This window comes from Hydra viridissima, unplaced genomic scaffold, assembly GCF_058129835.1.
Source record: "Hydra viridissima isolate aposymbiotic clone 2 unplaced genomic scaffold, HvirCarnegie_v1 scaffold_17, whole genome shotgun sequence".
Taxonomy (NCBI): domain Eukaryota; kingdom Metazoa; phylum Cnidaria; class Hydrozoa; order Anthoathecata; family Hydridae; genus Hydra; species Hydra viridissima.
This window is the reverse complement of record NW_028324316.1, coordinates 2,361,589-2,505,767: the sequence shown is the minus strand read 5'-3', so window position 1 is coordinate 2,505,767 and position 144,179 is coordinate 2,361,589. Positions and strand designations below refer to the sequence as shown.

General features: G+C 29.5%; 10 protein-coding genes, 1 long non-coding RNA gene and 1 pseudogene across 19 annotated transcripts; 8 read left to right on the top strand and 4 right to left on the bottom strand.

Moving 5' to 3' along the window:
• The first annotated feature begins 22,102 nt into the window (after nt 1-22,102).
• LOC149877057 (uncharacterized) lies at nt 22,103-24,427 on the top strand. The gene is made up of 2 exons (XM_090074884.1): nt 22,103-22,236; nt 22,504-24,427. Exon 2 carries the CDS (start codon nt 22,548-22,550, stop codon nt 24,165-24,167), a length of 1,620 nt encoding a protein of 539 aa, XP_089931010.1. The 5' UTR covers nt 22,103-22,236; nt 22,504-22,547; the 3' UTR covers nt 24,168-24,427.
• A 1,504-nt stretch (nt 24,428-25,931) lies between these two features.
• LOC149877056 (3-galactosyl-N-acetylglucosaminide 4-alpha-L-fucosyltransferase FUT3-like) lies at nt 25,932-28,937 on the bottom strand. Of its 2 annotated transcripts, XR_016448433.1 has the most exons (3): nt 28,655-28,937; nt 27,121-28,185; nt 25,932-26,868 (listed from the first exon to the last, which is right to left on the bottom strand). XR_016448433.1 is itself a non-coding variant. In XM_090074814.1 (2 exons), exons 1-2 carry the CDS (start codon nt 28,845-28,847, stop codon nt 27,191-27,193), a joined length of 1,188 nt encoding a protein of 395 aa, XP_089930940.1. In that variant the 5' UTR covers nt 28,848-28,936; the 3' UTR covers nt 25,932-27,190. The 2 variants fall into 2 exon arrangements, 1 of the variants encoding a protein (XP_089930940.1); XM_090074814.1 differs by having other exon boundaries at nt 25,932-28,185; nt 28,655-28,936.
• A 7,160-nt stretch (nt 28,938-36,097) lies between these two features.
• Nucleotides 36,098-39,517, top strand: LOC149877055 (uncharacterized). Its single transcript, XM_090074633.1, has 3 exons — nt 36,098-36,440; nt 36,691-37,321; nt 37,468-39,517. The coding sequence occupies exon 2, from the start codon at nt 36,710-36,712 to the stop codon at nt 37,022-37,024; it is 315 nt and encodes a 104-aa protein (XP_089930759.1). The 5' UTR covers nt 36,098-36,440; nt 36,691-36,709; the 3' UTR covers nt 37,025-37,321; nt 37,468-39,517.
• Nucleotides 39,518-42,378: 2,861 nt separating this feature from the next.
• Nucleotides 42,379-63,084, top strand: LOC149877053 (uncharacterized). Of its 4 annotated transcripts, XM_090074800.1 has the most exons (6): nt 45,261-45,342; nt 45,476-45,511; nt 45,640-45,773; nt 46,646-46,783; nt 58,948-59,130; nt 61,798-63,084. In XM_090074800.1, exons 4-6 carry the CDS (start codon nt 46,690-46,692, stop codon nt 62,973-62,975), a joined length of 1,455 nt encoding a protein of 484 aa, XP_089930926.1. In that variant the 5' UTR covers nt 45,261-45,342; nt 45,476-45,511; nt 45,640-45,773; nt 46,646-46,689; the 3' UTR covers nt 62,976-63,084. The 4 variants fall into 4 exon arrangements, with proteins under 4 accessions (XP_089930923.1, XP_089930925.1, XP_089930924.1 ...); XM_090074799.1 differs by lacking the exon at nt 45,261-45,342 and adding an exon at nt 42,387-42,861 and having other exon boundaries at nt 45,476-45,773; XM_090074798.1 differs by having other exon boundaries at nt 45,244-45,511.
• LOC149877054 (uncharacterized) lies at nt 50,957-51,741 on the bottom strand (annotated as a pseudogene).
• A 1,991-nt stretch (nt 63,085-65,075) lies between the features above and the next one.
• LOC149877052 (uncharacterized) lies at nt 65,076-70,212 on the bottom strand. 3 transcript variants are annotated; one of them, XM_090074660.1, is made up of 4 exons: nt 70,189-70,212; nt 67,860-68,490; nt 67,166-67,620; nt 65,076-66,656 (listed from the first exon to the last, which is right to left on the bottom strand). In XM_090074660.1, exons 1-4 carry the CDS (start codon nt 70,192-70,194, stop codon nt 65,373-65,375), a joined length of 2,376 nt encoding a protein of 791 aa, XP_089930786.1. In that variant the 5' UTR covers nt 70,195-70,212; the 3' UTR covers nt 65,076-65,372. The 3 variants fall into 3 exon arrangements, with proteins under 3 accessions (XP_089930786.1, XP_089930787.1, XP_089930788.1); XM_090074661.1 differs by lacking the exon at nt 70,189-70,212 and adding an exon at nt 68,699-68,824; XM_090074662.1 differs by lacking the exon at nt 70,189-70,212 and adding an exon at nt 68,633-68,774.
• Nucleotides 70,213-71,178: 966 nt separating this feature from the next.
• LOC149877051 (uncharacterized) lies at nt 71,179-76,758 on the top strand. The gene is made up of 3 exons (XM_090074739.1): nt 71,179-71,379; nt 71,952-72,253; nt 76,135-76,758. The coding sequence occupies exons 1-3, from the start codon at nt 71,227-71,229 to the stop codon at nt 76,247-76,249; spliced, it is 570 nt and encodes a 189-aa protein (XP_089930865.1). The 5' UTR covers nt 71,179-71,226; the 3' UTR covers nt 76,250-76,758.
• A 118-nt stretch (nt 76,759-76,876) lies between these two features.
• LOC149877050 (DNA replication complex GINS protein PSF1-like) lies at nt 76,877-83,927 on the top strand. 3 transcript variants are annotated; one of them, XM_090074736.1, is made up of 8 exons: nt 76,877-76,998; nt 77,722-77,786; nt 80,018-80,113; nt 80,387-80,477; nt 82,731-82,811; nt 83,140-83,172; nt 83,255-83,329; nt 83,528-83,927. In XM_090074736.1, the coding sequence occupies exons 1-8, from the start codon at nt 76,924-76,926 to the stop codon at nt 83,594-83,596; spliced, it is 585 nt and encodes a 194-aa protein (XP_089930862.1). In that variant the 5' UTR covers nt 76,877-76,923; the 3' UTR covers nt 83,597-83,927. The 3 variants fall into 3 exon arrangements, with proteins under 3 accessions (XP_089930862.1, XP_089930864.1, XP_089930863.1); XM_090074738.1 differs by having other exon boundaries at nt 76,888-76,998; nt 80,018-80,118; XM_090074737.1 differs by having other exon boundaries at nt 76,888-77,075.
• Nucleotides 83,928-86,259: 2,332 nt separating this feature from the next.
• Nucleotides 86,260-109,243, bottom strand: LOC149877049 (uncharacterized). Its single transcript, XM_090074651.1, has 12 exons — nt 108,410-109,243; nt 107,137-107,234; nt 94,974-95,019; nt 93,788-93,888; nt 92,868-93,138; nt 92,575-92,720; nt 91,408-91,542; nt 89,173-89,314; nt 88,623-88,789; nt 87,335-88,439; nt 87,090-87,186; nt 86,260-87,002 (listed from the first exon to the last, which is right to left on the bottom strand). Exons 1-12 carry the CDS (start codon nt 109,065-109,067, stop codon nt 86,990-86,992), a joined length of 2,979 nt encoding a protein of 992 aa, XP_089930777.1. The 5' UTR covers nt 109,068-109,243; the 3' UTR covers nt 86,260-86,989.
• A 5,511-nt stretch (nt 109,244-114,754) lies between these two features.
• On the top strand, nt 114,755-117,362 carry LOC149877048 (uncharacterized). The gene is made up of 4 exons (XR_016448439.1): nt 114,755-115,240; nt 115,359-115,425; nt 115,527-115,754; nt 115,836-117,362. It is a non-coding gene; the product is annotated as an uncharacterized LOC149877048 (long non-coding RNA).
• Nucleotides 117,363-121,444: 4,082 nt separating this feature from the next.
• LOC149877047 (uncharacterized) lies at nt 121,445-137,052 on the top strand. The gene is made up of 13 exons (XM_090074610.1): nt 121,445-122,181; nt 122,615-122,773; nt 122,896-123,462; nt 123,610-123,758; nt 123,836-123,932; nt 124,413-124,612; nt 125,000-125,442; nt 125,537-125,724; nt 126,048-127,577; nt 127,779-128,011; nt 129,607-131,094; nt 131,332-131,434; nt 136,773-137,052. The coding sequence occupies exons 1-13, from the start codon at nt 121,924-121,926 to the stop codon at nt 136,911-136,913; spliced, it is 5,556 nt and encodes a 1,851-aa protein (XP_089930736.1). The 5' UTR covers nt 121,445-121,923; the 3' UTR covers nt 136,914-137,052.
• An 82-nt stretch (nt 137,053-137,134) lies between these two features.
• LOC149877046 (ATP synthase subunit s, mitochondrial-like) lies at nt 137,135-140,878 on the top strand. Its single transcript, XM_090074644.1, has 5 exons — nt 137,135-137,306; nt 140,005-140,043; nt 140,122-140,282; nt 140,424-140,574; nt 140,717-140,878. The coding sequence occupies exons 1-5, from the start codon at nt 137,218-137,220 to the stop codon at nt 140,820-140,822; spliced, it is 546 nt and encodes a 181-aa protein (XP_089930770.1). The 5' UTR covers nt 137,135-137,217; the 3' UTR covers nt 140,823-140,878.
• The last annotated feature ends 3,301 nt before the right edge of the window (nt 140,879-144,179 follow it).

Here is a 144,179-nt window from a genome sequence, read left to right as displayed (position 1 = left end):
CGTGTTTTTAATTTTCTGCAATCATGAATTGTGTATTCTGTCACATTGTGATTTATAAAAATACCGCATTAGTATTTTTATAATATAGTGATTTGCTATAGTTAATGAATTCAAGATGGCGTCGTGTTTTTAATTTTTTAATTTCTGCAATCATTTTTGTTGACTTACCTTTTTTGTGTCCTCGTGTTCTAGACCAAAGAGTTGATCATAGTCCATAAATGTAAAGCACGGTTTTAGTTTGTAATGCCCAATAGCCAAGGTGTGAATTCCGTCTTGCAAGATGTGTCTTTTGTCATCGTTAGCGCTGAGTGCGACTTTGTTGATCTCTTCGGTGTAAATGTTATGCTGATGAGATCGGATAACGTTCATAGCTGCAAGCTTTTCATTTCCACTTAATAAGCAGTCTTTATAATCTTGATGAGTGATTTTCTTTTCAACTACGCATTTCTGAATACCTTTGCATTTTTTCTCTTCTTTTTTTTCATTAAAGACCTCATAGGAGTAGAGCTTAGGACGAAGTCCTACAAACTCTTTAATTAGTTTTCCACCAGCCTCGTCTTTGAACATACCGATAATCTTATTATTTAACCCTACTTTAAACCCAGCGTTTTCAATAGCAGGATGGTCTTTAGAAAAGTTGCTCGTGTCAAATTTTTCAAGTACATCGTTAGCAATGTCCTGATAAAAATCTTCTGTTTCTATTTCGTAAAACAGAGAGTCAGTATCAGTCATGAGTAATTTCAGCTTATCCCCGTATTTAGGTTTCATGTAGTCGTAGTGGTGTTGAAACATGAGTGTTTTGCTCAAATCGAGGATGCTCATTCCCAAGTAAACAGGCTTGTCGTAGTAGACAATTGTTCTTTTCATGTGAACCGCAGCAAGGTTTTCATCAAAAATTCTGTTTCGTTCATATCGAGGGCTTTTAGATAATTTTAAGACTTCTTTTCTCGTGGTAACAAGCCTAACATCAACGCGTTTTAGAATATTCTCCATGGTCTTGCCAAAGACAGAGTTATTCATGAGTTTAAAAAATTCTTTATCAGATTCATTTTTAGCCTCGGTTCTTAATCTAGTGTTGAGGTCAATATATTGTTTCATAAAAGTTTCTTCTTCAAAGGTGATACCACGATGAATTTTTGTAATAACTAATCCCATCCGTTCATAGAGTTTTAGGTTTTCATGATGAATGACATATTTCTCCTTGTTGTTTAAAGTAGGGACCAGCTTTTCCACTTTTCCAATAGTTAATCTTTCAGGAGCTAAAGGATAGTCGTTGTGTAAATCGTGTAGACTTTCAGGATAGGTTAAATCGACTTCGAGAATGCAAGGTATGGATTTCCAATTGGAGAGTTCCTCTTCAGTCATCCATCTGAATCCTCTAAAAGGAAGAGGCTTACACATAGCCCATCCATACAAATTGTTAGCGTCTAAATATTGTAGGAATGTAGATGGTTTTGAAGGATTGTAGGAATTGTTCATGTATTTGTTATTAGCAGTTCCATATCGATTGGAGATCATGCTAATTCCACCACGTATACCTTTTTGTATCATGTTGAGCATATTAATATCAGTTAACAATTCCAATTTAATTTTAGTTTTCTTTAACATAGCGTCCCAAGCCAAACCAGGGGATGTGTAATACCAAGCAGGATCAAGACCGTAATGACTGAGACATGTGTTTCTGAAATCTTCAAATGCATCTGCAAGTATCAAGACGTCTGAAATATTATATAATTCGTGATAGTCTTTAAAGGTTTTACATCCAAATTCGCTATAAACGTTTTGAGCATGTGCATAGTCTTTCACTGTTGCTGATTCATCTTTTAGCTTGGAATAGAATGCTTCAATAGGAGGTAATTGCGTTTCAGTGAATTTCTCAATGGAGTTCACCCAGTCATAAGGGTAAATACCTTTTTTCCTTATCAAATTAAACTGTTTTTTTTCTTTATAATGTTCAGCTACGTTTTTGCACTGTTCGTCAGTTAGATTTTTAGCTAGTTTTTCTAAACCGAAGGGTAAGAATCTGATGCTGTCAATAAACCTTAGCTCTTTCATTACTTCCTTTAGTTTACCTTTCTTATCAGTGAATTCTCTCACTTTGATTTTTTTCGAGAAGCTGATATATTTTTCTTCATTGTTGGGTATACAATTGAGCTTTCCACCTAATTTCTTGATGAACAAATGAGCGTCATAACCGGACAAATTATGAAAGACAACAGGAATGAATTTTGGAAGTTTATAATTCAAGTTGCATTTGTTATGAGCAGCTCCTCGATACTTTCCAGTTAAATGACAGTGATCCCACACTTTGTCACTGTTAAGATCTGATTCACAAATATGACATAGAGTTGCAGTCTCAAAATTCTTTTCATCCTCATCCGTTACCACTTTCTTTTTTACTATATCAATCTTGTCGAAAATCTTTATAAGGTCAGCTTCAAGCATGGTTATAAACTTTTGAGCTACGTCATCGTCATCGCTTTCTGCTGTGTACATAACTGGTTTTTCTTTGTAAAGGCTGTCGTCAAAGCATTTGATGTAATAGCAGAAGGAGCTTGGAACGTGCTTTTGATATTGATTGGTGTATGACTCTTTCGAATTTGGGGTGCAAGTGCTGATAGGCTTTGTGAAACTTTCAAAGTCTGCGTATACGATGTACGGAACCCTCATAGACTTGCTATAGTTTTTAAATTCAACAGTTGCTCCTTCTTTAGGAAGTTCGATTCTTACTGGAGCGTTATTATAGCAGTCTTCTCGATGTTTTTGGAGCTTTTCTTCCTGGTCATAACCTTGCAGACAATTTCGGCAATAATGTTGTTTTCTTTTTGTTTTTGATGTTTGTGAAGATAATAACCGACTCAAACTTTTAATGAGACAGTAATGGTCAGTGTCGTCGTTTGAAATAAACAACAAATCAACACAGTGCTTTCGATCTGTAAAATCAGATACTCGCAAAGGGTAAAGTTTTTCATTTTCATACCCAAAGACGTTCACGCTAATGTCAGGATTATTTTTCTCAAACTTATCGATTTTATTAAGCTTAACAGGAAACTCTATTCCATCCCAATTCAGCTCTTCTGATTTTAGAACCAAGTCTTCATCGATTCTTTCGTTATGCGTATTTTTTAAATTCAACGCTCGAGTGACTGACCATTTAAAGCATTGATCATCCTTGTTTTCCATGTTGATGATCGCCTTTTTGTCTTTCAGCTCTTTAGGCAGCTCCATATAGGAAGAACCGCTGATAGGTTCATAAGCAGTAAAGTTAATGTCCATCCTTATAATCTTAGACAGGATACTATTAGATCCTAAAGCATTGTATTTAGCACTACTTTCCAAGACTTTTTCTTCCATTTCGCTTATGAGCGTTCTTACATCTGTAGCTGCTAGAACAATCTCTGATCTTGATGAAAAGCTTGCTTCCCGAGTCACTTCTTCACCAGTCATCATGCTTACAGATTTCATTTTACACGTTAAAATAATTCTTACTCTGGTGTTTCTTTCCACTTCCATGGTTTGAATAGCAGACTCTCTTACCAAATTAAAAAAGGATGCAATGTCTTGGTATCGAGAAGAAGGTGTGTAAGAAAATTGTCTCACAGAACTCTCCGCTGAATGTTCAGTCATTTTAAACTTTACTTTAATTGGTTTTACCACAGGTTGTTTTACAGCAGGTTGTTTATACTCTGTTTTTGATACAAGCGATTTGATAGACTTTATCTTTTCATCGATTTTGTTCACTGCTTCGCTTACCTGATTCTTGACTACTTCGGGAACGTAAGGCTCCACCCATTCTTTAACATCATTTAACTTAGTTTTAACATAGGACGTCACACTTTTTGTAACTCTCGTCAGAGTTGAAAATAAACCAGGTCTTGGTGCTGGAACCGGTCTAGGTGTCATGACAGGCGATGAATCTAAAACAGGTTCGTCAAGGATAGGCCTTTGCAAATGAGCTGGTTTTGGAGCAATAGGAGGCTTTACCATAGGTCTTGGTGGAATGATTGCTGGTTTCGGAGCAATAGGAGGTTTTACTACAGGTCTTTCAGGACTAACAACAAGTCTTACTTTTGCAGGCTTTATTGAAACTTTTGTCGGCTTAACAGAAACTTTTACAGCTGGCTTAACAAACCTAACCACAGTAGACCTTTCATTAGTATGCAAAGGTCTTGCCTCAGTCGTTCGTCTACGAAAAGAAGCAGGAGCAGATACAACTCTAGGTGGCTGCAAAGCCATTAAAAGTTCTCCTTTTCTCATTTTAGAGTAACCTCTTATTTTTTGCTCTTTAGCAATTTCTTTTAATTCTTTCACAGTTTTACTTTCCATTTTTATTACGGAAAGATTTTTGTTTAAGCCACTTTCATTTTTTTGCTTTTTAGCATCAGTTTTATCACCCATTTTATTAATGGAAAGAAATTTTTTTTCGATGCATTCAATTTTTTGCTCTTTAGCAATTAAATCTGGTTTTGAAGAATAGATACTCATTTTTATTATACCAAGATTTTCTTTAAGTCAATTCAATTTTTTAAATCTTGGCACACTTTCAGCATATTTTCTTCTTCGAAAAGTTTTTACCGTTTTTTAATTCTCCCGTGAAAAGAATTAAAAAATTATTTAGAAAGACGTGAATACATATTTTTAATCTCTCTAATATTTTCAGTGATTATACGACATTTATTACGTCCGCTAGCATTTAGTTTCCAATTTGTTCCGATCAGGAATTTATTACGCAGATAAATGTCTTCTTTTATAATTCTGATCACTTCTTCAAAAGGTGCTACTTCAACCATTTCTTTGAAAATGATTCGATGTTCCTTTGGAAGTTTTCTTACGTTTTTTAGAAATTTAAGCAAACTTTTTGATTTAGCCGTATCAGAAGTTGACTCAAAGCTATCATCAAGAGCATTTAAAAGATCATCCTTTTGCATGCTTTCCATCTTTTTTTATTTATGCCAAGAATTTTATTTAAGTCAATTTTTTAACATGCTAAAAGTTAAAAAAATCAATTTTGCTGCTTTTTACGTTTTTCAAGCTTTTCAGAATTTAAAAATTCAATCTTGATTCCATCATCCACCTTTCCATCTCGACGCTCTAAATATCTCCATCCACGTCCAGTCCCTGCCATCGCTTTGTAAAGAGACTTGTATTCAGTCACCTCACCTGTTTCAATGTTGGTTATTCTCACAGTGATAGGCTTTTTCTTAACTAAACTAAGCCATTCCCATTTCGGATCAACAGGTTTTTTTTCTTTTGGAGGAGGCTTTACTTTTTTTTCTTTTGCTCTTTCTAAAATCTCATCTTTACTGATCAAATTATTTTCAACCGCAAGCATCATCAACGTTATTAAATCATCTGCTGTTTTACTAACGCCGTTTTCATTCAACAAATTTTTCAAATACGATGTTGTATATCTCATTTTTATTATACCAAGATTTTTTTTAAGTCAATTCAAAAATCATGATTCTTTAGAATACTCTCCAATGACTGGTCTTGTGTTTTTTATTGCTTTCACAAGCTCATCCTTTTTCATTTCCGAGTAACCTTTTATCGCATGGCTTTTACCTAATTCACGCAATTCTTTTACCGTTTTGCTATCCGTTTTTATTCAGATAAAAAACTAATAAACAGCAGTCATGTTGGTTCCATCTGAAACAAATTTAAGCAGTTTGTCAGAAATAACCACTGCAAAAATAATGGTATTTGCAATAGTTGAAGTTCGAAATTTAAGGTTTACCACTAATTCAGCTGTTTCCGACGTCATTCTTTCTTTTTGCTTGCTGATATCCACAAAGAACAACGGATATAATTTTATATATTCAAGCAAGCTTAACCCAGATTGACAAACAAGTTCATTTGTACCGTAATATTTATCATCAAAAGAGAACGCATCTGAATAAGCCATGACCACTCTCTTTTCTCCAAAATTCAAGTCGTAATTGTAATTTGGATACTTTATTCCATTAACAGTCACGTAAAAATTGCTAACATCACAATGGTCAAATAGTGATGGATTAACTGTTTGACTGGAATTTCTGTTTGTCTGAAGTCCGAACAAGATAAATCTTGGAATGCTTTTGTCAGTGACTCTTCCAAGCGACCAGGTAAATTCTGTTTGACCGGCTGGAATAAGCTGTCTTTCACATTTGTTTGATTTATAAGCCACTTGAATGGGAATTTTTTGAGCTATTAAATTCATGAAATCAGTCTTTTTCGAAATATCCAATTCAACGCGAGGCATATAAAGTCTGAATTTTTTAAGGTTGATCATTCCTCCACTAACGCTCTCCGCTCTATAAATCGCATCATCACATTCTTTCTTTGTAAAGGTGATGGTATGCCTAAACCCATAAACAACTTTGTCATAGGTTTCGCAAAATCCAAAAATGTGTTTCAACGGAATTTTAAACGAAAAAGCTCCAACGGATGTAGTGTCTGCAAACAAGTGGTCTCGTCTAACATTGAATCCTGAATTTCCAACAAGATTTGACGTATCCATATACCACATCTGTTTTAATCCATCAGCAAACTGAAATCCATAAGGATATTTCATCAATCCAAGTATGGTGGTGGCTGGACCTGGATACATCACTCTTTCCACTTGCTCTCCCGACAAGTCATAAGTCACATCATTAAACAAATACATCAAAGCGTTGTTCACCAGTGCAATGTTGTCTTTAGCATCGTAAAAGGTTCCATCGCTCTTTTTCAACACTCCTTCAATAAGAATGTAAGCCTCTGATGGTACTGTTTGAATCGATTGACAGTCAATCTCAAAAGTAATCGTGCCTGAAGAATTTAAATCGAGATTGGTTGGAAGGTACTCAAAAAAATCAACTTTTTCAATACCAATATCATACTCTGGGTTCTCAGTAACTCTTAATCGCTCAGTACTTATCATTTTTTATATAATAAAAAATTATTTAATTCATTTAAATGTCTCTCATTGCAAGACATTGCAAGTTTATAACAAGTCATCGCAATAGAATGCTATCTTCATACTATTTTCATGCCCTGCCCCATTTTCACCAGGTCTTGAATTCGAATCGCGTTCTTTTTAGACATTTTCTTAATTTGAATAGATGAACCAGTCTTTAATTTTTCAATGGTCTTTTTACCTTTATCAATAGCCACGTCTTTAGCAGCGGAGATGGCTGAAAGGGCTAACTCTGTCCCAGCAGATTTTGCAGCTGTAATCGCTTCTTGCCCAATTTTGCTTGATGCAGCATTTTTAAGCAAATTCACTGTTGCTTTTGATACACTTGACGCAGCTGCTCTTTTTATGAAATTTTTAATCATGTCTACAATACCACCTCCACCAACAACGTTCTTTTTCACATATCTTCTTTTGTTCACAATGAGCATTTTTTAAATAAAACAATTTTTTTAAATAATTTTATCAATAGCCTTCATTAACGATTTATATTCCTCTTTATTAATCTCTCCTTGTCTCAACAGCTCATCGCAAATAGCAACAGCCTCGTTTCTTGAAGCCGTGTTTCCAGCATGCCAAGCAGCTATACTCAATTCAAGCTTTTCCACCAACGCATTAGGATCGCTTGGAAGAATAATGACACCGCGACCTTTTTTACCTTTTTCAATACGCATCATTTTTTCCCAAATAGGAGCAATAAGTTGTTGATACTTTGGTCTTCTTGATGATTTCGGTTTATGCGGTTGCGAATCAGATCTTATAGCATCACTGTCCATTAAAATTTTTTCATAATTTTGCAAATCTTCATCGGTATAGCTCTTTGGTATTGTTAATTCAGTCATCAGTTCCCAAAGACCTTTTGTTCCATTATACTTTTCTTCACCGACAATGATATCATTTCCATCTATTTCAACCTCCATTTTTCCAATGTACATTTTATCTCCAACTTTGTTCACTTCAAAAGGCATTTTGGATACAAATTTTCCTTTAAGCATCTTTTCATTGCTCTCAATGATAGGTTTAAATAGCTTGCTCACATCAGCTTGAAAATTCGTATCTGAAATGTTGTCATTCACGCTGTTCTGATAAATCCTCTTTCGTCTATCATTAATTTCTTTCACAATTTCATCCCTTTTATTCAGGTCTTGTATTTTAAAGAAAAACATCTTTTTAAAATACGTGGAAAAAAAACATAAATTGGTTTTTACGGCTACGTTGATCCTTTCTTAAACAAATTGTTAAACGTTTGAATCGCGTCTTCTCGTCCTTTTTGGATCAAGTTTTCTTTAGTAACTTCATCTATCCCCTTTTTGGTTTTGGTTCGTATTTCCTCCATCAAGGATTTAAATTTTTGAAGCTCATCAATAATCAATTGAAACTCTGAATCGTTTATTTTTCCATCCATCAACGCTTTGGAAATGTGCTCGCTAATCGTATTCAATTTCGACTCTGCCAACACTTTGATCTTTTCATGCTTCTCTGCTTTTAATGCTAGTTTTTTGTTGACTTGTCCTCCTACAATGGATAAAAACCCCATTCCAATAGCCACACCTTCACACGCAATTGCAACAGGGGTAGCAGCGATGGTTGATAAAAGACCAATTCCAGTCACACCCAAAGCAATGCATAAGGTTTGGATTGTATTATCTACATTAGAAATGATCCTAAACACGCGATGGTACTTTTTGCTTAGATGAACTCGCTTTGCTTTTTCACTCTCTATCTCTTTCTGAATCTCGCTTATTTTATGAAGCCTATAAACATGCCCTTCATCTACAGGAGCTGATGGAAGAACTGGATAAAGTTTTTCATTCAATATTTCCATTTTTTATTAATAAAAAAAACTATTTTAAATCAATATAGTTAATCTTGCAAAGTTTTTCTCCTTTTTTAACGGTGACTTCCTTGTTGTTATAATTGTGTATGGTTATAAATATCTCATCCACAGACTCGGAAAAAATAGCATCGTTTTTGAAATAATTCAATTGGTTGCTTATTTTATTCATCAAAGTGACGACAGCAATTCCTTTGTCTAATTGTAAACCTACAGACAACGATATCTGCTTGTGAGATACAGGAGGAAATTTAATGTCTTGTTGAGCAAAAATCTCATATTGTTTGTTAACGTTGAAATAAGGTGGATGATCTAACGTTTTCGTAGACACAATAATGTTGTTTGGTTTTCTTTCCTCCAACTCTCTAACCCTCTCTTCCAAAATTTTTAATTGCAAATCCAAACTATGAACTTCTGCTGAGGCAACATTTCTAAAAAACTTGTGAGGAGCATGCATTTTACATATTAAAAATAAATTTTTTAGATCATTTTATTCTTTATATGTGAGGAATAAAATGATTATCGTTTTAAGCAGCAGAAGCACACACTCTATATTCATCCTTTTTAAAACCTTCAATCAACGCCTCAATCTTTAATCTATTTCTTTTCTCCTCCTCATCATTGATGTAAATGATAAAGTTGTTTCCACCCGTTTCATTACGCATATCTTCTAACAATTCATTATATATATAATCATCATATTCATTTTGTTCTTCAACACTCATCGAATTGTAATCTAAAACTATAGTATCATTGTAAGGTCCATTGTAAGGTAAATCTTCAGGATCAACATCTTCTGAACTAGGCAAACTAAATACAGCAGCTTCGTCTAAAACATTAAAATCATCATCGCTTAAATAATATCTTTCCATAAATTCTTGCGTAAATTTTTCAGTATATTCTTCCATAAATTGTTCATAAATTTCTTCTATTTCATAAGTAAATTCATCTCTCTCTATCAACTCTAACGCATATTCTTCAAGACTAGTAATTTCTTCCGGCGTTGGAGGTTCTATCCTTTCATTCATTGCATTTAGCCGTTCTATCATCGCACGCTGATTTTCTGACATACTCATTGTTATTTTTTATATGAAAAGAAATTTATTTAACTCAAAATTCAAATTTTTTTTCTTATCATACAAAAACAGCGTGTCTATTTTTGCAAACTTAACAATTCATTATTATCTACCCATGAATTAAACGAGTCTGGATATCCTAACCATTTGACTAACGACTTGCTCTTGGTTTTGCGAATGATTTTTTCAATTCTAAATATGTCTTGATTGGTCTTTTGCATCTCCTGCTCGTAAAATGTACCTTGAATTTCTTCACCGTTAGCATCAGCGATTTTATACGTGGGTGGATTCGTATACTGAACATTTGACACGGTAAAAACCTCTTCAGTCCATCTCGGTGTATACCCCTTTTCAAAATGAGACTTCTTTTTTACAATTCGCACTTGATCACCTATGGAAAATTTTGGTTTTGCTGGTAATGTTTGATCCTTTCCATACAGACTCCACCAGACCCTACCTTTATTCTTTTCATCGCTAGCTTCCACTGGTGTCATTTTAATAGAAGAGTGCTTTGTGTTGTTGTAATTTTTCACCATCTCATCTAATACGTCGATGTATTTATTAGTGTTGTTAGCTGAAAAATATTTAAACATTCTCTCTTTCATTGTTCTATTCCATCGTTCAACAACAGAACTTTTTTCTTCATTTTCAGTGGAATACAGTTGCACACCCAACGCTCTCACATGTCTGTTGTAAAACTCTTTTCCTTTGTCTACCCACAATTTGACGCATTTTCTTTCTGTGAAAATCTTTTTCAACGCTTCAGCCACTTCAAGACCTGTTTTGCTTTTTAACGGAACAATCCATCCATACTTTGAAAACACGTCGATCACCATGAGCAAATATTTTACCCCGTTGTTGAATTTTGAAAACGATTGCATGTCAACCAAATCAGCAGCCCATATCTCATCAATGTCGTTCACAATCACTTTTCTTTTCTTAAAATGATGAATCACCGGTTTATGAAGCTCCTCTGCAAGTTGATCCGTCCATTTCAAATCACTCACACCCAATCCGAATTTAGCTTTGGCTTTGATGATGGGTTCGATGATTTTTCGCTCGCTTATTTCTCTCTGAGTAGGGTTTGGAATGGAGTTCATTTCTTCAAGCATCATTTGATCTGCTACATTTCTGCTTTTAACATCGTTTAAATACTTGTAAGCTAAATCGTGGTGATATGCAGCATTGTCTACTCTATCCACCGGTTTGCTCCACTCTTGATACATGTCTGTGGAAGTAAGCCTTTTGTCTAAATTGGTTCCCGGTCCAGCAAAATTCATCCCTGGAATGTGCATTTCTCCTGGAAACTTTGCCCATGGAAGCTTTATTTTTTTTGAAAAATTGTTGATCGATTCCACCAAGTCTCCTCCTTTTGCAGCCGAAACAAACTTGCATTTTGTTATCCCACAAGAGTCGCAAGTTCCTTTAAGCATATTTCTGTTGTTTTTTGTGATCTCGTTTTTCAAGTGAATGGTTTCAGTCTCTCTTTTGCATTTAACGCAGTACATTTTAACATATATAAAAACTTTTTTAATATAAAAAATATGGAAGTGATGAAATTGTCGTGTAAAATTGGAAAAACCAAAAGAAACAACAGCAAGCTTTTACCGAGAAGCATTCGAGGAATCATCGTTGGAAAGTCTGGATACGGAAAAACAACGTTGCTGCTCAATTTACTTTTAAGACCTGGATGGCTAGATTACAATCATTTGCAAGTGTTTGGAAAATCTCTTTTTCAACCGGAATACAAAATACTCAAAAGCTCGTTCGAAAATAAACTTCCTAAAAAGGATATTGTTGATTTGTTAACGGATGATGTACAAGACGAAATGGAAAAATTGAATTTAATCCATGAAGATGTTATTAACGATCTTTCAAAAAAATATTCCAACAATGATGATATGGAATGTCAATTTTTCGAAACAGCAGACGATGTACCTGAACCTGAAGATCTTGATTCATCCAAAAACAATTTAATGATCTTTGACGATTTGCAATTGACTAATCAAAACAAATGTGAAAAATACTACATCCGAGGAAGGCACTCTAACGTCGACTGCTTTTACCTCGCTCAAAACTATTTCGAGATTCCAAGACATACCATTAGAGAAAATGCTAACTTTATTTGTCTCTTTAAACAAGACCAAAAAAGCGTTAATCACATTTATCAAGATCACGTTTCCTGCGATATGAAAATAGAAGATTTTAAAGCCTTTTGCAATCATTGCTGGAATGAACCTCACGGATTTGCTGTCATTGATCTCTCTTCTAAAAAGAACGAGGGAAAGTACCGAAGCGGGTTTGATGATTTTTTATTTTTCTAAAACAATTTAAAAAATAATTATTATTTTAAAAATGACAGGTATAATCATCGGTGTAGATGGAAAATCAAGTGTTATCACTACTGAATTTTTGGATAAAATCGTTTTTGACGAAGGAAAAAGTTATGAAATGGCTTTTCTCGGTCTTGAGACTTACAACAGCATTCCAAATGTAAACAGTAAAAACAATTCTTTCAAATACAGCATGGACAATGGAGCTCATTGGGAGAACATTAACATTCCATCAGGAAGCTATGACATTAAAGACATCAACAATTATTTACAAAAGACCGTCTCAAACACAATAAAAAATTATGCGTCTCAAAGCGCTAGCTACGTCACAGCAAATAAAATCAGCTACTCTCCCGATAACATAAAAATCGGATCCAATTTAAGCACTTTAAAATCAACCATCACACTTGGAATGAATTATTTGATGGATTTGAACGTGGAAAACAGCATCGCATCAGTTTTAGGGTTTACTAAAAGAAAATTAAATTCCAATTCCGAATACGAGTCGGATCAAATCGTTAGAATTTCAAGCATTAGCACCATCAGAATCGTTAACAACGTTATCGGATCATCCTATATTAATGGAACCCAACTCAATTGCATTTACTCCTTTTATCCAAATGTTAGTCCTGGCTATAAAATCATTGAGAGACCAATGCATTTGATTTATCTTCCTGTTAAACTGTTTGAAATTTCAACAATGGTTACTCGCATCATTGATCAGAATGGAGATTTGGTTGATTTTCGTGGAGAGGATATTGCAATACGATATCATATTCGAGAAGTGAAATAAATAATTTTTAATACATAAAAAATGAGCAATTATCAAAATATCAAAATTAATATCTCGCAGAGCCAATCTGATAAAATTAAAAAAGCCATTCAAGACAAAACCGATACTAGCATTAAGCTTTCTCATCAAGACTTGAACGGTAAACATGTTCTCGCTATCACTAATGCGCAATTGAATAAAATTAGAAAAGCGTATGAAGCTGGTAAAGGAGTCACACTCAAACTGAGCAGAAAACAATTATCATACAACTCGAAAGTTGAAGGTGGATTTATCGGAGCTCTTCTACCGTTACTAGGTATGTTAGGCAGCACTCTTGCTACAAGAGTAGTCCCAGCTCTAGCTACTGGATTGTTAGCAGGTGTAGGCTCTTCTGCCGGTTCTGCTATGGTTGATAAAATTGCAGGAAGAGGTCTTTTTTACATGAGCAAAAATGGGAAAGGAATGAAGATAAAAACTTTAGGTGGAGAAGGATTGTTTATCACCCCATGGACTAAAAATGTTTACGGTGATGGACTCTTCATTAAAACTGGAAAAGGCTATCAATCTGCTGGAGCTGGATTATTACTCGGACCTAACTCACCCTTTAATAGTATACCCTTTTTAGGTGCTATTCTATGAAAATCGCTTGTTAAAAAATTCGGATAAACTTTTTAAGAAATTAAAAAAAATGATTGACTTTCAATGGATTGATGTAGAAGGAATTGTTTTACCTAATGAAGCTTTAACTAACTTTCAATTGATAAAGGCTACTAAACAGTTAAAATTAAAAAACTTTCAAGGTGTGTTTGTCAGGGATGAGTTACCAAAAAAGCCAATGAAAAAAGAATGTGGAATCGTGAATACGGGAGATTCAAGCACTGGTGGATTTCATTGGGTCTGTTGGTATAAAGACGGAGACAAAAAATACAGTTTTGACTCTTATGCCCAGCCTCCTCTTGTCGAGCTCGTTGACTATTTGAAAAGCCCTGTTTATTATAACAGCGAGAGAGTTCAGTTTGGTGATACGTCTTATTGTGGTCATTTGTGTCTTTACATCTTAAAAAAATTGAATGAAGGTCTTGACTTTCAAGAAGTTATCAATACCTTGTGGTGAAATTTTTAAAGAATAAATTTTTTTTAAAAATAACAAACCATGAACGTTATCCGATCTCATCAGCATAACATTTACACCGAAGAGATCAACAAAGTCGCACTCAGCGCTAACGATGACAAAAGACACATCTTGCAAGACGGAATTCACACCTTGGCTATTGGGCATTACAAACTAAAACCGTGCTTTACATTTATGGACTATGATCAACTCTTTGGTCTAGAACACGAGGACACAAAAAAGGTAAGTCAACAAAAATGATTGCAGAAATTAAAAAATTAAAAACACGACGCCATCTTGAATTCATTAACTATAGCAAATCACTATATTATAAAAATACTAATGCGGTATTTTTATAAATCACAATGTGACAGAATACACAATTCATGATTGCAGAAAATTAAAAACACGACGCCATCTTGAATTCCTTAAGTATGGAAAAAGTATCAATGTCCCAGAATCCGCATATTGTAGTAGTCCTATTATTTTGCTCGGTGTGGAATTTATTTTTTTTAAATTAAAATATATTATATATATTTAATAACTTAATATTTATTAATTTCTGTTTATTTATGTAATAAAATAAAAGTTCTAATAAAAATTCAAATTTTTATTTTATTTGTTTCAAAGATATTCTCGTATTTGTTAGTTTTTTGGTTCGCACCTATTATTTTGCTCGCCACTGTAGTTGATCAATTGAACTTTGAACTTGCTGTTCGCGGTTATCTTTCAAAACTTCATGCGAAATTGCACCGGTTCTGGTTATTAAAACTAATGCAATTGGAGTATTATCAATTACCTTTTATAAGTAAGATAACCTAGAAATTTATTGCAAAGCAGAATTGTCTCGTTTTATTAATTTGTGGAAATTATTAATGTTTTAATACGTTTTGTCCACCGATCATTATGAAATCTTCCAACGGTTTTTGTCATCCAATTTTAACTGAGTTTACTAAAAAAACTCCACTAAAAAAAAGATGCCTTTTTTAAAAATAAAAAATAATATCTTTAAAAATGATTTCATTAAACTCATTAGGTTGTTTATAGAGACAGTGTCGACTAGTATAGTACCAGCATACACGATAAGCTTAACGAAGCTAGTTATGGAGAATCTAAAACTCATAAAAATTAAGCAACTTAGACAATAAGCTTACATATTCAGGATCAAATACATTCCATAAAGCTTCAATTTGTTTAACATTAAACTATCTTTGGTTGGATGCTGCAGTTGGATGTTTAGTAGGAAACTTTAGTTTTTTCCAACCATGCAAGTAATACCCAGTGGACACGCGTCTGAATAAAGAGATTTGTGTATGTTAAATTCTTGTTAGTTCGTCCCATTCAAATTTTGTATGCTATTAGGACTTCTTCTAAATGTTTGAACGTTTCTCTTTGAAACAGACAGATTGCCAGGTTCAATATCGTGCTAGTCAATCGAAACCTTTATTATTAGTTTAATAATAGCGTATATTCATCATTAATAATCTTTTTGAACTAAAACTTGAAAAAACGTTTTAAAAAGTTACTAAAAAAATTCCAACAAACAACAACAATCCAACAACCAATGGTGACAACAACTTAGGGTAATAACCTTGGGTGTGAGACTCGGCATAATCTACATTAAAGTCGTGAAATCTGTGACGCAAAGGAATCTGCGATGTATTTTACAGCCAGATTGTAAACAACCGCAAAATACCAATAAACATGTCTTGTTTATATGGTGTGATCGGATGATTTAATCATTTCAAATTGTACTTTTTTTTTTTTTTTTTTTGCATTTACTTTTTATTTACAGATTACCTAAACATGGATTTGGCTGGATTTTGCCCAGCTGCTAATTGCCAATCTAAATACCTTTTCATAAATTTTTAATGAAATATATATATATATATATATATATATATATATATATATATATATATATATATATATATATATATATATATATATATATATATATATATATATATATATATATATATATATATATATATATATATATATATATATATATATATATTATATATATATATATACAGTTGCGGACAAAACTACGTGAACGATTGCAGATAGTTTTTTGAAACAAAAGTTTCAACACCTTAAAAAAAGTTTTTTCTCTAATACTATATATGATTGGATAGAGCGTTTTTTGCTCTATAAGATTGTGTAAAGTGTATTCTTTAATAATACGTATAAAATCATACATGTATAAACGTTAAAATAATTTCGAAAATTTTGAGCGACAAAACCACGTGAACAATTTATAAAAGCGTCATTTTTGATGCAAATTATATTATATTCACATCGAAATCAGTGCTTTTAAAAATCGTACATGTGGTTTTGGTATTCTAAGAACTTACAATTATTTAAATTTCTCAAGATTATTCTGTTTAACATCAAAAAATTAAAAAAATTAAACTATAATGGTTCGTCAAACTGATTCAAAAATTGAAAGCTTGGTTTTGCGTTTGCGCAAAGAAGAAAAATGGTCCATTGGGCAAATTGCAGCTCATGTGAAGATGTCAAAAGGTGGAATAAATAAAATTATACACCGAGAAAAGAGCAAAAAGATCGTTAAGAAAGGTGGTCGTCCACGTATTACGGATAAGCGGTAATATTCCTTTAATTTTATTTTTTTTAATATTTAATCTTAATAATATTAATGTTAATGTTAATTTTAATGTTTAACATTTTATTTTTTAGTACTGATCGAAAAATTGTGCGAAAATCTCTTGAGAATCCACATTTGACAGCCCCTGAAATTCGTCTGCAAACAGGCATGGAAAACGTAAGCACACGAACGATTCAAAGGCGTTTAAACGAAGGAGGTCTTTATGGGCGCAGACCTGCAAAGAAACCATTCCTTAAGCCCAGGCACGTCAAAGATCGCCTACAGTTCGCTAAAGATCACTTAAACTGGACGGTTGAAAATTGGAAAACAGTTTTGTGGTCGGATGAAAGTAAATTTAACATGGTTTGCAGCGACGGTCGAGGTTATGTTAGGCGTCCAGTAGGTAAAAGATTTGCAAAAGAGTATACAATAGGAACTGTAAAATTTGGGGGTGGCAATATAATGGTTTGGGGGTGTTTCTCCAGGGCTGGAATTGATCCGTTGTACCGTGTAAACGGTATAATGGACCAACTACAGTACAGGGAAATATTATCTAATCAAATGTTGCCACACGCTTTAGAAAAAATGCCTCACAATTGGGTTTATCAACATGATAATGACCCTAAACATACAGCTTTGACTGTAAAAAATTGGCTCATAAATAATAGCATAACGGTTTTGAAGTGGCCTGCCCAATCTCCCGACTTAAATCCAATCGAAAATTTATGGATTGAAGTTGAGCGACGCTTGGGAGGTCGCAAATTTCAAAAACCGGATGAACTTTTTCGAGCCGTACAGTATGAATGGGAGGCATTACCAAAACAGTTACTAGAAACTCTTGTAGAATCTATGCCAAGACGGTGCAAGGCCGTTATCGATTCTAAAGGCTATGCAACAAAATATTAATGTTTGTTTTTTTTTAGAATCTATTATTTGTTGATGTTAGTAAAATTATTCTTTTACGTTTGTATAATCGTTCACGTGGTTTTGTCGCGCAAAATATTTGATGCTTTTTGAACATTTAGATATGTTTAATTTTAAACAAATTATTAGAGAATACACTTTACACAGTCTTATAGAGCAAAAAACGCTCTATCCAACCATATATAGTATTAAACTATAAACTTATTTTAAGACATTGAAAATTTCATTAAAAAAAACTATTTGCAATCGTTCACGTAGTTTTGTCCACAGCTGTATATATATATATATATATATATATATATATATATATATATATATATATATATATATATATATATATATATATATATATATATATATATATATATCGAAAGTGAATATAAATCTCAATGTATCGGTAATAGCACCAAAAAAAAAACTTCCTTGATGTAACGGTAATAGTACCAAAGGTAATTACGAGTTTAAAGTTTACAGGAAAGAAGCCATTATGAATATTCAATTTAAACTTCACTCAAATCACGACTCAAAAATTTTAAGCGCAATATTTAAAGGTTATGCTCACAGAGTTTTCTCCATATGCAGTGATTTTCATTTACAAAATGAGATTTCTAACTCAAATACTCAACGAAAATAGTTACGACAAAAGCCAACTGGTAAGTATTGCAACCTAAATTATTAAAAAACGGTCCATAAAGAAAAATAAAATTCAATCCGATTATGACACCCTCCATACAGTATCATTACCGTGGATACCATCACTGTCCCCAAATTTAAGAAAAATATTTAGAAAAGTTTGATAAAGAGTTTTTAAATCGAATCCGAATTTAAGATCACTGCTAACGTGTAAAAACAAATCCAAATTACCACGCAATAGAAAACATGGAACTTACTTAATTGAATGTACAGTTGTGGACAAAATAATAGTAGTGTGATTAAAATTAACGAATTAATATTATTATCTTTAAACAGTTACTGAAAATGAAATTGTAATACAGGATTATTAATTAAATAGGTGTGAGATGATTAACTAATTAGTAGAAAATTTTAAACTTTTGCTTTTATTTATAATAATTATATAAGTATAAAAAACAGGTTGGACATAATAATAGTAGTATTAATTTATTTAATGTTACATTGCAAATAATTTATGTTATTAACAAAAAAATGATATAAATTTATTTAAACAGTAGTAAAAAATTAATATTTAATCGCATGTCCCCGGTTTTTTATCACAGCTTTGCATCTATTCGGCATTGAGTTAATCAAAATTTGACAACGTTCTAAAGGAATGTTGTTCCAAGCATTCTGGACAACTTGCCATAACTCCTGCTGATTTTTTGGTTTTTGACTATAAACTGCCTCTTTTACATCCGTTCAAAGGTTTTCGATCGGATTAAGATCCGGTGACTGTGCAGGCCAATCCATAACTGCAACCCTATTCTCGATGAACCAACTTTTTACCCTGCGACTGGTATGCTTTGGATCGTTGTCCTGCATATAAACCCATCTTAGGGGCATATCTTCTTCTGCATAGGGCAACATGGTATTTTGTAATACTTGAAGGTATATGTCTTGGTCCATAATACCATCAATCTTATAGATTGGCCCTACGCCATAATAAGAAAAACAACCCCAAATATTTATTTTTGCTCCGCCATGTTTTACAGTTTTTATGGTGTATTGCGGTTTGTATGCAGAGTTAGGTGGCCTCCTTACATGCATCCTGCGTCCACTTGACCTAAATAAAACAATTTTGCTTTCATCAGACCACAAAATATTACGCCATTTTGAAACAGGCCAATCTGCATGCGTTTTTGCAAAATGTAATCTTGCTACCACATGCCTTTTTTTCAAAAGGGGAACTTTTCTTGGGCTTCTGGCGACTAACACACTTTGTACTAACCGCCTACGTACTGTTCTCAAAGAAACACTTAAATTTAAATCTTCTTTAATACGGCGGGAAGTTATAAAAGGATCGGCAACAGCAGCATGTTTTATCAATCTGTCTTTATGTTCAGTCGTTTTTTGTTTTCGGCCCCTTGTTTCGCCTTCATTTTTCCATTTTAGAGCATTTGTAATCATCATAGGAGAACAACTTAATGTCTCTTGAATAAGTTTGTATGTTTTCCCTTCTTGCTTTAATTTAATTATTAGTTGTCTCTTTTCTGCACTACAATGCTTTGCACGACCCATAATTTCTATTTATAAAATAAATTTATAGGATTATTTTATATATTTCATTAAATTATCACTAAAATTAATCTTACCTTTAATTAGTCCAACTAAAACCAAATAAACAAAAAGCTAATATAAATAAATTGATAGGAAACAACAGATATGCTATTTTAACCTAAAAATCTAGATATGTTCGTATATAAAATTCGGGACTTCCCTAAAGCAATTTGAACAGTTTTACTAATATTTTTTACTCCCATTTCATTATTCAGTGTTTGTATTACTGTTATGCCTAAATTTATTAATTTATATTTAAATTTACATAAAATTATTATCACAAACCATTGTTTTACTAGCCACTACTATTATTTTGTCCACAACTGTAACTGTTTAAAAAAATACCTTGGCGAAACGAAAATACAAATTAGAACTCGAACCCAACAACATCAAAAAATCTTAAACCAGAGCAAACATCATCAGTCTGCAATAGCCACACGTAATAAATCATGTGTTCATAAGAAATTAAGATTTACGATTGACGCATTTATACGATTTATAAAAAAAAACCTGATTACCTTTAATTGTAAATTTTGGTCAGTTAAAATGATATAAATATATGCAATTAGTTCAATTTTTAAAAATCTTTTTGTTCCTAATTATTTGTTGTACGTAACTTTGGGGATCTTTTTAAACAGGGGGGGTATAATTGTAGTTTTGCGCATTAGTCAAATATCGAGTTACTTAAATTTTATAAGGTGTTAAACTAATTAATTATCTTAGTTTGCATTTGCAACACTTTTGAGGAAAGAAAAAATTCTTATATATATTAAAAAGAAAAAATTGTTATACATGTAAATCATTGTTTTACATTTTATTATTCTGGTAGAACGTCTTCATCAAAAACTTGAAAACTCTTAACAAAGATAAATCTATTCTCCTTACCACCATTAATTCAAAAACGGGGAAGGGAGGTCCTTTATTAGTGTCAAATTATTAAAGAGAATTAAATTTCGAGTAATAAAAGGAATTTTTCAATAAATGGTAGCAAATAACCGTTCACTAAAAATTGTTTAAACAAAGAGGCCATATATAAAAATGGTCAGATATTTTGAATAAATTTATTTAGTTGTGTGCATTTAATGTTTTAAAGACAATTTCCTTTGTTAAAGAAACATGTATCAAGGGGATGCCAAAGAATTATTAATTCATGTAAAATTTACGTTCGCTTTATATTAATCTTATTAATTAAATCACATTATAAAAATATAACACGAAATTAGCTTTACTTTTTCGTCAATTTAAAGCATGAGGAAGTAATATTATTTTGTGTTAGTAACTAAAAACGTATTGTTTTGAACTTAGTAATGTCGAGGAAAATGGTTCTGCCTTACACTGATATGACCTTCTTCAGTTGTAAATCACTCAAACAATGTTAAATAATTGGTAAATTATTTTACCTCTGCATATTTTTTAATTTGAAGGCGTTTTTCTAAAAGGGTAATAGTTATGGTTTTGCAACTTTAAATTGTGGAAAACAGCCACTATAAATTAACAGACCGACCATAACCCGTACTACGGGTTGCTTTATTGCTAGTTATTATTATTATTATTATTATTACTATTATTATTATTATTATTATAATTATTATTATTATTACTATTATTATTATTATTATTGTTATTACTATTATTATTCTATTATTTCAGAATTTTGGGTACATTTTATAAATAGCTTTTTTTTATTATTAAAAAGTTATTTCTATAATATTGTTGTTACTTTTTAAATTAAAAGATCATGGTTAATAATAGCTTTTTTTTTTAAGGAATATAGTTAATAATAGCATTTTAAATTTTATTTAATTCTATTATAAAAGTTATAAAAAATTTATTACAGCAAATAATTAAACAAGTATTAACTAGATAATATTTTATATGAAAATAGTTATTACATATACGATAATGAATATATAATATAATAATAAATATATGTTAATTTAAAATCAAGCACATTCCACTGCTTTTATTCAGTAATCAAGTTGTAATTATTGCGTTTTAAAAATCACTTATGCGTGCATCAGCTATACACCTCTACACTATATACCTCCACTTGTTAAAACAAATAAGTTAAAATTTTTTCTGACTTCTAAATTGTAGTATTACCTATAAAGTTTTTAAAACAGTTCACAAATAAAATATTTAACAAACAAATTTGTTTTTTAACGTTTATAACGACAACTTGATTTTAAATGTTGAGCAACAATTTTCCTTGCATACTATTTTATATAGCTATACTGGCTACCTACTTACAAATTAAAACAAATCTAATTCACCTTTTCTTACGGAATTAATACGGAGTTAGATATCTAGTTAATATAGATCATTGTATGTATTAATCTTTGTTATACGTGGTGACATTTTAAACCAGAAAGCAATACTTCGATCAACACGTTTAAAACATTTGTCGACAAGGTAAAGTTCACACATTCCACTATTATTGTCAATAAAGTTTTTTCTTTTGGTAACAATTGCACGAGTTTTATTAAACTTTTAATGCACGGCAAATTTCCTTCCTATAAAATAAACTTCAAAAATTAGGTCTTTCATACTCAATCGCTAAATATTAACGTGTGTTGGATGTTTCTTTTTGAATTCTTTTGTACTTTAAACAAGATATAAACTTCTTGTTTACATCTTATTATTTTGATTGTCTTTGTTTTTTTTATTTTGCATTTTTAGTTTGCAGCAAAATATTACAATATTATTAAAGGAATTATGACATCATGACCGAATATTTTTCAACAAACAATAACAAATTTAAACCAAAAGCCTTATTAACACACGACAACTTATCTAACACAGATTTAGTATATGGAAGTTATATATTAAACACCATTTTGCCCAGCGGATTTCTGCGAACGCACAGAGAATGGACTCGCTTATGGACGACAAAAAAGCTAGACGACATGATGTTGTCAGGAAGTGCTGCTGAATACTTTAACGTACCACTGTACATGAAGTATAAGGATTTAAAGAATACTAAAGAATATGTAAAGAAGTATTCTTACATAAGTGATCAGGACTTGATGTTTACCATTACAAGTTTGACTCTTGTTGAAGAGGGGGATTCTAAACCAAAAATTCCATTTGCTGGAACGATAAAACCGTCGGAGCATCCGGGCTACGTTCTGATCGTTCCAAATGAAAATGAACCTTCACTCTCACTAGCTGATTACAGCATGAGTTTAGAGAGCGGTATGAGAGTTCTAGATGGCTCAAAAATTATTGAAAGTATTAAGTCGAAGATGCGTACGCAGGTAAAACGTGAAGGCCCGGCATTGGCACGTAGCAACTATTTTGGGCACTTGAGTGATTATGTGTTCTGTTTTCTATGTCAGAATTGGCCCTCTTGTGCCAGAGATTGGGTGACACGATCACGGTTGGGAAATTGGCCCTCTTCTCAACTTATCAAACAAGTGACACAGGGCGGGTATCACGTCGTACGCATGGGGCACATCAAAAGTAGAAACAGAGATTTTGAATTCAGATTGTCATTTTCAAAAGCTGAAATAATGCTGGCTCACTCTCTGCTTGATTACCACAGACGTCTCTACCTGTACATTAAGTTGCTGCACAATATGCATCTTAAGGAGCCAAAGGCCTTGGCAACTTACCACTTAAAGACGACGTTGTACTGGATGGTGGAGCAGGAGCCTAGTGCGGACATTTGGAAGCCTTGCAACACAGCAGTTGCTTTCATTCGATATCTAGATAGACTTTTACGATTCTTGAAGGACTACAATATACCAAATTACTTTGTACCAGAAAACAACATGATTGATCATATTGATCCTGTAAACTTGAGAGAAATAGTTAAGAAATTGGAGACAATACGCAAAGAACCAATAAAGTTTATACTAGCGTTCTTTGAAGAATACACCATTACTGTGCCTGAAGAACCCTATGCTTATTGTCCACCCCGTGAAGAGTTACGTGTTTGGAAGGGCATGATTTATGGTCTTAGAAAAAATTACGGCGATCAATTAGAGGTGGAAACGGCAATCTCAAACTTCCACCGATGCAGTTTACATCTAGCACTCAGTTGGCTAGTTGAGTTCACAGTGTTCTGTCGTGCGCAGAATATTTACGAGCCTACCAGCTACTGTCGCCAGATGTTTAATTGTATAGGTGATGCGTTACGAATGGCATACGAGCACAAAATTTATCGCACCATCGGTAATAGTGACTTGACTGAATTCTATTGTTACATTCGTGGTGAATTTGCACAGATTGTAAGAGACTTTGTTCACAAACCAGAGCCAAATAAGGTAAACATAACTGATATGTTTCATCATTTTCTCTCCTATCTGCCTGAATACAAGTTAGTTAGCAGCGGGTTATAATATTATTGATTATTACTATTATAATCTGACGTTATTGTTGTGTGCGTTGTTTATACGATAAATAATCAGTTATCAGAGTTGCACTAGATTTTACCAAGACATTTTATAGTTTCACATTAGTTGTACATAAATATAAAAAACGTTTTGAACATTATGCAATAACCATTGTATGTTTAACTCGTTTTCTACTTTTTGTATAAGTTTTGTATGAAAAATATAGTTTTGTTATTTGGAATTGTAATGGATCGTATTTACAAACACATTTTATTCGGGTTGTATTTGCAAACACATTTTTTTCGCGTTCTCGTCATGGTTGACTTACTTGTGTACCTAAGGGTTATAATATATATGGATTCAGAAAAATACATTAGTTTCATCTGTTTGTGATGTGGTATCTCTTTGTTTAGTTTATATGGTTAAGACTGCGTCTTTCTTTCCTCATTCTCCCGTCCTCCTTGACTCTTCTTCTATAGAAATAAGGTTCGTTTATTTTTGTTTTAAAACTTTCGTTTCTAAACACTATCCGAACATTGGTTAAAAAAACTGATTATAAGTTCTTAATTCGGTTAACCGGTGACATGAAGAAGGTAAGACTATATTTATCGGATCCAGTTGTGGTTTACTCTGATTCTGAAAATGCTAATGAACAGAATCAGAGTAATTTCTTTTTTGAAACGGACAACGAAGGCTCTGTCCACATAGTTCAGGCACTATTCAATTCAGTGCTTAGAACCTCCGGCTTACAACCTCAACTCACTTTACTGACAAGAGGAAGAAAGTTTTAAAGATTTTTTAAAAGTTTTAAGTTGAATGGGAAAACATTGCTCTTTGTTCAGTCATTTTTTGCCCAAATGAAAATGCTTCTGCCCGGCCATTTCATAGGAAAAGACTCTTCCGAGCGTTTGTTCCAAAAGAATTTTTGGATGTGAAAAACGCCTCAAAACATCATTTATTTGCCTATATAAATTGCCAATAAAATAACATTTCTCTATATTAAATCTATATAAATTAAGTTATTCACCCAATGAGAAATTATATATGTAAATTTGGTATAAATATTGAATGACGATGCGATTATTTACAAACTTGTCACTTTGATGGTCAGGAAACTTGAAGTTATTTCTTCAACCTTTTTATACAACAATTTATACTTCAAGTTAAAGGTAAAATTTGATTGTTAAACCATTTTTAACTTTTGCTATTTAAAATTTTTTAAATATATTTTGATACAAAAGTTTCTGCATTTTTTATTTTTTATAATTCCAGAAACAACCTTGTAAATACATTTTTAATATAAAAGTATTAACCTTTTTACTGGTTGTTAAACTTAATCTTTTTCTTTTTACAGATTTAGAAATTATGACAAAATGTAAAAAAAAATTTTTCTTCCTCTACCAACTCAATTTAAAGCGAACCAATGAGATGTAAAAACGTGCTATGATTTTGGGAACACACTGAAGTTACAGTTGTAATGCAGATAAAGTCAAAGTAATGTGAAGCAGGAAGGACAAAAGTTAGCTTTAAGGACAATTATCTTATTATTAGGAGGTTAGAGATCGACACAGCAATCATTCTTCAGAAAAGTTTTTCCACTGAACAAAATTTAAAATACATTTTTAAATAAAAAGAGAGTTAGAATGAGATGATTGGGAATGTAAGTCATTAAATATATCTTCGTTGCTTCGCTTATTCACTATAAAGAGAGTTCTGCTTGTGCTTCTAAAGGATTCTCCTACGGAAGGAAAAATAATAAAACCAACTATATATTTTGATATTTCTAAGATTTTTACTTGGTTTTCATTTACAATGTTGGTTTTATCAAAGAGGTTATTTTTATATTTTACAAGGTATTTATATTAAAAGACAAAACATATAGAACTGTAATCAACTTTATGATATACTAAAGGTAAGTAAGTTCGATCAATGGGTTCCACACTCTTTGTCTGACTATGACCAAAATTGAAGCTCAGAGGCAGTAGTTTTTCTGCTTTTTTATAGACAAACAACCTCCTAGCTAGACAGCATACTGAAAGGTGATGAAAAATTGGTGCTCCATATAAATGTCAGACGCAGTAGATCATATTGGGCTGATGCTGAAACATTAGCGCAAACATAGCAACTTCATCCTCAGTAGACCACTGTTTATTTTGTTGATTAGTAAAGGCGTCATTTACTAGAAGATACTTCCATTAACTAGTACCACCACAGTAATTCTGTTCCATCGTCTAATGGACAAATAAGTAGTTAAAAGGCACAAAACTCGGACGGAGCTTCAACGGAACGACAAAGCCTCCTCTTATATTGCGAGATTAACTCAGTTCTTGAAATTGTCATACAGGGTGTGCTAACCAAACTTTTTCTAATAAAGAGAATATTAAAAATTGTCTGGGTAGGTTTTTCGGATTGAAATCCACTCTATTCTACATTGCATCCATGATAAATGGAGAAAATTGGCTGCTTTTAACGGTAATTACTTTGATTAAGGTTGTGTATTTGCATTCGTATTGTGTATTTAACAAATGAAATTATGCCAGGCGGTTTGTTTGGTCCACTGTGTTGTCCTTATGTACCAATATATTTGAGCAGCCTAGTCAACTTACATCTGTTTTTTTTTTATGACCACCCTGTTCTTCCAAAGCATTATAGACCTGAAAGTAGCTTGGATATCATTAACACCGTCGGATTTGCGATGTTTGATTACCTTCAAAAATGATTTAAAGCCAATTTCAGAAATCAGTTTCACCCCACCCCACCTCCCCACCCCTTTTGATTTAATCGCTCTTATAATTATCTATGCATATATTTTTTTATATATACTTTACCAAAGCACTTGTTATTTTATAATCAGTATAAAATATCTAGCTTAATTATTATTTTGATTTAAACCAGTTCGTAACTTAGCCTAACAAATGACAATTTTAAACATCAGGCTAAATATTTGCTGTATATTTACCTTTAACAGATTACCTTGAACAGAGATAATGTTTGATTTTATTGATTTTAACAAAGTATTAGTCATTTGGCTACATTTTCTCAATCCACGAAGAAAACATTTCCGTCGGTTTTGAACACCTTTTAACGTTCATTGTATGTGCTAGAGCATTCTTACGGAGTGTTACTTTTTGTTGAAATTTTTGACAAAGTGAGCAATAATAATTATTACTGTCCAACTGCCATTTTTTTTTCCACTCAAAGTACGAGTTGTATTTTGTTTCGTTAGAGTTCACTTCTAAAATATGATCAGCAAGGGCTTTAGGCGAATTAAAACTCATGGCATTAATAAAAGAGCCTGGGATGGCCAACCTAGGGTCAGAATAATTGGATCCTCCTAACACAATTGGTATAACGTTATTGTCTAAAGCAGAGTGCCAGTACTTCTCTGTTATGTAGTCCTCGCACAAACTATTTTCAGCAGAAAAAAAAAATTTGTAGTTCTGTAAATCTTTTGAGCATGGTCTTCCCACACACGATGAAATAAAACGCTTTGGGAAATTTTTGGAACATCCACCAGAAACCTCAATATCAACCCCGTAAGAAAGTAGTTTAAAGGCAAGTTTATTTCTTGCGTACCCGTTACAGTTACTTACAACCCAAGCGACCATTTTGTCTTTATATTTAAAGTTACTATCTATTGAAACTCCCGTTAGTGGTTTAAACTGCTGACTATGATACCTGTAAGGTATTTGAATATCGGAATCTATTGCGTATGTAGATGTCATATCAAAAAACTTGTTTATATCATCTGTAGATGGGTTATTTGGTATAGATTCCATGGAGAAATAAATCCAAATTTGACCCAACTTCCGATTATCGTGTAGCTTATTCAATTCAGATAGAGATGGCATGTTGCGAGAATGAAATATCACAACGTCGCTTTTGTGGAAATCGTTTTGATCGTGTGTTATTTGAATGCTTGAAGTATTAAAACTGCACGAAGGAAGATTGGCAAAAAATGGCCATGGTATGGATCCAAAGAAAGATGTATATAATAATATCAAAATGACTTTCTTTATCTGACCTAATATGATGACAAAAATAAAAAGTAAACTATTACAAATTACATATATGTATGTATGTATGTATGTATGTATGTATGTATGTATGTATGTATGTATGTATGTATGTATGTATGTATGTATGTATGTATGTATGTATGTATGTATGTATGTATGTATGTATGTATGTATGTATGTATGTATGTATGTATGTATGTATGTATGTATGTATGTATGTATGTATGTATGTATGTATGTATGTATGTATGTATGTATGTATGTATGTATGTATGTATGTATGTATGTATGTATGTATGTATGTATGTATGTATGTATTTCTCTCTAAAAATATTTAAGAAAAACTTAATGTTTGATTCAAACAAATTGATTTTTTTAAAAAAACTGTTCACCAATTAACAACTTAAAGTTCAAGAATAAAAAATATTACAAAAGAACAAACATAAAACGAAACAAAAAAAAACATAAACCTACTTGATTTAGTCACATTTTTCACGTCATCTTCAATCAGCTCAACTTTTCTTTCGTCTTGATATAAATATCGAAAGGGTACAAACTTAAACACCTTTTCTTTACTAACAAAAAAAATATTGTAGGCGAATAATATATAAATTATGCAAAGAAAAGACAAAAAACTTGCAGCGCGTTTTAACGACAACCACTCCATTGAACAATTTTTAAACTTGTTGAAATATTAGAATGGTAAAAAATACGAAATTGGCTTTTTCGAATGTTTTTTATTCATCATTTAACAAGCTATTATAGGGCGAGAATAAGATATACTATTCATTTGCATAAACGCGGTTTTGAATTTGTAATGTGTGAAAGAAACTCTATTTCGTTTGATTAAATTTACCACTGTATAGTTACAATTGATTAAAATTGAATGCAGATATTTTCGAAGCGAGCAGATTAAATAGTTAGTGAGCCAAGTTTGTTTAAAGCGTCGGTTGTTTAGATTTTTAAAATTATATATATATATATATATATATATATATATATATATATATATATATATATATATATAATTTTAAAAACCTTGTTCAAATAATGCCTTGTAGGAAAATGCTTTTCTACTAAATTAAGATATGATTTGCCAAGTTTTTTGATCACATTTTTGCTAAATGGAGGGTATATGCCATAAGCTAGGGTTGTTTACAAAATTCTCTTTGTGGTCTTTAAGTGTTACAAAAGCACTGGTTTTTCCATTGGTATGCATCTTGATTAATTCAGCTATTCCTATCATGATTTCCTTACCTTCGGTATTTATTCTGTTCTTAATATTTTTACTAACCTTTTTATTACTCGTTGTAATGGAGTTTTCTGTACTCGTTTTTCCTTAATTGATACGAGTTAGATGACTTATCTGCTTGTGTCATTGTAAGCATCGAATTTCTCATGTTTTTTATGTTTCTTTAAAAGTTAGTTAAAATTGCATGCCGAATTTAAAATCCATAATATATTCGAATAACCCCCTAAATCATCAACGAAATTGTAAATTGAAATCGACAAAAAAAGAAATCCTGTATCAGCAACTTGCATTGTCCTCTAAACCAACTTTACCCAATGGAAAACACACTATACAATTCTGTTATTTCTTCCGACCTTTCGAACTATTTACGTAAAGTATATATTGGCATAAGTGAAGCACCTTTTAAGTTAACGATACACAAACCACATTAAGTCGTTTAACACTGCAAGGTACAAAAACGATACCGAACTATCTAAGGAAGTGTGACGCATTAAAGAAAAAACGTAAAACCATTAATTAAATGGAGTATCATTAGAAAATGCCAACCTTACCAACCAATCACAAGAAGACGCGCCATATGCTCAAATGAAAAAATGAAAATTGCCATCTACAGGGGCGCAAATTTATTAAGCAAAAAACAAGATACAATACATGGTTAGGTCATCTGACAGTAAAGACAAATTTGCAGCCATCAATAAAAATAATTCTTTTTTAACGGCACTTTTAATGGCTTTTTCTTTTTCATTAATGTTTTCTTTTGTAACGTTTAACGTTTTTGTAAAAAAGTTGTGAAAACAGTTCGTTTGAGAAGAAGATTGAACTGAAATCAACTTAAAAAATTGTGCTTGCTGATTGGCCAATCTTTTTGAAAGATGAATGTTATTTTCTAATACGACGGTCAAAGACAAACTTCTTTTGAATCAAACTTCCCAGAGACCTCAATCGTAGATTTTGAACATTGAAAATTAAATGGGTTTTATATCAACAGTTAGAAAAGGATATAATCAAAATAAAATCTGCGTAAGGTTGATTGCAAAATAGTAATAATAATAATAATGATAATAATAACAATAATAATAACAATAATAATAATAATAATAATAATAATAATAATAATAATAATAATAATAATAATAATAATAATAATAATAATAATAATAATAATAATAATAATAATAATAATAATAATAATAATAATAATAATAATATAAATAATGATAACAATAATAATAATATGAATAACAATAATATGAATAATAATAATAATAATAACAATAATAATAATAATAATAATAATAATAATAATAATAATAATAATAATAATAATAATAGTAATAATAATAATAATAATAATAATAGTAATAATAATAATAATAATAATAATAATAATAATAATAATAATGATAATAATAATAATAATAATAATAATAATAATAATAATAATAATAATAACAATAATAATGATAATAATATAAATAATGATAACAATAATAATAATATGAATAATAATAATATGAATAATAATAATAATAATAACAATAATAATAATAATAATAATAATAATAATAATAATATAAATAATAATAATAATGATACAATAATAATAATATGAATAACAATAATATGAATAATAATAATAATAATAACAATAATAATAATAATAATAATAATAATAATAATAATAATAATAATAATAGTAATAATAATAATAATAATAATGATAATAATAATAATAATAATAATAATAATAATGATAATAATAATAATAATAATAATAATAATATAAATAATGATAACAATAATAATAATATGAATAATAATAATATGAATAATAATAATAATAATAATAATAATGGTAATAATAATAATAATAACAATAATATAAATAATAATAATAATAATAATATTAATAATAATAATAATAATAATAATAATAATATGAATAATAATAATAATAATAATAATAATAATAATAATAATAATAATAATAATAATAATAATGATAATAATAATAATAATAATAATGATAATGCAGGCACATGTATTCATATTTGTTGTTTCATATACGCAGGAGAAACGATTTTAAGAAAAGCTCAATAAAGCGATTAAGTATCTGTGTGGGGGTTTGTTTGTGGGTGAGTGGCTAGGTGTGTTGGTGGGTGTTTTCTTATGTAAATGGTTGCCTTCTTATGCAATTTGTTTTTAAAAAAGATTGAAAAACGATTATATTTACTAATGAAATACGTCACGCGAAGGTCGTGAAGATTCATGACGTAAAACATATTCAGGACCAATGAATATTTTTGAACATATTAAGAACCAATGAAAATTTCTCCCAATAAAATAGTGTAATTTTAGGTGCAAAATATTATGAGATATCTTGCGGGACCAAACAACCTTAATAAAACGTAACTTAATAAAATTTATCAACTTTTGCAATAATCATACTTTAATATACTTTTGTAATGATATAAAAAGTTATATTTGTAACACAGCTTTTGCATATATTTTTTAAATCACATATTATCACTTCATTTGTTTTTTATTATTTAAATATATATTCCCTATTTCGATACTAAAATAAGTAGCTGATGATACTTAAACTTACTGAGGAAAAAAAAACTTTTTTAAGAAATTTTTTTTGAAAAATAACTTAAAAATAAAATCAAGCATGGTAATACGAACCGACTTTTTTTACATGTCTTGTGGTGAAAAACCTTATAAAATATGATATTCTCATACAAAAAAAAGTTTCTAATTAGACTTTCTTTCAAGTGAAAGGATCAACATGTTCAACATGTTCAATTATTTTAATAATTTGTTGCATAATGTTTCTTTTAGTTAAGTTTTTCTTTTGTGTTAGAAAAACAGTTCCATTTTGTGAAGCAAGTTTTGTAAAAAAAGAATCAGTATTAAACAAATCACTTTCACTTGGTGTCAAACTTGAATGAACTTGAAAATATTTTTGACAAATTTGAACTTTCTTTATCAAATAATCAGCAATTGATTTCAAAACTTCTTTAACTGAATGTGAGAAAAATAAATCACTTGAAACATTTGGTAACATTCAAGGTTCTAATTTCTTTTTTAATAATGCAGATAGCTGTTTGAAAATCACTTGTTCGTTTGTAGAGATTCTGTTCTCATTTACTAGGTAATTGACTCAATTGTAACTGTAACAGAGAAATCTGACTATGGGAGACAATTACCGTTAAAGTTAGATTGTTCTATTGAAAGGAGTACTAACACATTTTGATAAGCTGATTTGAATTGAATTGCTGTTGGTCCAACCTCCTTTACTATTATACAAAATTAATACAAATGCGTATTAATGCAAAAAAATTCTCTTCGTATATAAATCAAATAATATTAGAAATAGTGACATTTAAACCCCAATGGCTCGATAAAACTTTTTGACTGTGAGCACCACAAAAATGCCACCCCTTAATCTAAACTCTCAAATCTTCGAGTTGTTGTATAAACTTATTGGTTTGGTGTGCTAACCTACCCAGCAAGCACACAACGTTAAAATACCGTTGATCGACGTTGAACAACGTTATTTCAACGTTGTTTCAACGTTGTGTGCTTGTTGGGTATTGAACGTACTGGTTTATCAGCTTTTGTTTTGCAAGAATTCAGTATGTCAAACAAAATACCAATAATTTTAAAAATATTTTCAGGCAATAGTTTGACAGAAGTATATACATTAAAAGCAGTAGCAACTTGACAACTAAAAATTTCTATTATCCTAGCTAAATTGGTTGAACACAAGGAATTATTATTACAAAAATAAGCAATTAGTTTTTCCATTTTGTTGATAAGCCACAGACCATCAATACAAGAATTTGGTTCACTTGTTTTTAAAGCAATATCTTGATTTTGAAAAAAAAGTAGTGACAAGGTCACTATTTTTTTTTTTAAATCAAGATGTTGCTTTAAAAACAGTTCATCAAAACAAGGCTAGAGTTTCGTTCCAATTTTGTCTTGGTGTCTACTCTGATTTTTAGTAAAGCCATAACCTTATTGGAAAATCCAGGTTCTAGGTTCCCAAAAGACTTTTCAAGAAACATTAAAATCGAGCTTCAAAGAGGTAATGAAAAAATTCCTCTAAGTTTTTTGAAAGCTTGTGGACTGCAATGCATAATCCACAAAGCTAAAAGTTCATCATCTTAAACAGTCCAACGTTTTTTCCTCGCTTGTTTACACAATCGATGGCTGAACAAAAGGACGGCATGTTTAATATTATTACAAGTATATCTGTAAAATTATTATTATTATTATTATTATTATTATTATTATTATTATTATTATTATTATTATTATTATTATTATTATTATTATTATTATTATTATTATTATTATTATTATTATTATTATTATTATTATTATTATTAATATTGTTATTATTACTATTATTATATATATATATATATATATATATATATATATATATATATATATATATATATATATATATATATATATATATATATATGCGCTAATCGACTTTCTTCCCCACCTCCACAACCTCCGCTAATTTTATGATTGATTCTGATAGAGAATTTTATGCTGATTAAGAATCGTATAAAAACATGCGTCTCAAAATCAATGGAAAGTGCTTAATATTCGCCATTTTGAATAATGATTTTTTTTGTATAAAAGTTATCTTTTTAAAGTATTCACAACCTGGTTTTTATTTTATTATAATAAATACTTCGAATAATAGAACATGAGAATCCATTCGCGCCAATTTGCTTTAACTAGAATTCTTAATTTGTTGTCTAGAATATCTTTTAAAGTTTTTATGGAAAAAGTTGAAAAATTCTTTTTTTGATTAGATACTAAAATAAATTTTAAAACAATTAAAATTGTTTATTAGCAAAGTATTTAAAACTGTAGACTTTTTTTAACACTTCAAGTTAACCCCCCGTAAAAATTTATTTTCATTACGTCTATCGTACAAAAAGGAATGCTTCAAAATAATTTTCTGTTTCTTCATTTATGTACATGTAATAGCTCTTTAAATCAAGAAACCAACGCAATAACCCTAATGCCTAGGATCGCGCTAATTAAAAACGGCTATATTCAATGCCACGCAATTTCATTAAGCAAATTTTTTGCAAAAAACATTAAAGAATTTCTTTTTTATTATTCAATGAAAGTTTATCTTTTCTGTTACGTAAATTCTTTTATAAAAATAAAATTCTCTATCGGAGAGAATATATATATATATATATATATATATATATATATATATATATATATATATATATATATATATATATATATATATATATATATATATATATATATATATATATATATATATATACATAGTTTAAATTTAACGGCAACCATGTTAGTTTTGGGTGTTTTCGCTTCAGAAATATTCCTAAAAATTTAAATTTGGCTGCCGTAATTTACGGATTTGGCTATAGAGATTTCTGCCATGGCCACTGATCTCTATAATAACTATAGATATTATAGAGATCAGTGGCCATGGCCACAATAGTTCTTTTTACACGTTACCGACGTTTTATTCAATCAATAAATGCTTTGAAAAAATCGATCTTTTATCAAAATTTCAACCGTGAAAATAAAATTTGGCCACAGTTACAAATTCCTGGATCCGCGCCTGACATATATATATATATATATATATATATATATATATATATATATATATATATATATATATATATATATATATATATATATATATATATATATATATATATATATATATATATATATTGTAAACAACAGTGTTTCATAAAATATTATGTTTAGAACATGGTCCTATAAGACATCCCATAATCCAATGTACAGATAGTTACACTTAAATATATGGATTTTTAGCCGAGTCAGCAGGCATCCTTTAGGATTATTTATAAATACTCTTAAACAGTGGATAAAAGTTTACCACGAAAAGTGCTAAAGTTGTTATGGGTTGATGATGAGTTGCTATTGAAAGATTTGTTTTTGTTTTTGAGTCTTTCAGCTGCATCCAAACAACTCTTTTTTTTATTTTATTTCCGCTTTTTAAATTTTGCTCTTATTCTTTTGATTTTCTTCGGCTTTTATGAAGACAATTTTTAACCTTATTATATCCATAAGAGTGTCCAATATTGTCCGAGTTAGAGACAAAATTACTGAACTTTCTGATTTTATCTTTTCTAATCCTTTTTTGCAAATTTTTTGTCTGACCCTTTATCCTTTTAACCCTTTATTTTTTAACCCTCATTTGTCTGAACTTTATGTTCAATCAAATATCAACTCGGCATTTACTGTTCCTTTAATTTTTAAAAGAATAACTTATTGATAAAACAATCTTTGACCAATTATTTTAATCCATGTTCTAAATTTGTGTTAAACTAACACAATTTTCCATTAACTAAAATAACACTGGTCTGCATCAAAAATGTTCCTAGGGTTTTTACTTAGTTGATTCTCAATGAAATTTGCCTTCTAAATCCGAATAAACGATTCAAACTTTTCAATCAGGTCTTGTTTTTAAGATACAGACTTAGGGCTCTATACCGCATATAATAGCTGAGTGTCCATTTTATTGCAATTCCTAGGTGGCAGTTGTGTATTAAGATATCTATAAACAGTATCTAAAGTATATTTATAAAGTTTTATTTATAATTGTCAATTTTCTTTACAGGCTAATATATGAAATAAAAAAAATTTATTTCATAAAAATGAATAGAAAGTGTAAAAACAATCCTGACAGATTCTGCTATGTGTGTGGAAAGGTAACATTTAGTGATCAGCAATGCACCATAACTACGTTAGTAAAGTCCCTTTACAGTGCATATTTCAGAATAAGGCTTGGCGATCAAGACAAAAGCTTTGCCCCACATATATACTGCAAAGCCTGTGTCGTAGCCTTAAGGCGCTGGAATAAGGGCAAAGCAAACTGTATATCATTTGGTGTACCGATGGTATGGAGAGAAGGCAAGGACCATACTACAGACTGCTATTTTTGTATGACCAATCTTCAAGGTAAGATAATTTTTTAAAAGAACATTATTTAACTAATCCAAACATATATATATATATATATATATATATATATATATATATATATATATATATATATATATATATATATATATATATATATATATATATATTGTAGTCTAATGAAGTTTGAATTTTTTATAAAAATTGTGTTGAAATTCAACAAAAAAATTCTTGAAATTGTAAAGAAAAGTGGATAAAAATCTGAAAATAAATATGTGAATTTTTTCAGGTGTCAATAAAACAAACACATGGTGGTCTATCCTGATATTCCTTCTGCCATTAAGCCAGTACCACGTGGTCCAGGAGTTCCAGTTCCTTCTACACCTGCGAAAGGTGAACTAGAAGAGGATATGGAAGGTGTAAAAGTGAAAGACACTGACATATCTGTGACATATGAGCCAACGTCTAGCATGACTTTGCCAAGACCACTCACTCAAAGTCAATTAATTGATTTGACCAGAGATCTTGGTCTTTCTAAAGAGAATGCACAACTTCTTGGTTCCCATCTTAGTGAGAGCAATCTCCTCTCCAAAGAAACTACCTTCTATTGGTATAGAAACTGAGAAGAAAAGTTTCGAAGGTTCTTTGAAGTTGATTCTTCTAGCTCGTTGGCATATTGTAATGATGTAAAAGGCTTAATAGAGGCACTTGGTGTTCCTTACCAACAAAGAGAATGGAGGCTCTTTATTGATTCCTCTAGCAGAAGCCTAAAGGCATTACTCCTACACATTGGAAATAAAATGGCATCTGTACCTATTGGACATTCAGTTCAGTTGACAGAAAGCTACAAGAACATGAAAACATTGATTGATGTAATCAAGTACTCCAACCACAATTGGCTAATATGTGGTGACCTAAAGGTAAAATACTTGTTAAGTTTTCTTGTCAATATAAAGCTTTCATTTGAAAATACTTTAGCACCTGTTGGTAATTTTTTAGAAAGAAATAGAAATATATTTTAACTTAATAAGATTTGATTTTTTATGAATAAATCTTTTCTTTTCAGGTTGTGTGCTTTCTGCTTGGGATGCAATGGGGGTACACTAAATACCCTTGCTTTTTATGCCTATGGGATAGTCGGGCAGACAGTCTTCACTAAAAGTAAAAAGACTGGCCATCTTGGGAGACATTCACAATTGGCAGGTACAACGTGATAGCTGAACCACTAGTCCCTCCAGAAAATTTTTTACTTCCTCCTCTCCATATCAAACTTGGTCTGATAAAAAACTTTGTAAAAGCACTGAATAAAGAAGGCCAAGCTTTTAAGTATCTATTGCAAAAATTCCCACAGATCAGTGATGCCAAGCTACATACAGGTATATTTGATGGACCCAAAATTAGAACTCTGTTAAAGGACAAAGATTTTGATATCAAAATGGTAGGCATTGAACGAGATGCATGGCGAATGTTCAGCACAGTAGTTGAAGGAAATAAAAGTTCTGAAATAAAAGAAGCTCTGAATATGTTTCACATGTCAATGAGTTTATGAAAAGCTTTGAAAAACTGGGAGCTCGCATGTCAATAAAAGTGCATTTTCTCCAGTCACATATTGACTATTTTCCTGAAAATTGTGGAGATTACAGCAAGGAACAGGGTGAAAGATTCCACCATGATATAAAAACGATGGAGACCAGATATCAAGGACATTGGGACATAAACATAATAGCTGGCTATTGTTGGTGTCTAAGATGCGACGAACAAAAAACTCTTCACAAACGGAAGGCATCAAGGACTTCTTTCCTCGGGAAATAGATTTTTTCAGTATTCGATTACTTCACACTTTGTTTTTAAGTTTAAAGTTAAATTGAACCTTTTTTCAGTTCACAAATAACTATTGCAATGTATTACATTACTAGGATGAAAATGAGAGATTTCTTGAAAATTATGTTTTTCTCAAAAAAAATAGGTGTGCTGTATTTCAATAACCTGACCTGATTGAGCAAAATAAATGTCATATTCAGGTTTTGGTAGGCCAATTTCATTAGGAATTATCTAAGAAACCCCCTGGAACAGAAATTTTTTTTTCAAACGCAGCCCTGTGTAATCAATTTTCTATTTTAGCATCAAAACAAACAATAAAATATTTGAAGCTAGAAACTTTTATTAAAACTTTGCTATACGACCTAGCACTTTTAGGGATTCACGAGATATTAAGGTTTAGCAGATATGGCTTTGGCAAAAGAATTTCAGTTTTAAATAGAGCTACTTTAGAATATTCAGCGTAAAAGTTTATTAGTATATGTAAAAAAAAAATTATATTACTTTTTTGAACGAATTTAATCAAAACTCTTTGCTTGAAGTTGTCCACTGAAGTTAATAAAAGTTCTAAAAACTTTGTTAAGTGTTGGTAGAATTCAGCTGACAAATGAAATCCCACTTTGTGTAATTGTGTATTTGATGAAGTAATTTAGACGCTATATTACTTTTCGACCCCTCTCTTAAGCCTGATGTAAAATTGTCAGAGAATCTGGACTGCTTCCATGCTTAATGCATGTAGAAGACATGGTAATTAAACTTAGTGGACACATCGTCCATGACGTTTAACAAACACAATGTCCGTGCGCATCCTTCTAAATTATTGTTTTCATCCAAAACTTGTATTTGTCTCAGGAAGAATTGTTCACTGGGTGACATTCGTTTTAAAATATTGTTAGTAGAGTATTTTTCAGAAACTTTTTTAAGCGTTTCTCCGATTTTTCGCTAATATCAACACTTTAAAGTTTTCATAGAACTCATTTTATGCTATACAGACTGCGTATGTATTCTTTATCATCTTAAATAAAATGTGAAAGTTACCTAATATCTTTCAATAACAAACATAGTTTTTAAATAATCTGATTCATGTGGTTACGAGAGCCCAAATATGGCGTCGAGTTGCTGATACTTGTTGAGGCTTATCATACAAAAGCTACATGCTGGAACTGAACATTAACAGTACACATTGTTGATTTGTTGAACTTTTGTCAAGTTTTTACATTTTCTTATTTCGAAACTCAAACAAATTAGTAGATCAGGCAGCATTGTAGAAATTGACGATTATTTATTTACAAAAAAAAGAATAATTTTAGTCGAAGTGTCCACCAATAGTGGACATTTGAAGGTTATGAACAAGTCAAAAAGAAAGATTTTCGGTGTCTTCGAACTGAAAAAATTACAAATAATTTTTTTTGGAGGAGAATATGCTAATTTTGTTTAAATAACTTTGGATTCTTTCTGCTTCTTTTATTGACTTTTTATAAGAATTTTGAAACTTCTTGTTTTCTTTTATGTATATTTAATGAGTTTCGAATTTTTTTTTTTTTTAGCTTAAATGTTACTTTCAACTTATTTAAAATCAAGGCGTCAAAATCAAACCTTTTGCGTAATTATTCAGTGTCATCATTTTCATGGTGAACCAATTTATTATTATTATTTTTTTGTAAAGTTATTTTTCACGGATTAAAATTATTTGAAATGATGAGAGACTATCAATTAAGGAATACGGAACATTTCTGAAGTCTGATTTTTGTTCAAACAACGTCAGTTTTTTTTTTTTTTTTGTTTTTTTGTTTTTGTTAATAAAAAAAATCAACTTTTTGTGACGTTGTGACGTATGTGTGACGTATTCTGAATTCACTTATTAAAACTTTGAATAAACTTTTAGCGCACAAAATTTATTTTGAATATTTCTTAAACTGTTGCGTTTCCATTTGGAAACGCTAAAGTTCTACTTTGAACAATTCCGCTTTAAAGTAGAATCACAAGGATTTAGGCATGTCGGGCCTCGTTGTAATTTCATAGACGTGACATGTTTTAATTCTCTAATACTTTCTTATTCAGACACACCTCCAAATATATTATAACCAAGTTAAGCCCTTCTATAATGACCAGCATTGAAAACATGCAACTAAAAGCTGACATTTTAACATCCTGTTTACAAGTAAATAGGATATTAAAAAGTCAGCCTTCAGTTGCATGTTTTTTAAATTTTGTTTTACTCGTGGTTTTTAAAACGAGTTTTGAAAGGTTGTAAATAAAATACACTATACTTTGTGCTGCCAAAAATTACAATTAGTTTGGCCATTGGTAGAATTAGTCGTTATTTATTATAAGCAATTATTTTGTACTTGAATTACTTTCTGGTTTCTATTTAACTTTTATTTGTCGTTAAAGTCCTGCACTAAATTTTTATAAACTTCATAAAGATTTTGAATTAATGCTCCTCACGCACATCACTGATATAAAGTCCATATATTTCATGTAAAGAGAAATGTTGCAGAGCACAGGTTTATTGCAAACTGATACAATGATAAAAACAAAAAGGAAAAAACAATATGTTAATGCATAAAAAGCAGCATCACAAATATAATTACAATAATCTAGGGATTTTAAGATCTTATTAAAGATTTCAACTCTTAAATGGGTTTTTTATGGATTTTATCATTGCATGATGTGTAAACTGTGGTATTTTTGTGGTAATTTAAGATATGTAAACGTTAAGTTTAGCATCGTAATTTACAAATGAGGAAACTTTAACTGAATTATTAATATTTGTTTATTTTGAAGTGGTTGGCGTTAAGCTTTGCTTTATGAATAATTTCCAGATGTAACTAAAGCATGCTCCTAAACCTAACTCCGACAACTTAAACAGAAAAAGATTAGAAATAATTGAACTCTATCCCCCGTCTTTACACATTTTTAAAGTTCACTCATATGATATACCACGCCAAACTTAACGTTTACCTTTTTAATATTGTTTAAAAAGTGACGTCAGTAAGTTTTAATTTTGTACATGAGTAAATCTTATATCCGAAGTGGATTTTTTTTCTCTTCCAGTAGTTTTTCTATAGTTTTTGTTTTGATATTTTGTAAAGAAAAATTTCTTGTTAAATTTCTTTTAAATTTTGCAGAACAGTAAGATGTTAATTTGTCTTTTTAAATTTTGTCGATTTGTAGTAACAAAATTATTTAGTTGCTAATTGTTTAAAATATATGAATATGAATAATATCTTTTATTAAATTTCGAGTGTTTTCTTTTATATCTATTTCTGATAAATAAAATAAAAATTAGAAAAGGCACGAGTTTCACATTTTCACTAATACTTTTAAATATACAGTTGATTCATGATCGTCAATATATCATTTGATCATTCATGATCGAATCATTGATAATGTAAGATTTTAGGCTGCTTTGCAAATTTGAGTTCATGATAGTCAGCCCATAAAACAGAATGTGAAATAGATTTTATTCACGCCCAATCTTCAGAAACGCTACTCCCAAATACTTTTATTCCTCTATCAAGTACAACCTGGCAAGAAATTTACTTTGCTGAAGTACGAAAGTCTGTTTTAGTTTAATCGTCCCTGCAGAGCTGATAAAGCCTAATAACTTCAAGAAAGGTTGAGTTCCTTATGTTAAGAAAGAAATTGATATCTCACTGTTTACTTTTCTTCATCTTCGAGCTAAATTTCATAGTAAATCTCAATTTTATAGCTGCATCACAAAAATTTATCTATTGCTTTATTCATATTTTCATTTTCGAACTGCATTTTCCCAGCAAGCACACAACGTTGAAATATCGTTGATCAACGTCGATCAACATTTTTTTAACGTTGTTTCAACGTTGTGTGCTTGCTGGGTTAAAACTTGAAACCTCAAATGATTACACAAAATACGAAATTGCCACATTAGCTAACGTGTAATATTAAGGAAAAGAAACTGATATTTTCACATTATATGCACAAAGTTGGATTTAATTTTTACTCTCAGGCTTCAGTTAAAATGCTCAGGTGCGTGTTATCAGGCGCCCATCGTTTTAGAAGGTTGTAGATTAAATCTATGTTATATATCATATTATATTAAATCTATATTATACTACTTTATATTATCATGTACCTATAAACTGTAAAATAAATTCTAAATTGCAATGGTAGACTTTTTTTTTTAGCTTCAACAAGCAAAGGACTTCAAAAATGACACAAGGAATAAGAAAAATCAGATTATGCACCTTAACAATAGCAATTGTGGTTTTAACTTCAACCATTTTTATAAATAAAAGTCTTGTTTATAATATAAAGTACAGCACCTTGATTGGTTCTCTTGAGGAACTCGCAATGCAATATTTTAGTACAAAGAATTCAAACAGTAACAGCAAACAAATAGCCTGTGTTATACCATACCTTAACCCATTTAGCTCTGATATTATGCATTTTATGAAGAGTCGCTCTATGAAATGTACTATTAAACAATATGGCAGAATAACGAAAGACGGACAGTATGTCTTGCAGCCATCTAAATATGATAACGTGACTGGCGTTAAAGTCTATTACATATACAGACACAATCCTAACAACAAGCATATAAATAAAGATTTTGGTGTGAACTTTTCAGATCCTATTTTTTTAAAGCGCAATGATAAAGGTATCTTTTAATTTAAAAAATGTTTTAAAAACTTTAACTCATTTGTTAACTTTTAAGTTTACAAGTAAACATATCTGTTGTGAGAATAGTTTTGCAGTCAAAAAACTGTATTAATCAAAGGAGAGCGTTTAACTCACTATAAATGGAAAGCCTAATAGTTTATACTGATCTTCTTGTATGCACGTCAACTTTAAAGAATAATTTTAAAGTAATTTGTGGGCGCGAAATTTAAATCTGAACTTACATTTTCTCTATCGCATCTCGTTTTTGCGCAATAGGGTAAGTAAAGGATATGCGGACAAGTGCAGATTGCATACGTCAATGATAACATTAATAGGAAGTAAAAGAGAACTTATTTCCTCCATAAGATAAAGCATTGATTTCCACAATTTACACATGTTCGCATATGCGTTATATATCCGTTTTAATTATTACTAGGACCTCAAATACCCCTGTTTTCCGCGTTGCCGGGACAGCGGAGATACAGCAGAGCATTGGGTGAAAAATTAATGGCCTAAGTGACAGAATTTCGCATCTAGCGATAAGAATGTAATTACTGATCCTTTAGTGGATAGGAAAAGTATTGTCTTTCCTCTTTGCACATAAAACTTGGATTGATAAAGTAGTTTGTCAAAGTTCTTTACCGCAGGGGACAATACTTCAATTACATTTCGCGAGGTTAGAATTATTTTGCTCTATCTCCAACTTTAAACGTTGGGAGAAAGTTTTTGATTTTTTTCTTAAAGTAAAAATTATTTAAAATTTAACCTTTAATTTTTAAAGAAATACTAACTTATGCTTTACGTAATTTATGTTTAAACAAATTATTTAGAAAAAAATTTCTAAAATAGAGCGTATTTTAAAAGCAATGATTACTTACTAAAATTAATAACTCATTTTCTCCCAACTTTTAAAATTGGAGATTGAACAAAATAATTCTAACCTCGCGATTTGTTCAACTTTTCCTGCTCTTAGTGAAGAGAAGAAAAATGTCTGGAATATTTGATGGACCTCAAATAAGAACACTTATGAGAGATCTAAACTTTATCATATAAATGAATGAGATAGAAAAAAAAGCTTGAAATGCATTTTGTAATGTGGTGCAGAATTTTTCTAGGAAGTAAGAAAGCAGACAACTGTAAAGAGATTGTGGAAGAGTTACTGATGAGCTTGCGAAATCTTGGATGAAGAATGAGTATCAAGATTCACTACTTAGCAAGTAAACTTATTAAAACAATGGGAGAGCGGTATCAAAGACGCTGGGACTCATATACGATGTCAGATTTTTGCTGGAGCTTAACAAAAGATAAATTAGAAGCTATACATTATAGATCAGCCAAAAATTAGTTGTGTGTGTGTGCAGCTTTGTTTTTTCTATTTCAAATATGTCACTATATTTAATTTGCTATACATGGACTTTTTAATCTTTGTTATTCCTTGATTAAGAATATGCAAAATGTAGTAATAAAAAGTATGTGTTTTATCATGAAACCATCGTTATATAGGCCGATGAGCAATTTTTCTAAAAAATTGATAAATGATATAGCTGGAAATCTTGATGTGATAGACAAAAACTGAGTTCACATTCGTAATCAGCAGCTCAAATTTCGCTGGAATTTAGTTTAAATTATTTTGCCAGAAATTCGTGTTGACCAGTGCAATTAAGCTTAACGATTAACTTAAGAAATTGCAAGCGCAATATTTATAAGCTCCTGCGTATCGTTGTCCGCATATCATAATTAATCGATAATGTGATACAATAACGATAAAATTATCAAAGCTACCATACCGCTTTAATAACGATAACTTTTTGTTGTTGTTATCGTTTCAAATGATATTATCGAAATTGTTATTTCTTTGTACATTTTGAATTTCACCGAGAATTAACAAGATATCGCGAAAATTATAATATATTCGAAATTTTACAATAGTTTTTAATATTTAAAAAATATAAATTAATTTAAACTGTTTTCATATATATATATATATATATATATATATATATATATATATATATATATATATATATATATATATATATATATATATATATATATATATATATATATATATGAATATACTTGTTTCATATATATATATATATATATATGAAACAAGTTGGGTATATATATAGGCCGGGAGAATAAAAATGAGCAACTGCTTTTTTTCAGTAATTGGTCAGCTTTACGTGAATAAAAGCTTCAGCATTTTTCCTCATACTTTTATTCACATAAAGTTGAGCAATTACTGAATAAATTGCTTAACTTTACGTGAATAAGAATATGAGGAAAACTTCTGAAGCTTTTATTCACGTAAAGCTGACCAATTACTGAGTAAAAGCAATTGCTCATTTTTGTTCACCCCCTATTGATTGGCGATAACATTTTTACTTGTTACGATAACAAATCGTAACTATAAAGATAAGATTTACGATAATCAAAATCGTACCGAAATATTATAGTATCGTTATAGTTTCGATACGTAGGACCTTAAATATTTAACAACAACTTTTGAATTTTCGTGATTTTCCGTGGTTTTTTTAAATTTTGTATTTAAATCTTTAATACCTGAACTTAGAGACGCTTATGAACACATATTTTATTCTGATGTTTAGAGACGATATCATCAGCGTACCACAATTTCGCGAAAGGTCAAAATATATTTTCATTAATATTTTTTGATACAACTTTTGTAACAAAATCTTTATTACTGAACAAAAACAAATACTCGAAAATTAAAAGTGGGTTTAGAAAATCAAACAACTATTGTCCTGTTTAGCACTGCATCCGAAGGGTTAGCTACAGAGCGGCTTATGTCAAATGCAACTTTCTACATCATTTGGCGTTTTAAGAAGATTGGACATGTTGTTAAGATTGGACAAGCGGTCTAATTAGATCAGTTAGAACTTCTAGGTAATCAAGGGTCAAAATCAGGGCAATTCCAAACATAATCTCATGATATTTCTTATTATTTAATTAAAATAGACATTGAGTTGGAAACTTGTTACAAAATTATTTTTTTCTATAGTAAAAGGTGTTTTTTTTTGTTCCTTTGATGACACAACGTTCCAAACTTGAGCACAAAAGTTTTCATCTCTGATGCCATCATAAGGGATATATGTATCAAAGTACTTATTCCTTAAGTTGACTTTAAACCTAAAATTTGCATCATAAATTTTCCTCAAACATTTGCATAAAATTCCTAGTAGAACTCTCTTGGTCTCATTAAGCCCAATAGAGTTATGTAAAAGGACCAGTTCAATTTATCTGTAAATATGGAATTGTAAAAAGTGTTATAGGTTCTTTTTTTAATAATTAAGTTAATAATAGTTATTATTAATACTTGTTTACATCTTCTTGATTGGCTACAACTTGTAATTGATTAAAAATTTTAAAAGGCCAGTCAACGATGCTATTGTTATAAGTTCAAATGAATACAATGTAACTGTTACTGGATGTCATTTAATTTTGTTGTTGTTATTGTAGTCGTTGATGGTAAGAAGTTCATTAGGGTAGGAAAATGTATTTAAAGTACCACATGTAAATGATAAACTAAATTGTCAAAGATTTTAGTGTCTTAATGTCTGGCCTTAAATAATATAAGTTTGTTAAAAAGACAAACATATTTGTAGAAAATAACTTTTATCAACTTTTATTTTATTTGTTGAAAAAGATGAACATGAAAAAATGTATTGAAATTTCACAATTGTTCTGTCGTGATTACTGTCCCTTTACATATATCTATCTTTAAACTTTATAGTTGAGTTTCTTTTTATTTGTGACAGGCATCTTTGAGGTTAAGTTAGACGAAGATTACATTCGAGTCAAAATGCTCATCAACGGATCTGATCACGTCGAGTTTCATGCTCATGTAAGCAAACGTTCCGAAGAATTTTTTAGGAAAACTGCAAAAAGGAGAAAAGGTGAGTGAACGTTTATTTGTTCATAAATAGTAACAACATCAACAACGTTTATTTGTTCAAGTAACAACATCAGTGAGTAAAGTTTTTAACTTTTTATTTCTTGCTTGAAATTATGCTCAATCAAAATCCTTTATAATCAGAAAACCAAAAAAAGAAAAAAAAAAAACAAAAAAAAAACAAATGGTCATTACTCAAAACCTTTTTTTTTTATCAGGAGTACAGTTTATCATGATTAATTAGAGTTAATTTTAATTAAAAAACTTTAACCATCTGCTTTTTACTTTATATTTTATATTTATTAAGCAATGATTTTGTCGAAAAAAATTCCGGTTTGCGATAAATTTCGAGAATTTTGCAACAAATTTCGAAATTTTCGGAAATTTGAAAATTTTTTTATCTCGTTCTCGAAGTTTATCGAAAAGTCAGAATCAATGATATATTAGGCCGGGTGAATAAAAATGAGCAATTGCTTTTACTCAGTAATTGGTCAGCTTTACGTGAATAAAAACTTCAGCAGTTTTCTTCATATTTTTGTTCACGTAAAGGTAAGCAATTTACTCAGTAATTGCTCAATTTTACTTTAATAAAAACTTAAGAAAAGTTGTTTTTTTTCACGTAAAGCTTACCAATTACTAAGTAAAAGCAGTTGCTCACTTTTATTCACCCGGCCAATTATATATACTAGATGTCTAACTTCGATCCGAAAAGTGAAGCCGTGGAAGCCATTTCTAATTCGGGCAAAAACATGCATTTTTAACTTTTATTTCGCACGTCGGATATAGCTTTTGCCCTTATTACAAATGGCGGATTCAATTTGTAAACAAAAAAAACGGCCTCAATTTTCGTCCAATAAAAAATCCCGCAAGTTAGACATCTAGTGTATATAGTATATCATTGGTCAGAATTAAAAATTTCTTTTTCTCAAAACCTTTCGGTTGTTTTCGTAAAAAATCGTCTGGTTCGACGAATTTCGAGAAATATAAGTTTTCGAAAAAATAGGAACGAAACGGAAAAACAAAACTTAATGAATACAATTATGTTCTATAAAATCAATGTAAAATGAATAAATATTGAAGGCAATTTTTTTTTGACATCATTTATTTTGAAATTAAGTTTTTGTGTACAAAGCGTGTAAACATAATTAATGAGAACGGCATTTTAGGCAAAAGTTCATATAATTTTGTTCATACCAGTTTTACCAGTTCATAACCAGTTTTCCATAATGAAAAAGTCAAGTCAGATCAGAACATAGGTCCATTATCATGTGATTTAATAATGTATGAGACGTTTTCGTAAATACTCTTTAACTAGTAAGTGTGGGTCACTAATATAAGGTTTTTTTGTTGCAACTGCAAACAGCATACTAAACCAAGGCTTTTTTAGCAAACTTATCATGGTTTGTGCATTTATATTTCTTATCTGCTTCTCAATATTTGAATGTAATTGGTAGTCCCAAGAATTTGTTGGTGATCATATTTGGTTTCAGTTTCATCGTCTTCAATCATACAGAAAGTCTTAGAAATAAAATTGTTCTTACAAAGTTTTACAGCGGGTTCTTGCACTTTTATCTCGTGTTTCAGAACAGGTTGGCACCTTTCGTAATTTGAAAGAATGAAGACCATATATATTTCGAACTTTACAACAAAACCATGAGAAAATATATATGTGTTTCATTTGCACGTTCTCTAAATGAGAGACTACGGTTGATCTTAAATCTATAAATAAGTATTCTAACCAGTTTTTTATCTTGAAGACCAAAGCAGTTTCCACCAAAAGATTTTCGTTTGATCGATATCGTAATTTTGTTGCGGAAAGTGCTAGAACATTTAATGACGTTACTGAGTTGATAGTTTTAATAGTTTTTTTTACCAGTGAAAACCAAAGAATTGTAAATATGCCTTTGCGGTTGTTTATGGCGGTTTTTGAAGGATATTTTAGGAAAAGGTATACGGTATAAATGAATGAGAAAATTTTTAAAGAAATATTTTTGTTAGGAGAAAAGAAAATTTTGATTTATTAAAAACTTCAGCAGTTTCCCTCATATTTTTATTCGTGTAAAGGTAAGCAATTTACTCAGTAATTGCTCAATTTTACGTGAATAAAAACTTAAGAAAAGTTGTTGAAGTTTTTATTCACGTAAAGCTGACCAATTACTGAGTAAAAGCAATTGCTCGTTTTTATTCACCCGGCCTATTGATTTGTTTGTGAAAAAAAAAAAAAAAAAAAAAAAAAATGCAGATATTTTTGAGAGAAACGTTGAATAACACGACTAACGGTGTAGGAATGTATTTGAAACTCTTTTGCAATTGAGTTGTAGCTTCTGTTGGGACTTTTTCTCCAACAACTTTTTTCTTTTGTTATTTTTAAGACTTTAATTAAATGGGAAAACTTCATGATCTTTTTTGCAACGACAACATATTAAACATGTAAACAAAATGCAAGCAATGAAAAATTCATTAATACAACGCTGAAAAAAAGACGCATTCATTATTTCACATTTACTTCATTTCCATCATTGATTTTAATTGAAATATTTTGTGTGTTATTTCACTTATTTGTGTTACTTAGCAGGATCAAAAATCTTAATCAAATGTAAGTAAAGTTTATTTTAAGGATCTAAAAAAGTAAAAAATGTTGTAAAGTTCAATAAAGTTTGGTGAAGCTCAATTATGTTTAGTATTGTCAGTGGAGTTCCTTGTTTCATCAATTTTGCTTTACTTTTTACAATAAGAAATAGTAACTTTCGAAGAAATTTTATGATAAATCATTGTCGTTTTATGATAAATTATTGTCGTTTAAAATTCTCAATTTTAAAAAGGAATTCTACAAATCAGAAAATTGTATGAATTCATAACCATTCATATCATTCTTACTTAAGATCTCATGATTATTCATATCACTTTTATGACGTCATTATGACAACTCATTTTTAATTCTTTAAAAAGATTTTTTAGTAAACAAAAATCAAGATGCACAATTGGCCTTTCGGACTTTACCTTAGACTGTTTTTAGTTTAATCATTTTGTAATCGATAGAAATTATATGAAATAAAGTGATAACATTCAAAGTAAGTTCAGTGATAAAGGTCTGCTTTCGAAAAATATTTAATTGATGGATTACAATAAAAATAACTTTTATCCGGTGTCATGTTAATATTTTACTCCGTTATAATTTTGCTGTGCAGTAAAATTTTAATGTTAAAAATTTACTGCACTCGTTATTGTTTTACTGTCATCAAGTTGAGCAGAGATGTTAAAGTTTATGGGAGGAGCGGGTAAAAATATACATGTTATATAACATTAAAGGTACTTCAATTTTTCTTTCTATGAAACATTTAGTGCATACATTTCCAGGCTAGATTTTTAATCACTTATGTAGAGTTCCATTATTCTTACCATTAGAAGACTTTACTTTTAACACAAACACATATCAAAAAAGTTTACCAATAACTGAAGGCCATAAATTATTGACGTATATATCAGACGAAAGGGTTTAGATATACTTCTGATAGGACTGTATATTCTTGTAAAACAGCATAAAAAAACAAAACAAGTGGAACCAGTAACATTTTATTTCAATATAAATATCTCACTTTGAAGTTTTTAGTGACAAAGCAGTATTAAAATGATTGTTTTTATTTTCTAAAAGAATTGTATGAGGTGTTAGTTGGTCAAGTTTAGTAGATGCTGGATATTTGAGACATGTTGTTTCTGTCCTGTGAATGACCACACAACTATATCAATTCCAATAAGATTTGCAGTACCAAGGATCTCTACATCTGTAGCCCATATACCATCTGTGGTAATACCACTTTTGGTGAGATACCTTTCCACGTTATCACCTAAATATCCTGATAAGAGACTGGAGCAAGACTCTGTTGTCTTGTGTTTCACAACCAGATCGCGAACACGTTGGCAGAACCTGACAATATCCATCAGCTTTGCATGCATGCATTTTCAAAAGTACATCATTTTCTTTTCCATCAATAAGATGACATAAGTATTTTGAACCCAAGTTTTTCAGCAATTTTTTGGCGAAAAACCTTTGGAGGGATGTTTCATTAGGTTGAGGTGGCGTTGAAATTCATCTTTATTACCACATTCTGAAGATAATTTAGACATTTTTGAATTACTTTCCTTTTCAACAAGATGATGTAGAGAGTATTTTTTTTTTTCAATATGTTATTCCTTTTACTGTTCCGTAATAATCATGTAGAATTCGATAAAATATCAAGAATCTCATATGATCCCAGCCATGAGGAAGTAATTTTTGCACCTTTCTTACTATCTCTTTTAAGATTTCTAAAAAGTACTTTCTGACCAACATAATACTTTGATGCTATTGCATGCTTTCTGTCGTAGCCTATTTTATGTTTCTTTTGTGAACAAACAATAACTTTCATGGCTTTTTCTTCAATTTCTCTCTTCAATTCTAAAGCTTTTTGTAAAACCTCTTTATCATATACAGGATTATATTCATCATTGAGTCTATTTATTTTACATCAATTGGAAATAAGGGTTGTCAGTTGTACATAAGGAAAAATGGTAACAACCCCATTTAATCATGCGCTTTAACATGTAGAGCAAAAAGGATTCCATCATAAACTGACAACCAATTTTTAACATTTTCCTTTAAGACCTCGATGATTGCTTTCTTTATTGTTTGATTTGTCTCTCTACAAGGCCATTGGCTTGTGGATGGTAAGCCGAGGTAACATGCTACTGAGTACCTGTCATGTCATGTAATGCAAAGGATACATAGTTTACAAACTCACGATCTTGGTCATTGATATTTATTTTTAAACAACCATGTCTGCATATAACCTTACAGAGAAAGAATGCTAATGCTAAGAATGCTACACCAACTTGCTTCATTACTTGTTGTCCCACTTTAACAGGTTTTAAAGCAGGAGACACTAAGATTTCTGTTAGAGGTTTTCTGACATTGCTCACATTGATTTAAATGTTTTGTGATATCCTCCACTATTGAATGCCAAAAAAATATTGTAGATATTTGTTTTCTAACAGCATTAATGCTAAGGTGATTAGCTAATGCAAAAGCTCTCTCTGAAATTCCTAGACCTTCATGAACTTCTTTAACTATGTTTAGTTGCTCTTCTCGATCTATCACCACAAAAGAAACAAAAGTTTGTTTGTAGACATTTAAATAAAAACAATAATTAGGATTAAATTTTTAAAGCTTACCCTTCTTCCATTCTCGTCTATATCTTCAGAAAACTTTTTGTCGTTCAAATATTTCCTGATATCATGAAAGTTAATATTTTTGTACATCTTGAAAACGCCGAAAAAATAAACGCAAAAACTGTAGGGGAAGTTGGGGCACAGTGGATCAGATTTCTTTATTTTTTAAATTGAGTAAAAGTTAAAATCTGTATTTTATCTTTTTATAGGCGAAAGGATTGAGATATATGTCCTTCATGATAAGAAATCACTAAAACCCAAATATTTATTATCTAACAGCTCACAGAGAAGTTTAAAGTAAGTTGCATTAAGTGATTCACTATACCCCAGTACTGAGGTACAGTGAACCGCTACATGGGGGACAGCTAATCAATAATGATAAGGTGAATAATAGTATTGAATAGGTGAAAAATGAATAATTTTGAGACTGAGGGAGGAAAGACACTGTACACTATGTTTTTGGCATAATTTTGGTAATTAGATAAAATCGAAAAAATAGGCATTGAAAATTGAGAAGGATTTTATTGATAAAAAAAACTTATTCAACAATCTATATAACAACATTTTTTAAAAGTAAACATAATAACAGAGTGCATCATCATAATCTGTAAAGCCCAAAAATAAAATGACATGGAACTCAAGCAGTCCCTTCATTAAGTAGTGATCTATGTAATTTTCCTAGAATATCTTCAAGTGACACTTCAGAAATATGATCAACTGTGGGAAGAATAAAGGAAAATAAAGGCTTTCTCAAATTATTCTCAAACATGCCTTAATTTTTTATATGCTAATAATTTTACCAACATGAATAAATTTTTTTTTAGTAGTAAGTTTTACTAAATGTAATTACTAGAAATCAATATCTTTTTGTTTTGAAACAGGGTCTCATACGTGAGACCACTGGTGCTATCATTTTCACCATCTGTGAAGTCACAACTTAAGAAAGTTGTTTAAACTGCCTCATTTGATTTTTAGCTGCAATTGTTTTTTGCAATTCTGCTCAGTCTTACTTTTCTTTGTGAATTTATATTTTTCTGCTTAGCAAAGTCATTCTATACAGGAGTACATTATCTACATTACATTCGACTGTTAAAATTAATGTTTTTCCTTATTTTTTTCTGTCTCTATTTTTTCTTGGCGATGCTTGTGGAAAGGGGATTATTACTTCAGGAGATAATTTTGAGGTTGAAGATCCTGGCATTATGAATTCTTTGAAGTTGGAACTTGAAAGTTCAACATCCTTATATGATGGAGTCCTTTGAATTTGAATTTTGAAATCAAAATTGCATTGTTTTATCAATTGTTTGGTCAATCAGTGACTTAATAGTTAAAAAAGTCTTCATCACTAAAAACTATTGGATTGAATGGAAAAATCCTTATACATCGAAATCCTGAAACTATATTTTTAGGTCTAAATGCAAAAGGGAAAGCAAAGCAACCAAGCTTGAAATGTCATAAAATATTTTATGGGCTTACCTGGATTGTTCATAAAAGCATTTGCAGCATGATTATACAGCCCAGCAAGCACACAACGTTGAAACCACGCTGAAATAACGTTGATCGACGTTGATCAACGTTATTTCAACGTTGCTTCAACGTTGTGTACTTGCTGGGAATATTGTGAAAATTAATTGCATCAAAATTAAAAACAATAAAAATCCAGGAAATTTTAAGTTTTCTTACTCTAATAAAATAAAAACTCATGCACTAGTATTTTATGTGCCCTCCTAGTGCTGCTGTGACTTTCTGCACCCAAATTGGCATATAACTCACCAAATTTTTACAAATGTTTTAGATGTATTTGTCTTCAATCCAAATCTGAAGGATAGTGATGGTAAGCTTTGTGTTAGTTGGGCAGTCATGTTTTCACAGTCCTTTTTTTACTTTTGATTCTCAATTGGATTAAAATCTGGGGAGTTGCCTGGCCATTTCAGTGCTTTAATATTTTTTTTTACCATGAATTTCTTGACTACTTTGGATGTATGGCAGTGGCTAAGTCCTGCTGTAATATTTTGTTTCCATTTGGAAACACTTTTAACACCTCTGGAATTAAATGTGTTTGCAGAACCTCAATTTAAGTGTCAGAGTTCATCATGCCAGTAACTGGGTAGAGTCTTCCTGGTCCAAAAGTAGAGAAACAACCACAAAACATCTTTTCTGGATGCTTGGCATATTGTTTAATGTGTCCGGGTTGTATATACTCACCATCAGAATGACGAACAAACTGTGACCGCTGACCTTGCACTTCAAAATATGATTCATCCGAAAATAAAACCTGCAATCAATAAATAAACAAGTTACCTGTTATCAAGTCTCTTCAATTTAATAGCTTCAATTTTTGAAAATAGTATGATTATATAAATATAATAAATAAAGTAGCTGTAAATTTAAAAAACACACTTTGTCTTACCCTTCTCCATTGTTCTTTAGTCCACTTTTTACATTCCTTTACCCAAAGAGACGATTCTTCTTCATGACATCTATAAGTAATGGTTTTTTAGAAGGTTTTCTGGCAAACCTTCTAACAGCAATCAACCTCCTCCTCCGCACAGTTCTCAAGCAGACATGGATGTCATGCGTAGCTAAATCATTCATTAATTGGTCACTTGTCTTTTTTGGATTTTTGATACTCTCCAGCATCAGATATTGGTCATATCTTCCTGAGGTCTTTCGTTTTCGACCACATGGTTGTCTTAATGATGATAAGCTTGAAAATACAATTTTACTATGCTTGCAATTTACTGTTGTGGTCAGCAAAACCACATGCAAATTTTTTTATCTGTATGCAAGTAAGTCCATCATGTACACTAAAGGCCTTCAAAATGTAATCTTTTAACAATATTTCTTCATTAGTGAAAACCTGTCTGCATTTGTAGTTTGGTGTGTACTTTATCATCAAGACGATATTGTTAAGCTTTTTCTACATACCAATATAAACTTAAAAATACAATTTTACTATACTTGCTTTCAGCAGAAATGCTTTGCCCTTTCTAAATTATCATATTCACTGCTTTCTTCATGTTTTCAGATTTGTGTTACCAAATTTTTTATCTATCTGTTTTCAATTTCTAACCATATTGACTAAAGCAAATAAACAACCATTGTTGTTTATAATGAAATTATGTGGGCAGTATTTTGTTAAATTATTTTTTTGAAATAATATACACATCAAATATTAATTAAACATAATCAAATAATTCTTAATTCAAAGCTTTTTTACTTCATGAAATTAAAAAAAGTTATTCTAAATATATTTTTATCTACATATATCTAAAGTTGTTCAAAAGTAATAGTAACACAATATCTCATAACTTCAAACTAATAGATTTGTTTGCATGAATTTAATTTTTAAGATCATTATTGGGGCGCAGTGAATCAACCGATTCACTGTACCCCAATTCACTGTGCCCCCCCCATAACAAATTAAATTCAAGTCTAATTTCTTAGGAGAACGAGCGTTTGTAAAAGAAAATCTAAACTGCTAAAAGGAAGCAAAAAATGTCTATAATCCGAATAAAAAACATCAACTTTTTAAATTATTTCAACCGTGATCTCCATAACAAAAAGAAGGTAAAAATTTACTGAAACTAAAAACAAAAATTTTACCTACTAAAAACCGGCAGTCAAATTTTATAGCATAATTACTATAAATATGGCTGATATATGAGTATATAAAATGATGACAATATTATGATGAACAAAATCATTGAGAAAATGCCTCTTATTTTATTCACTATGCCCCTCGATTCACTGTACCCCACCTTCTCCTATATTAAAAAAGTCAGTAAAATGATAACGATTTTAAAGATTTTTAAAAGTATTGCTTCTTTTTCGGAACTCTTCTATTTCTTATCGAAGGCAACCATTTTCTCTTGAAAAATTCGAGAAATATTTGAAAGCTTTGAGTCGTATTAAAGTAGCTTTTACCGTATCCCGGAGTCCGGATACGGTAAAAAGTTGTTCGATGCAACTTTTTTTACGATTGCAAGTGTAACTTGTGCGAGTACAAAAAAAAAATGTTGCAAAGTAGGAGATGCCCGCATCACTCTTAGTTCACACGAAATTTTATTTTTGGATTATGGTAGCCGACAAGGGAACCAGACAAATTTTCAAACCCATCCACCCCTCACCCCCAACCCCTCCCCCAACCCCCCCTAGTTCGATAGTAAAATTAGCACAGAGTTAAAATCTTTTATTTGTTTTGTTGGATTAAATATTTAACTTCTTTAAAAGTAAAAGCAAAATTATATTTGAGAAATTATACGGTCAAGTATACCGCATATTTAGTATTCTGACATATAAATAGTATAAATACTGTAACAGGCGATCGCTAGTTAGAATTATAATTCAATAAAATTATTATTTTGTCCACTTAAAAAAGATCATAAGATAGGTAAAAAAAATTAAAAAATTTTTATCAACTACATCTCAAATCAGATATCTTTTACTTGAGATGAGTTTTTCTACCAATCTGACGAATTGTACAACTCAGAAATGGTAGGAAACGAATCACTTAAAAAAAAATTGAAGTTGGGGAAAACCTCAATGAATGGGACAGTTTTTGCAAAATGCTTTTTAAACGTAGATAAAATTGTTTAATTTATATATTTAAATATGTTTTATAACCACCGACTCTTGCTCAATGATATAGTAAAACAAAAAAATTGAATTTGCATTTGGCTATTGGAAAAAAGAGAGTTTTATTGGAGCATGACATTTGTCCCATTCATTAATTATGTCTCATTGAATGGGACAAACATAAAAGAATTAAAAATAAACGTATTTAATTTAATCATTTTTCAAATTAGTTTATTAATTGTAAATGTAGTTAAATATATAGATACATACATAAAGACCACACAAAAAATATTTTTAACTTTAAACATTTTAACTCTAATTAAATTTCAATCCAAGCAGAACTTTCTAATTTTAGAATATTATATTTAGTTATTTTTATTTAAGTAAAATATTGCAGTATAAAAGTGTGTAAATAATACCCATTACCCATGGGGATAAAAGTAAGGGACTGCAGCATCCCTCTGCTGAGCTGTAAATAATACTTTATTAAATTCATTCAATAGGTAGTATTTTGTCCCATTCAATATGCTCATCACTTTATCCAAAAATGATTAGTCACACCAAAAACACCATTAATTAAGCTTGAATGTTTTACTCACTGTAGTACTAGAGACTGTTATCTATTTAAGCATGGAATTTTATTCTCCGTAACTTCAAAAATTGCTGCAAAATCAGAAAAAAAAAACATTTTTAAAAATTACTTTTTACATTCGAAAACACAATAACATCCATTGTCATTACGGTCATAGAGCAATAGGATGGATGAGTCGGTCAGTTGAGTTCTTGTTTCTATCATTCTTTGTTACAGGAATTTGAATATCCTTACATCGATGCTTGTATAAGAATCTGAGTTTGTCCCACTCATTAAGGTTCTCCCCTAATTAAATATTTTTTAATGATCTTAAAACACCACAGTACTGTAATTGTTTTTATTGCAGCTTTTTTTGTTTTGTATTGTTATGTAGTTATTTTTTTTTTATGTTTGTATTTTGTATTCAAATGGTAGTGCAAGGCCATGTTGTATGTAGGAACAACAAGGCCATACACTGCCATTTGAATACAAAAAAACCGCAATGCATTGTTACTTTTATGAATAAATTTTTAAGTAACAGCAAATAGAGGGTTCTCAAGTGAGCTTAGCAAATTTAAAAGAGTTTAGTAAAATTTTATTTCTAAATTGAACTTAATTTAGTAAATAAAATATGTATAACTTTTAATATTATAAAAACTGCTCATCATTACAGTATAAATGAAGCATTTTTAAATGTACGATAGTTATGAACTAGAAATATGTAATTCCCATACTTATTGTATTTCCAATCAGTGATCCATTTATGCCATTTTACCGTAAAAATAAAAATGAATATTTTATCTACGAGGGCTGGACAAAATACAGATAGCTATGCGACTACGCGATGCTATTGATGCTGTTAAAAAAAGTATCGTTGCACGTCCATCTCTTTTACGTCCATGTTATCAACGGTGGCGACTACTAGCAAGTGGTTGTGGCGAAGATTGGCAAAATTTAAACTGTTTATTACATGGCTTTTATCCAAAAAAAAAAACGATTATTTTTTTGAAAAAATGAACTTTTTCTATTGAAAAAAAAAGGTGAAAAGTTGTAATAATGGTATCAACTTCTCTATAAAAAATCTTAGAGCATGGTTGTTAGATCATTGCAAATTGGTCTTTAGAAATCATGAAGGAAACAACAAAGTTTTGAGACGAATGTTTCACTCACAAATCTCTTCGCAGTTAAATAGCGTGTTTGATCTCTTTCATAGACTTATGAACTTCAGTGACCCAGTCGTCCTTGAAGTTTCATACAAAAAGAAACAGCTGGCGAGGAGAAAACGTAAAGCCTTTGTCTACAGGAAGTTTCCATTTTGAAACTACCAACAATTTTTCTACTAGATATTGAAACAGAAAGTGATGAGTCGGACATTGAAGATTAAAATGTTTAAAAAAAGCCAAAAAAATTTAATTTCAAGTAGTTTTAGTTTTGTTTTCTGCAAATAAATAGTATTTTTATTGTTATTTACAACGTTATTGTGTTTTTAAACCGTCTTTGGGTTTTTCTACATTCTTGACTAAAATTGACCATTGTGCATGGAAGAGGCTAGTTCAAAATTTTAAACTACAACCTCATCACAAACTAATATTTTAATTACTCGTAAATTTTCGCGGAAATTATTTTTTCGTAAATGGCATGAAAGTGAAATTTCCAATCTTGGAATTTTGTTTTGTAAATGAAACTTTTAGTTTATTCAATCAACGTACGTAGTTAGTTTACCATAACTAGTAAGTGGCGTTTCAAAATGTTTCCAAAACGAAGCCTAAAGTAATAACTTAATGAACATTTAAAATTTTTACTTTTTTTTTTAGATGTTAAAGGTTTGGGATTGGATATTGTATTTCTAATGATCGATTCTCAATCCAATGGGAATTTCCATCGACATTTAAAGAAGAGTATGAATCATCTTTTAAATGATGAAAATACTATAATCTTAAAAGGACATACAATTATTGGCGATGGTACAACGGCACAATTATCTGGAATTCTAATAGGTAAGGTTTAGCACAATTTTCTTTTAATGTAGTTTTACCCTCAAGTACTATAATTATTTGTGTAGAACACAAAAGATTTATTAAGACATATTAAATAAACATATTTATTGTGAAAATAATAGTTTTTCGGGTCAAAGAATTTAGATTTGTTAACAATAATATTTACTACGCGCACCTTTGACGCATACTTTACACGCATACGCGTTCGCACGCTAAGTTTGGCTACACGCGTGAAAAATATTTTTAGTTAAAATCTTAGAACCTTCAAGCCAAAGCACAACACTGTTACATTACTCAACTTGATATTTGTAAAACGATGATTTTTAAAGGATGTCGATGTATAGAAAAAAAGCTTCATTTCAGATTTTTTATATTTATTTTATTATTTACATTACAATTAATTTGATAACTTGATCCGGCAATGGTTTTCCTTGATAATTCTTATGTTTTCTAAAAGAAATGCTTGACACTTTTGGATCTGACCTTACTAGAAGGTAGTGCATCTGATTCATCATTGATTTTAACCTGAAGTCTAAATATAGTCCGAATATACCCCAATTGGCAAAGTTAGTTTACGTGATATGGCAGAACTATGCAGTAGCAGATTGTGTACAGTAGCAGGCATAATATACCAGTTGTACAAACTCACTATAAATTTAGCTTTTTCGGTGCAGTATAAATCTAATTCATTGTTACTAATTGGATATTTATAAGATATGGTAATGAAAATGTTATGCAAACTTTTAATTATATCACAATCAACTTTAGTAAATTCAGAAAAAACTTCATGATTTTTAAATGCTCTTCTGGCAGTATTACCATAATTGCTATTGCCTAACCCAACTTTAGGCATGTCAACAGATAGGCTTAACCGTCGTCTGAAGTTCAACTAAAACTTTTTTTATATGTTTACCTTAAACGTTTTATTTTCGTTTTATAACTCAAATGAAGACTACATTGCAAGATTGAGTGGATTGTTTGTCTGTAAGTAACATAAGTGAGTGCATTAACTGTGCATTAACATTAAAAGAGTGCATTGAATGCTTTATTATCAAACATTGTAAGATAAATCTTATAGTTGACTAAAAACATCACCATTCAAAATAAAAATACAAAAGCTGTACTGAAAAGGCTTTATTCGAGCAAACGTCAATATGATAAAATCTTTAATATATCAGAAACAATTTTTAATTGTTTATACATTTTTTTACTTAACACTGTTTAAAGTTTTATGCTATTATTGCTTTGACAATTATCACAATAGGTTTATTTTAATAACACTGCATTAATATTTAAATAGATAATTTTACATGTATATTACATTAACATTTAAATAGATAATTTTACATGTATATTACAGGAAAAACTGAAGTTGTCGAGTGAAGTTATTTCAAATATGATCGAATAGTAAAAAAATTATCGAATAGTAAAAAAATTACTTTTATTTAGATTAAAAAGTCTCCCTTTTCACTAAATAAAAATCTCTCATTTTTTAGATTTTTTTGAAAATATTATTGAATTTTTTAACTTCTTTTAACTATAAAACATAAAAAAGTTTTTTTCTTTTTTTTTTAAATATATAACCATCGTAATTTAATATTATTAAAAAAAGGGCACTAAAATACATATAAAATACAAGAAAGTTGTGAGGGGTTTATTGCTATTTTTTTGTTGTTTTGAGTCACTATGCAACGCATCAGCAGAAATTTTGAAATTCTAGCCTCACGTCGTCAGGTTTGAGATAGGTTTGTGGTATCCAAATTATTTTATCAAATTAATACATACTATATATTGATATATTATCATTATTATAATTTATTATACGAAGATTGAATTTTGTACTTTTGTTGAAGGTAGTTTTCGTTTGGTTTTTTAATTCAAAAAATGTTTTGAAAGTTGAACTAAATAAATTAACATCGATTTCATGAAACAGAAAACTGTTGAAAAACTTTACAGTTTGTTTCAAAGTTTGAAAAGCAAAAATTACTTTATAATTTATCCGATTTTAGAAGTTTAAGGAAGATCACATCACTTACTTTTGAGGTTAGTTGTGATCTGCTGCGCATATAAAATTTTGCGAAAAATAAGTTTTGTTTTTCTGTTGCCATAAATCGGGTTGTAATGCTTATCAAAACTTTTAGTTTTGACACCAACCATCCATTTTAAACCAATCATCGGATTTTAAAGTGATTTGCAATTCTCATTTTTAACTGCTAGAGGACACACTATCTTTGACATAAAGCTGTGCAAAGTTACCCGCGGTTGTTGAAAGTAAAAATGGTTTACGGCACAAAATATCTAAAACTGTTTCAAACTTTTGTTTATGTTGCTTTAACATATAAGATAATTCCAATTTAGTTAACATTTGTGATATTTTTTTTATATATTTATAAAATGCACAGCCATTCCAACAAAATATTTTTGAATATGATTATATAAGTATTTTGAAAAATACTTTTCAGTTTCTTTTTCTACTAACCATTTTTGTCTTCAAATGATGCAATTTGACGAGTTGATTAATTAAATTGCTTAATTTGAAAAGTTGATTTTAGAACATTTTTTTTAGATGGCTAATGTATTAAATGCTTTGCAGTATTTTCGTGTCACCTTTACAATCTTCGTTCTTTTGTTAACTTAAAAAAAATTTATTCATTTTGAAATTTTAAGGTGAAATAGAGGAAAATCTTCCAGAAACAAGAAGAGGTTATACGAAAAATGGCACTTGTGATCAGTTTGATTTCATATTTAAAGATCTCCACCGAGCTGGATATGTAACAATGTTCAGTGAAGATAACCCCGGTTACAGCTCCTTTAACTACCGTTTGAATGGATTCAATGAAACTCCAACATCGTGGTACCTTCGCCCTTATTGGTTAGCACAAACCGGCTCACTAAAATGCGATGTTGAATATGGCAATAAATTTCTCAAGACTTTTATTGAAACTTACGAGGATCTTCCAAAAATGTCTTTAACAATGCACGCAGCAATTGCCCACAACGATTTCAATAATTTACAGGTGATTGACGATGATCTTGTAGAAATGATTAATTTCTTTAAATCCCCGATAAGAATTAATCAAACCATTTTTATTATTTTCGGAGATCACGGTGCACGCATTGGTGATTTCCGTCATACAACACAAGGAAAGCTAGAAGAAAGGCTGCCATTTTTTTCATTTACTCTACCCCCTATTTTTAAATCTAAACACTCAGAGCTCTTTGCAGCGTTGAAAAAAAATGCAAATGTTTTAACTAACCATTTTGATGTGTATGCAACACTTCAACATATGCTGAGTTACCCAGATCTCCCTAACAAAACATTTATCGGACAGAGCTTGTTTACCGAAATTGACCCTGCAAACAGAACTTGTGAAAACTCAGGTGTCAAAGAACACTGGTGTCCATGTCTGGTTTATAAAATAGTTTCAGTATCAGACGTAAAAGTACGAAACGCCACCAAAGAAGTAGTTAATCATATTAACCGTTTAATAAACGAAAACAAAAAAATTAAAGGTCTTTGCGCAAATTTATCTGTAGGAACCATTATGAAAGCCAGTTTAAAAATCCCTAAAGATGCAGTTACTCAGTTTAAAAAAACCGAAAAAAATAAAAATTGTGATTCGTGCAAAGTTGTACTAGATACAACTGCTGTGTCTAAACAATACTACGAAGTTGTTTTTACTGTAAACCCTAGCGGTGGAATTTTTGAAGCTAATGTGGATATTTTAAGTAACAATGCTACAATGGTTGATCCAAACATAAGTAGGATAAATCTTTATGGCAACCAACCTCGCTGCATTATGAATGAGTTCCCACATTTAAGACCTTATTGTTTCTGTTTGTGACCAAACCATTTTTTTCAATTTGTTACAACTTAGTTTAGATTTTATTTTAGCATTATTTTTACTATGAGATATTTATCTTTTGAAATCATAATAGTTTTCAAATAATCATGATCAAAGCACTAATTTTTAATGGCTTCTAATTCACTTAAAAAAGCATTAAAAACTTAACATAAACTTGAGTTTTTCTAAAGATGTAGCCGCCTTTTCAAACGACTGTATTTTGGCGCTGTATAAATAGCCAAACCTTAAAAACGTTTTTTACAGATTTGATTTTAATTTATTAATATATTTAATGGCACTTCACAACATAAAACACTTGAGCGCTATTCAACGCATAATTTAAGTCGAAAGTTCAAAATGTACAAACTGGATATAAAGTAACGCCGAAAAACGTTGACTTTTAGGTAAATTTGACACTGGTTAGATTTAAGCCTTCTATTAAAATAACTATCACAAAAAAGCAAAAGCTACCAATCGCGTGTGAATATGTTTCGTTTGGTTAGTTGTTCAGAACTACAAAGTCATTACCAATTTATTTTTCTTTTTAAAGTAAAGGTGAGTTTCCACTCATCCGTTTTAGCTACGGGAAAGGGAAAGGGATGGGAAAGTTAATCATGTGAGCATGCTCATGATTCATTTTCAAAATTAAATTACAAATTGCGCATGCTCCCATGATTAATTTTCCTATCCCTTTCCCTTTCCCGTAGCTAAAACGGATGAGTGGAAACTCACCATTACACAAAAGTGACTTTTGTGTTACTTTATTATAACCACAAACTGTGCAATTTTTATTAGACATTGGTAATGACTTTTGAGCTCTAAACAATCAATATAAAAGTGCATTACTCACCACAGTGTATTTTGAAGAATCGAAAGGAAAAATAATTAATGTTTTAGAATGATTTTTATATGAAGTAAAATATGTGGAAGAACTCATAAAATACTAGACAGCTTACTGTGCCATCCTATGTTCTTTCTACAAAAATCCGAAGCCATTTAATATATTCAAATAAATAGTCTATTCTATATGACATTTGACTGTTTAAATGAATACAACAGTGGAGTCCATGAAGATCGCTATTGCAGCTGTTAAAAAAAAAGAGAATTACTTACAAAGACACCATTTTGGTGTTAACTGCAAAACACTGAAAAATTGGCAACTTATGGACTTGGAATTTACCGCAAAGCAACCAATCCGGTTGTGAGAAATTTGCTGGATCCATCTGTTTAATAAAACTTATGGGAGACGTGGTTAAGATTGAAGATTTAGATTTAAAACTCAATGGAAGGATGGAAAATCTCTTGGAAGCGAAGTCTTAAAATTTCGAAAAAACAAGAATATTTAATGACTGTGTAATTTTCATATAATTTAGCTTGATATTCACCACACCTTTCAATGTCATTTCAATCTCGTGCTAATCTAGAAACTCTTATTTCCTTTACATGCTGTCGGTTACGAAAAGTAAAAACTAAAATAGTTACTCAGTATTGATGCATTAAACTATTTGTCAAACTTTAAGTCGTTATGTACTGTTGGCGAGTATATAAAGTGTGAGGACTTTTAATGAAGATGGAGTCAAGCGCTTCTTCTCGGCTAAAATGTGTAGATTAAAGCGCAAATCTATTTTATTATAGTTTTCGTTTTTGGGTCGTTAGTTTGGGTTGTTTTCATATAAAGAAAATAACTTAATAACTAACTACGCATTTTATACAGTTTATAGCTATAACCGTCCCTGTTTTTGATTTTTAAGAACACTCTTTAAAACTTATTTTTATGCTTGAATATCGAAAAGTTAGCAAACTTGAAAATACAAAGACTATTTACCCTTTTTTTTTCATTTCAAGTTTCCCTAAATTTAAGAAAGGGATAGCAATCCAGCAAATATGAGAATGCTTGCACGTTTCTAATCCAGCAAATATAAGAATATATGTTATTTCCAATCCAACAAATATGTTTCATATTTTTTGTAACCAAATGCGGTTGGTCATACACAAATAAAAAAGTCACGTTTTTCCAAAACGCCTGTCTAATACAAAATCATGCTACTATTACATTTATAGAGCTACTATTACGTTTATAGAGCGTTAAAACTAAGGGAGTAATCACACGTTTATCTTTTCACAGATTTTTAAAACTCATCATTACTATTTTTAAATGTTTTTTTTTTTAGTTTACTTATGTAATTGTGAGAAAGTTAATTTATTACAATTGTAAATGTTAAATATTTCCAAAATACAAGAAGAATATTTTTTATGTTTATCGTATCACACTTGTGCACAACAGACTTTGTAAACATTCTTTATAAAAAAAAGATTTTTAACGCTTTAAAAATTATTGAGAAGACTTTCATCTTTATCATCACGTTGTCAATGTGCTAGTAAAACTTAGACTCCAATTTAAATACTTGTTGTTAATTTGGCTGGATGACCATCAAAACAAAAGTCATTGAAAACTGCATTAGGTCCATTTCCATCACATTCTGATATATAATATGCTGAGTTAGTAAAGGTTATCTTTAGTTGGTGAGTGTGACCTTGGGATCGCTCAGTCGTTACAGTAATACTTTTTGATATGCCATTTTTTAATGCTGACAAATCTGACTTTGATACTTCAAACACATGCGTATGTTTCGTTCCAATACGACTTGAGTTTGTAGCATAATAATCTACAGTACGTTCACGAGCGCTATTAAAGTTGACTGTATCCAATATTGCATTCAATTTTTTCCAAACAGCACTACCTTCACCATGGACAGGCATAATTGGGTATCTTAGACGAATTGGATTATTTATACCGGGTATCTCGGGTGAGAAAGTTCGAATGCCAGAGTTACGCATTAACACCGGAGCGCTGTTAGGAGTCGGTTTGTAGTATGCTGCTTTTTCTGAAGTTGAGCTGTTTTTGTAAAAGGCATCAGGAGTTCTTGAATATCGGTTTGGCAGTGAATACGTAAATGGACGCTCAAGGCTTCCATCTTCATTGTTTGGAGTTCCAATTGCATCAACATGTGAAATGTTATATGGGTTCCACGTACTTAACGGAGTTAAATAAATGACCTCTAAAGGAATAGCGAACGTAGCTTGGGCACTCTTCTTTTTGGATGTCTGTCTTGATTTTTCTGTGTACGAAGTACCCGCTACCTTTTCTTGCGTTGTAAAAGCTATATAGTAACGATCTGAGTAACCACGTTGAGCGGTATTAATCCCCATCGCATCTGTTTGTTTAAGATTGTACGCTCGATGGTAGTATCCTTCATTTAATTTTGAATTTGCTTTCTTTGGATTGGCTGAAACAATTTCTGCATCAAATCCTGTTGTGGATACCCAAGAATTATAATTATCCATCCCTGGAATTTCCTCCATGATGGAGTCTAGGTAAGTGTACCTGGCTGCGCGCCCAGTTCGTGTACCGTAGACGTCAACACCTTCTAAATCAAACCGCGCTGAAGTGGAGTTGATGTAATCACCGTCTGTTCTTTTCGTCATGTTCTGTGCCGCAATTTCAATTATTGGTTTAAAATAACTTGTCGGCAAATTACTTCCCAAAGGATGGCACAAAATTCTGTAATTCCATTGAGCAAAAATAGGTTCTTTATTGTTTGTAAAATCAATTATTGCAGTTGGAAGGTGTGCTAAGTTTTCATCTTTACTTTTTGTCCCAGAATAAGATGTAAACCCACTCTTCACGCAAAAGATAAAATAATAAAAAATTAATATATCCATATATAGGAAAAACCAGTTATGTCACATTTTTCTTATTTTGAGAAAATCAATTTTTAAAGTTTAAAACGCTTCTCAGAATTTCAGTTTTCCTCGCCATTTTGTTTTTTGGTTTTATATATAGAATAATTATATTTGTATCAAATTATTTATTTAAAAAAGAGAAGAAAAGAAATTGTTTGTTTCAAACGTAATCCTGAGCATTATTCATTTGTTCGATTGGGTTCTGTTTTATTTTATCCTCTTTTATAAGGGACTCGAATAATTTTTACACTTGATAATTTAAAAAGTATATGAAATGAAATATGCTTGTTTAAAAAACAGTAACAACTCATAAGTTTTAAAAATGTGACATCGCTGGTTTTTCTACTGAGAACTTCATATATAAACATCGTTTTATCTTACGGTTAATATTTATTAGTATATATTTATACTGATATATATAACATGTATACATGTTATAAAAATACCTTGGAATGAAGGTCGTTCCAATTTAAAGCATCGATAAAATGTCGATCGCTTTGTGAAAGTTGATCAATCTGGTCGCCAGTATTTTTCATCCAACCTCCCTCTAAGTAAACGAGAACCGGCTTGAAGTATGGCGTGTAATCTCTGATGCTTTTGTCTTGATTTTGAAAAGCTCTGAAGTATTCTCGCATCTCAGCGATCTGAGCATCAACTGTAGTTTTGCTGAGAACAGATGGTGGCACGGCTGGGAACTTTATATCATCCACTGCACCAAAGGTTTTATTTGATGTAGCTGGCATTTTTAGTCTGTAGTCATTGTGGGTAGTACGAAATTCAAAACCATTTAAAATGGCAACAAACTCACCCATACCAACTGTTCTTATGTGATTAGCATGATCATGTATGTTGGCGATATTCAATCCATTATGAGTGTTAGAAAAATAATTTTTAGCTCCGGCTAAAAAATTGAAATAATAAACTGATAATTGAAATAATTTATGCTACAAAACTATTCATGTTAAATAACAGTAGGTAACGCATATATTAAATAACAATAGAATATATTACATAGAATAACAAAGGGTCATGCATAGAATTAACAAGAAAAGAAACACAAAGCTCTTAAAAACACAAAAGGAAAAACTGTCCATCACACAAAAAAAAAGAACAAATGCAAATTAATCTTAAATAACTAACTATGTATTGAGCGAATTTGCTTGATTCCAGAAATGCCGTCTGAACGTGTTTTTTCCTCTTCGTTAAACTGTTGAAGCTGTACTTGTCTTTCAATCATATTTAGGTCTCCTTTGAGGCGTCCAACGATTCGGTCGTTTACAGTTAGATCTGTATAGTTGTTTGTTGCATTATCAACCCAATTAGATAAGCCGTCAATAAAGTTGGCCTTCATACCGATGTTGTCTACAAAATTGTTTAAGTAAAGTTCTTCATTCTTCAAGTAGTCCACAAAACTAGAGAAATTTTTCAGAAAACCGTCCTTGTTTTTCTTTTCCGTCACTGTGACAGATTTAGTTTTCCAGATTTCTTTTTCTGCGGGCTGCTGTGCGTTTTTGTTGTCTTTAATATTTTTATCGAAGTCAGTTGTCTTGATACGTTCCCTAACGTTTAAGTTGTCGTAAAACGGTCGAATCTTTTGGTTGTAGTAATTTAAAACGTCATTTCTGATAGAACCAAGATCTGAAAATTGTTTTTTGGTATCATTTTCAAGACGACTAAGAGACTCAATTAACACATCCAACTGTTTTCCTAGATCCTCCACTTCATCAGCATTTGCCCCATATATCAATAAGGTGAGTATGATTACAAGCATCTGAAGATAATAGGGTATAAATAAAGTTTAAAAAAAAATTCAAGTCATACCTCAAAAAAAGCTGCTTCACTTCCGAATATAAAAACATATATATATATATATATATATATATATATATATATATATATATATATATATATACCTTTACAAATTTTCCTACACATAAGAAATTTTTTTATGCAGAAATTGAACTTAAAATACTTAATACATTAAAATAGATGAACTGTCTGTTTATATCAACTTCAAAAGGTTTATGAATGGTTTTCTTTGCTCATAAAATATATTTAAAGGGTTTATTTTCAATAGCAAGATTAAAGAGCGATGATAGAAAGACATTTAATGTCTAAATGTGATTATTAAATCAAAAAGTGGCCTATTCTTTAAAATCCTGTAATGGTTTAGAAGCAGAACATAATAAGATTAATCTCTTTATTGTCTGAATTCAACACCTTCATTGGAATGAAGGAGAGTTTTTTAGTGTGACAATCTGTCATCATTCTTTAACGCCCGCTGTTATGTTAGGCATATTGCATAAGATTGCAAATCGCATTTTTAAGAATTCCAAGATATAAACGTATTTTTCATTTTGTTAAAAAATAAAATAAAGATAAAATAATAATAATGATAACAAACGTGAAAAACCAACAAACTTTTGTAATAAATAATAATTAAGTTAAAATAAATATATTATGTCATTTAACTGCAAAAAAAATCTTTCCGAATGTAAAAACGTTTTTACTTTGAGCCTATGATAAATTTATAAATTAGTATTCAGCTTGATGCGACTGTCACTTAACAGCATCTCAATCAGGCGAAGATTATTATTGCAATGCGGACCGTTCCTCGCCACATTTTTGTTTCATGAAAAAACAAAACTTAAGTAATGTCCGCAAGCACGTACGGCAAGATAAATACGCACGCGTTAAAATTTGTTGAATCTCTGTCAAGTAACGTTCACTTTTCCATATTTGGCAGTTAAAATTTTTTTTTTTTTAACCAGGATTTTAAAAAAGTTAAATTTTAACAAAAAAAAGTCTTTTTATCAACCCAAGAGTTTTATACAACTTCTTAGAGGTTATCAAGAGTTATGTAGAAACTCTCAATGATTTCCAAAAATCTCCATTACTGTTAAGGTTTAATTGATGATTCCCTTTTGTTTTGTCAGAGAAGCAATCGATTGCAGTAACGTTTTTTCAAGCATATGAAATTTTAAACTCATGCTTAACACATAATCTTGAGATATATTTTATCTTGATACAAGGACCATTTTTGTTTTATCCATCAAAGAAAAAGGAGCAACCATGTGCACAGCTCAACTATAAGAAAATCTCTATCCAGACCATTTAATTCCTATCAGAAGTAGTTCTCTTTTAGAGTTGCATAATCTCTACTTAAAATTTTTGAAAATGATTTAGAAATCTTTTTGAATAATAATTTAATAACTTAACAGGATTTATTTTTTAAAAATTTTTGAAAATGAGTTTAAAAAAATATTTTATTGAAAAGCGATTCTTTAAACTCATTTCTCATATCACACATATTTTATATTATTCTTTATTTACTTTTCTTCCTATCTTTGATAGCATTACAGTTGCGACTCATTCCGAGGGGCTATTAATATCAATAATCTACAACTATTAACATTTATTCTTAAATTAAAAATGTTTGGTTTTGATCAAGTAATATAAGGTTACATACTTGCATGTAAGAATGACAACTGAGCAATTTCGCTGGTAACTTTCATTCTAACATGAAGGAAAATCGAAATCATTAATCGCGGCCGTCGAAAAAGGAGTTTAAGCGGATTTAATCAGCGATGAGAAAAATTTCTTACAATAAGTTGACATTTGTGGCATGCTAAACTTTAAAATTAATTTAAAAAGAATCTATAGGCTGTATAATGCTTTGCGTTATTTCTCTTATACTTTTATTGATATCGGAACTATTTTTTTTTTTTTCAACCGCTTTAAAACTTTCATTTTTATATTTAATTTGAACATGTTCCAGTCGATTACTTTTATTTATTTTGATTCGTATACAAACAGTTCAATGTATCCACGGCTTTAAAAATAAATGTAGATATAAATTTTGTAATAAAAGGAAGAATATACAAAGGTCTGAAAAAGAAAGTTCCTCGAGTTTTATTCAAATGACTACAAAGTAACAATTTCTAAATTTGGTTAGTTACACGTCTAAGTATGTATATGTACTATAAAGAACTGATATAAGATATCAATTTCTATAAAACATCTTATAATGGAAAGCCAGATGCATTATTCTAATGAACAATATAAACATAAAAATGACTTTTTTTAAATGTGAGGTATTTAGTATCAAGAAAAGATATTTATAAATTCTTTATAACATTTAATAGTACCTATTTTAGCTATCTAGATAAATGATAAGGAAAATAACGGTTAGTGAATAAATAAATTCCCGTCCATAAATTTTTAAGCTGAAAATTTGATTGTTGGTAGATATCCTTGTCAGTACATGTTAAATTTTTTTCCAATCATATCTTCCACCCATAATAAGTACAAATCAGGATGTTAATTTCTAGTTGTTTACAAATTAGGACACATGAATCTGTTAAACAAGTACTTTATATGGTTGATAAAATTTTATCTGTAAACTTTTTATGTTTATATGTATTTGTACCTCTATAAAGCTGTTTTAAAATATAAAATGTTGTTTAGAAATTAGAAAAGTTACTTAGAAAAATATGATTTTCCTGCCATGAGTTTGAGTACTTCAATTCAATCCCAACGCAGCTATGGATCAACCTCTGGTAGAGGTGTTATGCTGTCTGTAAATAATTCAGATTTGTTTGTTCATAAGGTTGAATCTTCTGATACACTACAAGGATTAGCTATTAAGTATGGTGTAAAAGTGAGTAATATTTTTGTTTTATATCCTCTTTTGCATAAAATTTTTTGCTTTAATAAAGTATAATTGATTTAAAAGAAAAATTTTTTTACCTTACACATGCAAACCAGTAATTCTTGTTTAATTATGAAATTAATGTGTAAAAAGTTTATTTTAGTTCATAAGTAAACTTCCCTCCCCCCCCCCTCTCAGTTGGGATTTAAGGTGCTATTACACCAGCTCTCTTTATATGAATACTTCTTTTTGTCATATATATATCTATCTATCTAAATATTTATGTATGCATTTATGATGTATATATGTGTGTAATACATAAGTTTCTTTGGATTTTCATTTATCCACAGCTGCTTCATCTTTATTTTATCAAAAGTGCAAAAAGTTGTTTTCAATTTTTGCATTACTTATTTGTTCAGTTGTTTAAAATAAAATAGATAATAAAAAAATAAAAAAAAGTTTTAGCAATGGTTGAAAATACCATATGTTGCTAAAATTTTATTATTACATAATTTTGTTACTATATGTATGTTTTTAGATGTAATATTATATTTTTGCTTTTTCGACTAATATTTTTTTAGATAGAAGAGTTAAAAAGAGTGAACAAGCTTTGGACAAACGAGTTTCTGCATCTTAAAGAAACTTTGGTCATTCCCTGTTCATCATCCTTAAAATTTAAATATGCAAGAGAATTATCTTTAAACAATGACTCTTTGTGCCAAGGTACTTCTAATAAAAATGAACTTAATCATAACAATATGCAGAGTGGCAATATTAGCCACAATCAGTTGGAATTTACCAATTCTAATCAAAGTTCTGATTTTAAATCTTTTGTTGGAATGTTATCAAAGATTGATGATCAAATAAATTTGCACAAGAAAAAGTAAGTAAAATTAGTTCTTTACATCATTAAAAAAATTATGGTTCATTACAAAACTAATTTAAACACATCATTTTCTAAAAAATAAAAGATTGTTAAAATTAAAGTATAATTAGATAGCTCCAATTCAAATGTATTAAAATTTCTAAAGGTCCTACTTGGACAAATTTTACTAAAACTTTGACTAAATGTTGTCGTCTGAATACTCTCAAGAGTATTGCCTAATTCACTTGGTATGGAATGACCCATTAAGCTGTTAGTATCATCATAATCCATGCTTTTTTATGCAGCTATATTGCTTATAATTTGTTTTCTTTTTTATGGAAACAGTACTGCTCATTTAAATATTTCAGTTCTCTAATCCTCATATAACTAAAATTGTCTATTTAAAGAGCTGCATCTGAAATTGCAGGTGAAATTTCTAGATTTAACTAAATGGAGGAAACAATCGTCAAATAATTTTTCCCAATAAAAAAACGTAAGTAGAAATTCTCATAAAAAGCTTTTATAAAAAAATCCACAATATAATTATTGTTAGGAATGTGTCATTGTTTATGAATGCTATTGTTAAGAATGTGCTGTTGTTTACATGCAGTTTAGTATTGCTTTATGGCCTGGTATATGCACCTTGTATTATTTACTAAAAAAAATATTTATAACTATTGCATTAAGATGGTTTTCCTTTTGTAGAAAATTTTCTAAACAAAGAAAAAGAATTTAATTATATTTCGTTTATTTTTCAATTGCACTGGAAATAAGATCAGTAACTGAAAGTTCAATGCTTTTAAATCTTTCTTGATTTCTTGTTAATTTAAACCATGAGCCATTAGAGGAAATATGAGAGACTAAGCTACCGTGCTGAAGTTTACAAGATGGAATGACTGAAAAAGTGATGTCAGTAGTGTGTATGAACTTATCACCTAGAAGTTGATAGGTTTTCTTTTGAATTATATTGGTAACTGAATCATATCAGGAATAACCATACCTAACATTGAAAATGATTGCAAACTAAACAATCCTGTTTATAACTCATTTTTTTCATAACACTAGAATTAGCTTTTCATTAAATTTCTCATCACCAGGTTGTCCTAGAATCTGAAACTTTAGTTACTGTCCACTTAGACACTGAAGCCATTACTGGTCATCACATTGGAATTATTACAACTTACATACAAAAAATTATAATAGTTTAATGTTACAATTTACTGCCATAATTTCTTTAATTTTAAAATGTAAAGCCTTTAAAATGCTGCAGTCATTTCTAGATGGGACATTTTGTTTACCTAATTGGCTCCTGTAAAAAGTGTCTCAAAAGACCAATTTTTTATGAGATGTAAAATATAGAAATTTAAGTTTAATGTTTCTTAGCAAGATGCGCTATTATTTTGACTTATTGCAAGATTTATGTTTACTTTATCATTGTTAATGCAAGCAAATACATAGCCATCCAGACTCTGACTAACATCATTTGTTTCATTAGGTAGATATATTCCTATTTCTCTGCAATAGCTCTAGTTGCAATCTTTTTGCATTCCATTTTCAAAAATCTTCAAGTAGTAAACTAGTATTTAATTTTATTAATTAATAAAAATAGCTAATAATTAGTGTGCAGCATACCCAAAAAATGAAAAATAGTATAGCGGTAAGTTATACTTATGTGTAAACATATTGCAATATTTATATAGATGTGTATATATACACACACACAAACACACACACATACACACACACACACACACACACACACACACACACACACACACACACACACACACATTTAGTCCCTTTACTGTGTTCAACTAATTTTATTTTAATTATTGTGTTATAAGATAGTATAAATTTTTAGTCTAAAATAATAATTGCTATTTGGTTCACTTCTCAACAAAAGTGCTTTCTTTTAAACCACTCAATGTTTCAAATAAAGCAAAAAGCCATGATGAAAACAGAAAAGCATGCTGTCTGTGTTTTTAAAAGGGTAACACAGAAATAACTGACTTTTTGATGGAGTGTTGTCAAAAAGTGGAACAAGAAGAAACAAAGAAAAAAATGCCCCTCTTTTCCTCATGTCTGATTACCAAATGATAAAAGTTCATCCAACAGCAAGACAGTCAACATGAATGCTTGATTTGTTGTGTGGAAAAGATTAAACTGAACAGAAGTATTCTAGTTAGTATAAAACAAGTGGTTTAGCTAAAAGAACAAGGAGCTTTTGAGAAATGGTGTACAATATGCTTTTCAATAATTGGTAAAGGCCTTCACTTTTGCAACAAAGGAAGGGTTTGACAGAATTTGCTTCAAGTAGATATGTTACAGCTAAAAGGATGCTTTAGTGTTTTTACTGCTTTAGTGATTTTAAACAATGCTTCATCAACTCATTGAACAGATTTGTCTTAATCAATTGTAAGGAAGATATTTTCTAGTAGCTGCTGGTAATCTTTTTTTTTTTTTAATTGGAATTTTTGTAAAATTTGTGAAAGGTTAAATTTGACTTTCAATATAAAGTTGTATTCATCAAGAACTTAACAAAAGTATAAAATATAAAATTGCCATTTCATTTTTTAAAGAGACTTCAAAATTTTGGGAGCTATTCTCTGCTACACTGGTGTAGTGCAGCACCTGCCTTAACTGCTCAACCTCTTATCCATATTTAAAGGCATACTAAATTGTCAAATTTTGTTGTGAATTAGCAGGTATTGATGGATTCTTAACTTAGATTTCATAATGACTTCATTTATGTAGCCTCAATTTTCTACCAAATATTTCTAAATTAAGAACCAAATGAAGATTAAAAAGAAAATGTCAAACCAAGTGCTTGAAAAGTTAAATGTAGAAAAATTCATTGTCATGTGACATGAAGTTTCCTAAAACTATTTGTGTAATTATTAATAAAGTTATTAATAAAAATAATTATTTGTCTCCTTGAACTTTGTGTTCTGTAGAGTCAAAAAATTTTCATCAGAGTGGCTTTCAAGCAGAATTTAAGGCTACAGGAGCCACGCTCATTTTCCAAATTTCCAAAGCCAGATTTCCAAGGCTCATTGCTTCAGCTATATCCCTGAGCCTATTGCTTTAGCTATTAGTAGAAAGATATGCTTGTTTCGGAAGAAATTTTTATATCTGTCAGCATTTTCAATATAAGAATGATTGTGTAAATGCTAAAAGAAAATCAAGGTGTCTCATGAATTGTGTACAGTTAGTGAAGATTAATAAAGAAAAAGGGTGTCATTCAAAAGCACCAAACAAACCTGCACATCAAAATGCACCATTAACAGACAACAACAGTGTGGGTTTTTCATAACACATTTACCAATCAATTCTTCCGGTGATTTTAGAATAAAGTGTGATGTACTGTCTTTGGTTGTAAAGTACATAAAGCATAAAAATTATTAAACATTTAATAGTCATCCACAAAAATATTTAGAGAAATGTGAATGCGTTTTCTACATAAGTTTTCATATATAATTATCTATTTTTTTTATAATATTCCTATTTAAAGAAAAAATTTGAACAGTGTCTTTCAGTTCATTCTCAAGAGTTCATCCTCACCCAGATATTTGAGTGTATCTGCAGTATTTCTAAAAAAGTTGTTTGCCAGCAATCTTTGTTTTTTTTTTTCAAATTGCTTATGTGATCGAAACCAATGAAAGAATCTGATTTTTTTATTTTTTTTATGGAAAAAATGAACATAAACAAGTTTTATAGACCAGGTTCTGATTCTAGTGATGTTTTAGTACTAAGGCTGTATTAATTTAATTTTTTGTTGTTTTGTGATGAAAATGAATTATTGGTTTACTTTATTTGTTGTGGTTTTTTTATACCTTTTTGTTTAATATATATATTTTTTTCTAATTATAGCAAACAGAAAAGGTTTTTTTTTTACCTAGATACCAATCATCAACTCTTGACCATCTCCCTTCTGTCACATTTGATAGTTATCAACATTTGCAAGCTCATATGTCACCTACAAGATCAATGTCGCCTCTCGAGCAAGGCATTTGAAGGTTAAGAGAGCATTTTCGAACTCTTGTAAATCCTTTTCCCCTTGTAATTTTTCTGTACATTTTCTTTAATTGAAATCCTTTTTCTTTAAACTTTTCTTTAAAAAATTGGGTGAATTTACAGAGTTTGTAGTTGGCCATTTTTTTATGCAAAAAAAAGGTTTCTTTTTTTTTTACAATAACAAAATCTCATGTATTTTTAATATTTATTTTAAGATATTTTGTTTTGAGCTTTTTTTGAATTCTAAATTTATGAATTAAAGTTGCTGGTTTCTAAAATCATTATTTTTTATTTACATAATTTGTAAGTTTCTCATAAATTAGATAAATACTATATATAAATAGTTATAATGAAATGTTTATTGTGTATAAAATAACTGTCAATTTTACAAATTGATGTCATTGGCATTTTTTATTGAAAATGTGAGCAGTTATTTAAAAATGCTGTAAAATTAGAATTTTTTTCAAAGGCATGTAAAGTAAATGAGAAGAATTAATATATTTCATCTTTGTTATCTTTTTTTTTTGGTACTAAAAAGATTTTGGCCTCAAATTTAGCATTATCTATATTATTTTCAATTTACTTCTATAGTTATCTTTTTTTTATACCTCTTTTTTGTATGCATCTTTACCAAAAACAGATTGTTTCAAAGAAAAACCTAAAATACTTTGAATATGTTTGGTGAAAAAGCCTTTGAACTTGTAAAAGAACTTAAAAGAGCAGCTAACGGCAATTTATCAATGTATAATGTAAGTTTTAGTGCAGCCATGCAGTAGTTTAATGGATTGGTATGTTATTGGTATTTATGCTCTATGGTTTACTTTATGTAAGTTTTATGTACAGTATTAAGATCAGTTAAAGCGTTATATATATATATATATATATATATATATATATATATATATATATATATATATATATATATATATATATATATTTCAAGTTGTATTATTTTCAAATACAAAATTTGTGCTCATGTAGGGTATGATATTTCACAGCTGATGATTGCCATTAGGCATGAAACTTTAAGTATTATACTTAGTTGTTGTCTCTTCATTATATATATATATATATATATATATATATATATATATATATATATATATATATATATATATATATATATATATATATATATATATATATATATTCACACACGCGCACACATTTCACTGACTTTCATTTAGTTTATTTAGTATATTTTACTTTTTATAGGAGTTTTTTTCTTTTCTCTTTAGAAGAGAAAAAAAAAAAGAAAACTCCTATAAAAAGTATGATGCTGTATAGTAGACAATATATATATCTGTATTCTATTTGATTTTAACAGCTTTTTTAAATTTTATTAATTTTCCAACTTTGGTTAATAATTGTTTAGAAAATTTGAACTTATGAATAAGTTGTTTTTTTTAAATTTATTTGGGTAACATTCCTATTTGCTGAATAATTCATTTTAATGTTTTTGATTCTTACAGGAAGATGTGGTGAGACAAGTGTTAAATGAAATGAGAGTGCTGTTTGAAGAGAATCAAAAAGAAGTGTATATGACTTTTTTTTTCAAATACCATTTTATTGTGTTGTTAGGATGTTTTTTCAAATTTCTGTGTCAAGGTGAAGAATTCAAAAATGTAATGCCATAAGAATTGCCATCCCATGATTCACAGCTGAAAATACTGTTAATTATTTTCTAGATATTTCCAAGGTTTTTGCAAGTTTTTCTTATGTTAGTAGTTCACATTTCAGAGGAAAAAATATTTCATAAATAAATACATATTTATCCTTGCAAAACAAAAAATTGAAGTTACCTCATGTAATTTGAAAAAATTGAATTTTTTGCACTAACAACTAGATTGTAAAAATAAACCTACCAGAAATTTGCTATTAAACAAATTTAATGATAGAATAAAAATCTAGTATCACACAGCTGTGTTTTTCTCATATTAAAATTTATTGAAAATAGATTTTTTTTTTTTTTTTTTTTTTTTGCCATTTATGTTTGTATTGATAAAGTAGTCAAAAAAATATTTGCACAGTTCTTGATACACTACTCAACTTCCATAAAACTAATTGAAAGTTCGACAATTCATTTTACCAATGACATAGCAGTTTAATCTACTTTGTAACACTTGATAACTAATTTTTTTGCTTAATTATCACTTTAATTGATAAATACTACTGAGTATTCATGATGCTTAACTAAAAAAATGGTTTTAATATTTAGAAATAGTATTTTAGTTGCTAAAAATCATCAAATTTTAACTTAAACTATTTCAAATTTCAATTCCCATGTAAATGGGTCAAAGAGCAGTGTCAGAAAGTATCAAATGGCAAATTGTTGAACTGGTCAAATCATAGAACCAAAGCAAAATAGACAACTTGTGAAAGATAGTGCAAAAAAAATTGAAAAATCTGGTAGCTGACAGGTGAAGTCCTAAACATGCTTTGTTGTGAAAAACCATTGAAGCTTATAAAAGTTGTGTATTTAGAACTAGCAGAGAAAATCCTAAGATCAGCAAAAAAAAAAGCAGCTCAAATATTCAACAAATCTTTTTCTAATCAAAAGACTAGTAGAGAACTCATAAGAAGAAGGTTAGCAAAAAAAGTATTGCATCTTACATTGCAAGAAGAAAGCCTATCTTGTCAATCATGAGTTAATTCAAAAAACAATTGTGCAAACAGTAATTGCATTGGGAAGCAGAAGGTTGTTGAAAAAGTGATTAGAAGCAATGAGTCAAGTTTTCAGGTCATAAACTGCAAAGGAAGAATCTACATTAAAAGATTTGCAACTGAGAAATATTGCAAGTACTATTTACAAGCAAGGCAACATGATAGTGGAGATTCATTAGGCATATTGGGATGATTTTCCTGCAAGTGATGTGTGTGAGGTAGTATGTGTGAGGTTTATAATAGCCTGATCAACCAATATACCTACAAAAAAGCACTAGAATCCTGTTTGATCCCATCAATAAGGTAATTTTATAGCAGAAGCAAGCAATACATCTTCACATACACAGCACATAATAAAACACACTGGTTAAACACAAAGAAGATCAATTTGTTGTTTTGGTATCCTAGATCACCAGATCTCAACCCAATCAAAAGTATTTGGTCATTATTAGCACTCAATTGAAAAACTGTAAAATTAATCAACTGAGCATTTGAAGCAACTTTTAAATGAGTATTGGTTAAAGGTGCAATGTGAGATTTGCATGAAGTTGGTTGAATCAATGCAGAACAGAGTTCTTCTTTGCTATTAAGCAAAAGGAGGATACTAAGTATTTGTTTGTTTTTTGTTAACTTGTTGTTTTTAACCTTAACTCTATTAAACTTTTATGCAATTCATTTTTTGATTATATAATTAGCTTTTTGTAATTACTTTTTTTTAACTATTATATCTTATTAATATTAATTGTATACCTAAGTGATTTCTCTTTTAAAAATTAAAAAAAAAAATGAATTAAATTCTTTTTTCCTGAATTTTTTAAATCGAAAAAAAATAATAATAATAATAACATTAGGATAAAACTTTTATACATTTCTGCATCTCAATTTAAATTTATTAAATATCTAATTTGAACAACCAAAAAATCTGAATGTCACTCTGTTCATGAATGTCAAGCTAGGATATTGGCTCCTATGAACAGAGTGATGTTCTTCTGGTCTGGTACTTTTTTTTACTTTGCAAACTTGTTTTACATGCTCTTTTTCATTTGCTGCTGCTATATTTTTGAGGTGGTTTCTATGGAACTTTATTTTTAATTACCTTTTTAGAGCAGCATCAGTGGAAGGTGAGGAAGGTTTGTTTTCAGGCGTACAATTGCGTCATGCTTGTCTTGAACGAAACAAAAGATGCTTATTAGCCTACATGTAAAGTTCAGTTTCCTTTTACATTTATCATTTAGGCAATTACATTTTAACAGTCTGTTGAACAAGTTTATGAATGTTTTTTTTTTGCAACAAAATCTAGATTTTACTTACAAGCTTTTAGCACAAATTTTGTTAGGGACTAAACAAGTATTAGTATTGGATAAAAATACCATAGTTTGATAATTATTAGTTATGCAAGTAAATTTCTAGACCAAAAAGACTTATGCAAGTAAAAAATGTAAGAAAATAATTAGACGGGTTTATTTGGTTTAGTTACAATCGCATGATGCAGTTGAAAACAATGAGGTGGGAAATTGGTAGCGTGCTTCCAGCAGAAGTCAAAATGAACTTGTGTGAGCAAGAGGTTCACAGTTATTATTATTCATATTTTTAGAAACAAAATATTTTAATAATTATTTCTTTTTTTAATTTTCATTATTTGACTGTTAAAGTGTTTGATTTGAAAAAAGTAGTTTATTCTTTTCTTCAGTGAAATTCCATCAGTAAAAGGAATTTTTTTTTTATAACAAGTTCACCAGAAAAAATGGCAGGGTGACAAGTTTTCACTTTTGAGATATATCATTTTTTAAGTTTAAAGCCAAGAAAATGTTGAATACTTAAGCAAAAAAAGTAGATCATATATATGTAATGTAATTTAATGTAATGTAATGTATGCATTTACTTACATCATGACTTTAGTCCAAAATTAAGGTTTCATTCAAATGATAAAATCTTATTTCTCTAATAATAAGTGACACCTTAAAAACACACTACTTTTGAAATTCTCTTTGTTTTAAACATAAAACATAAAATCATTTAACTTTTTAGTCCTTAACATCAATATCAAAATTTTATTTTTATATATAACATCATTTGTCCTGACTTTGTGTCCAGTTGTTGGAAATTTGACAAGGGCCAGTTGTTGTTATAGACTTATCTCTTATATTCTGATGGCAGATAGTTAGCTTTTTTTAAAACAATTTTTTTCTTTTCTTTTAAAAGATATCATGGCTTTTGAGTAAAGCAAAAACGCTTGGTCTGAATAGAATTTTGATGTTGACCATCAAAATGATACGCTTTCTATTGCAACTCATCACAACATAAGAAAATGTATTTATGATAAATTTTATTGCAGCTAAAGGAAAATACTACTTTCTTTTATTGTAATTATAAAATTTTTGTTGCCAAATTGAAATTACAGATTAACTAGTAATTTTTCTGTGAACTCTGCAAAGCTTATACTTTTAGAGTATTGTGTTGCAACTTACCCTGTTCACTGTTGCAACCTGTCCCAATACGGGGTAAGTTGCAACATCTTTTTTTTCATTTTTATTTCACTATTGCGGAATAACTAAGTTTTATATTATATTTATCAATGATGGATTAATATGTCACTAAGATCTATTTTATAACCCTGAAAACAAAATTTCAAAAATATTAAAGTACAATAAATTTCAAAAATATAAATGTACTCCTACTGCACAAGTGTACAAAATTGAAAAAAATACTTTGGTGTGTCCTGAGAAAGCCATTTATATGGGGTGAAAGAACAATGCCATCAAGTTCCCAAGAAAAAATTGAAATTAGACATCTGTGAAAGTAGTTTCAATTTTAAGTTTATTTATTTTTACACACAAATTTTTTTCGATTTTTCGAAAAAATAAAAGTTTTTTAAAATTTTGCATCTTCACAACATACAGTAACATAATCTTATCATTATAAATAACACATATTCTGGATAAGCATACAATTGCATAGTATGAAATATTTTTCTTCTTTTTGAAATTGATTTTTGTAGCATTAACTTATTGTTTTTGAAAATGCTTTTGAAAGCAATTAAACTTCTCAGCTGCTTACATCTGAAACTTGGTCATAACAATTAATAATTTTCTTGAGGCACTTAGTTTCTTTTTCTTTTTTTTTTTTTTTTTTTTTTTTTCTTTTTTTTTTCACTTTTTTAAGCAAAACGGCCACTACTTTCAATTTATTTTTTGCAAGCTATTTATTTATTTGGATTCTTTCAATAACTTTTGATGTGATGTGACCCCCTGAATCTTTACCTTACAAATTCTAGTTTTTTTAAAACGATTTTTTTATTGTTTCAAATCTTAACATTAATTAAATCTTTTAGTGAATAGGTTCGTACCTGTATCAGTTTAAAACAACAAATAGTGTAAAGTTTTGAGGCATAATTTCTAAACAATTAAAAGAGTATGTAACTTTTTGCCTGGACTCACCCACCCAGTCTGGTCCAGAAGTAGGTCAACCAGGGTTGTAAAAAAAAAAAAAAAAAAAAAATGGGTGAGATGCAAATTTATTTTAAGATGTTTTGAAGAACTTTAGTATTTTTTAGAAAAATTTTTTTCGTTAAAAAGCTTTAAATTTTTTAAATCTTCTCGGAAAAATATTTTCTTTAACATAGTGTCACTGCCAACATTCAGTTATCAGGTACTTTAGTAATTGGTTTTATAGCATTTAATGTTTGCTGAGTCATTTGTTTGCAGGGTTTTTAATTAAAAAAAAAAAGAACCTTTACAAAAACTCTCGAAGAGAAATTTGAGCACTAAAAGATTTTAAAAAGTACCTAAAACCTCACCTATCAAATATGTTAATTTAGATTCAATGGTTTTCAACTTACAGCAAGTTGTTCACAAACTACATGATGACAGTTGCTGGTACTGGCATCGACCTTACACAGGTTGGCTATCGATTGTTTTCTGGAGATAATTTCTTACAAGTTTAACTTAAGTCATAATTGTATACGCAAAATGAATAAAAAATTAAAAGGTTTTTTTTAATTAATTTTGGTTACCGTTGTCTTATATCATTCCATAAAGTTCACATGCAGTTCGTAAGTATTACAAACTGTTTGTGATTCCTCCTCAACCCACCCCCCTCCCTCTTATTTAAAGTCACGGTCAGCAGTTTTTTATGTGAAATCGTAGAGATGGAGATCTCTACGATTTCACATAAAAAATCGGTTTTTTTGTTATTACTGTTGTTGCTTTTATAAATCTTTATTTTAGAACATGGTTCCTCCTAAATCATTATTTATAGAGGTATGGCCGATCTTTGTGCGTTCATTTTTGCTGCACTCTTTAATCCTCTGATTAACTTTTTCTTTAAATTCTTAACCTTAAGGTGCGTTGTCTAACGGATTACGGTGAATTGGTTACTGAAGATGGCACTGTGGTGCTTCTTAAAAAAAATAGCCAGGTAAAAGGTTTCGTGGTAAATATCTTGAAAATATTACCACTGTAATACCACTGTATTACCACTTGAAATTATTTACATTTTTTAAATGAAAGTTAATACATTAATAATTTCTTATCATTATTTTACTCATGTGTATAGATATATTTATGTATGCATTTATATTTATGTATGTATTTATATTTATGTATGTTATAATAGCACTTTCTGCCGACATCCCAGTGTGAACATCTTATACGTCAAGGAATATTGGAGCACATAATGTCGTGATAAACATTTGTCTACACATTTGAATGCAAAAACAAATGGCTCCATTTTTATTGAACGTATCCAATGTTTACGCAGTTGTTTAGCATATAGGTTCTTTAAATTGAATATCTAACGAAAAATGAAGTGGTTAATAATACAAAAACATAACTTGGCTGCAGTGTGAAATAAATGCATTTGAAATAAGCATGGAGGTAAATCATTTGGGGGACGGGTTCAGAGGGTCTAAACCTCTCCGCTCGCACACACTTTTATAGGTGGGGTGGTCACTTGTAAAGTGTTGTGTGTTATTTTATTTTGTGAATTGTTTGATGTTTAAAATGATGCTCAAGAACTTTTTTTTTTTTAATGCTTATTAGAATCCCTTCTTAGTAACTTGTTGACTAATTTTTCAATCCAACTGAGTTTCAGAAACTGAGTCAGTACATCAATACAAAATATGCGTCTTTGTACTTTTCTCGAATGAAGCTTCAACTGATTCCCGCCAGCTTTGAGACATTAAGAGAAGAGAATGCTTGTTTAATTACCGCCCTCCAGTAAAATGATATTTTATGTTTTACCAATTAGTAGACTCAAATAGTAAGCAAAATATAAAGTTTATTACCTTGCAGATGCCAAACTCAAGATTTCTATATCTAATATAACCTGAAAAAACGAAGTATCGGCGCTTGTTTTTTTTTCGTTTTTTGACTAATAAAACACCAGCAACTATATCAGCCATTTGAAATAAATCGAGTTTAGAATAAGTTATGTTTAGATATACAAAGTTACAAAATTCAAGTAAAAAAAATTACGGTAGCTCACATATACCTTATGTTATTTTGTTTTAACCTTTCAAAAACATTCCGCAGAACTGCTATTCGACGAGAGTCTCTAAATTTAGTATTATTAGTTTTAAATAACAAATTTATGTATAAAAATAGACTTGTCATACCAAACGTCATGCTGATTTAAAAGCATAGTGTTTTATCTTGATAAACTTCAGAAAATTCTATTTATTTTAAGACTGGTGCAGAAATTGGTATTATTTCTTAAAAAAAAAATTAAAAAAAAATGAATTTTTTCGTTTAAAACTGAAAAGCCAGACGCCAATTTTCTATTTTGAATACAGAGTGATTCACACAGTCACTTAATAATGACATTCACTCACACACACTAGTATTTTATTTCAAATATAGTTAACACGAATTGTTGGTTATTTGGTAAATCAGCTCAATGTTCAAATGAGTACGCCAGGTGTAGTCATCAATAGGCTTATCGATAACTCAATCAAAGTGATTATTACCGTTAATTTAATCGATGTAATTATTATCCGTTGATTTCATCGAGGAAAAATCGAGTAATTGAATCAATATTAAATAATTGAATTGAAAAAAAATTTTTTTTGAATTAATTTAATACTGACTTCTTACCGCTCTTTAAAAGTTGGCCTTAATTATCTTTTAAGTAGAATCGTTTAAATTCAAAGTGATGACCAGGTAGTTAACGATATTCAAAGTGATGACCAGGTAGTTAACGATATTCAAAGTGATGACCAAGTAGTTAACGATATTCAAAGTGATGACCAGATCTGTTAAACAATTTTTATGTTACATTTAATGGAAATATTTAATCCATAGTCTTTAAACATTTTTGTTTAAATCTTTTTTGATTCTGGGCCACAGAGATTCTTAAAAACCGCTAAACCATCGTCTCGGTAAAATACATACAAATTCTTCATTATGGATAATAGTTTATCTAACAGGATTATACCCAGTTAGGGCCCCATCAAATATCTCCACGGAGATCTCCATCTCTACGATTTCACATAAAAAAAACTGCTGTCCGTGGCTTTAAATAAGGGGGCTTGAGGGGGAATCACAAAACGGTCCAATTTAATTGAAAAAAATATAATTTATTAATTATAAAAAATTTTATATAATTATTTATAATTTATTAATAATAAGTAGCTTCCCATATAGCTGTGTGTATTCGCTAATATTGTAGCTTACCATATATTTATTGTAAGCTACAGTAATATTGAATTATAGATTACCTGGTTAGACTAAAATAATCTTTTTGAGTAGAGACGTTAATTTAAACTAGAATTTCTACCCCCTGTTAAGACGACTTAATACAAAATGCAAATTATCCTTAAGATTCAGATATTTGTATAAAACGAGTTCAAAGTTACTATAAACATATTTTCGCCTCATTAAAACCGCCATTTGGCCCTTCGAGTCATAAAACAGAGAATAGAGAGCTTACGATAAGAAAACTGCAACGGCAACTTCTACAATTTATGATAAATATTTGACACTAAGCATGCGCAATGGATGGGATTCCCTGAAATGCCGTTTTAAAACTTTTTACGCAACGTCAAAACGTTGAAATTCATGTTTTCTGAAAACGGCTTTTAAATGAATCAAATTAGTTCTTGCTCCAAAAGTGTAACAAAGTAATTATTTAATTTCTGATACAAATTTAGGATATATACATAAGTATAAATACATAAATATATATATGTCTATATATACACACACACACACACACACACACACACACACACACACACACACACACACACACACACACACACACACACACACACACACACACACACACACACACACACAATAATTATTATTAAATAATACAAAAACAAATACAACAATAAACTTTTTAAATTTTTTTTTTTGTTTATTTCAAGATGTTTTCTTTTTTATGAAGCGGAAATTCGTAACTATATTTATTTGAATACCGCAACTGCAAGTCGCAACCGCTCGATCCAGATCTTTGTCGTCTCCGTTGCCGTTGCAGTTTTCATATCGTAAGCTCTCTATTGATAAACTACAACCCGTTATAAACCTGTTATAAATTGCTGCAAAATATCACATCAACGTTCTTATTTCGAATTTTTTTACTTTATATACAATGTCGTGTTTAAAGCCACAGTAAGTATAAAATAATGTCATATTTAATAATTTAATATTACAAAACTTTTAACACCATTATGACAAAGATTTATAAAAATAGAATAATGTATATATAATATCGAATTTGAAAACTTTTAATGCTATATCGGGTGCTTTTTTTTTTTGAAGACCGTGACGTATTCAGAGGAAAGCAACAAACTTGCTCGTTCAAAAAAACTTTAAATACGCCTAAAATAAGGTTCTTGATGTCTAATGCAAAGAGGATATGCTAAAGCAAAAAGGATATGCTTTCTCACAAAAAGAAAAATTTCTTGCTAGAACGCGAAAGAACTTTAACTATGACAAGTTATAAAGATGAAGTGCATTAGAATTTGAGTAACGCTTTTAACCGCAATTGTTTGCTTTATCAGAGTTTAATTGCTCGTTTGTTTCAACCGTTAGCAGATCTTAAATTTCCAGAGCCTAATTGCCACTATAAGTATCACCTCAACGAGCTAAAAAAAGAAATTAGAAAACGAATTAAATTATAAAATATTTTAAAACGGTAAGGCTGTTTTGAATTACGAAATAATAAAAATTACCCAGGAACAATAGACTGACGTTCAAATTCATCCAGTGGGAGTTCGATATCAAAGGTCGTCTTAACAGAGTTGTTTATATCGCCGCTACTTGGATTAACTAAAAGAAACTTTTCGTCTGAAAAATTGGCAAGCGATTCGCAAATTTAAATATTCAAGGTAAAAAAAAGAGAACTTCGGACTTTTCGAATTTTTTTTTCACAAGAAAAATAAACTCAAAAAAAAATTATAAAATTGAAATAACGAACCTTTAAGAGGCAGATCACAAGTATCACTTGAAACTTTTGTCGAAGGAGAAAGAACTGACACAGAACAAGCATCTTCGAAGGAAGCCATTTGCTCTAGATTGCATGTAATGGATACTGAATCATCGTCACGTTTTTCACACAAATTATTACAGTTACTTTGTAGTAAAACCGGGCTTATAATGCTTATTTTATATTCAAAATCGTTACATGTCATATCCGTTGTTTGATTTAATAAGTCTGTATTTATCATTGCATTTTCCAGCGATAATTCACTTGTTGAGGTGAACTTCTCTTCTAAAGATAAATCCCCAGGATTTTTTATTTCAGCAGAAAAACTACAAACTTCTAGTTGCAGAGATGAAGAAAGAGTTTTCTCTAAAGCATTCTTGTGACCAATACTTCTCATATAAATAAAATCATCTTCTAATTGGCTACCGTTTTCTAAACTATAATTTCCGTTGGTAAAAGATGAACTGAGCCTTTCCTCCGCTGAGAGTTGGATACTCTCGTGTGAAGTATTTGTGACTAATGATACTTGCGTTTCATTAAGATCTTCGGCCTTTGTGTTATCAAAAACAGCATGCATTTCGGTACTTTTAATTTCCAGTTGCTCTTTAGAGTTGTTTCGTTTTAATTGCAGATCGATGCTGGCAACGTTGGTTGCAATTTTGTTTGCCACACCTGCAGCATGATTACCCAGTGTATCTAGTATCTTTGTAACTGAAAATCTTGACTCTCGTTTTGCAACCTGGTCATATGGCTTTGTTGATACAGAGTTAGTTTGTACTTTTGAAACTGGATTTATAACTGCAGAAGAGTTAGCTTGCGTCAAACTTACAGGTATTTCCAGAGAAGACGTTAATGGATGGTTAAGCTGTTCATCAAAGATATCTTCTTTAACAACAGGACTAAAAGGTATAATAGGTTGTTTTAATTCTTCTGGGTGGAAAATATCTTTACCTAGAATATTGGTCAGACTATAATTGGAGTCTGAAGACTGAAGATCAACTGACGATGACACTACTAAAGGTGAACAAAGTTGCTTGTTGCGATGACAATAGTTATAAATATCAACCAATACTGTTTGAATTACTGACTCCATTCCCTAAACACAATAAATGAAATATCAAACACGTAAACGTAATTGAAAAATAATAATAAAAACTTAATTGAATAAGAAAACTCAGAAAAAAAAAAAGAAGTGCAACTATAAATTTATAAAGTTTTATAAGAAAAAAAAAGGGATTTATTTTTGTTATAATTACAACAACTAAAGAAAAATACAAACCGGTTCTTTCTTTATAGCTTTATCAAGGTCAAGCTTAATTAGAGATTGATTGACTTTTAGCGCCATTGAGAATGCCATTAAACCTGCCACTTGCAACTCGTTACCTCTCAAATCAATTCTAGTCAAAGTTAAACTATCAGCCAAGACTTCAGCTAATGCAACTGCACCTTTAGTTGTAAAAAAATGTTTTTCTTAATTACTTACACATTAAACCTTTTGAATACAAGGTAGAATACTGGTGAATACAGTGTAGAATGAAAATCTATTCACATAAACAGTTTAAAACAGAGACTAAACACTTCAGTATAAGTTAGATGATACTTTAAAGTTACATTTAAAGTTAAAACATTTTTTAATAATCAAACTGAACTAACAAAAAATTTTGATTCATTTCAATGTGTTTACACGAGACAGCCTAAACTTTCTACTTGATAGATCACCATTAAGAGAATCTGCAGCATCCAAGTTCTCAAACTAAGTTTCTATGAAGAGTATATTTAAATCTTTTTGAAATCACCATTAAAATACATAAACAACAACTTTTTATTACCTTCACTTCCAATTTTAGTATTTAAGAGTCCAACTTTTCTAAGTGATTTATTTTTGATTAAACCATGCTTCAGCTTTTGCATTCCAAGATCACCTATACGATTTTGCCCAAGATTCAAAGCTTTCAATGATCTTGTTTTGATCTAACAAAAATAAAAAAATAAAAAAATAAATTGTATGTGTAAATATAAGTTGATTTTTCATTGATTTTATTTCCTTTGTAACTAGTTTTTTTGTGTTTTATTAAACAGCCTTTATAGTATTGAATACCTGGATATATTTTCTACCATTTTTTATGTAAAGTAAAAGAAATTTGTTTAAACAAATACATTTAAAAGATTTATAACATTTTCCATTTTTAGCCATAAGCTTTTCCTGTCTTTTAGTTGACAAATGAATTCCCCTAAGGGAGAAATCAATTTTGCACAGGTAAAGATGTTTCTTTTGAAGTATCCATTAATCCACCCCTTCTTTGATGTCTTCATAAAGATTGAAGTGATTAAGAATCTATTGAAATAAATAGTAGTCTGATAGCACAATTTTCAGTGAGTATGATGGGTAAGGTGACACATCCAACTTAAGCAGTTATACTTATTCTTTAACCCACCAATTTGTGTTCTAGCATTAAGTTGAAAGATCATCGTCATGTCTGTTGACGTATTCAAGACATTTTTCTTTTAATACTTGGCTTAAATTGACTAACTGTTCTTGATGTTTTGATGTTTAAGTAGCTCATAATACACCACCCCTTTTTTGATCTTATGATGTAAACAGCATAACCTTACACACATGAACATTCCTCTTTACCATTGATAGGGATGGCTGACCAGGTTTTCTTTTTTTTTTAGGGTCATCACAATGAAGCCATTTCTCAAGACTTCCTTTCATGTCTTTAAAGAAAGAATTTGTACACTGAAACTGCTTTTGAATGTCTCTTTCTTTCGAGTCAATTTCCAAGTTTCAGTTTACAATACTTGCTTACAGTTGACTCTTCAACACTTAAAGACTTTGACTGCTTTTTAAGTTTTTGGAAGGATCTTCAACATGTATTGATTCCAATTTTTCATCTTCAAACATTTTTGGTGCCCCAGTGCATTATTTTTCTTTTTCAAAATCGGGAGTCAAAAAATCGTAAAAAGATTGTTTCTGAATCATTGGACCCTTTCTCTACAACTTCTTTAGGATGAAGTACATGATAGGTTTTATTTGTTTGCTTTAAACCTTGTTACTATCACAAAACATTTTAATGAAAACTCTTTTTTTATTAAAAGGCTTTATAAAAGGTTTTTTCTTCGTACCAATTTATAAAATCAGTAATAATATACTTTTTTTGTGGATATCTTACATGCACATACAAGTTAATTATAAAGTTTGAATCCAATATATTAACAAATTCTTCCCTAAAAAGGGTGGCACAAAAGTTTCTACACGATAAAAAACTCAGCTGCATTTCATTAACCAAAACATCTCTGTAAACAGTGATTATTATATTAAAAGTATTTTACCAGTTTATAAACAAGCTATGAATTATAAAAGTTATTTCTAGTGCATAAAAATGCAACTTGACACAAGACGGTAGAAAGTGCCATTCATCAAAGACTGCAATGGTACTGATTAATGAGAATCTCACAAATGTTTGGACAGATTGGCCAAGAAACTCTCGAGACCTAAATCCTCTGGAAAATTGCTGGTCTTATTTAAAGGATAAGGTATATAAAGAACCTTGAGTTCTAACAAAGGACCAGCTAATTTCCAGGATTAAAAATGAATGGGAGTACATATTGGCTTGATATATCCAAATTTTTTGTGAATGTTTTTGTCATAGAACTTTGACTGCTGAACAAATAATGGCTATCATACAGGTTGTTAACATACTCAAGACTTTGTTTTATTATGATCATGAAAGCAGATTAAATTTTACTGTTTCAGAATTTTCAAAAATATCTGAATTTTAAGTTCTAGACGTAAGTGTGTAGAAACTTTTGGGTCACCCTGCATTTTTATTTACAAGACAGTATTCATAGCTGAGCACTTTAATCTTTTTTTAAATCCCATTTTCATTTTGGCTTTTCAATGGTTATTTTCATTTATCATATTTTTTTAATGATGATATCTTAATTTACTAAGACTACTTCAGTAAATCTACTGAGTCAGTCAACTTTTTGATCAATACAAACAGTTGTTGTAATAACATTTCTGCTGTTCCTTTTAACAAAAATAAATTTTAAAAATTCACCAAGCCTTCTGAAAGATAACTCATAGCTTCATGAGTTAATCCAGTGTTCCAAATGATTAAAGAACACAACCCACCACCAAAAGGTTGATCAGCTTGATCTGATAGCCCATTGCTAATATGTGCCAGACCAATATCCTAAGCAAGAATAATATGAATAAAGAACAACATTTTTAAATATTTGATGACTATAACTAAATATAAAACATAATGATTGTAAGTAAAAACGGAAAAATAAAAGAAATACATTTTACTTTAAAAATCAGTTAAAATACTTTCTTCAAACAAAATTACGCCTTTTTAAAGAAATCCCTAACAAATTTATTCAAAAAGAAGAGAACTCTAAATTTTGTATACACTCTTAGACTTTGCATACACTCTTAGACTTTTTACACACTCTTAGACTTGGCGGAATGGGGTAAAACAGAAACTACTTTCTGAAATAAAATTCTTCTCCGTAATAAAACTATTACTAATTACTTATTCTAAACATGCATTCTTAGTAGTGCAATCTGAGTATTAGACTACTTGTCCAATAGAGTGAGTTGATATATTTTTAGAGAGTATATGGCTGGTCCTCTTCCATTTTAACTTAAATAAACAGCAAACGGAGGCCTTCTCTTGAATTTTTCTTCGTTTCCACCCATACTAATTCAGTTGCTTAGCTTTAAAAAATTATTAAATATTCTGATTTTTTTTACATATTCTGGTAAAATCTTTACACTTTATTACCATGTCAAGCTAATGTTGTTAATGATGTTATTGACGCTTCTTTCAAGAAGAAAAAAAAAAATATCACTGTTGGACTATCATAATACTACAACAGACTCTATAAACAATATTCAGCTTCTTTTAATTTTAATGTAACTTTTTTTTTGTAATTTTTTTCAAATTCAAAAAAACAAAAAAAAAAACACAGTGAAACAGAAAGCTTAACAGAAAGTTAAAAAATATCGCTCTAATGTATTTTAACAATAATTTTGTCACTATTTTTTTCACTTCTATAGAAATGTAAAACAATAAAATTATTACAATTAGATTTTAAGATATAATATACTTTTTAGCATATTTATATGTGATGTTTGTATTATCCTTAGAACAATTGATTTCTTCTTTAATAAATGGTTGATCATTAGTTAAAAGTATTTATTTACTTTTAAAATATCTTACTCTTATTTGATTATTTCGAATATCTAACAACTGTAAGGTAGTATTATATGTAAGCATGGCACCAAGTGGAGGACCATCACTTGAAGTTAAATCATTATCACCAATGTATAACTCCTCCAATATGTGATTGTACTTCATAGCAGTAGCTAAATAATCATTAATTTGTTAAGAGGTATTAATGCCAGAAACTACAAATTAAAGACTTAAAAAACAAAGCACTTACATTTGTAAATATAAAAAAAATTCACATAACATTTCCTATAAACATAGGGCCAGAAGTATAAAATACTAACTCAGAATAAGTAGAGGCCTTCCAGAAAGAAACACCCCTTCCAAATGTAAAACTTTAAGGTAAGGATCAGCTTTAAGACATCTACCAAAACATGCCATAGTTACATCTGTCAGTAATGTCCTTCTAGCATCTAAATATGTTAAGCATGGTGTCTTCCTTAACATACGACACAATGTTTGCCAACCCCGAACTCCAATTTTAGGGTTACAGGCTATGTTTAGTTTACAAGTGGAGCGGTAGAACTCAATCATTTCAATTAATGCAGAAGCTCCCTTAAAATTAAAAATATTTAATCTATACAACTTTCATAACATGAATTTATAAAACTTGAAAAAACATAAATTAAATTTTTTTACTCAATTTAAAGTCTTTAGGAGAAAAAAAGAAAAATATTTAACTAAACTTTTTACTTTATTCAACCAAAATTCAAAGTTTCAGAAAATTAAATGCAACTTAAATCACCAAGAAAAAATATAAGATGAAGTCTTCGTGACTTAAAAAGATAAAACTTTAACTGTTACCTCTGGTTATGAGCAAGATGGATATGAATTTTTAAAAATTACCCAATTTTTTTAGAATTCACATCCAGAATTTTTTTTTTTAGTAAAATTTACTTCTAGACCAATTGACACATGCATTAAGCATTCTATATTTTTTAGTGACATTTATTTCTAGACTAATTGACACATGCATTAAGCATTCCATTTTAGATGTTATGTATCTTACATAAATTGCAATATTAATTTGAAAAAAAGTCTATCATTTCTGTAGAGACCACTTCAAATTTCATTGCTAATATGGCAAATACTAATGCAAATGTAGTTATTGCATTTTTTGGTAACAATAATTACATGAACATTAAAATAATTAAAGTAAAAAAAGACATTTGATGGAATATGAAAAGTTAGCAGGATGAAGTACCTCTTCTTCAAGACCGCAATTCTCAATATCTAAGTTTTCATATTGCACTCTTCGAAATATTGATTCTAGTGCTTCACATGATTTACTATCTAGCCGAGAACCTGAATAAATTAAAAGCTCTAAAAATGTTATTTACACATACAATTAAACATTTATAGCATTAAATCAATAACTAAAATTGGTAAAATAAGAAATATTTAATATAAATAAGAAATTTGAAATTAAAAAAGAGATTTCACAAAAGTATGACTGTGGCTTATTGTAGCAGATGCTCAATTTATAAAATCAAATAGCAGATTAATGGAGTATTTACTTGCTGACAATAGTATAATACCTTCTTCAAAATAAAAATTTACAAACTGAATATACAAGCCAAAGAAAAAGTTTAGGAGTAATTAAAAATACAAAACTGATAAAATTTTGCAATAAAATGTGATTTTACTAAAAAGAAGAGTTGATTCAGGATTACAATCAACACAAAGATCTTTTATGACTGCTTAAAAATTGTATTAACTCTAGTACTGCTAAAGTTAAGTGCAAGCTATTTTTATAACTTTGTTAGTTAAAGACTTTGACAAGTAAATCCACAATTGTTCCAAAGGTACAATAAAATTATTGCTATAAATTACAATAAAATTATTGCTATAAAAACTTAATATCTATAGGCAGTTTAGACAAGTTAATAATCTATAGGTAGTTTAGACAAGTTAGCTTGAATGTTTGTGCAATGGTAGTAAGATTTAAATGCAATAAAATTTTTTAAAAAAAGATTTTTTTTTTTGGAAAAAAAAAAAAAAAAAAAAAAAGCTCTAATATAGAAACAACAAAAAAAACAAAAAAAACAAACCGAGCAGTTAAAATATTGTTTTTTTAAAGATTTATAGAACTCATAGGGGCAAACATTTGGTTTGACTGTTTTAGCCAAATTTAGCTTCTTGAATAAAGAAGATGCTGATAGAAAGATGTTGCTGAAATATGAAAGATTTTCTGAGGATATATAAAATGTAAAGGTGCATAATAAATTTTGCACCTTTACATTTAATAAATTCTTGGATACACATGAAACAAACATTTTTTAAAAAACTTAATTTTTTAAAAGGTTTTTATCCTGAACTTCTTTTATTTATGAAGTTTACTTTGAATTTTATTAAGCAATAATTTTAGAATAACAAAGTGTAAAACAAACCTCTAAGTACTAATGTTCCAGCTCGCTGTGAAAGATCAGGAATATCCTACATTAGAATAACAGATCCATTTAACATAACACTATGATGAAAATCACTATGATAAAAATCAATATGATAAAAACCAATATGATAAAAATCAATATGATAAAAATCACTATGATAAAAATCAATATGATAAAAATACACAACATCCAACATTTCAAAGGATGCAAGGGAAAATTACTTTTTACAGATATTTCTATGTTGTTGACTGCATATAATAAAAGTTCAAAAACACTAAACATTGTATACCTTCTTTAGCAAAAGCTAGTAATCATAAAAAAAAGACAGTTGACTGAGGTATCAATTAGAATTATCAGATAGTTGCTGCCTGAATTCAAGGTCAATAAAATTTTTCAGCTTATTTCAATCTTATGGATACTTTTATCTTAAATATAAACAAGACCAAGCTACTGTCTGCATAACAGAAGGATGGCAAAATTATATATATATATATATATATATATATATATATATATATATATATATATATATATATATATATATATATATATATATATATATATATATATATATATATATATATATATATATATTAGGGTGGTTTTATTTTATATGGAAAAAAATTTTTTTTTTAATTTTAAATTGCACAACCTCTTATTTGGTGAGGTCTGATATAAAAAGTATATAGTTAAAATTTTTTTGCAAACTGAAAATGGGAATTGGTCCCCCAAACCCTATTTCGGAACCTTAAATTGACCAAAACTTGTCTAATATCTTAATCTTGTAATTCTATTTTTATTTCATACAAAATACTGCTATAAATTGATCTAAAAAAAATAATATAAAGTATTAGAATGTGACAACATAGATAGTTCACAGAAGACTGGAAAGTACAAACAAATTTAGATTTACCCCCTCAGCATTATTTACCAAAAATCGCTCCTAAATGGATATTTTGATTTCATTATTGAAATATGTAGGGAAAATAGGGGGGTGGGGGGTGTATCATATATATATATATATATATATATATATATATATATATATATATATATATATATATATATATATATATACATATATATATATATATATATATATATATATATATATATATATATATATATATATATATATATATATATATTAAGGTGGGTCAAAATGTAAAAAATATTAAGTTGGAGATCCTGTACATGTCTAAAAAGTTGCTTTTTGATGTACTCGTTTGAAAAAACCTCACTTTTTATTTTATGGACAGTGTCTACAGGTCCCAACTCTGACTAGAAAGACTACATAAATACCCAATGTTAGTGTAATGTATTGCAATGTATTACAAATTAAAAATAATGTAAACTGTAACGAATCAATGTTAAACAGCAACAATACAAAGTTGTTTAACCTAACTGTTAATAAAATCTTTCTTGCTGTCTATTTTTGGTATCTCTAATATGGATTTCTTACTCTGTAACACCATGCCATGACGGGACTTTCTCCCATAAACTTTACAGCTCGCAGCGCTAACGTCTTTAATTGTTCTCTCTACTGCCTGTGAATGACATGGAACATCGGGCAGTAGTATTGGATGTGTGTAAGTTGATCATTTGAAAGGTGTGATAGCATCGGAGGAGATGTAACATTACTCTGGTCCCAGTCAATCATGTTAATGAACGATGTCGCAGCCAAATTTAATGTTATATCCTTCTTATCAAAGACGCGAACCGGTATGTTACTATTAGTCTGCTTCTCTCTTGCTCTTATTATTTGTTCTACTGAAAAACGACGGACTTCCATATCACTATCACTAACTGCAGCTAACAGAATGTTTTCAGCATGTGCAAAGTAGCAGTTATTTTCGAGAACAGGACGAACCTGCCTGAACACAGCCTGATCTAATGCATCAAGTTCCTGAAACAACTGAACTAAGTAAAAGAAGTTGTTAGCACCATTTTGGCAAGAAGAATTTGATTTGATTTTGAACCAAGAGGGTCCGTAAAAGTTCAAAATGAAATGCGTTACTCTTCTGAGAGGTTCAGATGCCACCTCTCTAGACATGTAGAGACGCAAAATCCTGTTGGCTTTCGTCAACCACCGAGCATGACTTATATTTCCAGGTAAACTCTTCTCGAGGAAATCAATATCTGTAGAAGCCTGACGTCCACGCTGTACTGCTAGACATGCTTTCAAAAAGTACAGTTGGTCTGTGCTAAGATCCTTCTTGACAGCTTCATCACAATCAGTCACCTTACCAGTAATGGGCAAATAATTAACGACAGGCAATTCATTCGGATCATATTCTAGAGCTGAGCTAATTGTACCTGTCGATGTGGAAGGTCCTGTAGTTCGAGCAAAATCCACGCCTGCCAAAAACCTTCTAAATGGCAGCTCGTTACAGTGTAGAAGGCATACCAACCACTGTAATGGTCTACCTAAGTTCTCCTCCAATTTTCTTATGATTCCGTTGCTTTTACCTGTATTATTATTTGTGCCATCACACACAACACCTTGAATGCTTTCTACGGAGTTTGTCTCTATAATAACTGACATTAACTCCTTTGTTATATCAGCAGCTTTACTACTTTCAGGAACTACATGATCGATGTATATGTTTCCTGGATACGAGACAATACTATAGTGTTCTTCTTTTTTACTTCTTCTACAACCAAAACTCTCAACTAATGTAACGTCTTGTTTTCCATCAAAGCCTATACAGCACAATTCCTTATTGCTCTGCATATGTTCTTCAACCAGAGTATCTCTCCAGAAATTCCTTTGTCGACGTAGCTTTGAAGGATCAAGAATTGTTGCTGAAGACAACATACTGAGGTCTTTTAAAACAGCATTAACAATAAGACATGTATCTCTGCTGCTAATTTTGCATCGATCAACTGCTTTACATAATTCCTTGTACTTGTTTCTGTTCTGCACTGATACTGTCTCTTCCTCTGATGTATAATTACTTTCAGATGTGTTACGCTCATCCTCATCAATATCTTCCTCAGTTTCATATTCAACCTCTTTTGACTGTGCTTCATCACACACTAATTTCATAAACTTGCGTTTTTGTCTCTTTTCCAGTGTTGCTGTCGTTTCTTTGTCTACTCCACCAATTATCATATTTCTAACAGTTTTCTGGTCAAACCAGAAATCCCACTCTACCAATGGAATTTTATTTGGCAGTGGGCACGTGCATAAGTTACTATCTCTAATGCCCGAATCAAAGCATTTGCAGGTGCAAATGTCAAATAACTGCTGAAAAGAATTCAACTTCTCAGTGAACGTGTCTGATGTTCTTTTTGCATCTGAATATTTTTCAAGTGTATGTACTTTATCCATAAGTCTTCTAATCCTAATGATTGTGCTATTCACTTCCATTGTGGGAATACTTGCTTTTGAATAAATACATTTCACTCTGTCTGCTAAAATTGAATATCTTTCTTGCAAGCTAATTTCTAATACTGTTTTCTGATTATAATAAAACGCCTTAATAACGTCTTCATATGATGGGATTTGATTTTCAGGAAGATCAACTAACTGTCCAAACAATGGATGTTTAGTTGCACTTCGTGTACACATAAATATGGATATTTAATATATTTGTCTAAAATAATAAAAAAAACTACAACAAGTTATGGTTACAATAAATAAAAGCTGTTAAAACAATTTTTCATAAGAATTTAGTCAATAAATATTCCAATATTTATACAGACTATAATATGTTTAGCCCTCTCATAAATAGGCCTACATGTTAAACGAAGTGATCTTTCTACAGTCTAAACTATAGCCTACTGTAGTATACATCTATATTAGCCTACTTGAATTTTACTATAGATCTATTATTGCAAAGAAGAAAATAAAATTACAAAATAATATATTAGATATTTTGCTTGTTTCTAAAAAATCCAGCACATGGTTTGTTGCTAATGTTGGTGACGTCACATGTAAATAACGTTATAAAATTTATTCCATTTCTTTTTTAGCACTTGTAGTTACGTGCTAAACCATTTGCCAACGCATTTTAGTCCATGATTTATAGTTGGTACGTATTTAAACTGTACCAAGGAAATGGTTAAAATACATCAAATAAGGTAAGGCTTTAATCAAAAGTTGGGACCCCTAAACGTTTCATAAAAAATCTTTAAATATTATTTTCATACTGTACTGATGCCAAGACAACTTTTTATTCATGTACAGGAAAGATAAAAAAATTCGACCCACCCTAATATATATATATATATGTTAAATCATATATATATATATATATATATATATATATATATATATATATATATATATATATATATATATATATATATATACATATATATATATATATATATATATATGTTAAATTTCTATTATATTCTTTCTATTATAGTAAAAAAAGTATAAAAATATAGCTTAAGAAGATGGCTGCTTCAGAGAAAACAACACGCTCAACTACAAATGTTTGGCTAGTTGGACATATTATCTCAACAATAGATGGGCCGAGTCAGTTGCCAACAAGTGGTGTTGCCCTACGTAGAGTTTTTTATGAAATAATAATCAAAAAGTCAACTCTTTCAATATCCTGTAACACAGTTGCAGATGAAGCTATGATTTTCTGGTTTAAAGCTAATATTCCAACTATAGCAAAGCCTAATGTAGTTGCTAAACTAAAGAGTATTCACAAGCAACATGTCCAAGTGTCTAAGCACAGAAGTAGAAAATCAGCTACTCAACATAGCTATCAAGAAAAATTCACTACCAAGATGAATACACTTTTTGATATTGCCCATGGTGAATGGGATTGCCTCATCAAGATAAATGAAGATAAACAATTTCTAATAGACCAGAGAGATCCCCGAAAGATGTTAATGACATCGGAAGACTTAATGTATAAGAAAGCAGTTGTAAAATACAGAAAACGCAAGCTTGAAGAAAAAAGGCGCTTTGAACAACATAAAGAAAGTAAGATTATATCTACAGATACATTAATGGATTACAATTCAGATTACTCTTTGGATGAAAATTCTGACTGCGATATGTCAATTCAAACACAAAAAGCTTTTAATCGTACAAATAATTCAAAACATTCTACTATGGGCACTAGCCATCTCTCGATTACAATATCCAAACGTTGTATTCTTGACAATCAACTCTTTCATGCAGCATTAGACCGAACAAAAATAACACCACAACAAGCAATGATGGTTGTCACATCAACCCTAGCTGCAATCGGTATTGATGTAAATAAACTAACATTTTCACGTTCCACTCTAATGGAAGCTCGAACTACATCCCGTGAATCTCATGCAATAGCAGTAAGAAAAAATTTTCAACCCTTGGTTCCACTTTTGCTCATTTTGATGGCAAAATGTTGTTGAATGTTGTTAGAACCAGACGTGAATGTCTGCCAATTGTTGCATCTGGTTTGGATATTGAGAAATTATTAGGGATCCCTGAGATACCTGCTGGTACTGGCCCTCTAATGAGACAAAAGGTAGTTGAGTTCATTCATGAATGGCCTGGCGTTGAGGAGCATCTTGCAGGTCTTTGCTTTGACACAACAGCAAGTAATACAGGAAGTCATAATGGGGCAACAACTGTCATACAGAAGTCAATGAATCGAAGAGTTTTGTTTTTAGCTTGTCGACATCATATTCTTGAAATCTGTGCAAATGCAGTGTTTGATGCGTTTTTTGTTTCAAAAGGACCAAACATTGAACTTTTTGGTAGAGTGAAGTCCCAGTGGGAGCTAATAGAAAAATCAAAGTTTGAACCACTTGAAAGTGATAAAAGTGGAGCTGGATGCCTTACAAAGTTTGAAAAAGAGTGGCTTGCATCTCGAAAATCCAATGTGGTGGAAAATTTGAAAAAATACTTAAAAGAAACGCAACCACGTGATGATTATAAAGAATTCGGAAGACTAGCTCTTCTCCTTTTGGGAGAAAATAATGATACAATAACTATTTGCATTCCTGGGGCTTACCATCGTGCAAGATGGATGGCTAAAGGTATATACTGTTTAAAAGTTTTTGGTTTTTGTCATCAGTTGAATATCACAGAGAAAGAAATTGGGATTTTAAGAAGAATATGTCTCTTCATAACCACAATATATGCATGTTTCTAGTTTTCAGCACCTCTCACAACAGAAGCACCAATAAATGATCTCCTTCTTTTAAAAGTAATTGAGAACTATTGTCAAGTTGACAGCAAAGTTGCAAATGTTGCAAAAAATAAAATTAAACTTCAGTTATGGTATTTAAGTAAAGATCTAGCTGCTCTCCCATTATTCAGTGATAAAATTTCTGTTGAAGAGAAAATGGATATTGTAAATGCCTTACAAAAAGAACCATTGCCAGGTGACAATAGAAGACTTGCTCCAAACAAGATTTATACATTCTCTAAACTTTCTATAGCTAACTTTGTTACTTGACGCTCAATGAACTTGTTTGACTCTCTCAATCTACCAAAAGAATTCTTGACATCGTCTCCTAAAACTTGGGCTAATCGTGATGACTACAAGTCTGCTTGTAAGATAGTTTGTGCCATGAAAGTGGTTAATGACTGTGCAGAACGGGCAGTTAAATTAGCCACTGACTTTAATGAAGTTTTGACAAAAAATGATAATCAACGTCAGCTTCTCTACCAAGTAGTTGAGTATCATAGAAAACTTTTTTCAACTGAAGCTACAAAGAAACAGTTAAGCCATAATCATTCCAAATAACAACAATTTAATCTTGTTTTTCTGTTATATTTTAATTTAGTTATATGTCAAGGTTTGATTAAATTATGTATGTTATTTCATCCAAATAATTTTAAAATTTGTTATTTGTAATATGTTTCTTAAAGGCATAAGAAAAATTTTAATTCTTTTAAAAGTTTCATTCACAATATTTTTTGTTATTTTTAAATTTATAAATTTCAATTATGGCTGAGGTAGAAATGGCTGGTAGAGGGACACCATTCTGGGCATATGGGCCACTGGTACTCACAATTAAAAAAACTGAAGAAATGTTAAAAAAGGACCTTTTTTAAGTACTTATAACAGCTTTTTGTATCTTTACCCCCTTCCCCTTGCCCCAAGTTACCCCCACCATATACATTCATACAGTTGTCGTCATCCTAAAAGTAAAACTGGTGCACGTAACACTGGCAATAGTTTGTTTAAAAACATTTCAGAAATTTATCATTTTCGAAAAAAACAGGTCTCAAAAGGGCTTAAGAAACAGGTCCGGGTCCTGGCACCCTGAGGGTGTGGTGTGGGAATAGGTCACTGCTATATAAATTTGTTTTATTGTTATCACCCTAATAAGTAAAACTGATGGCACAAGCTGATTTTAATAGATTTCTGAAACATATTATTTTAGACAAAAACGGGTCTCAAAAGGGCTTAAAAAACAGGTCCAGGACCTATCATTTCTAGGGTGGAGTCTGGGAATAGGTCATTGCTATATACATTCTTATAATTTTTATAACCCTAATAAGTAAAACTGATGCATGTAACACTGACACTAACTGATCTTAATACATTTTAGAAATATGTCATTTTAGACGAAAACGGGGTTATGAAGGGGTTACAAAGCAGGTGTGGGGGACCACTTCCCATCATCAGTTTGCAAAAAAAAATTATCTGTGAACTTTTTTTATTGAACCTCACCAAATAAGACGGTGTGCAACATCAAATTAAAAAAAAAAAAAACCACCCTAATATATATATATATATATATATATATATATATATATATATATATATATACAGTATCGGACAAAACATGGTGGACAAACTCAAATTTAGAACAAAAGTTAATCAAAAACTAAAAAGAACTAGTAAAACAATTGTACATATTAATTTTTAAATAGTTTATTATGTTCTTAACAAAATTTAAAACGTTTGAATCATACTAAGAATCACAAAAAAAATTTATAACACATTTTTCTCAACAAACTACATTTTTCCTTGGACAAAACAAGGTGGACAAATCAAAACGAAGCTTTTTTTATAAGATTTCATTGTCTTTATTCAATTTACCGCATTCTTTTGTTTTCACTTTTATCCTAACATTACTCTAAAATAATAAATAGATTTTGGAACGCCTGGCCAATTATTTTTTCAATTAAACTAAAAATAGATTTAACTCATGATATATGGGGTAAATTTTGCAAAAATTGCAACTTAAAATGGCTTACGACAAATTAGGAAGTGTTTTACGTGAAAATATTATTTAAGATTTTAAAAGCGGAAAACGTCAAGCTGAAATTTGTAGAAAATATAATATAGCTAAATCGACTGTAAGCAAAACTGTCAAATCATTTGGATCTCGTGACTGCTATAAAACAAACCATCGGGGCGGACGTCCAAGAAAAACAACACAAAGACTAGATCGAATAATTGTTAAAGAGCTTAAAAAAGATCCATTTTTGTCATCCACAAAATTAACCGAAAAACTTGAACTACAAATCTCTAATCGCACTGTGCGACGAAGAGCTAACGAAGCAAAATTGTTTTCTCGAATGCCTGCCAAGAAACCGCTAACTTCCTTTAAAAATAGAAAGCTAAGACTTGCGTTTGCCAAAGCACACCAAAATTGGACTGTAGACCAGTGGAAAAACATACTTTTTAGTGATGAATCAAAATATAACCTTTTTGGAAGCGACGGCAAGAAGCGAGTCTGGAGACCAAAGAACACCAGATTCAATACTAAATATACCAAGAAGAGTGTTAAGCATGGAACGTCTGCTATGGTTTGGGGATGTTTCTCAGCACTAGGAACTGGTCCTATTCACAAAATTAATGGAATTATGGACCGCTTTGTTTACAAAGATATAATGGAAGATGTTATGTTACCACATGCTGAATGGGAGATGCCCCTAAAATGGATTTTTCAACAGGATAATGATCCCAAACATACGCCAAAAATTGTAAAACAATGGTTCAAGGACAAGAATATCACCATAATGGAGTGGCCTGCACAAAGCCCTGACTTGAATCCCATAGAAAATTTGTGGGAAATAATTGACAATAAGATTGAGCGTGCAAATGTGAAGACCAGTGAGGAATTATTTGAACAAATCGAGAAGGCCTGGCAAGAGATTGATATGAGACTGGTTGACTCATTAATTGCGTCTATGCCCCGAAGAATGAAAGAAGTAATTAAAAGTAAAGGAGGTCCTACCAAATATTAAGTCAACTTTTGAAGTTTTTTGAAAAATAATAAGTTAATTTTTGAAGTTTTTTGAATTTTCAGTCGATTTTTTGAATGTCCACCTTGTTTTGTCCAAAGAAAAATGTAGTTTGTTAGGGAAAATGTGTTTTAAAACTTTTTTAGTGATTTTTAGTATGATTCAAAAGTTTTAAGTTTTGTTAACAACATAATAAACTACATAAAAAATAATATGTTCAATTGTTTTACTAGTTTTTTTTAGTTTTTGATCAACTTTTGTTCTAAATTTGAGTTTGTCCACCATGTTTTGTCCGATACTGTATATATATATATATATATAATGTTTCCCAGAATCCTGGTAGAACATTTTTGTAAAAACTTACAAGTTTTGGAAAATTTTTAATTCAAAATAGAAATTTTTCTCAATTATAATTATTAATAATTGTCTTACATAAAATAAATGTTATAGATCTTTGATGAACTTCCTTTATTACTCGAAAATATGTGATTAATTTAGCAATCAAATTTATTTTATCTAGCACAATTAATTTTGTGGATGTCTGAACCTGGTCACAATGTCATTCAAACACAATGTTTTACAGACACTCTGTACCTGTTGGGCTGTCTTCATCTCACTGATAATGATGTAAGCAATCAGAAGAAATCATTAACAAGCTATTAAAACATTAATATCTAGATGATGTCTTACTTTGAAGTGAAGAAATCAATAATGATATGACAACAAGAACACACACCTTCATGAGAGGGGAATATTGGTTCTTTTTTTTTTATCCTGAAAATCAAAGGGGAGTTGGTAGGAAGATATTCTGCTGGAATATTTATGAATTTTCCTCCCAGCATCAGATTTTTCCGTTTGATTTGTCTGCAAAATCAAATGCATAAATGACTACTCTGAAAAAAGTATGAATCTTGACCAGGACTTCTTACTGTGCATTTAAATTGAAAGCCCCCCTGGCAAATCATCGTGGTGGTGGCTAAGAAGAGCAGGAAGCAGACAGTTGAAGAACCATATAAATAAGTTATGAATCTCTGTGTATTGATTGGAGTGTTAAATCTCAATTTACAATAATGCCAAAAAATATAAAAAAGTTTTTTTCAAACTTTTATGTATGAAATTTTGTAATACCAGATAGTCAAACAAATACTGCTCCATTTAATCTTTATGATTAGACAAAAGTTTTTATTTTAAAACATTGTTTTTTTCAAATTTTATTTCAAACTTACTTGGAAAATAATTATAAAAAATGGAAACCTAGATGAAGCTCTTCCCAAAAGTTTAGACATCTAAAATTGTGTTAACTATACATATCAATAGAATTGATTGCATAACCAGAAAAAAAACCTAATTCATTTGCTGAAAAAGCAACTATTTACCCAAGTTCAATAAACCTATAAAAAAATACATAATAACTATCATTATTTACTAAAAGAAAATAGTTACATGAAAGCTGTAGAAAAACTTATTAAAAAGTTATTTTGATTGGTCAGAAAAAGGGCTATAAGTATGTAAACATTATTTTTTGTTAATATATCTTTGTTAATAACAAAAATAAAGAAAAAAGGTATTAATTTAGGGTTTTTTATTTTTTAATAGTGAATTTCATAAAGATATTAAATTTTAAAAAATTTACAAAATACTATAAACATTAAAAATACATAGACTCAATAAAATGGTTACACATCTCAACTGGTACTCTATACTAGATTTCCTTTACCAATTTTTTGAGCTGTTCCAGGCTGTAATTTGAACCATTTACCAATTCACAGTCTATTCATCCCCAGATGTTATCTATAGGGTTCAAATCAGGTGAATATGGTGGTCAAGTCATTGCTACAATATTGTTTTCTTCAAACCATTCCTTTGTGTAATATGCAGTATGATCTGTAGCACCATCTTGCTGAAACTTCTAACATATAATCTAGAGCTGATTCTACTGGAATATGTTAGGCACATACCAATACCTTTGTAATTAAAACATAACCAGATACCAATAGAGCCTCTCCCTTTATATGTTATATGAATGGCTCATGAAAAGTACCACTCCAGAGTGGTACTTTTCATGAGCCATTTTCTTATCTATCGTTTCTTATTTCACAACACCATTTGAATCTTCTTTTATTTACCATATGACCTTAGCAATGGTTTTTTGAAAGCAGAATAAACATTTGACATATTCTGGCTTGTATTGAATTAAGTGGTGATTTTTTTTGTAAGTTTGTTTAGGATCCTTTCTAACTGATGTAAAAATGAAACTGTCATCTTGCCTACTTGTTGCCAAAGGTCTAGCCAAACCTTGACTTTTCTCTGGCACCATGAAAAACCTCATAAATTAACCTTGGTGGTTCTAATGTATTTTTTTGAAACTCAAATAAGTTCAGCTATTATTTGATTGCTCTTAGTACCTTCTTCTAGATGAGCAATTATTTTCTATCTTTGTTCCTCAATTATTTGTTTTTTCACCATTTTAGTACTTTTTAACAGCAAAACTAACTTACCTTTTGTTAAATATTTGAAAAATGATAAAATAACTCAAATAATTTGATTGTTATACCTAGGTTTAGTTTTCATTTATAAATACATCAAAAATCATATCATTTAATTAATTAAAAAAAAAAGTGTGAAAAGATTGAAAGTAATGGAGATATGAGGTTTTTTAGAAAGTGTACCTTAACTATTGAACAATGTAGGAAGCAGATTATTTAACAACATTATTTTGTTAAATTAGTATAGGAAAACACATAAGATATAGCTTGTTAAGTCTCTAAAAAATATTTTAACTTCCTTATTTAACTATAATTTAAATTGACTGATTACTTAAATGATTTAACTAAATTTACTTTAATTAACTCTTATTGAAAATAATGAGTGTGCCTAAACTTTTGAAAACTACTGTAGTATTTTTAACAGCTTTTAACTGGCAATGATAAAAAAGGTCTGTATAACTTTAGCTATTTTAAGGGTATGAAACATCTAAATCAAAAAAAAAAAAGGTACCTGAATTTGTTTTAATACTTTATCTAGTGGTTTGCACCGTAGTTTTTGACAAGTGTTGCGATAGAATGATACAACTTCAGTATGAGAAGGTGTACGTACTACAAAGAAAAAATTTACTAAACTAATTGACTAACAAAAATATTTTCAATGTTACAACTTAGTCCAAACAGCTTAAAGCTGAACCCAATAAAATAATAACAAGAAAATAAATGTATATATTTTTTAAATAGTTAAATGTTTTCGAACAAAGTGTTATGATTCATTTTGGTTAGAGAAATAGGACATGCTCCCCACAATAGTTTGCTTTGCCATTCAAAAAAAAAGATATTGAAATTTTGCAGTAATAATTAAAAACCAAACATTTTCTAAATATTTCCAAATATAAAGCTGAGTTTCATTAAAAACTCTTTTAATTTTCACAAAGTAAACTTGCTTTGTAAAATTTTTAACAGAAAATTATATTCACTACCGTAGACTTCTTTACAAAGTTAGGAAAATTATAAAATCAATAATTGTAATTTAAAAAAATTCTTAAAAAGACCTAACTAGCTGTAATAAAATTTGTAAACAACATTTTATATTTTTAATATAGTCTGAGTTTTTTTGTCAACATAAAAGTAGATATTATTTTTATATTTCTTCAATTTAACCCATCTGAAATAATTTAAAAACTACAAACATAATACTATGAATAAAATTGTATTCAAAGTTCAAGAAGAAATGTTATTGAAAAGAACATATACTAAACACTAAATAATTTTAAAAATCATCTATTTTATGTCTTAAAATTAGTTTACAGAAAACTTTTTTCTTTAATATTTTGTTGTACTTGATAAAAATGTTGTCTATACTTCATTTATTATTTATCATTTTTAAGATAACTAAGAAATCATAAGAAAAAGATGATTTACCTTAGATTTGTAGACCTGCTGGCAGTATTTGAATATTAGGTAATTTTACTTTGATGGTATAGCATCAAATAGTTAAAACTGTATCATCAAAGTGATGGTACAATATTTACCCTTTTTAGGTCAGTTGATTAGTTTTCACTATAATCTAAGGTTAAATACTTAGTTTTACGTATCTATATATATATATATATATATATATATATATATATATATATATATATATATATATATATATATATATATATATATATATATATATATATATATATATATTATTTACATGCATTTTTTAAGTATTTTGAGCTTAAGTTTTTTTATTATATATAAATTAAATTTGTTTTACATAATTGCAATTTTCTTACCATTAAGCCATGGATCATAAGGTTCAATATATTCTGATACAAGTTTTTCTCCTTCTAAAAAAACTATTTTTTTTGTTTTAGTTCCAAGATTATTTTTTTCAATTTCATCACCATTATTTTCCCAGTTATGAGATTTTGTTGACTTTAAACAAGAAACTAATCTATGCTTTCCACTTTTTTTTTCAGTTATATTTTTAAATTGCTGCAAATTTGTATTGCTGCAATTTGGCATAGTTTTTACAGTTACATTTTCTGCTGAAGTCAGTGTAGTTGATACTTCATTTTCAACTGGATTCATATCATTGCATATTGAATTAAACTTCTCACTATGGTCTTGGCTATTACATGAGCTTTGAAGTTTATCAACTTTATCATTATCGTTACTTGTTAATTCTTCTAAACTAACATGATTTTCATGACTTTCAGGAAAATAACTAACTTCATCCGTATCAAAACTAGTACTATCATCTTCAGTGAATGGATGTTTCTTAGTCAAGCCATTTGAATTATCACATTCTCCAACTTTCTTCGTAATAGAAACCCCACTGTCGGATACATCATTTCCTAAAAACTCGCTATTTTTTTTGCTACAACACGGAGGACGATCCAATGCTAATTCCTCTTTACCAGCTTCTAATGCAAGGTCGAAGTTTTCCATTTAAAAAATATACAAAACGAACTCTATATATTTAAGATTAGGATACCCATTTTAATACAACTCCTTGTAATTGCGAAGTAATTTCTACATATATATATAGCGTTACATATATATTTACGAGGATATGTAACAGCTAGGCTGTCATGTTATTCTTTAACTGAGTTATGAGAAGAACTGGGTTCTACATCAAGACCGTCGGCAATCGCTCAAAGAGGAAAAAGGTAAGCATTAATTTCTTTTGTGTAAATTGTTTTTCATACCAAAATGTTATTTTTTGATATTATTTTACACGTTTATTTTCCTATAGTTACGCATTCTTTAATGCAACAATAAAAACGTTAAATTATATTAAAGTTAATTAAAATTTTATCCAGATTTTTCCAAGTGCAGTATTTTTGAAAGATTTTGTTTTATTCATGACAGTTCAGTGCTTTTCTTTGATACATAGTGTTCGGTCGGTTTTTTTCTCTACCCATAATCATAATTTCAGTGATATATACTGAATACAATCAATATTATCATATAGCGCAAATCACGTCAAAATTACATCATAAGCTACAAATCACATCAAAAATAAGAAGAAAAAAAATCAAAAAAGCTTTTAAAAAGACATACAAAAATAGGCATCGCTTTATGTGCGTAGGAAGTTTTTTGAGCACTAAATGTCTGTATCGGCCATTCCGCTTTACTTTTAATATGCATGTACGAAATTGCAGCAAAAGATTGGAAAACTAAACTCAAATAAAAATGATCAAGTTCTTGTTTTAAGGCTGATGGCATTTTTCTTAAACAAGTTATTCAGTAAATAAAATCGAAAGCTCACACCACAGAATTACCACTCCAGCGGAACGTTTACATGTAAAAAAATTCTGTCGGAAATAAATACTGTGGACCAACTAGTGCAAGAATATTTTTCAAGGTTAAAAAATTCATTTATAAACTTAAAATTTTCATCTTATATCTGTCTAATTTAAAATTACCGAATCGGAAAACTGTAAAACTAAAAAAGTTTAAAAAAAAAAACACCACCTACCACCCCATTCCTGCCCCATTCCCTATTTCCTCTTTAAATGTTAGCTAAATTTAGTAATGTTGAGAATTCAAGCTTTATATATATACGAAAGCTCCAGGGGAAAAACGATGACCTTTCAAATTTGCCTGAGAAAAATTGCACTTGTCCCATCTAGTAGAATTTTTTGTCGCCTTTCAGAGTATCGTATTACGAAAGGGAAAAAACAATGGCAGTCCCACAAAAAATGCGTTTTAAAATTGCCCATCTCATTCCTTTACAGCGTGGCGTCATACGTTGTCACTCTTTAATTTTTTTTACTGTAAGTTATTGTTTAAATTAGTATTAATTGAACGGTAATATATATTATTTTGAAATTTATTGATTAAAAGAAATTTAAGAATGATAAATACACGTTATTACCGTTTAAAATGAATTAGTGGACCTTATTCTACAAAGTCTATATCTCGGAGTAGTTATTTTATACGCACTTAACATACGCACACGTTTTTATCAGTTGTGAAAGTTTCTTTTGCTCATATCTTGAAATGAGATTTTTCGTTAACTCGTCGTTTTTCCCCTGGACCCTTCATATATATGTATATATATAAAATATTATTTCTCTTTGCGAGGAAATAGAGCAAGAATTACATAATGGTAATGTTTTATATTCTGTACGTAACCACAAAATGTTTATGTTTGTAAAAGATAACGCAGCAGAAATTTTAATTTAGGTTTTTTTACTGTTTACATTTAGTTTTCCTCTTATTATTTGGGATTAAGAAGATTTTGTTGAGACAAATGTTTATATAAATTACTGTTCTTGTGCCAAACTAAAAATATTTCTGACCCCCGTATTTTTCGTGCTCCTTGTATCAACTGCATTCTTGCAAGAATAAATTAAAAGTTGTTTTTTTTTCAAACAACATGTTATTCTAATAACCTTTTTGTGTTCAATTTAACCATTAGATATGTACATTATATATTCTGTATGTTTTACTTTTATGCACTTCGGTATAAATTAAGATGACCATCAACAAAGAATAATGATGAAATGAGCCCGGTACACATATGCAAAAAAAATACTGAACGTTATACTCACCATCTCAGTGTTAAAAGCTATCACTGTTAACAATATTATTCAACGATCTTGTAACAGAATTTTTTTTGTGCATGCTTTTGAAGAAATTATCTCTAATAATAACAGAATAGGACAAGGGTTGCGTCAGTCTTACAGTAAGTATTTACATTGCGTTATGCGAGTTTTGGACCTGTGAACTTTTATTTTTAATAACCGTAAAATTATGTTGCTGGAATAGATATCAATGTGGAGTTTGTCTCACTTCGTTTATTTTTCATCAAAATTTTTCCATGACTTAGCATGGAAAGTAATTATGCTATAGCTGTGTGAATAAGTACTATAATTATGTTTTTTTATAACTTTATAAAATTGTTAAGTAAACTTTTTTCTTTCTTCAAAACTAGAATAAAAAAAAATAATTTTAAAGTAACTTTTGCCTCAAATTTTTCATTACTTAGTAAATCTTTCATGATATCAAGCCATAGTGTACAGGCCTGTCCACCGTGCGGATAAACTCATAAACTGGAAGCGAGTTTTTTAAATAGAAAAAAATAAATTTATCAAAAATATGCACTATATATATATATATATATATATATATATATATATATATATATATATATATATATATATATCGCTAAACAATGTAGTAATCAAATTAAATACCCCAGAAACCAGAAACAAATATTTGTTGTTTTCAGGTCTCGAAGAACACAAATTACAATAGTTTTTAAAGAATATATTTAACTATATGGTTTCTGTTCTTATTTAGTTGGTATGATTCAGATGTAAGCATCAGCAGATTTCATAAAGAAGAAATGGACATATTTTCAGCTACTTTACGAAACATAATACAGCAACATATTACCCATTGATTTACCGAACAACCAGGCACTGTTAATCCCCTACAATTCATTTCCTCAGTAAAATCTCTGAGTTTTGTATAATAAATGTTCTAGCCGTTTGAATCTTCATCATTTTAAACGATATATCCAGCTAATCATAGTCGTTTTAAAATCTATAGAAAATATACTTTCCAATTCTGTTAGGTTATTAAATATAACACTTTTCTTCATTTAAGTAAAAACAATGATTCTGGTTTGAGTTTTCTAAACTGCTTCTCTAAAGAATCGGTTGTAAATGTTCCAAGCAAAGCATATTTATGATTTGTAGAGAAGAGGAAATTTGACAACTTCACAATGCTATAACAAGTTTTAAGGAATATCTTTGTGAAACATTTAAAGCGAACTTTTTTTGGTCCTCTAAACAAAGTTGTCATCATAAAAACTCAAAAAACAGTATTAACAAGAACACTTAGATTTTTAACTACTTCTCCAAAGCTTTTTTCCCCATACAACAGCAATATAGCCTTAAAAATAAATAGAAGAATGCAATTTTTATGTCTTTTTATCCTCATGAACAGATTTCAATTTTGTTGTTAGTCTTGTTCATGTTGTAATGCAAGGAAGTTATATGTTTTCTCTGAGACAATTGGATTTAGCACGTGAAATTGAAGTAATCAAATTCTTTTGCCATTGTTTCAACAGAATACTTTTTATCGATCAGAGGTTAATTAACAATTGAAAAAAGTTGCTGTTGAATAAAACTTTTTTTACTTTTTATCTCATAAGTATATAAAAATCGAATCGGTCCTATAAAATGGTGCCATCTGTTCAATATGTTATTTCTGTTTTGTGAGAGTTTTTTTATCATAATTTGATTCCATAATCAAATAATTCATAATTAAAGTTATTAATTATTTTCAGAAAAAACAATAGGACACCTGTGTCATGGATGAACTCTAATGATTAAATGAATACTTAATTTTCTGTTTTCAGGTTGAACATTTCTACTTTCTAAATGAGATCTTGAAATAGTTCTAGGATGAAATCTTCTGGGATGATGCAGATGGCTAAGGAATTAAATTTGGTTTTACACGCCCAAACACAGATGGAGGATCATCAGGTGTTTGTTTGATAGAATCTTTTGTTGAAACGTCTCCAACAGGCCAGTGATTTTCACAAATATCGTCTCTATAACTGCCAACCACTTTTTTCTTCCTTCTAGTATTCAATGAAAACGAAAAGTTTGGAAATAAGGCTTTGAAAAAAAAAATCAACGGCTTGATACTTCATAAAAGTGTTATAAGCATAAGGGCAGTTTTTTTAATCAAGGAAATCAGGCTTTAATAAGAAAACTATAGATATTTAAACTATAGATATTTAGATACCTTCTCCTCCTCAATGAAGTAAAAACTAAGTTTGTGTAAAAAGTTGTGTTTGTGTTTTTTTTATTTACACTTTTTTTAAAAAACTTAAAAACCTTTTTTTTTTATAATGTCTCAAGGACCTCAAGTTGATGCACGACTTCTAAGTGGACACCCGTAGAGAAATGAAATTTAAAAGAGGAGTGTTTGGGGATCATTTTAAAAAAGTCTCTTTTTTTTAAATGATATTAAACCATCAGTTTTTCCCATCTTTCTAACTTCCAGCACTGTAAAAGTATCTTACAATTATTTTAGCGCCCTACAAATTTTGATTCGTATTTCATTAAATCTGTAAAAATCTTCATCAAATCTAAATGATGAAGATTTGTCTTTAGTTTGTAAATCTACTGTCCAAAGTAAATAAACATGAAACAAAAATTACGTGCAAAAATTTATTAAAAAAAAAGGTAATACTTTAGTTTATGCATGATTTATGGCATAAATTATAGTATAATTTTAGGTGTAGCATAACTTATTGTATAACTTTTAAAGTATCATAGTTCTTAAATGTAAAAAAGAAATTTTAATATGATGGTATACATACAAATATATTCTACCTGCTTTTGCAATACAAATTTATTATCAAACCCGTATAATAATGAATAAACAGCAGTCATTTCTGGTATATACACGAACAAAAGTTATTATTTTGTAACATTCATAGCGAAAATAATCACCTGACCCCTTACGGAGGATTCTAACCTTTTTGTTAAATAGTTAGAATTGATTGCATGTTAGATATTAAAAAATATATTTAAGTTAAACAAATAGATTATATATTGAGAACTTTAAAGAAAAGACCATACACTGTTAAAAATTTCCGTTAAAAAACGGAAAAATATTCTGTTACTTGCACGGAAAGTATCCGTATATCCATGTATGGGATGTACAGATACATTATGTACGGAAATTTTCCGTATCTGCGGCCAAATTTTCAAATACGGAAGTTTCCGTTGTATTAATAACTGCAGTTATAATCAACATGTTAAACCGCCATAAGTGATGATTTTTCAAACTTATATTTGGGTACACATTTAGCTTCAAAAAGAAATAGAAATATTTATAAAAGTTGACAATTGCATCTTCTTCTTCTTCGATTATTTACTGAAAAATTTGTAATGCTTTTATCAAAAGTTGGATTTCATTCTAGATATAATATTTATAACATAACTTTTTATAAAATATAATAATATTATATATTAATTTATATAAATATTATATATATATATATATATATATATATATATATATATATATATATATATATATATATATATATATATATATATATATATATATATATATATATATATATATATATATACTGATGTATTATCAACTCCAGGGATATTAAATTAATTATTTTTAATTATTTTGTGTTTAGCAAAAATATTAGTAATAAAGAGAGATATAGTGGTTTTGTAACAATTTTTAGCTTAAGCAAGAAAAAGTTAATTTTCAAACATTCTTAGAATAATGAAATGTTATTTCATAAATTTAGTTTTTTTTTTAGCGATGATTTAGGACCAGATGGGTTAAAGTTATTAATTTTCTGTTATAAAATATTCATTTTTCATTATATTATAATATATAACAATGGTATATAAAATAAGTAAAATAACTTAGTATAAAAAATTTAAAATTTTATTTTTTAAATGGTTTTATAATAAATCAAAATAAATTTTTATTAAAGATTAGAAAAGAACATTTAGATTGTTAAAATGTTTATTAGAATGAATAATTGTTATTAGAGTTAAAATAGAGTTTTAAACTTTTTCTTAATTTATCTGCTGCTCAAAAAATCATCGTATTATTTGGTAGGTAAATTTAGTAATTGATTATTAGAATTTGATTTCAAAGAAGTTCTAAAGATTTTTATTTACTTGATAATATAAAAAAATCTACTTTTCTAATTTTAATTTAAATCTAATTTAGTACTGGCACCAACAATGGTAAAAAATTGGCCTTCGCTAAATCAGTCATATAGAGTAACAACTTTAAAGTAATCAATCATTGCACACAATGAGTTTTTTTTTAAATTTATTACTTTATTAAATATTAAAATGTTTCCTTACTCAAAAACTTATGCATTTTTATTTTTAGTTGATTCGAAATGGATAAGAAAGGAAATACTATATTTTTTTGCATTTGAGTTGATTTATTTATATTTTACGAAACTAATATATATATTAGATAAAAATAAATTTTTATGTACTGTGGGGTGCAAAAAAAAGCCACACTGATATTTTTTCTTGATTTCAAGTATAAATTGTATAATCAAGCAAAACAAAAAAAATTGGATGTGGCAGTGAAAAATTCAGGAAAGAAGAGGTATGCATATATATAAACTAATATTTATATAACAAAAATCATTAGAGATACAGAATAATATGGGCACATTTAATATTTTAGAAAACAGCAAACGGATATAGAAATTGGACGAATTATTGAAGCTGCTGACCGAGGAGAGTCTCATAGAAGCTATGTAGAGCGTTTTAAACTCCACTATTAGCAGATTGGTGAAGAAATATAAACAAAATGGTACAACTGAAAGCTCTATTGGATCAGGGAGAAAACCTAAAACTTCAAAAAAGGAAGATCGCTACATTCTTAATGTTGTCAAAAAAGATTGTAAAATCACATGTAGTGAGATAAAACTAGATTTGAACCTTACTAATATCTCAAAGTGGATAATATCTCATCGAATAAAAGTATCAGGTGAATTTTTTTCTGGAAAGCAAATAAAAAAACCATTTGTTAGTGAAATCAATCGCAAAAAAAGATTAAAGTGGTGCATTGAGCACAAAGATTGGACATGTGAACAATAGGCTAAAGTTATTTGGAGCGACGGGTCTCCTTTCATCTTGTTTTATAATGGTCGACCTCACTGTTGGAAATTAATTGGGGAAAATTCAACCCCCAAACATGAAACGCAACCATTAAACATGACAAAAAGGTCAATGTGTGGGGTTGTTTTAGTGCACACAAAGTTGGACAACTTTACCGGGTGAAAGACACCATGGACCAGCATTTGTATCACAAAATCTTAGTTAATCAACTTGGACCAAGTATAAAAGAATTTTTTCCTAATGGTGACTACATCTTTCAACAGGATAATGATCCCAAACATACAGCACGGTTGAATAAGAGATATCTAGAATCTAAATTGATACCAGTTATGTCTTGGCCAGCACAGTCTCCTGATTTAAATCCAATTGAAAACCTATAGTCTATATTGGATAAAAAGTTGAAAGATCGTAGGGCAACAAATGAAGATAAACTGTTCCAAACTCTTCTTGTTGGTTGGAATGCTTTGCCAAATGACTTATTAAAAAGGCATGTAGATAGTATGCCTTCTAGATGCGCAGAAGTCATAAAAAACAAAGTGTGGCCAATTAAGTACTTATACAACTAAAACTTGAAAAATACTTCACAAATCCTAATTTCTTTTTATTATATGCAATATAGAATAATGTCAAAAGCATTTCTATCAAAATTGTCTTATATCACTTTTATTATATGAGTTTGAGACATTTTTTATTGCTTTTTTTTTATTAAAAAATTGAGTGTGGCTTTTTTTTTGCACCCCACTGTAAATTTATATAGGATTATGTAATATAATTATATTATTATGTACTAATACTTTATTAACTATTTTTTTTTTTTTTTATTTGAAGTTGTTTATTTACAAATTGATTATTTAATCACGGAAAATTTAATATTTTATTGTAAATCAAAAATGATTTGTTTTAGATAATATTTTCGATAACATTCAATCTATTTTACATTTAAAATGTTCACTTTTTAAATTTTTATATGAACAACATTCCTTTCATTTACGAAAACTATACGGCAGTTGAGTTGCCACAACCTTTCTGTTGTTTAACGGGGAAAACGCATTGATTTTCAACGGAAATTTCAGTTTATATGCGGAAAATTTCCGGCAGCTACGATGACAAAACCTCCCGTTATTTAACGGAAATAAACGGAAAAAACCCATTGTATTTAAACGGAAATATCCGTTTATTTACAGAATTTCCGTTTACATGTGATGGGTTTTTCCGTAAAATAACGGGAAGTTTTGTCATCGTAGCTGCCGGAAATTTTCCGTAGAAAACGCGATATTTTTTTAACAGTGTATTATATATATTTTGTATCAGAAGTTAGCATATTGTTATTATTAGCATTGAGAATTTATCATTAAAGCTGTAAACATAGTTACTGATACATACACCAAACTGATCCACAAAATAAATAGTTACACCAATATACTCCCTCCCCCCTCTCAACACACACCCCCATACTCACTCACACATACACACACAATAAGGTCAAAAAAAAACAAACATAAATAAATGCACACACACTACTTCCCACACATAAAAGAAAAATATAAATAAACAACAACCACTAAATTGTGCAGGCACGAGGAGAAGATCAGTTTGTAATCTTTTAATATAGAACAATTTTTTTTAAAATTTTTTATGATTTTAAGATTTTTCTTTAGTTTTTAACAATTCAAGGTATCATTAACTTTTTGAAGTTGATTAGAGATTTTTGGAAAGTAAAACACCAAGTAGAAAAACACTGAAAAATTATTTGTAATTTAACAACAGTTATTAAACGACACTTATTAGCCAAGTAATTTGATTTATTCAAAGCTTGCGAATCATTGTATCAAAAAATTAACTGATTAAAAAGATCAATCAGATCATAAAAAACGCAAAGTTCCAAAATTTCAAAAACTAAGTTAAAGTTTCTACTCTGCTTTTCCTTTTTGGGCAAGTTATTTGGAGGACCTCTACTTTAATTAAGCCCAACACGTAGCAGCCAAGCAGGGTACATTCTGGTATGCTAGCGGACCACAAGTTAGGTAACCAGTGGAATGGCATACTTTTCTTAAGCCAGGCCTTAATGTTATTTTGGGTAGTGGGCGGGTGCTTAGTCCAGTCGGAATGCATAATATTTTTCTTATGCCTAGAAGTCCATCCGGAGTTTGTTGCTGTTTGTGTTCACCCCAAGTCCCATTTTAAAGAAGTGTGGTGACATGGCATTAGCCTCACTGTTAACACCCAGGAGTTCAAAAGCGGGGAACTTAGTGTCCATAACTATGTCTACATCTTCTGGTCTTCTACATACTAAGTGGTCATTTCTCCTGTTCAACTTCTAATGCTGGCCGAAGTTCTTCTCAAAGAACCTGATCAAGCCTGATCAAGTTTCTTTCTTGAAGTTGTTTAGCACTGCGGTGGCTTTTAACTTGCGTGTCTCCTTCATAACTTCTGTCAGGAGATGACCAGTTCAACGGAATAGGACTTCAATCCCAAGTCTTTTGTGACTGTTTTGGGGTAGGATTTAAAATAAAGATTCATTTATTTAGCAATGGCGCGCATGAACTTGGCTGGATTTTGGTTAATTTGTTCAGCGTCTATGATGACACGTATCATTTCTTTTCAACATGAGTCCTCTTGTCTAGTAACAGTTCAGGCAGGCTAGTATTCAAATTTTACTTAATGTAAAATGTTACTTAATTCAAAGTTTACTTAATGTAAAACCAAACGTGTCGAAATTTTATATCCGTGAACATAAAATTAGTATCTGTAATTTTGAAATAGTCTAAAATGTATATATCAAACTAATAGGAGTAGTTTTTAATTTTCAAGATAAAAAAAATCGGCATTTATTTTGATTTTTGAGTTTATTTTTTTAGAAGTTGATCGTTTAATGCAAGTGCAGGGGAAGATAGTGCAAAACTATCTTCTTAATAGCAAATTATAAATATAATCCAAACGAAAAGTAATATCAATGTCAAAATACCCAGAAATTAATATCCACTCTCTGACTATATTCTACTTTTTCAAATTGATAGATTACAATACATACAAATAACTTAATTTACAAAAATATAATTTACAATGCATGTAAATAACTTAATTTATAAAAAAAATAAATTACTATGCATGTAAAATAACATTAATAATGACTAAAGAACGTAAGAAAGTTTTTAAAACGAAAAAAAAAAGAAAAAAAGTAAAACGATATTAATTATTACATTTTTTGGAAATATTTACTATAATAACACAAAAATTACAAACTTAAAGTTCTGCGAACATTAAGTATAAATTAAACGCTGATACGCAATGATCACAATTAAAGTTGTCAGTCATTTTCCTCAACACTAGTACATTCGCCTGGTTTCTCCATGTTCCCAACGCCATTTCTCTAACCCAATTTATGCAATTAACGCTGATTTGAAATTATTATAAAGCGCGCCAAATTAATTTCTTTGTAAAACATAGAGTAGCTGTTATTTTAGTACAGAACTTGTAAATAAGTAATTTAACAATACTGTAAACATATAGTTGCATAAATTGTAACTTAATGCGTAAAAAATTTAAATAGATACAACAAATATACGTATTGAACTTAAGAGAACGCAGAGTATCGGCGTTGAAATATAAATGGTACCGTATATACATCTATAAACCGCACTTTTTAACCCAAAAAATGTGGTTAAACTTATGGTTACGTTTACTACACGAGCCAGAAAATTAAAATGTTCATAAAATTTTAATTTTACCGTGAGCTATTTTTCGTGCCAATGACACGTTTTTTTGACTACACAGCCTCACCAAAAAATATTAGGTTTTTAATATTCTGTACGTGAAAGTAGATAAAGTATCTCAAATATTGCATAAATAAGCATTAAAGTTGTTATCAGATGTCAGTTTATTACTATATTTGGTTGTATTCAGTTGCGATAAAGACCATGTTGAATCTACAAAAAAGAAAAAGGTGCTCATGTGCAGCATCATTCAAATTAAAAGTGATTCAAAGAGCTGAGGAAAACAACAACAGATCTGCTGGAAGAGAATTTGATGCGGATGAACGACAAGTGAGGGATTGGAGGAAGCAAAAACACATCCTTGAAGACATTCCGAGAACAAAAAAAGCTTGCCGACCAAAAGAGATCAAGTTAACTGATCTCGAAAAAGACTTCAATGACTAAGATAGTCAAGAAATCATTCCAAAAATGTGGCATCAGAAATGCAATATTTGGAACTGAGGATGATTTCATCTATGAATATGATGTTGACACCAAGGAGCCAAGTGATGACAAGAATGATGCTGATAAGAATGATTTGTATGCTGATGATATTGACAACTTTGGATTTAAACTTCTACTTGGTTCTGATAAATAAAATATGTTCAAATGTTTTTTTTATTTTTATACCTCTGACTAAACTCATACTGCGGTTCATGTAACGGTCACTCAAAAAATTAACTTTTTTAACCAAAACTTTGGGGTGCGGTTAATACATAAGTATATACGTTAGCATTAAATCTAGAGTTCCAGGACTTAACAGCAGTACAGTAAGTGTAGCTTAACGCGTAAAGTTTTCAAATTCGTTTTTTTTTTTTTTTTTTTTTTACCATTTCTAAGTTTAGGAGTATGTGAAAGCAAAGTTGATTATTGCTTTGTACTGTACTATTAAGGCCTGGAACTCTAAAAATGATTCCCTAACGAATTAGCTTTATGACAGTTTCGCTAGATGGCAGAACTAGTTACGTTTTAAATGCATGGGATCGTTCTACCCTAAAGGTTCGTTTTACACTATACTTGCCCGCTTGATTTGTCAATTGGTTCCAAACAAAGTTTTAAATTAAAAACCTTTTTTTTTTGTCAGGTTCATACATCTGAGCGCTGGAGCGCTCAGATGTATAAACCTAAATCCGGACAGCGCGCTGTCCGGATTAAACCAAAAAGAGTAACTAAGAAAATCACGATCCGGAATTTCACACTAATCACAATAACAAAAGAAAGAATTTGCAGGAAAACAAACTCGCAATTTTTTTTTTACATATCAATAAGCGGTCAGTCAACCCCACTTATTGATATGTAAAAAAAATAAACTATGATCTGGCTCACTGTAATAGAAAACGGAATGAGATCCTGTCCTTCGTTTCCAGGAACCGTTTTCCGTTTTGCAAATTTAATTGCTTTCGCTCCATTTGGATTCTTTAAAGGAGAAAAAACATAACTATAAACAACTGTAAAATCACTATGTTAAACGAATCAAGGAAATTACAAAAATTTGCGGTGGTCAAAGTTTAATGGCTGCTAAACCAAATCTAATAATTAATTATTTAAATTTTCATTAAAATTTATCTTTAAATATTTGAATCGCAAATGATTTGGGGTAAAGTGAGTAAAGTATAGAGATCTTATAAAATCCGAGAATACTTGGTTCCCTAAATTGGATCTGATGTTTTGATGTAACTATTAACTTGATCTGGTATCAGTCATGCCTAACTCTGAGATCTGTCTTTTTTTTTCTAACAATCTTTAATATGGGTTATGTATAAAATGTCATATTACTCATGAATATATTAGGCTTAATATTCTAAATGCTTTTCAGAAATTAACACATTTTGTAAAATACCAATTTTTATGATTTTTTTTTTGTTTTTGCATAAATAATATTAGATAGCATATATAAAAATGGTATCAAACTCAGCTACTAAAGTGACTTCAACTTCAAGTACTAAACGAAAGCGCCCAAAAAAAACTGAGATGTCTGTCAAAAGACGTCGCATTACTTTTAAGGATTATACTAGCAGTGATAACAGTGCTGGTGATGGTGATGAAAGTGACATGTCTGATGAGTTTGAAATTGATTGGGAAAAATTGGAGGAAGTGTTAGAAGAAAATGCTGCCAAGGCTAATTTAACTGCTATTAATGTTAAAAGTATTTTACGTGTAAGCTTATCCATTTGCTATAATTATCTTTTCTTAATTTTAAAAAAATATAAAAATGTTTATAATAATTTAGCAAAAGTTGAAACTAATCACTATATTGAGCTATGGTTTATTTTCTACATAATTTTAAAATTAAACCTTTTTACCAAATTAAAGTCTATAGCCCAATTTTTTAAATTAACTGCCAGGCTATTATTTTTATGTAAGTTTGTCAATAATAAATTAAAAAAAAAAAATGAATGAAGTTTTACACAAAACATTTAAAAAAGAGTAATAAATACCTATTTTAGATATTTTCTAATAAAGATAAAAATATCTTCACTATCATTAGCTATACTAGCTTTTGTTTAGCATTTAAAATACCTCTTTTAAACCTTTACAAATTGTAAGTTATACAATTAGTTAATTTTATAAGTTTTTGGGTTACTTTTAGCACGTTTTATCTGATAAGAGGGTTATTGAGTATGCACAAAATGCAGCAGAAAACACATCCAATGAATTTGTAAGTAAAACAAAGCTGACTCGGTCTAAGGCAAAGCTAATTGGTCAAAGCCCACTTTGTTTACCTGGTATGCAAGTAAATGAACCAACAGTGAGTAATTATTTAGGTTTTTGTTTGAATTAAGCATTTTAATAATTTTGAAGTTTATCTTTGTTTTGAATCATAGCTACACTTTAGCATCTTGCTAAATAGTTTTTGAAAATACAATTTAGTTTTTGGACTTAAAGTTCCCAGAAACATCTTCATCCGATGAAGAATATAAACCTCAAGATGATGGTGATGATAACTTATCTCAAGCTAGTGAAGAAGAGTCGCTCTATAGTGATGCCACTTTAGATTCATGCTCTCCACGCCATAAAGCATCTACACCACTCCCAATTGTAAATGAAGAAATCTTAGATAACGGTAATGTGATTGATAGTTCTGAGATCATAAAAGATTGTCTAAAAAAAGATGAAAAGAATGTTTTTAAAATTCCTGCAGTCCCTATTCAATCTGCAATGCATTCTTCAAATTTTGAGCAACAGATTGCACTAAGAACACGCTCAAAATGTCCAATGCCAGATATTGAGGTTCAAGAGATTGAAGCAATGTTTCAGCCTCCAGATTCTGATGTCTTAGATTTTTCCCCACAAGACAAAGATGATCCTGATGAAATTATTTGGAAAAATTGGCTTGCAGATTTTATGAAACCATTAAAAGCCTTAAATGATACAAATGATGAACAAGATGAAGATTTTAATTACATGGCTGCTGATGCTGATAATGAAGATAATGAGGTATGAACTTAAAAAATTACCTGTTTATATGTTAAACACATTCTTTCAAAATAATCTTTTAATTATAAATGAGTACCACTGCATCAGGATCTAATACTCTTTTCCCTTTTGAATTGTTATGCAAAGTTTAAGTAAACAATATTTTAGATGGAGGAAGAAATGCGCAATGATAAAGCCACTCGTGTTACTCAAAAAGAACTACAAGAGCTCTTTAATGAATTATTGCTGGGATATTCTCAACAAAATTTGAAAGATGATTTTAACTCTGAAGAGACTCTCAATTCCAATAAGTTGTTGTAAGTCTGTAACTAAAGACTAAAATTATTTTTTCCTTGTGTGTTTATATAAACTATAAAAATGATTAATCTTTTAGAGAAAATGATATGGCTCCCATTTCAATAACAGAAGCCACAGAAGTTTTGTATATAACATTTGAACAGCGACAACATATACTTGCTCAAATGCAACAGGTATTTTTAAAAAAGGTTAATATGGTATATTTTTCAAATATATTTAAAGTCGATAAATATAAGCATGTTTATTTAAATATTTCTCAGTAAAAAAATCAAATGAACTGAAAGAATTTTTTCAGGACAAAATTTCTTCAGAAATCTTGCAAAATTTCTATAGAAATTTAAGATTATGTAGGAGTCTTAGAGAGATTAAGATTCATAGAATTCATGTTTTTTTGAAATATTATAGAACTTCTTGTTCTGATATAGTATACTTTATGTTGATTAGTTTATAAATCAATATAGGATCTTTTGTATCTAGAGACTCAATAAATGCTTTGAAATTTAGTTGACTTTATATACTTAAGGGTAAATCATAATAAAAAATGTCCAATACGTTAAAGAATATATAGAACTTTTTTACTATAAAGTAAAGATCAGTTTTTAATTTCATAAATTTTTTTTTTTTATGAACTTTTTTTTTTTTCTTTTTCTAAGCATGTTCAATTATTGACTCAGATCTACATGCTCTCTTGCACGCGCGATTCCTTAAGAAATGAAACTCTAATCTGCAAACAATATATTGAAGAATTGGCTTTATTTCATGAAAAGGCTGTTGAGAATTCAAAAAACAATGTGGGTCATGTTCGTGCAGATTTATCATCCTTTTGTGCCCCTGGCATTCTTGATGCTTATAGGTTAACTTTTATTTCTATCTTTTTCTAAAAAGCATTGACTGTTTAGTATTAACTGTTTTTGAAATTAGGATCATAAAGACTAAGTTACTTTTGTAGTATTTTTAACAGTTTTCATAATAGTTTGTTAAACTTTTTACACAGATAAAGCCTAAGTTTTTCATACTCAGAAAAAATTTTCATTAAAAAATTTTTTTTTTGCAAACTGAAAGAAATAAACTCTTCAAAAGAAATTAGAACATTTTGTTAGAAATATTTACAAGTTGTATTTTGACCTGCTCTATGAAATTTTGGATTTTTATAAATCGTTTTTAAACAGTTTGTTGAAAGTCTATTTTTAATGGAAACTGTGTGAGATATTTTACATATAAATATTATTTATTACTTTAGAATCATAGCAAGTTTAGATATATCAACAATTGAACCACCAGAAATTTATCCAAAATCAAAGCATACTCGCTGTCAGATCAGTAGAACAATTGCTGGAATACTTTGCAAGGAACCTTATTTTTCTACTTTTGTTGAACTTCTACCTGCAATAGGTATGTGTGAACGAAAGAGACAAAAGAATCATTTTGGATTTCCATCAAACCGCCTAAAGTTTTCCAAGTTTGAAGATCATCTTTTAGCTTTGGGTCTAGAGCAATTTAAACAGCGTGGTAAATATGAATTAATAGCAGAGCATCTATTACCTACAAAGACACCTGGTCAGTTAAGATGTCGTGTGAAAAATCTTTTAAGTAGAAATGAAATTTCTAATCCAGTTGCAGTTCTCTATCGGGATGACTATTTGCCAGATTTGAAAGTAAAAGACTCAATCAAAGTACCAAGAGGTTGATATTTCTTTTATTAAATTTTTTAATTTAACAAATAAGTTTTTGTATTTTTTTCACCTAGAGCAAGTATGCAAAATGTTTATCTTTTCAGAAATATCAACAATAGCTCTTGTAAAACTTCCCAGAAGAATATGGGAGGGAAGATTAGTCCCACGATGGTTTAATAGTAATTGGCGTAAGTTTTACTTGGATATGGTAGAGGATGAAAAGAAAAAAGAAGTTATTGAAACAGAAAATGGGTATAGAAAAATTCTTCCAAAAGTCCCAATTGGTTCACAGGTAGTTCAGATTTGTATCAAGGTTTAACAATTTTCGCTAAGTCACCAAGTTCTTTTATATTAATTCCAGTTTGAAGGTTATGTGTTCATAGTGTGAATTTGAAGTCATTAAAAAAGTTTAAATGATTCTTTAGTCTATCTAAATATTGTTATTAATTCAAATTCTGCAAAAGATCAACTACATTAGTTTAATTGTACAACTAGAAACAACAAAGGCTGAAATTATTTTCCGGATTTAATAAACTACGAGAAATAAATGGTTACATTTTTATTTTGTTTTATTTTTAAGTAGTTTTTTTTTTATAGTTTTAGTTTGTTGTTTAGAATACATTTAACAAAGTTACCTCATTCAATCTGGTAAAACCTTTAACTAATTCATGCGATGCAAGCTTGTTTGCTAAAAATGTTGTAAATGACAATAATGGTTCTTATATCTTGGGTTTTATAAAAGCTTCACCACAAAGAGATGATCCAAAAGCAGGTAAAAGTCTCGTAAATGGTGAACATGAATCCCTTATTTCTTCTGTTTCTACATGTTTGAAATCATGCTTAAATTCTCCTTCTGATTTGATTAAAACTAATATTAGTACAAGACTCAGTTTGGATCAATCTAAATCGAAAGATGATTCTAAAACTTGCAATCATTTAAATATTGTAAGTGAGCCTTCACAAATTAGAGAATTGTTGCCATCAAAATTGTCAAATACCCGAACTTGTTTGAAGACACCAGAAAAAAAATGTTCAGACAATAATTTACAAACTCCAGAAAAGTTTGGAGATAATTCTGGAAAAATCTGTTTTAAAAAGCATCCACTACCCTACCCAGATTTCAGCTTACAAACTCCACAAAAATGTGACATATTTACTCCTCAAAAAGTTATAAATTTTAATTCGGAAAATTCTGATTTATCACAGTTCTACCTTGATTCTGAAACTTCAATGAAAGTTGATAATGAATCTCCAGCAAAAATCAATAAAACTTTCGAAGAAAAATTAGATGTTGAAGTAAGTAGTAGAAAAACAAGTTCTGATTCTATATTTACTAATAGTGCACAACCTATAGATTTAAATTGTCCTCAAAGTAATATGTCAACTCCAGATAATAGTACCCACAGTCCATGTTATGGTACATACACTCCTAGTTGCAATGTGCATATTTCAATTAATGAAGTAAATCATCCAGCTAACAGTTTGTTCACTCAAGAAAATGATCCGTATGATCCTGACAACAGTACATCTTGTATAAACAATCAAGCAGAACATGAAGGTGTTAATTTAAACACAAATAATAGTACCCATTTTGAAATTTCAAAAAATGAACCAGACAAAGCTTTTCCAAAAAATGCTGCTTCATCTGTTAATACTTGTTCTTTACAAAATGCTGATAAAGTCTATCCACAGTTTGTAAAAGAGTCAGAGAATGGCAATGTAGGACTTTCACCTATCAACACATGCTCCTCTAGTAGCTCTGTTAGTCTAAATGATAAAGAAGTAGCTGATATTTTACAAACTGCAAATTTGTGTGTAAAACAGAGTGTTTCTCAAAACAAACAAAAGGATGTAAAAGAAAAACCAAGAAAACGTAAGTTAAAGGAAGTATTCAATTTTAATGAAAAACTTAGTGAAAAAGCAAAAGATTTGGCATATATATATTTCAAAAGAGTGAAAGAAACTTTAATAGGAAAGCCTGATATTGTGTCAGAGTTTTACCTTGTAATGCATAAGCTAGATACCAAGGAGTTAAACAGACTAGATGCATATTATCGTATTTCTGAACTCTTTGTTGACTATCCTGAGTTAGTTGACAATTTCACAGGATTTCTTGAACAACATGAAGCACGCCATGTTGGAAAGGTATTTTCTAGATTTTTTACTGTATTATCAAAAAATAAAAAAGATTTTTGTATTAAAATGATGTGTTTTTGTAAGAATGTAAAACTTAATAAATTCAATGTTTATATTTATTTAACAAAATATTTTTTTTAAGTACAGCATTTTGGAATAGTAGAATTGCTTTAGTTTTAGTATTTTTATATCTATTTTAAATGATTTTAGTTTTTGGAATGGCTCTCATTTGAACGAGTACTTCGATTTCAGCTATGTTGTGAACAAGCTTTTGTTAGCCAACCAGGTTGGTATAATAAAATCATTCAAAAAATTGTTGATGTTACTGAAATTTCTGGAAATTCAAAATATATAGTTGAAACAGTTACTCCCATGTTTAAAGGAAATACAACTCTTATTCATCAGTTTATAAAGATGTTCCCAGATCTTTCACCACCGCCTTCGTAAGTTGACTTTTTAAACTTTTTAATGAAAAAAACTATTTTTATCTCAAAACAAAGGCTAGGTTTTTTAGGAGCCTAGAAAAAGATAAGTTTTAAAAAAAAGTTTACATTTAGTTAGATTATTTCATTTTGTGTATGTATGTATGTATGTATGTATGTATGTATGTATGTATGTATGTATGTATGTATGTATGTATGTATGTATGTATGTATGTATGTATGTATGTATGTATGTGTGTGTATGTATGTATGTATGTATGTATTATACTTATTCAGCATGGAGTTAAACAGATTTTGACAACCTTCTAATAGAATGTTTTTCTAAGCATTCTGGATGACATTCCATAACTCTTTCTAATTTTTTAGTTTTTACTATAAACAGCTTCTTTTACATCTGACCTAAAGGTTTTCCAATGAGATTGAAATCAAGTTGCTGTGCAGGCCACCAATCCATAACTATGATCCTTTTCTCCACAATTCAACTTTCACTCTGCAGTTGATATGCTTTGGGTCATTGTTCTGCATATAAACCCATTGAGTGGCACATCTTCTGCATAGGCCATGATGTTGTTTGTAATATTTTGAGATAAATTTTTTGAGATTTGAGTTTTTGATCCATAATTCCATCAACTAAATAGATCAGTCCTATGCCATAAGAAAAGCAAGCCCAAATATTTTCTTTTGCTACACCATTTTTAACAGTTTTTTAGAATGTATTGCAGTTGCTAAGAGTTAAGTAGTTTACATATATCCTTACATATATCCTATATCCACTTGACCCAAATAAAAATATTTTGCTCTCATCACACCACAAAATATTGTCATTTTCAAGCAGGGAAATCACATACCTTTTTACAAAATGAAATCTTGCTACCATCTTGCTGCCTTTTTTTCAAAAGGGGAACTTTTCTTGATCTTCTGGTAACAGTTTTACTTTTTACCAACCTATGTGCTGTTCTTGAAGAAATGTTTAAATAAAATCTTAAATTTTCTTTAACATGGTGGAAAGTTACAAAAGGGTTGACAACAGCAGCACATTTTATTAATCTGTCTTTATGTTCACTCATTTTTCTTTTTCAGCCTCTTGTTTTAGCTACAATTTTCCATTTTAAAGCATTTTTAATCATTGGCGAACAACCCAATCTCTCATGAATAAATGCATATGCTTTTCCTTTTTGTTTTATGGCACTAAAATTAATCTTACCTTTAACTAATACTGCTAAAAACAAATAAACAGCTAATGTAAACACAATAAGAAATAACAGATATATCATAACCAGGAAAACTAAATTTGTTCATATGTAAAATTCAGGACTTCTCCAAGGAAAAATTTTTTCTCAAAAAAAAGTTTGAACAGTGTTATAAATGGTTTTTGTTCCTAATATCTGTATTACTGTTATACCTAAATTTCAGAAATTTAAATAAAATTGTCATAAATAATTATTTTACTAGTCACTAAATTTTGACCTCAACTACACACACATATATATGTATATGTGTGTGTGTGTGTGTGTGTGTGTGTGTGTGTGTGTGTGTGTGTGTGTGTGTGTGTGTAAATATTTTATATATATATATATAATATTTTATTTATTCAGTTATGATGATGATTATGAAGTCATTGACTTTGCTGCTGTGGCAAGTGGTGCAAAAGATATAGACGATTTTGAAGAGATTTTATATCATCCTGAGGTGGAGGAAAATGTGGTATTGCAAGATGATGTTAAGTGCAAAAAAAGAAATAAAAAAAGTTTGTCTAAATTTTTAAATAATAAATCAAATATCAATGTTACTGCTCGGAAACTGAGTCAACTCGCAAGGAAAAAGAAAAATGAGCGTAATCATGAAAGAAAAAAAGTTGAAAAAATGAATTCTTTAAATGAAATCAATCTTGAAGAAAATATTGTATCTGAGGAAGATGTTGTTGAACAAAAATCGCAAGCAACAACACCATCAAAATGTAAATCACCAAATTGCAAAGAAATGGGAATAGATATTCAAAGTTGTGAAAACTTGCACCATCAAACCAGTAACAAATATGAAAGCAAAAATCAACGGATTTCAAATGAACTATGCTCAAACCTATCTCCTCAAGATGTTCACTTTGAAATTATATCATCTGTGATTAATGAGGTTATTGAGATTTCATCTGATGATATCTTACAACATTCACCTAGTCCTGTGATGGAAAATGCTACTTTGCCAAGGACAGATAGTCCAATACCAACTTGTCAGCTAAATGAATGTGAAAAATTTTCTCAAAAGCCAAAATCAGTTAAAAGAAGACTTAATAAAAGTGAGCTTATTACTCTTAGTAATGAAACTGACTTGAGGAAAACTGACTTATATGTTCCCAATACACAGTCCCCAATATCTGAAAATATTGTAGACAAAGATTTGGTGACTCAAAGACTTTTGAAAACAGATGATGAAGAGAAAACCTCTGTTGCTCAAAACAAGCTGACGTTTGAGAACAAAGATCAAATACCAATGCTTCCAAATGTCTTCAATGAAAATAGAAGTTCAGTTGTTCCATGTCTCTTAACAGTTGATAGTAACATTAAAAACCCATCAACTCTAAATTTCTTGACAATAATTGATGAAAAGAAAAATGAGGTAGTTAAAAGCTTTGCAGAAGTTGATAATGGCAGCTTTGATTGTGAATCGTGTGAATTAACCTTTCCAGATCCTTTACATTGTGAAACAAAGTCATATGATGATCTGACTTTTGATGGAAAAATTACACCCTTAAGAAGATTAGGAAAGTTTGATTTAGTGACTCTTGAGACTGGTAGAAATGAAGAAAGTTTTGAGAAGTCACCAAATGAGTTGATTAGCTACTCAATTCCAATGCATACTGAAAAAAATAATACTGTTCTTCCACTAAAACTTTCTCAGGAGTTATGTAAAGATGCTTACAATCCTACAAGCAATTTAGACTCCCTCTCTTCTGAGAAAAAATCTTCTCTGCAAAATGTTTCAGAAGATAAACCTATGGCTGATGAAATTCATCAAGTCACAATTGATAGTCAATATTCTCACAGCATACCTGATAGTGTAGCAAAAGAATGCATTGCTTGGAATAAGTAGGGTGAAATTTATTTTAATATTTTGTTTTCAACATTAGGTACTTGAAATTGATTTAATTATTAAAAAAAGGCAGCTTGGTTCACAAATGTTAGTTAATGTAAATGATTAGGCAACTTAAACAAATCGGGCATTTGTTGACATAATCAGCTATTTACCTAGAAATTGTGAATTTTATATTAGTTATTTCTTTTGCTGTAAAATTTAATTTACTGTTTTCACAAAATCATATCTAGAGAAGAAGACATGGTTATCTTAACCACATTAAGGATGCTAGGAGACAATGAAGATGCCTTTAGAAAAATTACTCAAGCTTTACAGTCAAAAACAGATAAACAAGTATATCAAGATTATCTTAATTATTTGTTTTTAATTTTATATTCATGTGTGCATATTAATATATACACACATGCACATATTATTTATATTAATTTATTTTCTTTTATCAACTGTAAAGCGTAAGTGAAAAAATCACTTTTAACAAATTTATAACAACAATTGTTGAAAAGTTTACAAAATAAACAAAAAGTTATGATAATAGAAATAGTACATGAAACAAAAAAATAGTACTGTATAAAAATTAACATCAAAACATTATAACTGACATTAATATTTTGTTGGGTAGTCTTTATTCTTTATTACTTCAGCACAACTTAATAGCATACTGTTAACAAGTCTTTGACATTAATTGATGGTATTGGCACTCCAGACTCAGACTTAGAGGATTTTTTATCTTGTAAAGCCACCTCAATATCTATATTTTTGTTTTAAAAGGTTATGTCATCAGCTTTTTAACTTACTTTGAGTAAAACAATATTTAGAAGAGAAGAAAAGAAAAAAAAATGAAAATTTTATGTTATGCAAGAGTTTAAGTAAATCGGTTAATTATGATCAAAAGTTTATTTAAAATGCCATTTAAAATGCCATTTAAAATACCATAAGACTATAAAGACATAATATTATATACTATTATTATGGATAATTTTAATTTAAAAGAGTACACACATTATACGGTTCTTGCCAGTTTCTCCAAAACTCTTGCACTGTAAACTTTCTTTTTCTGTCCCTAAGAATTTTTATGTTATCTTATTTTTAAATAATTTGTGTATTTACTTGATTGTTATTTGTTCAGAATTTAATGAAATTATGTAGGAATGTGTAATAATCTATAAGGAATGTTGCAGCTTTCGTATTAACCATTGAGTATTCAACTTGTGGTTGTTTTTTCCTAAAGGTTATATCAAAAGATCAACTAAGCAAAGTCTTAATACACAAAAAATTCAGTTGATTTTTGTAGCGTATTGGAATAAAATTTCAATTATTATATCTGAAGGTAGTTAGGAGATGTATTTCCATCATTAAGTAGCACCTAAAATCATGCGCTCAAGGCTAAACTTCTGAAAAAAATGAAAGCAATCGAGCTTTAACTAGATTACTGTAGTTTTTGTGAATACTTCTTTTCTAATATATTTTTTAATTATCTAATATGTAACTTATTATAGATTATTTGATCTAAATGGATTAAATATAAAAGGGAAATAGAAATTGTGGAAGATAAAAAGAAATGAAAAGTCTTCAGATCAAAGAAAAGCAAACTTTTTATGATAAATAAAGTTAAAACAGTTGTTACAGATAAATATTTCATTAAAAGTATACAAATTGCTTTGAATTTTGAATTTTAATTTTCTATTCAAGCCCTCAACTCCCTATGGAAATGGATAGTCTTTAACACATAATACTGAAAAGTCTGCAATTCTTTCATGCCCTCTTAGCAAGATTCAATATAAGGAGAGATGTGAAAAGGGAACCTTTGAATGCATTTTAAGTTTTGTCAAAACACCTTGGATCAAAGGAGAATTTCAAGTAACATCAGATAAAAATATTTTCAAGAACTTCATGAAGATGGACAAGAAGTATTCAGATTTGAATAGAAAAAAATACAGCTAAAATACAAAGCAAATGAAGAGGATTTTACTGCTTTTTTGAAAAGCTGTTTTGAATTGGTTTTCATATGCTGGAATTTTTTTAAACATAGAAACAAAGATCAGTGAGATATGATCTGTGTAAATGAAGACACCAACTCTCACCCCTTTAGTTGATGAATTTTCTTATCTAATGTTCTCAATGATAGGGTTGGATGATAAGAGAGTGAGAGATTGGTTGTTATTTCCATCTCACAGTATTTATTGGTACTCACAGTCCATCAATTTAAAATTTTCAACACTTTGTGCATAGATGTTAAAAAGAAAGTGAAAAGCAGAACCGACTATTAACTGTAGACAAAGGTTAACTCTCAGAGTTCCAGGTGAAAGAAGAAATAGGATTATCAATAAAAAAACTATAAAAAAATGTGATGTCACTCAGCAAACTGAAAAAACAGAAGTTATGGACTAAGGATTAAATGAAGTTTTTACTCAATTTTAAATGCTAAATTGTAAATTTTAAAATTGTACTTTTGAAAATTTTCTTAAATGGTAAATTTCTTATTGAGTTCAATATTAGCGATTCCACGGCTCAACGAAAAACATTTGACATTTGACAAAAAACAAGAAATTTTCATGAACTTTACTCTCTTATATCTTTTTGTATGCTTAAGCAAACACCTTGAGGTTTTTTGAATCAATTAGTGTTACTCAACTTCTTTCCAGCCAAATATAGAAAGTACTATGGATTATATGGCTTCATTTAAATTTTATCCATATCTTAAGACCACTTTTAAGAAAAAAGTTTGAAGCGGGAACGTTTTTTTAAAACGAAGCTTTTGGAGGTTAGGATTCCTTAGTACCAAAACATATCCAATTTTTATAAAACATTCCGTATATATTAAAAAAAGGATGAGGAATCTAATGGAATGTGGACACTTTTTAACTTTTATACATAAATTTTTAGTTCTTAGCGTTTCAAAAGTTCAAGGTTAATTTTTTTTTAAAGAAAAAGTTTTTTTTAAAAGTGTTCAGGTGGAAATTGCAAGTTTAGTCTTTCCTCTTTTTATAACAAGTATTTATTTATGTTTTCTTGAAGAATAGATTCTAAGGATTTGTATATAGAAATTATGTATATATACATCTATATTCCTTCACATATTTTATGACGTTTTTTTGTTTTGATTTTCGCGACATAAGAATCGTTTTGTTCTATCTCCAAGTTTTAACGTTGGGAGAAAGTTTTTGATTTTTTCTAAAAGTAAAAATTGTTTAAAGTTTTAGCTTTAATTTTTAAAGAAATAATAACTTTTGCTTTAAATAATTTATGTTTAAGCAAATTATTTGAAAAAAAATTTATAAAATAATGCGTATTTTAAAAGTCATTAGTACTAACTAAAATTAATAACTCATTTTCTCCCAACTTTTAAAATGGAAGATAGAACAAAATAATTCTTACCTCGCGTTTTGCGTAAAATAGATGAACTTGGGCAGTCCGCACAGATTAAAATAAAAATTGTGGTATTTTATTTGCTTATAGTTGTTGGATCACTATAAAAAATTTAAAGTCAAATGTAATAATGGTTCAAAAGTTATTCAAGAGTCAATATGACACCAAAACTAAGTAAATAAGTTAAAACCCACAGTCTGTAAAATAGATGATTCTGGACAATCCCGACAGAATTAAATAAAAATATTTTGGCAATTTATTTTTTTATAGTTGGTAAATCAATATGGAAAATTTCAAGTCAAATGTAATAACGGTTCAAGAGTTATTCAAGAGTCAATATGACACCAAAACTAAGTAAATAATTAAAAACCCTCAGTCTGTAAAATAGACAATTCTGAGCAATCCCAACAAAATTAAAATTTTTTTTGTTGGTATTTTGTTGTTTTATAGTTGTTGAATCAATATGGAAAATATCAAGTCAAATGTAATAACGGTTCAAAAATTATTCAAAAGTCAATATGATCCAAAAATACTCTCTTTTTTGGTGCCATAACATTGCAAATTTTCCATACTTAAGCCCTATACCTTTCGTCAAAAAATCATCAATTTTTGCACTACAAAAAGTTCAATAACTTTAGATCCGCTTAACTTCAAAGGCCGAATGACCCCTCATTTTTTAAGTCAAGTCAAGCTTTATACAATGATATAAATTATATATGTTTATTTGAATTATAAAAAAATCGTCTGGAATGGCTATCAATATGTTGTCTTTTACTTTGTTTACAGTAACTGTGATAGCTCTTATAAAGCGTGTACACGAAATAAATGTGAAAGAATAAGCACGTCATAAAAAGAATAATGTGAAATTTGTGCCTAAAACAGAAAATCCTCAAAACTGCCCAGAATTGAGAGTTATTGAAAAGTACTGGGCTATTATTAAAAGAAAAATGAAAAAAACAAAAAAGCTTTGCAGAAACATTAAAGATATTAAAATATCATTTAAAAAAGCATCAAATAGTTTTGATTCTTATTCTGTGCGCAAGCTTATGGGTACCACTAAAGTAAAAGCTCGAAATTGTATTAGATTCCCACAGGAATAATTAATTATTTTTTTTTAATGTTTGATCTTCTTATATTATTGTATTAAAATTATTACTTGGTTCGAAATAAAAATTGAGGAGTACTTTTTTTTAGTTGTTTTTCTACTTTCACATATATTTTGTGTACACGCTTTATGTTTGATAGGTTATTTGAAAACCTAACATTTTTACAACTAAATCAATTTTGACTATGTAAAAAAATTAAGCAATTTATTTAACCTTTTTTGCATAACATAAAATTTACTTATTTTTCCTCTTGTGAATATTTTTTTATTCAAAGTAAGTTAAAATTCTGAAGACATACCCTTTTAAAATAAAAATATAGATAAGAAATGACCAAGGAATAAAAAAAAATGTTTTCATTTCAACTCTCCTCAAACCACCAAAATTCACTGTATTTTTCCAATTTTGAAGGACAAAATTTTAACAACATTGCTCTTGAGGGGGGCATAAAAGTCATTAAATCGATCTGAAAAAAATTGTAAGTTTTAACATATTTGCTCTCACTTAAGCTGAGTATGTGCTAGAATTTTTAAAACTTATTTGACTCCTCCTCAGCATGCTTTTGTACACCACTCAAATCCATGTTAGTGACACAGAAAATCATTTTATTTTTTGTAGTATTTGTCATCAAGAACAAAATCGAGGTCTCAATAATTCTCAGGAAGCTTTTTACACTTTGGTTGGGGTGCTCTTTTCTGTGGGTCATATAAAAAAAAGCCTCTTAGATTTTTTGTAACATCTAAGTTGGTATGTTTTTAAAAATAGCACTGATGTATTGATGGGTGCAACCAAATGATCTGGTGACGCGTTTTTAAGAACAATTGGAATGATGATAGAATTTATTTTTTAACTTTGATATGTACCTTTGTTTGCTATTTTAACTGGTCTATCAGTTCCAGGTTTCCTCTTACGATTACCATTTTCTCTAAGAATCCTAATTGAATGAAAAACAGACCTTTCATTGTATCTGATTGCTACAAAATGGCCACAAATTTGCTTGCTAGATAAATGAGAATTACTTTGATAAAACTTGTGCAACTCCTCTTTAACATTATCAAATTTTGCCATTATAAAATAAAAGAACCAAAATAGATTTAATTTTTTTTTTTTTTCAAAATTTTATAAAATCAAATTTTCAACAAAAGAAAAATTAAAAAAAGATATAGAATTTATTAATAAATATATTTTAACATTCGTTTTAGATTAAAACCCGAATAGATTTTCTTATGCAAATGTTAAATGAACTTGCTTCCAACCAAGAAGATTCCTGTCAAGAAGATTCCAGTCGAGAAGATTCTAGTCAATCATTGAGTGTAGATAGTGATAATTCTAATTCAAGCTGACAATATCCATTTTTTCTAATGTTTTTTTTCTACATTAAATAAAAAACGAAAATTATAACCTATATATATATTGTATATATAACATATATGTACAAATCTTGTTTGAATATTTTTTAGTTATATTATTTATTAGTGTAAATATAAGTTGTTTTTTTTTGACCTTAATATTGAAAATGGTAATAAAGATTGCATCTTTATTACCATTTTCAATATTTGGCCCAATTTATGGTTTTTTAAACTGTTTCTAAAAGCTGTTTTAAAAATCATATTTCTAGATCAAATCAATATTTCATAATCTAGCTTTATGGCTGTATGTAGATCAAGGCTGTTTTTGCCTCAATCTAAGAACATGAACAGACATTTTTATGCCTGGCTTATTGAAGTTTTTAACAGGTATGTGAATTATTACTGGATATTAATTTTAACAAATTTTTTATCTAAAAATACCCAGTACTTTGAAAATACCGCCTTTTAAATTGGGAGCAAACAAACATTGACGGAATCCAGTTCAAACTTTTAATATTGCATGAATGTGTTGTCGTATTTAAAAAAAGACTTTATGTAACGCTGCTATTTTTAATCATTTATCAATAAGAAAAAAAAATCCTAGAAAAAAAGTGTAAATCCAAAAATATATATTATAATAAGTATTTGCTAAAAGTTTTTATTGAGAGCCTAAAGAAATATTTGTTTATGCTCTACATCGATTTCCTTTACCTAAGTAGCCCCAAACTAGACCCTTGAACATTAAAATCGACCTATAAATATTATTTTTAAGACAAATTAGATATAAATTCTAATATTGAAGGTTTGGTGTCTATACTCATACACTAACTTTGTTTTTTTTTCGTATTGTTTTTGAATTTTTTTTTTCGTTTGGTCTTTGTTCTTCATGAATTTTGTACAGTTGTGGTACGCATGCGTAACATAAATATCAGGTAATAAACAGTCGCAACTGTAAGATCTCATAGTAATGTGAGTAATTTAATAAAGAAGTAGAAATATTATCATTTCACTAATCAGTAATTTAATTGGTGAAATGATAACGATTCTACTTCTTGTTAAAAAGAATTTTTCGCTGGTTTTAAAAAAATTTTTACCAACTAAAAGTTTTATATTTTGCCAGCAAATTTTTGATATTCACTTTTAGCTATCCTACTCAAAATTGTTTTAAAGTGAATTTACAAAAGACCTAAGTTAAGACCCAAGTTACACAAGACCTAGTTTACGGGATTGAGAACTTTTTCATAAAACCACGCCACATATATACATATTTGTCTTGTAGTATACATATGTATACTACAAGACAAATACGTATATTAAAAGCAATTATCGCCAAACACTCCTTAGCGCACGAAGTTTTTATGAAAACACCTTAGTGTTGAAGAAAGAAAAAATAGTGTCGCGTTTGAACAAATACAAAGGGGAGAGCAATAAATAAAACTAAAAATAATAGTAAAAAAAATAAACAATACCAAGATGAAACATCGAATGGGCTCAAAATTTTCAGGCCGGATACAAAATTAGCAATAACTTGAGAAATACTTAACAAATTAATTCCAAATTTTTTTATGTTGAAGTTTATTGTATCGTTTAAAGTTTTTAATCAGTTTGTACAGATTTCAAAGGACGCTTGGAAAGTAATCGAGTTTTTTTGAGAGTAGGTGCCATCATGGCCTGGATCTTGCTTTCAGTGATCTTTTTCGATGCTGCTGTCCATTTTTGCTTAAATTTTTAGTCATCTTTCGCTGATTTGTTGCTTTTCAACAAGATTTCTTTTACAACTGCCCAGTAACTCTCGATTACGCGCTGTTCAGGGCAGTTTGGAGGATCGGCATCTTTCGGGACGATTTCGATGTCATTTTGATTGCGCGAATTGCTTTTAGTTCTCAACCAATCGCTTTAGAGTTTTTTTCTTGGTGCAAACTTTTAAACTCTTGAGTTTTTTTTCCTAACAAGGAAACGACTGCATTCGAACTTATTGGCGAGACCTTTTTTTGGATGGCATGGATTTCTTCTAATTGAGCGGGTGATCGAATTCACTTTGTTTTTGTCAACAAAGCTTTTCTTTCTTCAACAAAACGTCTCTTTTTTGTTTGAGTCTCCTTGTATCTGCTCAATGTTTCCAACTGAAGATTTAGCGGGTTTTGACAATTTTGCAATTTTTGAATGTGAGTAGTTTGGTTTTGAAGAAAAGTTTTCAAAACTTTTTTCTGATTATTTAATTTTTTACTCATTTTGGACTGATGAAATGAGAGTATAAGTAAAACACCAATACAATTAAATATATGTATATAGAGCGTCATTATAGGAAAAATTTGAAGTTAATTCGTTAAGTATTTCTCCAGTTATTGCTAATTACATCCAACCAGGATGTTTTGAGCCCAATCGATATTAACAAATTTTAGAAGAAAAAAATCCACAAAGTGAAATAACTTGGTTTTGTAAAACTTGTCTTTTTTAAAACACGCCATGTTGTTGTCATCCATAAAAAAAAAAGATTTTGCCTCGATTTTGTAAGTTCTTAAATAGAATATAACGTTTGTTTCCTATAAGGGCTTCTAATAATCTCTCGTCGTTTCTCCCAAACATCACGTGATCAATAAGCATGTTTAAAATCTTTATATCTGAAACCAAGTTTAAACCTAGTTTACACCATACTACAAGAGTAGCTGAAAATTTACCCTTTCAATTCTACTTTTACATTAAAACACAAAATCTTTACAATTTTCTCAGAAAATTATAAACATCGACTTACAGCCTAATGAAATGAACAAAGTTCTAAACTGATTCTCTCGTTTCTAAGAACTAATATTCGTGCGTGTTTAATGGAAAAGGAAATTGACATTTTTATCTTTAAATTTCAGTTGTTGAATGGATGGCATATATTTTAATCTGTTGAATGGCATATATTTTAAGCTGTTGAATGGCATATACTTTAAGCTGTTTCTGCCATTTGTTTTCTAAGGTCTCCTAAAACTTTCGTCACACAAAAGGATATTTAAAAGCTCAAATTTTTTTTTTCTTATTTGCAAAACAAAGGCATCCACTATAAATAACGTTTCGATAGCTACTTGTCTTTTTATTTTAGTCCTGATGAGGAAAGAATTAAGCAGTTTGGTCCTGACAGGTTAGGCTTGCATAAAACAATCTTCTCACATTTTTGAAATGCGTAATTCATATTTCTAAAGAGAAAGCAAACGTTTAGAGTTGCTGCAGAATGGATCATTCGTAATGGTGGCAGGGTGAAGTTTGAATCAAATATCACCTGGTCGACAAGCTATTCAACTCTGCCAAACAGTTTCAATAAATTAGTTGCCATCGATGGAAGTAATATAGCACTCACCTCAAACGGCTTAAATCACCTTAGTAAGGATCTTCTAGATTTGTATCCAAATCATTTGAAAGAAATTAAAATGCAGTGAAAGAAAATTTTTATAATATAAGAAAATAAAAAAATTATGATACAAAGCATGCCAATTTACATATTACTGTATATAAACTTTCTAGAAGGTCTTAAGCGTTTGAGCGAACTGCTGTTGAAAAATTGCCGCCATATAACGGACATTGAAAATCTTGAAGAAATATCTGACAGCTTAAAGCACCTGGACATAAGTTATTGCGAGAACATTTGTGACATAACTCCAATTACAAAGCTCAGGTATCGCCTGAAATCATAAATTGAGTTTAAAATTCTTCAAAAGCGTAAAAAAAATTTTTATTTCATTTTTAATATCACTTCAATTTTAGTTATGAAAATATCAAGAGAGAAATGAAATCTTATTTCGATTTTTTTTATTTAGAAACCTGGAGTTTTTAGATATTTCTCAAACCTTAACTGGTTCAAAGAGAAATGAGGCCATCAATCGACTGAAGTTAGAACTACCATTGTGTAAAATTATTTATTAATTATTTATCTTACTAAACGATATTTCTTATGTTAACCAGAGTTATATATCGAAAACTTTTATAGATAAAGCCAGGTTATGGCGTTTGCATAATCAGTAGGGGTGGGAGTTAAGGTTAGTTTTAGTCTGACTAAAATTAGTCGACTAACTTTTTAGTGTAACTAAATTTAGTTGACTAACTTTTTAGTCTAACTAAATTTAGTCGACTAACATTTTAGTCTAACTAAAATTAGTTGACTAAATCAAAATTTAGTGCTAAAAAAGACTGAATAACCTATGCCATGTAATTATATGAACATAATTTGAATTATGACAAATAAATCAACTTAAAGACATTTATCAAAATTTATTGTTTCTAAGAAATTTAAAATACGAAATATAATTTGTGACAATTCGGTAATAAAAATGTTTTGTTTGTACCTAATATTGCCCCAAATTTTCTTTTATTGAATTAAATAAAAATTGGTTTGTTAGCAGAACAACTCCGTCAAAAACAGCTGACATTTTATACCGAAAGCATGATTAGTTATCATTTTAGCAACAATTTTTAAAAGAAAAAAAAAATTGAAAGTTGAACAAGATATATATTTAATTACACAATATAGAAATAATAAAAAAACATTAATTGCCTAACTGTCTCAATCTTATTGTTGTCACTGTAAATATCTGCGCTTTTATGAATGTAGAACGAAATAAACTACGTATTGTTACCTCAAAAAAATCATTGCAGGTGTTGTATAAAGGAAATTCGAAAATAAATTACGCATTATTACCTCAAAAAATCATTGCAGGTATTATATAAAGGAAATTCGAAAATACTTCTGCACATTACACACCTTTCAAAAACATGGCATTATCTTTTTTTATAAATTGATTTCACATGTGTTTTATAATTTGTAATTCACTTTAATTAGAAATTGAAAAAATCCAGATCTGAACCGCTTTTCATTGAAATTTTAAACAAGTACTTAATGAAAAGAGGGAACTAATTAGATATGTTTAATTACAAAATTCCAAGTGTATATGTCGCAAACCTTTCTCCAAAAACCTGAAAAACAATGAAAATCGAATCTTGAAATAGATGCCCTGCAAATAAAAATTGTAACTTACAGTAATTTGTAATTAAAAACATGGCGCTCAAACCACTTCATAAGTAACGCATAATAAGATTTTAAAAAAAGTATTTTTTGGGTAACAGTAACAATATATTTTTCGCAAATTAAAAGTTTAGTCGATTAAATTTAGTTAGACTAAAAAGTTACTCGACTAATTTTAGTTAGACTTAAATGTTAGTTGACTAATTTTAGTTACGGTTTTTTTAGTTAAGTTAGTAACAATTTTTAGTTTTGGTCACAACACTAATAATCAATTAAAATTAACCGAAGTACACATCAATGAACACAGAGATATAGTGTAATATTCTGTGCACTGATGAAAAAATTTTTAAAAAATCTGAAAATAAGTTGTCCACAAGCTTTTTTTATCACTGCTACAAATAGGGTAGGAAAAAAGCTCAGAGTGAATCTAGTTTTATAACTGTTCAGAAACTTGCAATATTTTAAAATTTTCATTTACACAGTTTTTTCTATGAAAAGCAAAATATATCAGTGGAAATGGAAGTTTATTCTGCACAAAATAGTCTTTGAACATTTTTTCTCTAAAACTTTACAATACCGAAGATAAAAACCCAAAAATTCAAAAGTATTTTTAAACTGTTTTTCACAACTTATCTATTCAAGAGAAAAACAGAAAGTAAACAAGCTGATGATTCTGGTAACCATAGCGAAAAATTTTTATGATAAATTATTGCTTGTATTAAAAGAGTTCGTATTATTTGATGTTTTCTTATCAATATAACATGCACTTTTATACACCATATCAACTTTCAAGCTATCTATAATTTATAGTCATCAAGCGAATTGAAAAGATACTGTCCCAGTGAACAGTTCAGTTTTTCGTTGTAAACAAAAAATCAAAAAGCTTTTAACGAAATAAATTAAAAAGTATCACGTGAATAATAATCAATAAAAAAAAGTAACTCGGTTTGGTTATATAAGCGAAATACGTTTTAATATTTGGTTTTCAAGATGTCTTGGCTTTCAAAACATTTACGAATAGCGATAATACTGACTATCGCTGCTTTTTTTTTTTTTTTTTTTTTTAAATTTCTAGCGATGTACTTGTTTCATTTGAATGTACGTTTACCCACGAATTTGAAATACAAAAAGTTGCCCTACTCTCCATCAGAAGATTATTGTTCAAGAAAAAAACCAATGAAAAGAAACCAATGTAAAGAAACCAATGTAAATAAAACCATTTTCGATATATCGTTAAACCCGCCAGGTGTGAAAAGTTATGTGTTCATTCACACGTTTAATTTTTGCAGCAGAGTAAAAAGAGTTGGAGAAGACTTGGTGCATAAAAGTAATGGGGGCAGTCGCGTAACTTTAATTGTTATTATCAATTAAAGGTACGTGAAATTAAATTTCACGTACCTTTAATTGATAATAACAGTGGTGTTTATATTAGAGAATTTTGGATGCAGTTGGTAGGTAACTATACCATGAGTATAATGCTAGAGTCTAGCAACTTTAACGGATTGAAGGACCCTCCAAAAGATTTTTTCAAGTAAGGCAGTTTAATCTTATGTTTTTACAAGTTTTCTTGTGTTTAGGTGCGATAACTGCTGCAAGTTATATACTACACATTTACATTTTGTATTTTAACGATAGCGGTGTTTGTTATGAAAGTAATTCCATGTCATTTAAGGTTTGCTAGAAAAGCTCCGTTTAATTTAAAAGAATTTACGTTTTGCACGATTATTATTATTTTATCAGCAGACGAAAACATAAAATTAATTAACAAACGATTGAAAGATTTAAACATTGGAATTAACGAGGGATTGCCATTTCGAAATTAGGCAGAATTAAACCCTGGTATTGACTTAAGCTAATCCCAGAATCCCGGATTAAATTTCAGGACTTTGGTATTTTCGATTAATAATAAATATGATAGTAAAATTATGTTAAAAAATTATAAAATTAAAGATAAATGAAAAAAAATATAGCTAAGGATTCAGAAGTTATTTAATAACGGAATTAGATGTCTTAGGTTTAGGTCTTCATCGTAAAAATGGTCAACTAAATCAACTTTAAAAGGCCAAACAAGCTTAAATAAGCTTAAATGTATTTTTTTAACTTCATTAGGCCATGCCCTTTTACCATTTTGGGTACTGGTCGCAAATTCTTTTTTGACAGTATGCTGTTCAAAGAGACTTTGGAAATGGTTTTTATGATTTTATTCTCTAAAAATTCAGATTTTATTTGCGAGGTGACTTACACATGTATATACCCGTTTA

Coding starts and splice junctions, on each gene's coding strand:
- LOC149877057 (XM_090074884.1), top strand. CDS start 22,548: ATGACCGAATATTTTTCAACAAACAATAACAAATTTAAACCAAAAGCC.
- LOC149877055 (XM_090074633.1), top strand. CDS start 36,710: ATGGTGGTCTATCCTGATATTCCTTCTGCCATTAAGCCAGTACCACGT.
- LOC149877050 (XM_090074736.1), top strand. CDS start 76,924: ATGTTTGGTGAAAAAGCCTTTGAACTTGTAAAAGAACTTAAAAGAGCA. Junction 82,812..83,139: donor CTGGCATCGACCTTACACAG/GTTGGCTATCGA, acceptor TCTTTATTTTAG/AACATGGTTCCTCCTAAATC. Junction 83,330..83,527: donor TTCTTAAAAAAAATAGCCAG/GTAAAAGGTTTC, acceptor ATGTTATAATAG/CACTTTCTGCCGACATCCCA.
- LOC149877056 (XM_090074814.1), bottom strand. CDS start 28,847: ATGGAGTGGTTGTCGTTAAAACGCGCTGCAAGTTTTTTGTCTTTTCTT. Junction 28,186..28,654: donor GAAAAATGTGACTAAATCAA/GTAGGTTTATGT, acceptor TCATCATATTAG/GTCAGATAAAGAAAGTCATT.
- LOC149877049 (XM_090074651.1), bottom strand. CDS start 109,067: ATGGAAAACTTCGACCTTGCATTAGAAGCTGGTAAAGAGGAATTAGCA. Junction 95,020..107,136: donor AAGTATTAAAACAAATTCAG/GTACCTTTTTTT, acceptor ATTCTAATGTAG/GATATTCCTGATCTTTCACA. Junction 89,315..91,407: donor GTTATCTTTCAGAAGGCTTG/GTGAATTTTTAA, acceptor TATTTTTGTTAG/ATCAAAACAAGATCATTGAA.
- LOC149877051 (XM_090074739.1), top strand. CDS start 71,227: ATGAGTTTGAGTACTTCAATTCAATCCCAACGCAGCTATGGATCAACC. Junction 71,380..71,951: donor CTATTAAGTATGGTGTAAAA/GTGAGTAATATT, acceptor ATATTTTTTTAG/ATAGAAGAGTTAAAAAGAGT. Junction 72,254..76,134: donor ATAAATTTGCACAAGAAAAA/GTAAGTAAAATT, acceptor TTTTTTACCTAG/ATACCAATCATCAACTCTTG.
- LOC149877046 (XM_090074644.1), top strand. CDS start 137,218: ATGGCTGTATGTAGATCAAGGCTGTTTTTGCCTCAATCTAAGAACATG. Junction 137,307..140,004: donor CTTATTGAAGTTTTTAACAG/GTATGTGAATTA, acceptor TTTTTATTTTAG/TCCTGATGAGGAAAGAATTA. Junction 140,044..140,121: donor AAGCAGTTTGGTCCTGACAG/GTTAGGCTTGCA, acceptor GCAAACGTTTAG/AGTTGCTGCAGAATGGATCA.
- LOC149877053 (XM_090074797.1), top strand. CDS start 42,414: ATGACACAAGGAATAAGAAAAATCAGATTATGCACCTTAACAATAGCA. Junction 46,784..58,947: donor AACTGCAAAAAGGAGAAAAG/GTGAGTGAACGT, acceptor TTTTTTTTTTAG/ATGTTAAAGGTTTGGGATTG. Junction 59,131..61,797: donor ATTATCTGGAATTCTAATAG/GTAAGGTTTAGC, acceptor TGAAATTTTAAG/GTGAAATAGAGGAAAATCTT.
- LOC149877052 (XM_090074660.1), bottom strand. Junction 67,621..67,859: donor GCAAATTCGCTCAATACATA/GTTAGTTATTTA, acceptor TCAATTTTTTAG/CCGGAGCTAAAAATTATTTT. Junction 66,657..67,165: donor GGAACGACCTTCATTCCAAG/GTATTTTTATAA, acceptor TTTTGCGTGAAG/AGTGGGTTTACATCTTATTC.
- LOC149877047 (XM_090074610.1), top strand. CDS start 121,924: ATGGTATCAAACTCAGCTACTAAAGTGACTTCAACTTCAAGTACTAAA. Junction 122,182..122,614: donor ATGTTAAAAGTATTTTACGT/GTAAGCTTATCC, acceptor GGTTACTTTTAG/CACGTTTTATCTGATAAGAG. Junction 124,613..124,999: donor GGCATTCTTGATGCTTATAG/GTTAACTTTTAT, acceptor TTATTACTTTAG/AATCATAGCAAGTTTAGATA.